The 144,179-nt window shown below is 36.7% G+C and overlaps 4 protein-coding genes, 2 long non-coding RNA genes and 2 pseudogenes across 10 annotated transcripts; 3 read left to right on the plus strand and 5 right to left on the minus strand.

Annotated features, from left to right (window-relative positions):
• Positions 1-21,069: 21,069 nt before the first annotated feature.
• LOC148854678 (putative isoprenylcysteine alpha-carbonyl methylesterase ICMEL1) lies at positions 21,070-30,684 on the plus strand. Of its 2 annotated transcripts, XM_088941395.1 has the most exons (11): positions 21,077-21,148; positions 21,359-21,428; positions 21,546-21,626; positions 22,743-22,817; positions 25,724-25,825; positions 25,906-26,043; positions 27,692-27,757; positions 27,863-28,006; positions 28,654-28,744; positions 28,852-28,885; positions 30,237-30,684. In XM_088941395.1, exons 1-10 carry the CDS (start codon positions 21,121-21,123, stop codon positions 28,858-28,860), a joined length of 804 nt encoding a protein of 267 aa, XP_088797521.1. In that variant the 5' UTR covers positions 21,077-21,120; the 3' UTR covers positions 28,861-28,885; positions 30,237-30,684. The 2 variants fall into 2 exon arrangements, with proteins under 2 accessions (XP_088797520.1, XP_088797521.1); XM_088941394.1 differs by lacking the exon at positions 28,852-28,885 and having other exon boundaries at positions 21,070-21,148.
• An 8,418-nt stretch (positions 30,685-39,102) lies between these two features.
• On the minus strand, positions 39,103-73,474 carry LOC148854679 (uncharacterized). Of its 4 annotated transcripts, none has more exons than XM_088941396.1 (8): positions 73,336-73,474; positions 71,852-72,040; positions 71,637-71,732; positions 68,340-68,427; positions 52,642-52,726; positions 52,432-52,495; positions 52,239-52,328; positions 39,103-39,446 (listed from the first exon to the last, which is right to left on the minus strand). In XM_088941396.1, exons 2-8 carry the CDS (start codon positions 71,960-71,962, stop codon positions 39,399-39,401), a joined length of 582 nt encoding a protein of 193 aa, XP_088797522.1. In that variant the 5' UTR covers positions 71,963-72,040; positions 73,336-73,474; the 3' UTR covers positions 39,103-39,398. The 4 variants fall into 4 exon arrangements, with proteins under 4 accessions (XP_088797522.1, XP_088797525.1, XP_088797523.1 ...); XM_088941399.1 differs by lacking the exon at positions 73,336-73,474 and adding an exon at positions 72,943-73,079; XM_088941397.1 differs by lacking the exon at positions 73,336-73,474 and adding an exon at positions 72,939-73,079.
• LOC148854680 (dnaJ protein homolog pseudogene) lies at positions 46,847-49,570 on the minus strand (annotated as a pseudogene).
• A 3,397-nt stretch (positions 73,475-76,871) lies between the features above and the next one.
• On the minus strand, positions 76,872-77,715 carry LOC148854681 (interactor of constitutive active ROPs 4-like; annotated as a pseudogene).
• A 13,894-nt stretch (positions 77,716-91,609) lies between these two features.
• On the plus strand, positions 91,610-93,281 carry LOC148854682 (uncharacterized). Its single transcript, XR_016112231.1, has 2 exons — positions 91,610-91,747; positions 92,940-93,281. It is a non-coding gene; the product is annotated as an uncharacterized LOC148854682 (long non-coding RNA).
• Positions 93,282-95,588: 2,307 nt separating this feature from the next.
• Positions 95,589-96,651, minus strand: LOC148854683 (uncharacterized). The gene is made up of 2 exons (XR_016113371.1): positions 96,340-96,651; positions 95,589-95,845 (listed from the first exon to the last, which is right to left on the minus strand). It is a non-coding gene; the product is annotated as an uncharacterized LOC148854683 (long non-coding RNA).
• Positions 96,652-100,821: 4,170 nt separating this feature from the next.
• On the minus strand, positions 100,822-106,091 carry LOC148854684 (ABC transporter G family member 21-like). The gene is made up of 5 exons (XM_088941400.1): positions 105,578-106,091; positions 104,635-105,433; positions 103,511-103,702; positions 102,282-102,460; positions 100,822-101,759 (listed from the first exon to the last, which is right to left on the minus strand). Exons 1-5 carry the CDS (start codon positions 105,755-105,757, stop codon positions 101,109-101,111), a joined length of 2,001 nt encoding a protein of 666 aa, XP_088797526.1. The 5' UTR covers positions 105,758-106,091; the 3' UTR covers positions 100,822-101,108.
• Positions 106,092-118,719: 12,628 nt separating this feature from the next.
• LOC148854685 (uncharacterized) lies at positions 118,720-119,217 on the plus strand. Its single transcript, XM_088984851.1, has one exon. The coding sequence runs from the start codon at positions 118,720-118,722 to the stop codon at positions 119,215-119,217; it is 498 nt and encodes a 165-aa protein (XP_088840977.1).
• The last annotated feature ends 24,962 nt before the right edge of the window (positions 119,218-144,179 follow it).

Genomic DNA, 144,179 nt, shown 5'->3' on the forward strand with positions numbered 1-144,179 from the left:
TAGTTTCGTCTCTAATATTATTTTTTTGAAAGTTATTATATCGAATTATCACTTGATATAAGTGAAATTAGTTTTTTACAATATTATGTAAAAATATTAAATTATTATAAATTTCAATATTATGTTATAATATTGAAAGGGTCATTTAATCTCTAATAAAGTTGTTATCACTTGATATGAGTGAAATTAGTTTTTTTTACAATATTATCTCGAATTATCACTTGATATAAGTGAAATTAGTTTAATCTCTAATAAACACTAATCAATAAGTTATAACAAAATTACAATAAATACAGTAAGTATAATATATTAAATTTAAAAAGTTCAATAATAGTAGTTTAATCTCCAATAATTATTGAAAGTTTTTTGTTAAATAACAAAACAAAATAAATTTATACATAAGCATTGAAAATACATTTATCAGAAAAAAAACAATAAATAATTATTGAAATAAAGTAAATACTTATTTTAGTATATATATAAGTACGGATTAAGAGTTTAAATTTATTATTAATAAATATTTTTTTTGAAAGTTATTTTCTCAAATTATTATTTGATATAAGTGAAATTAGTTATTTACAATATTATGTAAAAATATTAAATTACTATTAATTTCAATATTATGTTATAATTATTTTTCTACTTTTCAGAATTTTCTAAATTTATTACAAAATTTCTTTACTTTAACTATTTAAAATCTAGTTATGTTAAATCTTTTTCTATTTAAAATATTTAGTTATTTAAATACTTAAATAATATGTAAAATATTTAAAATTTAAAGTATTAATTATTTATTTAATTTAGTTATCCATAAAATCATAATTTATGCCATTATTATATAATTTCGTTATTAACTTTATAATATATTAAATTATTATTAATTTAACTATTATGTTATAATTATTTTTTACTTCAAAAATTATTTTTAAATTTATTATATAAATTTTCTATTTTAACTATTTAAAATCTATTTATGATAAATATTTAGTTATTTAAAATTTTAAATAATCTATATAATATTTAAAATTTTTTGTTATTTTAATTATATTTATTTAAATCTATTACATGTTATTAAATATTTGATATACATTTAAATTGACAATCCGGAAAAACATAATTTAAATTGTTAGTACATAATTTTGTGATATATTTTGTAAAAACATAAAATTATTTTTTGTGCTTTTAATGAATGTTTTAAAGTTATTATATAATTTTGTGAGAATATTTAATTAATTCTTAAATTTTTTTATCCAAACTTTCTTTATATAGATATAGATAAAAAGTAGGAGAGATGATAAATAGGAATTAGAGATAATTTTGGAGATAAGTAGGAATTAAAGATAATATAGAAGTTAAATAGGAATTAGAGGTATTGTTGGAAAAAGTGGGGGAGATAGTTTAGGAGAAATTTTAGAAGAAAAGATTATTTTCGTAATTAGGAAAGTGCATCTTAGTGGTTATTTCAAAAATGACATGGAATAAAAAAAATAAAAAATTCAAAAAACAGAAAATTTCTTAACCGCTTTGTTTTATATATATATATATATATATATATATATATATATATATATATATATATATATATATATATATATATATATATACTACGGCTGCATTTGACATTCCTTATTCTAAAGGCTTATATTCTTTTCGCTGCTAAAGTGCTCCTATCAACACTGAATTTTTAATTATAAAAAGGAGTTAAGTCTTTTAAAATAAGGAATGCCAAATGCAGCGTGTATCAATTATGTAAGTAATCAGGTCGGATATGGATTGGATCCAGCCGCATCCGATTCTGATCTGATTATTGAAACTTAAAATTCAAATTCCGTCAAAAAATCTGACAATAACGCAGATTCAATCCTAAATTCCTAATCTGCTTTATTGTCTTTAAAATAAAGAATCATTTAAAAATAAAAAATAATTACTTTAATTTATTTATAATAAATTAATATAAATATAAAATGTCAGATTTATCAATAATAAACTTTACATGAAAAAGATTAAAGTGCATAAATGTAAAATAAATTTTAAACACTTAGGATGGGGTTCGATCTAATTGTTAAATAGATGTAGGTTCTTAAGATCTGAGGCCAAAATAATTGGATCGAATATTGAATTGGACTTAACTTTTGGAGTACATTGACAGCCTAATATCAACCATGACTTTATTCCTCCACCAAGGGACCGGCAAACTTTGGATCAAATATGAAAAGAGCCAGCTAGACCACTCTCTAGATATTTTATATGATTTTCTTCTAGGATCTCTATCCACATGGAAACAACATCTCGGCCTGGTCTACATTTTTCAGGTGTCTGCATTTTATTTTGATTTTCATTTAAATAGATCAAAGTGGCAGATAGAGCAGTAAAACACAATATCTTAGCAATTGGGCTGTGCTTGGGTTTTGCATGGTTTTCAAAATCAGACCGGACCGGATGGTTGGAATCGGTTACCTGACCAGTTCCATTTTCTCCAAAAATTGAATTTCTCCTTAAAACTGTTGATTTTGTTCAGCAAACCGCTGAATCGAGCGATTCACCATTCGAACTGTTTGAATAGTTTTGATTATTTTTTATTTTTTTATTTCTTTTATTTTTCTATTAGAATGGGCCAAGTATTCAGTTTGAATGGTTTGACCATTCGACCCGATAACCAGACCCTGATTGATTTAATCACCAGGTCGGTTTTAAAACCATGGGATTTTGAGGTCTATGGGACGGCATACTACAATGAGAGTGGCCTGCAAAGAGTGGATCATGCTGAGCAGAGATGAGTTTTTCATCACATGGCAGGGAGGTATTGGTTGAATACTATTCAAAAGGCCCCACTAAGTTATTTTTAAGACTTCATTTGAAAAGAGTGTAAATACAAATATTTACAGTGCAAAAATTTGAAGGTACCATTGTTAGGTTTGGCTAGTTTAAACAATTAAAAAATTATTTTGAAGAATGAGGATTTGTTTAAATTTCATTTAATCTATATTATATAATGTCGATATTTGCCTTGGTTTCCAATCAGTTCATTAAAGTTAATTTAAAGTATTTTATCATATAATGTTAATACGTATATCTTAATTATCTTTAACTGCATACATATATACATAGCACGTTCCCTTAAAGGGACACTCCTTATAAAAGGACAAACATATTTGAAAAAAAAAATAAAAATAAGAAGACGAGAATACTACTTTTTATATAAAAGAAAAAAGAAATTAAAATTTATACTAATTCACATGCATGGGTGTAAATAGGGTTACCAATTACCATTTGAAGAAAATGGATCCCCCTTAATAAAAAAAATGGGCTGATTGTGCTCTAACCAACCAATGCATATTTCTGATTTCTACTGTAGAGTTATAAATATTCAAAATGTCAACAATTCACATTTTATACATAAAGCTTGCCTGTGAATTAGCATCAATTCTGAGTTGGTACCTATTGCAACAATACTTTGAGCCTATAAATTCTGACCCTAAGCTGAGCCGTCTATCTTTCATCTCCTAATTATTACCCTTTTGCTAAAAAGAGAATCAGGGTCTCCTGCCCATACAAACTCTGTCCATGTCTACCCACACAATATTGCAGCTACACATGAAGAACATCTCATCCTGTTATATGGTATTATGCATGGGAGATATTTCCAATTCACATGATAGTGTATTATGGGTAAAATGGACAGAATTTGTGTATACAGGAGATCCGGAGTCTAAAAAAGAAGGCTAGTATTATGTTGCTTGCCTTTTGATAAGCTTTGGCGTGTTGTTAAGTAAAAAGATTAATGCAACGCACCTGCTATACATGATTTCTTTGATCAACAAAAATAAAGTTATTTCGTCTTTTCACTAGGGGGAATGCCCGTTGGAAAGAAGCTCCAAGCTAGCTAGTGACTGCCAGAAAATATATATAAATGTCTACAAGTCTCAACCAAGACACAAGGACAAAATAGACTTCAACATCTTTAATCAACCAAATCCTATAAAGTCTCCTTTTTTTTTCCAAAAGAAATAAATAAAAGCAGCAAATCCAAATCCTACTGACTTTTTTTTTATTAATCAAAGTACAAATCGTTTTACTTTCTCCATTCATGATTAGCTTTCTTTGGAGTATTATTTTTCTTATGTGGATTAAACAAGTTTTGGGAAAAAGAATGCTTTATAATGTAGAGGGACCGACCAGCGTTAAGCAATTATTAACCTTATATTCAACACCTAAGTCAGCCATGGCCCATCATCAACATTAATATGAAAAATACTGGGAATTATACTTCTTCATAGACTGGGTAATCTGACAGGCTGGCCCGACTCGGCCAGTTCTATATTGGGTTTCAACAAATTTTTAAATCCACGGGCTTAGGTTGGGTTTTAAACATTGGATCTGATTATTTTTTGGGCCAAGTTTGAACTTTTTCAAATAAGTTCAGCTTGAACCCGATATATATATATATATATATATATATATATATATATATATATATATATATATATATATTTTTTTTTTTTTTATTGATAAAAAATGAGGGTAAATAGGGTAATTGATTCTTGATATTAAATAAGTTGAAAAGATGAGGTAATTTAAAGATAATCAATGCATTCAATTCTATTTCATTAAATCCAAAATTTAAGTTATTAACTTGCATTCATGTTCATTGAATTATATATTTAAGTCAATTTTGTTTTTTCTCATCATTAAGTTTTATTAATTAAATCCATACTTAATAAATCAATAATTCCAATAACATAAAAGCTTATACTTTTAAAATCTACCTAGCAAAAGTAGAGTTTCCATTTTAACATACATATTAAACAATTATAAGTAGGATAAATAAGAAATGTTTTTATTAATGATGGAAATGGAATGTAAAATTTAAAACCAATTGGAAATAAAAATATTTTCCTATTCTCTCTCATTAAATCCTATATTTAAGATATATTTTTCTCATCATTAAATTCTTTTAATTAAATCCACAATATTAATTTTAATAGTATAAAAATAAATATTTTGAAAAGTAATTTGAAAATAAAACCATTTTCTTCCCTCCCAGTGGTGTATAAGCAATTCAACCATTTAGGGTCAAATGGATTAATAAATAATGTCATAATTAAATAATAAAAAATTAAAATAAATAACTATGAAATGTAAGAAGTATCTTTATTAATGATGAAAATGGAATGCCAAATTCAAATCTATCTAGAAATGAAGTGATGTCATAGTCAAATAATAAAATTTTTAATAATAGAAAATGCAAGGAATTACAAAAAAAAAAGATATAGAAAATTTTGGGCACATATCTAATGTTATATATTTATTAAAAATAAAATATTGGGTACATCCCTAATATTGTGCATTCATTATATTGAACAAAAATAAGTTTTATACATAAGAAATAATTTTATCAATGATGAAAATGTAATACAAAATTTAATGTCAATCTAGAAATCAAACAATTTTTATTTTTAGATGGTGGGTTAGTGGTTTGAGTCAAATGATACCATAGACAAACAAAAATTAAGTGTGATAAGTAAAAAATATTTTATATAATGTAAATGAAATATATAATTTAAAGGAAAAATTATAATTAAAGTCAATTGTACATTTAAAATTAGATTGCAGGCCGATTGATTCAAAAACCAACAAAACTCTTACAACCAGCTCTACATTTCAAATTATAAAAACACCCACCATATCATTAGAGGCTTATGTGGTTGTTGCCAACATGGGACTCTTAGTCCATGTTGGACACAACAAAAAATCTATGCCGAAAATAGGTTTTCAGTTTCTCTCCCACTTTCTCTGTTTCTCGATCTCCCTCCCTTATCTCTCACTTTTACAGTCATCTCTTGATCTCCCGCTCCCTCTGCCTCTCCCGCTCTCTCAGCTTCTATAGCCAAATCAAAACCTCTCTCTCTCTATTGTTCTCCCTCAAATTTTCTCATTCTTCTCCTTCACTCTCCCTCTCGGTCAATATCTCTTTCTTCCTCAATCTCTATCATTCTCCAATTGATGTAAATCTCATAATCAAGAGCTTCTTGTGAATTTTTATCAAATTGGTGTAATAATTTTTGAACCATACCAAGTTGGTCTCATGTTTTTTTATACAATTTGATTAATACCATATAAGTGTGTAAGAAAAAAAAAACAAGAGAGAGAGAGAGAGAAGGGGGAGAAAAACTAAGAGAGAACGATAGAACTTAAGGAAGAATGAGACATCGATCGAGAAAGAGAATGAAAGAGATTGATGGAGAATGATAAATAGAGAGAAATCGATATAGAGAATGTAAACATAGAAACCAAAAACCATTTTTATTTATTTTCAAATCACAGTCGTTGAGTAGATAAAGATGACTGTGAGTGTGTGTGTGTATGTGTGAGAGAGAGAGAGACTAAAAACCTTTTTATTTTCCCATCACCCAACATTAATGGACAATTTTATTATAAGCTTTTTGTTGTGTCTAACATGGATTAAGAGTCCCATATCGGCAACAACCACATAAACCTCCTATGACATGGCGAGGATTTCTATAATTTGAAATATATAGTAGAGTTGGTTGTTAGAGTTTTGTTGGTTTATGGACAAATTGTAGCCTAATTTTAAATGTTGTGACTATAAATTTTTCTAATTTAAAATAAATCCAAAAGTAAATCTATTTTCTTATCTAAATGGTGAATCGATGATCCAAATTTTCAAAAATACCCATGATATCATAAATGAATAATAAATATTTAAGTTTATTTTTAATCATTTTGTTACTTTTTTTAATTTTCAATTTCTATTTAAAAGTTGGATCCAACTTATTCTTATGATGACCCAGCCCATTTCATCTTCAGCATGGGGAGCTGTGACTGATATTATAGACAGTCCATCAAAGAAGGGAACCATTTGATATATTCACGAACCAACTGCCCCTAGTCCATGTTAGTTATGCATCCATCTTGCACTCAACCCATTAATTGCAAGATTTTTCCAGGGTGGTACTTCCAAATTCTCAATTCCCATCAACTCCATATTTGGAAATCACTTGTGATCAATTCTTTAAGTTTGGTATTGGAGATGGTCAAAGTGACACCACTTCCTAAACTAGTTTCTATTATTCTCTATCATTTCAAGCTAAAAATGGCTTAAGAAGTGTAGCTATTTCTTGATGTCGGACAATGAAAGCAGAGAAGGAAAAGCAGTTAAGAAGCTCAAGTCATTAGCAAGCCTAGAGATCGATGCATGATAAGGACATTACAAGCATCTCTCCTGTACTTATTGACTACTCTTGATTAATTGTTTTCTTTCTTTCATTCTTTTGTTTTTAATTGGGATCGTCAAGATTGCTTGCTCAACTCATCTCAAAAGCTTAATTACAAATAAAAGGAGGGAAAAAACTCTCAAAAGCTCTATAGCACTGAGTATACAGCCGACCGTACGTGTTTGAGGCTTTTCCTCAACTAACAGTCTAACACCAGCCGTTGAAGGGTCTTTATTTGATTTTGATATTTGTTTGGTTGTCTTATTCGACGTTGGTCTGTCACTCTTAGCTGAAAAATAGCAAATGAACAAAGTAATACGGCTTGTATATGGTTGTTTGGGCCACAAGCCCCATGACTAAACTAGTTTCTCCGTCAATTGCATCGCACGATTTGGATGGCACCGAGTAGTATCCTCCTCTACTTTTGTTCTAAAATTACGTCTTTTACGGTTGTCAACCAAGTAGCCTTCCATAATAAAAAGTTAATTCATATAACAAAATTAATGCGACATGAAAAGGAGAAAGAAAAAAGAGAAAAAACAATGAAAAAAAAAGGCTTAAGAGCACTAAAATGACTAACTTTTTTAGCCATGATTGCCCCTCCTTTATGGCTCTCTGCAGAAGGATTTATGGATTCACTCAGCATCTGATCGATTTGGCAATAAAATTCTTCTTTGCAATTACAACTGTTATAGTTTATATTTTTCCAACAACATAATATTTTCTTTTGGCAACATGATAGAACAGTACTATTTATCTGAAACTTACCACATCTACCCTGTACATAGAAGAGAAAAAAAAATGGAAAATTGTAACAAAATATATATATATTTTTTTTATTACCCAAAAACATTAGTTCTGGTCTGAATAATGCATGATCTTCAGTTGAAACTTGAAATTCATCAAATTAATAGTCCTGAAATATTTTCTGCCAAAAGCCTAGGGTTGGGATTATTGTGAGTGAAAGCTAGGGGCACAGGTATCTAAACTTTACGACCAAAATGACTTTAAAGTGGTAATATCGTCCTTGTCAAACTGACATATCTATTGGCATTACATGCATATAATATGATCGATCATGGCATATATAGGATAGATATCTAAAGATGATTAGCTGGGTCTCAATAATGTTTGCTAGCTGATCACCACCTTTTACAATTGCCCTTGGAATTATGATTTTTTTTTCACTTATGTTGCGTTTGGAAAAGATGCAAATGGAGTGTAAATTCTGGTTCACTTTTGCCTGTATTTGACAATATTATATTTTTATATTGATAAATGATAGACCAATGCATATTTATATTAATAATAAGATGTAAAAGCACATCAATAAATAAAAAGTAAATGTGCATTCAAATGGGCTTTTGATAAAAAAAAATGCTTTATTTGAATTAGTGTTTGTATCCATTACAGCTAAAAGTCTCTGTTTGGTAAGAAGATAAATTTATCAATGTAAAACTAACCAACTTCATAATTTATATAAATCCTATTACACTCTATATATTTGCATCGTTTCCAAATACAACCTTAATTTTTATAGATTGTAAAATTCTTTATTTCAGCTAGTGCTAGTATATATTTCCATCCTTTTAATTGCTTTTGATGCAAACGACAATGAAAACAAAATTCTCATTGGAGAACTTTCTTTTGAGGGGTGATAATTTCTTTCAAATATTTCAGTCTGAAAAGTTGTGTCTGTTTTACATTGAAACAAGCAAGCTGATAAGGTTGCAAATCAGGCCCAGTTTGGATCACCGATATGGAAGAATAAGGACCTACATCTGGTTTAGCTGAGGATCGCTGCATGGCACGAGCTCGCATGAACTGAGGGGCGCGCAGTGGTATGGCGCACTCCCATCTGACCAGTACTAAGCTAACGGTGGTGCATACCATGAGTTTAGGACGAGCTGGGGACACGTGGTAAACACTGGCTGAGTCACCATCAACTGCCAAGGTAGGTGCCAATGACTTTGATCTCCTCATCCCTCTCTTTCTCTCTCTCTCTCTCTAGAATGGGTGGTACACATTCTTAATGACTACCGCGGAGCTCAACAGGTGTCCCATGAATGAGGAGCACAATGACACTGTTCGGCATCTACACTTTAACTCTCTTGCTCTCAATACTCTCTAATCTCTTCATCTCGTACGGCTAAGTCTAGTTTGTCTTAATTAGTTCGATTCACCTATCCGAGCATCCATTTTCTCTTACTGATTTGAGAATCGAAGTATTTCTTACTGTAAATCACCTTAGAATCTATAATATCTGAGTGCATAGGTCATCAAGCCAATTCGACTTGTTTATCTCTTTATCTATTACTCGTCCACCTCAACTCGAACAATTAAACTTACAAAAATAAGAAAATAAAACCATTTATCTAAATTATCTTGAGGTGGTTTTTTTTTTGGATTTTAAATTTTGCAAATCACTCCCTTCAAATGGTGATATGCTATAAAATGAGATGAAAAACCACAATAGTATCATTTCATTCTATGTGGCATCCAAACATACTTCTAAAATATAATTAATTAAGAGAAGGTATCAAAGAAAATACTTAGTAATACAAAGCAAATTGTTGACCTTAGGGATGAAGGTTAGCCTGAGATATCGTTTATTCTTTTTTTTTTTTTTTCCCGTTTCTTTGTTAACTTTTTTGAATAACAAATTTGAGCAACATGGAGTCGAATGAATTAGTACTATCTAAGTATATATAAAGCTTGCTTTTAGGTAATGTAATAACGTTTTCATTGTTTTATAGGAGTCTTCTCTTTATCTTTAGTTGGACTTCTTTCTGACGGTTGAATGCATGCACAAAGACCACATACATGCATGGCTGCAAGTTGCAATCACATGATGATCAAGATAATTGTGGACCTACTTCATCTTGTAATTGTGTTCCATTAATGGTGAGGCCCATCCTCTCTGAACCATGTGGTTCAATATGGGCCTTGAAACACCCATTTGTTATTTATTTTATTTTGGTGGTGGGGGATATCAGCAAAGTTAAAGGATAGTATTAAGAAAGAAATAATTAAGCAAATGGGTTACGCTAAGAACTGCCCTTCCCATTACATCATTACATGCATCTTCAACAATTAATAACATTTTGTTTAGGAAAAATCTAAGATATGGTATGAAAAGAGTTTTGACCAATTAAAATCCACTCATGAATTTTGATAAATAATATATGATTTGTTATCAAATTTATGATTCCAGTTGATTGGTCAGATGTTTTCGGGATATCATATCTTTTCCATATCATAGTCGAACCCGTTTGTTTATCCATGGACGGACCTTACTGCAACCCCATGTTTGAAAACTGACTGGACTGAGTGGTTTACCCTGCTCAATTTCAACCGGATCCCTTTCTGGTTCCCAAAGATGAGCCGCCTGGAATATAGTCAGGCTTTGATCAAAGGCTGGTTGAACCATGGTCAAATTAAGAATATTTTATATCTTTATTTTTATATTTTGGATTTAACACCAAAAAAGAGACAAATCCTTAAAATATGAAATGCCAAATGCAGCTTTAAACTGGTTGAACAGTAGAATCTTAGCCATGGCCCAATTTGGTTGGTACTTGGTAGATCAGTTTTTTGGTGGGTAGGTATCACAAGTATTCGGTTACAGGATCATGGGGTCAAATCTCGATCTGTTTGATCTTTAGGGAGAAATGTCTTGGGACATGTAATAAGGTTATAGATCATCATTACTGACTGATCGTTAACAAAAGTCCACATAAGCATTTGAATATTTTATATGACCAAACTATCCATGAATGGCCAGTTAAACTTATTAAATATTTCTTTTGTGACAAAATTATCCCTGACCTAAGCCTGAAAAATCTTATTAAATATTTAATCATGTTAATTGATCATCCAGGGGCAATTTGATCATGTAAAATAATTAATTGTTTACATGGACAACTTCTACTAATGATCACTAATAGTGATCTAACAGAAATCTTAATGGAAGGTGAGTTTTAAACAATAAATCTCAACGATAAAGAGCTCTCTATAGGTTTATAAAAGTCATGATGAGTTTAAAGAGAAATGCAATAATAATAATAATAATAATAATAATAATAATAATAATAATAATAATAATGGTAATAATAGTAATAGTAATAATAATAATAATGGTGAGTTTTGGATAATATCCCTTGTTAAATTCTGTTTTGTTAGTCTGTTTATTTGTGTTTGGCCCATGATGGGTAGCACGCCCCACAAAATCACCAAAACAAATAGAAGCTAAATCACTAGGAAGGATACAAAGATTGAGAGAAGCGACACCACTAGGACCCCCCCCCCCCCCCCCCCAAATACAAGTGCCTGTAACAACCTCTACCTTCCTTTTCCTTCATCTGCTAGTAGCTTGAAATTACGTTCCTGAGATTCCAAAGAGGAGGGATCAAATGTTTTAGACATTTTATAATTAGATTAGAATCCCCTTCAATAGTGGTTGAGAACTTGCTGAAGTTCATAGCCAAATTATGAGCTTCCCACACCGCCCATGCCTCTGCAGCATTAGTAGAAGAATAACCCAAGTTATAAGCTTTATAATCCAAAACCTTGCTCAAATGGTTTCTTGCAATACCTGCAATAGTACATGAGCCATTTCTAGTGTAAGACTCATCAAAGTTAATTTTAATTTCCCCCCAGTTAAAGGGAACCCAGGAAACATTTTTTATTTTCTTAACATCTTTTCTATTGTTTCCCCATTAAGCAACCAAAACTCATTAAGAGATTTAAAGGCCCTGTCGAGAATAATTTGAGGGGGTCCTCCTTATTGGTGAAGGTTTTTTGATTCCTATTCTTCCAAATAAACCAAAGGATGAAGGCACATTTTTCTTTTAGATGAGACTGCTTGCTCAATCACATCTTTATTATGGATTTCAATCCACCACTCTTCCAAATTCAGACTAGCCGTATTTGAACTAGCAAGGTTAATATTTGACATTTCCCAAATTTGTTTTGAGATTGGGCAATCAAAGAAAATATGATGGATGTCTTCCATGGAACCACGCTAATTACAATCTCCATGAATATTGAGACCTCTCCTTCTAAGGAAATCCTTTGCTGGAAGTCTATTATTTAGGAAGAGATACATAAACACCTTTATTTTTGGATGACTTTTAAAGTTCCAAACTGGTGAGTTCCAATTCAGGGGTTAGCACGAGGGCAACTCGCTCCACATCTTAACTTGTAAACCGATTTCAAGGAGAAGTTCCCACTCGGGTTCAAGTACCACACTATATTGTCCTCCTTATTGTCCATAGGAATAAAAGTAGATTTGATTTTATTTCAAATATCAAGAGGAACCACACTTTGAATCTTATTCTCCTACCACACTCATCTTTCTTTATCAATAAAATCACTTACAACATCATTTTCAAGAGAATCCTGAGAAGGGTTTCTATAATCTAATAAGGTGAATCTGCCAACCCAGTTTTGGCCCATGATTTTCAGATGCCCATATTTTCACCTTTCTCCAACGGTCCAACCTCACTCATGGACAAGTTTGGTGTACAACATTAGTATATATCCAGAACAAGCCCGGTACATGTTTGAGTTAAAATGGAGCTATGAGGCTAATATCACTTCGGAAAACTCCTATACAAGGCGGGTGGATATAGGGCTGACCAGATGACATGGACAACTGGGCTAGGGGAGTGAATAAATAACCAATCAAAAGTGTCCCTAGATGGATCGAATTGGCCTGGCTATCTAGAGAAGAAACCTAATTGATCCAGAGCTAGGCTTCCTTCTCCGGCTTAACAAGTTTAAACCTTGCTGCTTTTACATTCTAACTGCCATGGTCCTATCACCTAAGCTGTTTATTATCAAATGCAAAGAGAACATATGGCAGGGACACTTCAATTCTGTAGTATTAAACATGTGGGTTAATGGGCTCATATTGGGCCCATGGATTTCAAGATTCAAAGTAAGCCCAAAACTAAGCTCGTCCAATTATTATTATATATTTTTTCGTCCTTTTATGATATCCAAGGGAGAAATTGGAATTGATAGAAATAAGAAAAGAATTTCATGGATTATAATTGGGGATGGAATCTTCATTGTAGTAACTTCTTTTGGGCCGGAAAGAACAACCAATGTTGTGATAAATTTCAGCCAAAAGTTGCCAGGTATCCAAAAACCAAAATAAGCTCATATTTAATTATTTATGTGCAAAAATATTAGAATTTTTTTTTTTTTTTACGTTAAGAAAGTGAAAGTTTGGAGTTTGAACAACAATTATTGATTGAGAAAAACTATGAAGCAAGTTTGTGGACTCTGCACTCCTCTCACCAATCTGTATCACTGTATGATCATGGGATTAATTTTAATTCAAAAAGCTTTGCTGATTAATCTAAATAACCATACATTTTTATGTAGAATATACATACCTCATTTTGTGGCTTTTTAAGTTAAAAATTTCAAGACAAGATGAATAGTTCGTTATGAGCCATCATCCATCAAAAAATTGTGTTTTTAATAAACTTTAGTGTCTCCCTCCGTTTTTCATTTGTATTCTTCCCAAACTGAGCCATAACTATTTATATTTGTATCTGATAATTTTATACTTTCACCCCTCAAGAGACATGTTAACCAGTGAAGGCAAATTACGTTTTCTTCCCTAATAATATAATAAGAAAAATATTAAAAATAAATGACATCGTTTTGTGCGACTGTGGTTGCATGCAACCCCAATGAAATGTGAAATCAAACACCAATTGATATGATGTTTTGCTTTTCTTTCAAACAGTGGCATGTTTACATTTAAAGAGGGGTCTCAGGAAATGCAATCTCTTGACAATAAGCCTAAAAATTTATCTTTAGACTGTGTTTGGTTTGAAGGAAAAAGTAAGGAAAAGAAGAGAAATGTAGGAAAACCTTTATAAATCTTGTATAGATGTTTTTACGTTTTCTTTTCTTTCCCTACCTTTTCCTTCAAACTAAACATAGCATTAAAGTCTCTTGTTACCACACCTATTACATTGCCTCCAATCTATGTATCGAAATTAAGTTTAGTTTTTGAATCTTGAGAAGGTATCCATTGGATCATTGTGACGAAGCGAGTCATTGCCGCTCATTGCAGCTGACTAGCTGAGTATGAGACAAACTCTGATCACTGAGGCTTTGAACAAACACTTGTGGACAATGCATGAGGTTTACTCAACAAATTTGCCAACAAGCTTAACGCTCATCACAAGTAATATGGTGATTACCTTTATATTATCATGATCCTCGTTGCAATTTCTGCAATGCTGATCTATATGCACTTATACCTTCTCCCAAAGTAAAGGGTTTGGTCCATTAAAGTCAATAAATCCATAGTACCATCTTGAAACTTTCTCTAAGATGTTCGTCATTAGGAATGTCAATGATATTAGAAAATCCGGTTTCAAATTTGAGATTTGATATAATTGAATCAAATTCAAACATTTTGAATATCTACTCGGTCGAATTCAAATATCCTATTTATACCAGTTAGTTAATCAGATTTGAATTGGATATGACCTAATTCGGTTTGATAAATATCTGAATTCAACCGATTATTTAATTCTTATATATAATATATAAAATACTTAAATATTTTATATAATATATATAAATAATTTATATACTTTATATAAATAAAATATTTTTTTTATATTTATTAATTACCTAAAATAATTAATTGGTCAAATTCGGCTAGAATCGGATATTAAAATTTTTAATCGAACTTGAATTTGAATTCGGATATTGCATGATTTGATTCGAATTGACCCTACTTGTCATTTAATTAGGAAGTATTTGTTGAATGTCATTTAATTTCTATTGATTTATTAACCCTAAGGTTGTTCATGTGTCAATTTGGTTCAATTCCAAGGTAGAACCTAGAGCCAACCCAATTTGAAGTTTTTGGAACCATAACCTACTTTATAAAGATTGGTTCCAAGGTCAATTCCATGGACCCTGTTCTTTAAAAAAATAATATGCTTTTTTTTTTTTCTTTTGAATCTTTGACTTCATTTGATAACAATCTATCGTAAATGTTCTACATTTTAAATTCACATATATAGTCATTCACCCCAAAGGAAATAAAACATAATCCATGAACAACCTACACAATATCATATAATATTATAATCATTACTAATCCATAATTAATCCAACTTCACATACATTCCACAATATAGTTAAGGCTGACTCTTCCAGTTGGTTGTAAGAGTTTGAAACTAGACCCTACCTAAAACACTAAGGCCAATTTGAGGTCGGCTCAATCAGTTCTTGGCAGAACCAACCCATTAGCTCTCCCCTAATTAGGCCTAGGGTAAGAAGACAAACTTTTCATTATTTTTCTTTCGTTATTGCTACAACCTTTAATTGATCTGTCCTCTCTATTGGGTCTATGATAATTATCTTCAACTAGCATCCAAATTTGATGGGTAATGTTGCACTCTTTAGATATATGTTTACCTATATATTATTTAGAAAGTGCACAACCCTTCAACCCAACTTACTAATAGCATACATCAAGGTTTTTAAAACCGAATCGGACAATGAATCATTCAGGGATCTGGTTCCTGGGTTGAACAATCTGACTATTCGAACCAAACGGATGGCTCATTCGAAAAAAAAGTAAAAAAAATGAAAAAAAAAATAAAAATAGGCAAAAACTATTGAACGGTTCAAACGCCTGGATCAGCAATTTGCTGACCAACCAATAGTTCTTGGCCAAAAAACAGTTATGGGGTCAAATGGGAACCAGTTCAAAAGACTGGTTCCCAGTTTTTCCGATCCGATTTTGAAAACATTGGCATGCATTATTAGTATCTTTTTAACTCTCTCATAATGCTCAAACCTCCTTTTGACATTTGAGGCAAGTTTGCGAATTTTCTTGTAGCTTGTTAGGGCAAAAGGAATTTTCTCTTGATTGCAGCCCAATAATAAATTTCTTTAAATTTTTATCATATCATCAAGATTCTTTTTTTTTTTTTTGAGAAGTCAAAATAACCCACAAGGAATTGGGGGACGGCATGAACGAGAATTGCGCTGATTTAATAAGAGTGAACCTTCCTAGTTCCTACTCTGAAAAGAGTCTCAACTTTCCACCAAGTCTTTGTTTTATTCTATCCACACATTGGTTGAATGTCTTTTTTGTTATTTTGCCATTCCAAAAAAGGAGCTATTATATACGAATTTATATTGTCTATCCATTATGGGGATGCCCAAGTTCCTCGCTAATGACTTTATTTTTTTGTTTGACGCATTTCCTAATAAAGTTGATTTGTTGAAGTTAATATTCTACCATGAAGCTAGAGCATATTTTTCTTGAAGTTCTATTTTATTTGATGATAAATTTGAAGAAATAAGGAAAAAGATAAGATAATCATCTTCAAATTGTAGATTAAAATATTTGATTCTTACTTAGAAGATTCACTCTAATATATAACTTATTTTTTAAGACTAGAATAGTAAAATGTGTAGTTGATGGCTTTCTATTATATAATATAAAAATGAAAACATATGGAACTGATGAATCTTTGTCTAATATCTCTGATAGGCTAAAATCCATGTACATTGTTGAGACTTGAGACTACCCTTTATAAAAATTTGATAACCATAGTTTGTATTGACAAGGGTTTTGAATCAACGCCGCTTTACAGTCTTCCAAACGTATTTATCCCTCCCCCACAAGCAGCATCCCCGTGAATTGATAATATTTACTCCTCTTGACACGGACCCCAATCTTATGTGGGGAGGCTGATTTGGGCTCACATTTCATGCCTGGCTGGTCCGCCCCCCAATCTCATATGAAATCCGTAGTGTCAAGCCATTTTCGAAGGGTGTGCGTCCACGGTTCTACGCGTAACGTCGGGTCGGGCCAATCATAAATCAGAAAACACTGCGTCCGCGTGAGATCCATTCCATCAAATGTGGGCCCTGTTTATCAAACTGACGATGTGTCATGTTATAATTGGTGCATTAGATTCGAACATGATGTTTGTCCCTCCACTGTGGGTGCTGGGTGGGCCCTTCTAACTTCTACTACCTTCGCGTTCTACCTACGTGACCACTGACCAAGCAAACAATTGCAAATCAGGGGATTCTGCAATGCATCTTCTCTTGTTCTGATTTTTGGATGCCGGAGCAGGCAAGCAGCAGCTGCAATTTATCTGGTACAGCTGGGCCCATGGAAAACATGTTTTGTTCCTTGGTACCTTATAAGTAAAAAAGGGGAAAAGACAATTGCTTAACTATTGGCCGAAGGCGGGGGTGGGTCCTACGGGATATTATAGTTATATATATATATGATGATATCAGAATTCAGAATCATAGGGTAGCTCCCTTCTCTTCGAGTCCAGTGGTGTTACTCTATTGGTGTGTACAGAATGGCGTTTTGGGCTTGCACATGTGCCTTCTCATTGGGTTTGGGCGTTCGCCAAAACCGACGATATCGGCTTTCATCAGGGCAAACCTGTGCCCACATTGTTCTAACAGTTAACAACCTTTCCCAATTCTGTATTAGAAACATTTTCCTATGAAATAAGGCATTTTCAGCCAGTTCAAGACCTACTTTTATGGCCTTGTATTAATATGTCCCCATGAAATAAAATACATAAGTATGTTGTAAAGATTATTGGAACGGGAACAAATGTTGCGTATGAAAGTTGAATTTAAAATGAAGCAAAAGGATTTCAATGAAGAGTTCGGATCTGATCCTCTGAGAGCATGCCTCATTCTGACTTTACAGAGATGTTTCCAATGCTAGGGGTGAGCATTCAGTCAAAAACTGAATAGAATACATTGAAAATTTAAAAACCGAAATAAAAATAAAAAATAAAAACCAAAACCAGATTACAAGAAAACCGAAATCAAACATTTCAGTTTGGTTTTCGATTATTTTAGTTAAAAACCGAATTTAATTAATATATATAAAATATTATATTATAACCTATAATATATATATATATATATATATATATATATATATTATATATTATGAAATTAAATTTCATTATAATACATTATATAATATATTAATATATAAATATATAGCATATTATATATTAAATGTTATATATTATATATTATATAATAAATTTTAGTTAATTCAGTTTTTTTGGTTAATTGAATTTCTAACTTTGAAAACTGAAACCGAAAACCTAATTTCCTAAAAATCAAATTATCCAAAAACTGAAAAAAACCGAAATTAAAATTTTTAATTTGATATTTCGGTTTTAACCGAATAATGCTCCCCGGACCAATGCGCAGAGAGTGAGATATGGTATGAGGTCGATGTGAGGCGCGTTGTGTAAGGAGCAGATCCCCAATTTTAGCGAATGGACCAGAACATAATAAAAAGGAAAAGCTGAAAGCCTGAAACAACCGATCCATGATTCTGTGTGGCGTTGCACCACTAGCCGATAGGTCACCTTCATGTCCCACTTCCAAATCCAATCAAATCATTCTTTTACTTTCTCTGTCACATAAAATTCCCTTTTTTAGATATATTTTCTCTCTCATAAATCGCTTCGGCATAATTACAAGACCCTGCAATCCATCGCTGCAATTGCTTACCGTTGAACCAATAATAACGTCCCACGTCATTCATCTACGCGAATCGAGAGAAAAATTGGTGATAAGTTTTGTACTTATGTTAAACCCTGATGGTGATGGTTGACGTGGAATGTTGTTATTGGTTAAACAGCACTTAACATAGCCATCAAGTGCACGAAAATGATGAGAAGAGACGTGCTCCTTTTGTATAATAATAAGACCCACAAAACAAGGAAAAAATAGGAAAAAAGAAAATAAAATAATTAACAGGCAAAACAAACCTCCCAAAATGAAAATAAAATAAAAACAAGCAAAGCAAAGCAAATCAGCAAGCAACACACATAGTAATACAGAAAGAAGCCAGAGAATTCTCGCTGGTTTTTTTCACTTTTTCATCAATCAACAGAACAGCTCTCCTACTCAAAAAAAAAAAGAAAAAAAAACAATAGGACAGCTCATTCATGCTCGCATCGATCTCTGCGTACTCCTCTAGCCCATATCCGCGCCTATTTCATGGTTCTCATTGAAGGAGAGAATGAACAGGCAATTGATTTACAATTAGAGTAGGCAAATCAAAATTATAAATGGGCTTGTGATTATACTTCTTCCACTTGGCTTGAATCTAGATAACTGTTTTACACCTTCCTGTTGATTCAACGATTCAAGGATTCTCAGTTTTAGAAAACTTGCATCGAGTGTTTAGACTTGACAGCATTGATGAAATACGTGGGTACAACAGTCTGGAGTTTGATGGAGAAATTTGTGTACGACAAACTGATTTTATTGTAATATTAATGCAACAAATATCTTCTGGTTTGTAATTTGAGGTACTGGCAATTTTATTTGCATTTTCTTTTTGCTACTAGATTCAAAGGGCTCTAGAAGACAACTTATCGAAACAATGTTGGAAGTTCCGTGGTGGAAATGCTTGCGGCTATAGAGTCTCCCTTCCTAAGTTCTTCTACAGTAAACTTATGCCTGTATATGTCGGTGTTGATCACAGTGGCTGGCATGGCTCAGCTCCGGTACAAATTATTTGAACCCATGGGGTTCCAGTGACAACCCAATAGGAATTTTTTAGTTGTCTTGACCTAACCTTATGCAAGGCTTACATAGGTCTGGGGAAAGAGAGTACTTGATATTTTAAAACCAAAAATGGTCATTGGGCAGCTCGTATGTGCTGAGAACTGGTGACTTTTATGATGGCTGTTGATGTGCCACTTGCCTGTGGAAGATTGTTAATCGTTGGTTAACATGACTTCCTCCTCATCTTTTAGCAAGTTGCTCATGGCAGACGTTTCTGAGATATATGTGTGGGTAATATCTATTTGGGAAGTATTGACTCCTAATGTAAGAAAATCTGGTGATCCACTTAGCTCATTTTTTCTGCCACGAACCCAATGCCCATGTACGACTGTCCAAGAAATATGATGCTTGGTTGCTACGGTCATGAAGAATATTACAGGGGTATCATAAAAACAATTGAAGGGGGTCAGTGAGATCTCAATTGGTGTTTCTCCTCAATCACCTTCACCTGAGTTTTCTTTGGACTCTGTGGTTGTGTTGCTGATCCACACAAAAAAAAAAAAAGCCAACCTGCATCTCCTGTTGCAATCTGTTTCTTTTTCATGTTCTCTGACAAGTGAGTTGGGACTTATGGCCCTAGGAAGGAAGATTTGTAATTTGTCTTTGATGATTGAACAAAAGTCTCAGTTCCTGTGACTTAACTTTGTCTTGTTGATTGATAGGAGTTTCTTAATACTAGCAAAAGCCTTGTGTTAGCCTTTTAGGCTTTTATCTGCTCATCATATGGGACCACCACTAAATCTGCCTGGCCTCAATGTATCATTTAGTTATTTACCTAGCAAGCTACAATTTCCAAGGAAAAAGATACAAGAACAAGTACTTGTGTTAACTGCATAAGTTCCCACTTGCATTGCTTTTGGAGATGCTTATTCTTTAGAGAAGGAACGAATTTAACACATAATGATATAGTCATGTTTGTCATATTGATAGTACAAAAGACAATTTTTTTTTTTATGGTTTTTATTAGTATTCAAGTTAGATTATCATACGAGTATGGCAGCTAAATTGGCTAGGGCTGTCCCTAAGCTGTATCCAAAGCAGGATAACAGATTGGCTTCTGTAGTTGAATTTCTTAAAACAATTAAATCATGAAGTATACTATTCTTTTTTGTTGACAATAGATAAGTAGTTCCCATAACTGATATTTCAGATCTGTGATTTGTAATTGTTGTTTGATAGATTTTCTGATCATTTGTTTTTATTCAGGATAGGCTACAGGTGGATCACAAGATTTCTTGCCCTTAGTTGTTATGCTATGCTGCTTATGCCGGGTTTTATTCAAGGTGTGTTCTTGGGAGGCTCAATTGCCCAAAATGTTTTTGATGCATTAGTGATTGCTCACACCAACTTTTCTAATATTTATGACTGATCATTACATTTATTTCTCTGATGAATATTAGATCTTGTGTAGGTCATAGTTATTGCCTTTCTTTTTTATCTTTTTTCTTTTTTTTACTTTTTGTGGCATAACTAACCTGCTTAGACATTCACAGTTGGATATTACTATTTCTTCTCAAGTCAGGTTCGCAGGAGTATAGTTTATGGAGATCAACCAAGAAATAGGTATAGTTTCCTTTCTCTGTAGCCATTTGTTGACATTCATCAGATGCAATTACTTGCATGTCTTTTTGTTTCTTAGAGTGCTGTAGTGTATAGCTTATGGGGTTGTTCTTTTGGCAGGCTTGATCTATATTTACCCAAAAATACAAATCGGCCAAAGCCAGTTGTAGCATTTGTTACAGGTGGAGCCTGGATTATTGGGTGAGCAATTAAATAGTGATTGTTTTAAGCATATAGATTCCTTTTTTTTTTTTGGGTGGTGGTGGTTGGATTAATGATTATGAAGGTAGTATTTAGAACTTAGAAACAAAACAATGGGATGGAGTTCCAGTGTAAAGTAGAATTGAGTCATTACAGTGCTAAAGTTGAAAACTCCAAAGTCTTGGAGCATCACTTAAGCTTATGCTAACATGTCTATAAATATACATAATCAATTATATGTACTTTGTAATCGATTGATTGACTTTTTACAAGAAGATAGGACATAAGTGAAAAGTATAATTACTTGGAAGGATATACCAGTTGTTTAGACTTTTAATTTAAGTTTACTTCTTTCTTTCTAAGCTTATTTTCATTTTAAATATTTAAAAGGTTTAGTAGCATGGTTGAAAGCATTATGTAATTTGAAGATTTATTTCATGCAACAAGAGCTTTTTTTATATATTTTTTTCTTTTCTTTTGAAATGTTAGCTCAATCGTAAGATGGAAGTGTAAAAATATAACATCAGACATGAAGTACATAAATGTTGTATCTGGTAGTATAAATTCCATATCAGGTAGGAGAGAAACATTCATGCTCCCAAATATGTAAACATTCTTATGTATAATTTAGAAACTAAGAAGCCATATTTCCTATTTACTACATGTGGAGCAATAGGGAGTAAGGCCTTTCGATGGTTCTGATAGCTAAAATTGAGCTAACAGATGCATCTGTGGTAGATGATTCGGAAATGAGGAAAAAACATCATCTTCAAGTAGTGTCTTAGGGTTTAGTAGGAAAAAAAAGGAGTTGAGAGAAGCATGGAAGGATGTTGTTGACTGATGACTTGAGATTGAGGTGCTACTAAAGATCATGGTTGGAGGGGAGAGGGAGAGAAAGAGAGAGGGGCCATGACTGGGCGGATTTGTTTGGAGTGAACAAATTTTCAAGGGGGTTTGTATTAATTTGAAAGAGTTAATAGAGAAAACTTGATTGTTGTGAGACAAAAATGAATTCGTATATGTCTATGTATTTGCTGGTCCTATAACATTATTTTGCATCATCTCAAGTTGTTCATTTTCCATCATTAAGTTGTTGCACTGTTTTTATTGATGCAGATACAAAGCATGGGGTTCTCTTTTAGGAAAGCAGTTAGCAGAAAGAGACATTATAGTGGCATGTATAGATTACAGGTAATATATCCTAATTGAAGCTATTAGTTGAAATGCATGTTACCCTGTTTTGGATGAAGCATCTAAACTGGAAAGACGGCTTATTGGCCCATATAGTAGCAAAGGTCCAAGTGAAACTGAAGCTAATAAAAATACCATCAATAGAAATATAATGGAGAGCATGAAAAAAATCTGTCTGAGTTGGTTTTCTCTGTAAGTGTGCCATTATCCCAAAACACCAAAAGTATTAATAGTTTTCCATCCTAGTCTTTATTCTGCCATCTCCTGGCCATATTTTATAATGTATCCTATATTGTTTAATGTATCTCAAAATGATCAGTTTGTGGATGGTGTGGCCAACTAGTTGCAATCTCCAATCTCAACATGGCTTTTTACTCCAGAATGTAGATGGGGAGCATCTGGGGCCTTTCGTTCATAAGGGCCCCTGCTTCTTGGCCATATTTTAACAGTTCTCTGTAGTCAACACAGAACCTCCAAGTTCCATCCTGCTTCGCCACCAACAGAACCGACGAAGAGAAAGGAGAGTGACTCTTGCGTATGATCCCTTGTTTCAGTATCTCTGTACATTGCTTTTCTATCTCGTCCTTCTGTAGGTGAGGGTAGCGATAAGGTCGGACAACGACTGGTTCTGAACCCGCCACGAAAGGAATTCGACGGTCGCATGCTCAGGGAGGAGGGAGCCCCTTGGGTTCCTGGAATATATCTGAAAACTCGGCGAGGAGTCTTTCCATGGTTGCCAGTTCTGTCTGAAGTGCATGGACCTGTGGTGTCCTCTCTTTAACCCTGCAACCGTGCCATGAAACTTGCTTCCCATTTAGGTGGAATGTCATTGTGAGTGCACTGAAGTCCCATAAAATCGGGCCTAGGGTAATTAACCATTTGACCCCAAGAACAACATCGAACCCATCCAAGGAGAGTACAAATAAATCAGCAAAAAATAGTTTAGAATTGACCTGTATCGGGACGCTCTTACAGATTCCCGGACTGTGAACTCTTTCACCACTCGCGACGGCTACCTGTAGTCGTGGTCGGAGTTCCATTGGTAGTTTTAACTGAAGGGCGGCATGTTCACTTATGAAGTTGTGTGTGCTCCCTGAATCGACAAGAATGCGCACCGGTTGACCTTTTATCTATGCCTGTAACTGCATAGTCTGAGAGGTTTTAATACCGGTGATCGCATGGAGGGAGATCTCTGGCTCGAATACGACGGGTTCTTCTTCCTCTTTTTCATCGACTAGGAGGCAAAAAAGCCTCTTGCACCTATGTCCTGCTGAGTAGAGGTCATCGCAGTTGAAACATTGGCCTCTCGCTCTGCGTTCTGCCATTTCTGCCCTGGTCAACCACTTAATGGGTGGAGCGGCCATGTTGCTACCTGCACTTGTCACCGATCTAGAGGTGGCGGTTGTGTGAGATCTCAGTTCCCGGCTGGTTGCCGAAGAGGGGGTCGTTGTCGCTGATTTTGGAGGTGCCCATGAGTTCGGTGGACGACCCACATTGTAGGTCCCACGACTGAATTGCAGCTTGCGCGCGAATGTGCGAGCTAAGTTCGCGGGCTAAGTTCATGATTGTAACCAAATTTGGGGAATTTTGCATTTCGACATCCATTCGCAAGGGTTCTGCTAACCCTACTGTGAACATGTCCACTTGCTGGTCCGGTCGCACGGAGGATGCCCTCGCGAGGAGGGTTTGGAACTGGCGTTGGTATTCTGCCACCGTTCCGGTCTGTTTAAGGTTAATCAGCTCACCTAGGGGGTTGCTGGTCAGTGGGAGTCCGAACCGAAGGAGGCAATAGGACTTAAATTGGGGTCAACCGAGCCCGGGTTCTTCTTGCTCTAACCGATAGAACCAAAGTTGTGTTTCATCTGTTAAATGAAAGGCGGCGAGACTTACCTTATCCCGGTCATCTATCCGTTGATTCCGAAAAAACTGCTCGCACCGATACAGCCAGCCCAAGGGGTCTCCGTTGCCGTTGTACGACGGAAATTCCAACCTGCGGTACTTGGGGATGATTGCGGCTCCTTGGCTAACGGACTGCTGTTTGCCGGAAGACTCCTTCGGTGTTCCTTTCCTTGTTAGAAAGGAACAACTCCATCAGACGTCGTAGCTCCCTTACCTCGTCTTTGATCTCACGTACTTCTGAACTGGTCTCCACGAGTTGGTGCTCGAGGTCGTGGACCCTGGATGGCAGTTGCTCCAGATCTCCCATGACGCCTTGCTTTGATACCAAGTTGTTGAGGGCCCGAGAATAGGATCTTGTCACGGGTCGGTCCACGGGGAAAACCTCCTGTTTTCCCTTGTTCCTTCCTGCTCTTAATGAACCTATCTTGGCACCTTAGTGATTTGTTCAAGAGATCACCAACTCTCCTAACTCACTTCTTTAACTGAATATTCGATATCTCATTCAATAATGGCGTCTCCTTAAATAGGAGATTACAAGAGTCCTAATCTTAGGGAGTCTCCTTACTGAATAGGGAGACTTCCAGTTCTATCTTGCTAAGGATAAGATAAGTTAATCCTAATCTGATAATCCACTAATAAGATAAGATAAAAGCAATTGAATAAGATAAGAACAATAAGATAAGAACAAGCAAGATGATCTAATCTAATTTGCTGTTGTCGAACTAGGTAGGACGAGGATCATTGAATCACTGCTGCTGTTGGCGGTGGGTCAGGTTCCTGTTGCTTCCGGCAGCGATGATACTTTTTCCCGAGGAATGCGTCCATAAAATAACATATTCAATGAACACATTGAAATTAAAAAGTGGTGGGATATATATCGTCCACTGCATTTTCTTTGGTGGTTGGTGCATGTATTTGTCCCTTGTCATTTTCCGCATATATGCATAAAAGTAACCTACCCATATTATGGCATATGCACACCTCTCATGCATTATACTTGTGCCTAGGAATTTTCCTCAGGGGACTATTAGTGACATGGTGAAAGATACTTCTCAAGGGATCTCATTTATATGCAACAATATTGCTGAATATGGAGGTGACCCTGATAGGTAAAAATTTTCTCATTCTTTATCATGTCACAGTTTATTTTCACTGGATATGACATTGTTGTTCATGATTCTTCTTGTAGGATTTATCTAATGGGGCAATCAGCTGGTGCACACATTGCTGCCTGTGCTCTATTGGAACAAGCAATTAAAGAAGCTGGAGGAGAGAGAATTTCCTGGAGTGTTTCCCAAATAAAAGCTTATTTTGGTTTGTCTGGAGGGTAAATATTTTTGATATTCCTGATGTTGATCTTTTGACTCCCCTCTCTCTTTCTCTGTGTGTGTCTGTGCCCGCATGTATCTAGTTGTTAATGTTCTTTCCATTAATCTCTTGACTTTTTCTTCTCTCTCTCTCTCTTTCTCTCTCTCTCTCTCTCTCTCTGTCTGTCTGCTGTGCAACCTTGTCAACTTTCTTTTGATCCATTTGCCTCATTTATCATTGCATGTGACCAATGACACCTGAATTTGGCATTCTTGTACTTAAATCTGTTACATGGCCCTGTCACTTTAAACAAATTATGTGTTGGAGAAGACACAAAATGGGTATGCGTAAGGGATGGTTCTGACTCAACAAGTTAGTATCTGTTTTTTAAATCTAAGTTTTGATGGATTCTACTTAATTGGGCATGCCCCAAACAGAAATTATTAACTTGCTAATAAAGAAATAGTTTCCATTAACAGTTGAAATTTTAATTATATGCAATACCCAATAAATGCCCCTTGACAATTAATGAAATGTGGATTTTCAATATGTTATTATGTTGAGGAATTTTAATTAACATTTTAGACAAGTTTTTTTTTTTTTTTTGCATTTCTTTGTTCATATTTTTTCCTAGATATCAGTAACTCAATGCATCTAAATGGTAAGCATAACATTTAGATTATTGAAGAATTAAATGTTTATTGCCCAATAGATAATGTTCCCGAATATTCATACCGATTGGAAGATCAATCCCATCTGAGTCTTTGTATCCCGAGATTTTTGAGTTTAAACAGTTCTGATTCCTAAACTTGCATCTGCACACTTTACCTTGTACTTAGAATCCATGAAGTATAAGGCTATTGCTCCTTTCTTGAATTGTTTGGACAAACATTGGATGCGATCGTGCCTGTTCAAGAGGGTTGATTTGCAATTTCCCAACTAGGATACATTGGAATGTAGATTGTGCCCCATCTGCATGTGCACCAGTATATGCCACACAAAGGACTGAAGGGCTTTCAAAATTTTTCCTTACCTAAATGCTCATCTACAAGTATTTGTCTTTCAGGTTGTAACTTGATTCTAGTTTACAGGGTAGATCATTTGACAATGGCCTGTTCCAATGTTGTTAGACTTGGATGAGACAGAAAACTAGAAAGCTCACTGGCTCATGGTTTTGCTGGTTAACTGGCTAGTTGGACCATTTAGATGAGAAAACCATCAAATAACTGGGATTTAGCAAGGCCACTGGGTGACCAGATCAACTATCTGGTCTGGTCTGTGTCTGACAGTTCTGGTCTGTCCTTTGGTTATGATTTTGTGGTTTTATTGACAATTATACTACTGCAGTCCAAATAATGATGCTTTGAAGTAATATTACTTTTTGGGCTGCACTATCGCTATTGATTCTGGTAAAGTAAAAGCATATAACTTGTCCACTTTTAATTGAGGAAGCATGGCCTAGTTATTAGAAAATGTTACTGCAGTGCATAAACCTGGATAAACTGAAGAATACTATGTTATCCTTGTAACTTCATTTCTTTTTCTGCTGTACAATTCATGCTGAATTTTGTGAATCTTGTCAATAATTTTGTGCTGTTGCTATCCTTTCTTTGGTCATCATTTGCTTATGTGTATTTAATAGTTTCTTTCTTCCTCGTTTTTAACAGCTACAACTTGTTTGATCTCATTGATCACTTCCATAAACGAGGCCTATACCGTTCCATCTTTCTCAGGTACCCACCATTCCATTTTTTTAATTGAAATTTGTGGTTTCTTATATGTTAATACTTGTCATGCCTTAATCTCATGGAAATAATGGTTTTGAAATGTCATTACAGCATAATGGAAGGGGAGCAATACCTGTGGCGAGTTTCTCCTGAAGTAATGGTGCAGGACCCAAATCTTAAAACTGCAGTTTCTCTCCTTCCTCGTGTTATTCTTTTCCACGGAACTGCAGATTATTCCATACCATCGAATGCCAGGTTTGAATCTCCTTAATGAACTTCTTGAATTTTGTGTTAATTGCAAATATAGCTACTTATGCCAGTTAGAAAGTTGTATTCCTGCCTGCAGTTTCTCGTAAGGTATCCCCCACTAAAAAGGGAAAAAAAAAAAAGAAATCCTGTTGCTACTGAAAAGCCTTTTACTTGTAACTTATTTATCTTTTATGACTATGCCTTATAAGAATAATTAACAGCATTGCTTTGCATAAATGATCATTTAACCAATTGAAGGGACAAAATGAGTTGGGGTCTCACAATTTGACAAAGGATAGTTTGGTCAAGCAGGGAACACTTGTATTGGACACAGCTGTAATCTGTTTTTGGTTTTGATTGTGTGGGGAGGTCACAGCTCACTTCTCTCCTTGAGACTCTTGTACCTGATTTCATCCACTTTCTAATCAAATTACTTCATTATATCAAAAAAAAGAAAAGGCAAAGGATATGGCCTATTATAGAGTGGAATGGCAAAAACCCATTTGTTGGTTGACTGTTTTGAGGGGTAGTTGATTGTCATCTTTTTTTTTTTTTACTTCGTTTAGTATTTTCATTGTAATGTTTGCCTTTTGTACATGATATATAATGGATTCACAGTGATTTTCCAGATGATCACATTTTTCTTTATGCAGCAAAACCTTTGTGGAGACTCTTAAAATAGTTGGAGGTCAAGCTGAACTAATTTTGTATGAAGGAAAAACACACACAGATTTGTTTCTTCAGGTTAAGATCAATTTCAATTTTTATCCTGTCTTGCTCCATTGCACTTTCAGTTAGGAAATGTTATTATAGCACTCTGATCTCTTGTGATGGCCTTAATATTGTAATAGGGAAAATAGATGCTATATGAAGATGGGGATAATGGTATGGGAGGACGAGATGAATCTTTGGAACTGCAGTTGTAAAAAATTATTTTCCATCACTTGATCATGTTTAGGAGTTTGGAATTGCTTGAAATTTACCTGCTTTCAGTTTTTTTTTCCAGTAATATATTTACTTGTTCTTTTGTATGTTCAAGCATATTTTTTTTTTGCTCTTCAATAACTTCAGTTAGTCTGAATGAACCCATGGTCATGCCTACTATGACTGTCAGAAGTCAGAAATTTCATGGTCTTAACATCATAAATCTTGCAACATTACCATAACTTGCTTGTTTCATTCCCCTCCCTACACGTTAAGATTGACGTGTCTAAATTCTCATCCAGCTTTCCTGGCTATAACGTACAAGGGGCAGTTATGAGATTCTAATTGATTCTCTTGATTTGTCTCTTCCTGGTGTGCTTGGTAGGACTACAACTTGGGTAGGCCCAACGTAAGCCCAGTTCGCCCTAATCTGAGCTTCATGGGTTGGGCTTGAGTTTTTGGTCTCCAGACTGGGGCTGGGCCAGAAAAATTGGGCCTTGCTAAATTTAGCTTGAACCTGGCCTGAACCAACTCTATCATCATCATCATCATCTGAGCTTTATCCCAACTATATGGGGTTGGCTACATATATCCTGTTTTGCCAACCAGTTCTGTTTAATGCCATATCCATTGTTAAATTATAAGCTTAATCTCAATTGTGCCAGATCTCATTTTCTCACGGGTGCTGTAGGTGGTCTTTATGTTTGTGACCAAACCATCTTATTCTACTTTCCCTCATTTTGTTACTTAATTGAGCTATTCATAGGTTCCTTCAAATGGCTTTATTTCTGACCCTATCCCTTCTAGTTTTTTCACTCATCCATATTAGCATATGCATTTTTGCTCATTTTTAACATGTTTTTCAACTGCCCAACACTAACCATGCACAAACATGTTCAAATATATACATATTATGCTTGTTAGTTTATATAAAGTATTTTTTTTCTAATTATATATATATGCATCTAAAATATGTATACACTACCAGTTGGTTTGGTTAACCATCGGTTTTTCATATTGGTTGATTGAAGCCGATCCAGTACCTTCAGTTTTTCTAAAACACGAACCGACTGATTCGGTTAACTGGATTTTTTCGGTTTGGTTTGGTTTCATCAGCTCAGTTTTTTGGTTTTTGATGAGCACTCCTACCCCTGATGTCTGATAGTAGTTAGATATAGATGCAAACCTTTATTTGCACTATAGTCTGTAGATGCCCCTATGCGGTTAGATGCTTGATACATGGGGCTGTCACTCTTTCTTTGCAAAGGCTGTTCATGGCAAGATTTTGCTAAATTTTCATTTGCTGCTGCAGGATCCTATGAGAGGTGGGAAAGACGAGTTGCTCGAAAATATAATTGCTGTTATTCACGCGGGTGATGCAGATACCCTGGCTAAAGATGCAGCTGCACCTCCAAGTAGACGCCTTGTTCCTGAATGCATGTTGCAGTTGGCTCGTAGAATCAGCCCCTTTTAGGTTTTGGCATTTCGATTTCAAGGATTATTGCAGACTGCCTACTCAAAAGCACTTAGTGATATTGTTACCATGAAGTAAACAACAAGTTTATGTAAGTCTTTGGTACCTCAAGAAATGTGAGATGGATGCCTAATTTTGTTTTTTTAGTGGTATTTTCATGAGTCTCATCATGTTTTGCATGATATATGATATATCCAAGAGTTGCATAAACTCCTTGTTTGCTTAAACTCCTCTATTGTTGTATATAATGCTAGATGATACATTCTATATATATAAATTTTCATTCTTAGGTGTCTTCAGTTTTTCTTGGAGTTCATTTAATGTTACACACATGTAGAAGAGAGGGAGAGAGAGGTTATCTCAAGAAACGATGTGTTTTTTTTTTTTTTTTTGGAATTTTGGTGAAATATTTGGACAAATTATTATTATTATTATTATTATTATTATTATTATTATTAAAGGTTTCCTATCATTCTGTCGTTTTAAATTTATGTCATTTATTTAATTATCTTTTCCTACTATATCTAAAGTTATGAACAGAATAAGAGGCCAAATCATGACATCTTGGTATATTCAGCAAAAAAATTATTTAATTTAATTCTATTTGTTATATACAGCATATTCATTCAAAACACACAAAATATACATCCATAGCCAATCCGGGGTGATGGTTTTTTTTTTTTGAAGGATAAAAGTTCTATATTAAACAACAATTATATCTACAAAGTCCTGAGCCACCGGTTTCCAGTGGGATAATCATCAAAACAAAAGGAGTTCTATGGATGAGACTAGATCTGCTCCTCACACATGGCACCTCACAGGTGCCTCACACGCACATCCTATCATGCATTTATCATGCATTGAGAATATCTCCCGTACTTATTAGTTATTATCATGGGAGATATCCCTAATGCACGTGGATGTGCCTGTGAGACGCCCATTTGTGAGGAGCAGATCTCACTTCTCTGTGGATGACATTTATAGCCAATTGGGCCACAGCATGGGCTGACATATTATATTTTTTATTTATATAACAATATTAAACATTGCTAAGCTTAATAGCAAGAGTCCTAGTCTCATCAAAAGCCAACAACAGTAACTTCTCTTGAAGTGCGCACACCACCCTTTGTGAATCAGAACACAACCACACTCCTAGGATTTCATTGCTGCACCCATTCAAAAACCTGCAAAACAGCAGAGTTCAGCTTGATATAGAATCAAAATTATCTATCCTAGCCCCATAAATTTTCAAACATGATAGATTTCTTGATACAATAATGACCCCAAAAGAGAATAAGTATCAGTAATTGTCCAAGCATCAATAAAGACAATAATCTATTGTATGTTTAACTTGAAGCACAAATTTTGGCCGAAAGTCTGGTGTACAACAGAGATCAGATTGGGGCCGTCTAGAATTTCGTAATGCCTGGTTAGTAATACTTAAAAGATTCTGGGGCATAATTTAGTGGTTCCTAAAACATTTCTCATTCCGAACAAACTAAATATAATAATAAGCAATAGCTATCCAACCTAAAACATCCGAGAAACTATCCGGGTGATGGTTGAACTATACGTATAGGCGTAAGGTTGGTACAACCCACAAACTTTTGTGGGTCGTTTACGCTGTAGCAGTTCGTGCCGATATTGGCCCGATTCTTCATATTGTGCTGTGCTGGCCCATGTTTCTCAAAACCCCCAGCCCAATATAGGGGTTTGGGCCGGGTTAGGTCTGATACGGCCCATTTGTTACAGTTAGGAGGTTATGCCTGTCATGGCCCAGCCCACTTTACAGCTCTAAGGTTGGATCCATAAATACTCTTTTATAGCCAATGTATAAAAACCATCACTATCTTTTTTTTTTTCGTCTTTCTAAACTGTAACCAGCAAGATCTGCTTCAGTCAGTGCAACACCCATTCGAACAGCTTTTACAGCCTTGCACTGCCACCTAAAATGAACATAGGAAGCAAGACTATAATGGCTGTTGGAACGGATTCTGCACTGACTGAATCTGATTTCGTAACCAGCACTTGTGATTTCTGAGTGCGCGAACAAAATTAACTTTGCATCTCTCGGGCTAAAATATACATACAACTCTTGACAGTAATGGTTAAAATTATGGGATATTTTTTTAAGGGGTGTTCTTTTTTTGGATTTTGAGAGGAGGAAATCTGGTCAATGGGACTTTGGTTCTCACCTTTTCTGGTCTTATCTATGTACGGAAAAACGCACAAAAAAACGTATCTTCAACCAAACGATCTTTAAATTGTCAAAATCGTTATATAAAAGTTTACCGCATCTTTTGTCTGTCAAATTTTCCATGTAAAAAGACTTTCCAAACTATACCTAAATGCAATGTAACATGGGCATTTTTTAAAACCATCTCATCGCACAAATTCCTTCTTTTTTTTCTTTTTAATATCAGAGAGGCTCCGAAAAGCATGAAAGCAAACTTGTTCTTTACAGATATCAACTTTATAAAAGCTGTTTCCTAATTTTTTGATATCAGAACTCAGTTTTGTTAAACACCACCTACAATAAGTGGCGAAAGCTGACTGCGATTTGATGATGAGGAGATGCATGCATGGCTTCTATATATGTATAATTTGCCAGATTAATTGGAATCTACTTATTGATACCTAAAAAGTCTCATCAGCCATCAGGGCCGCAGTTCCGAAGAAAAGAGTCGTATATATCCACGGCAAACATATATTAATTCTCTTGTCTTCTCAATTCTCATACAAACAAACCGGTAGAAGCACTCCTTATTATATATATAATATATAAGCCTGCTGGCTTTAACTAACCCAAAAACTTGGGCTTGACAGAGGTTGGAGGGCGACCAAAGTAGTGTCCATGAGTACGTTGTTTGTACATCGGTTCAAGATTGATAAACTTGTTAGTACGTGGATTATACATCGGCGGTGGTAGCATCTCTACCTTCGGAGGTTTGTAAATAGGTGGTGTCGCCGGCGAAGGTGGACTACGAGTTCTGTAGATTTGATCGTTCACCCTGACTAATGGCGACGGCGGTGGATTACGAGTTCTGTAGATAGGATCGTTCACCTTGACTAATGGCGATGGTGATGGCGATGGCGGCATGGGCATGTATGAAGGAGGTATTCTCTGTTGGGGTGGCTACCTTCCAATCAGAGGATGAAGAGGATTGAGATATTCAAAGAAATGATCGGAGGAGGAGGAGGGAGAGGCCAGAACCACCACTCCGACGAACAGCACTAGTAAGTGCACAAGGAGGGCCATCCTTGGGGAAGTAAGGTAGTGTTTAGTGTGGTGCATGAAATACAAGATAAAGGCGTGGCCCTTTATAGTGGGCATGGGCCTCTATCCCTTTGCCACGTGTCAAGAATTGAGATGTTTATTTGTTGACTTCTTGGTCCTTCTAGGGTTCTCTATATAGTTGAATTAAAATGGGGCCACTCCACTTATTGAATGAACAGTTGGATTGAATAAGCCCTCTTCTATTCTGTCTAGGGATGGCAGGGGATGTGAATGGATCGGGTTTGAAAATTCGAACCCGACCTTAATGCTATTTCTAGAAATGATTTAATGTTTTAAGGTAAAAAGGTTGGTTTTCACACATTTGACGCTAACCCAAACTCGACCCATACCCCAATTAAACCTGATCTGATCTTGGGTCAGTGCGGTTTACTACTTAACCTGACCTCAGCCGCACATCCCTATATCTGTCTATTGGAAAAGTTTTCGCCTTGAGTCCTTGACTACTAGTGGATGCAATGCCTATTATGTACACTATCATCCTGGACCCCTGGCCATGCATATACAGTTGTATATACCGAATTTATTGGAAATTTCCTTTTGCGATAGATATAGAGATAAAGAAGATTAATATCCTCCGCTAGAGGTGTAAATCGGGCCGCTCAGCCCTGCCTGGCCCAACACGAAATTGGAATGACATAGCCCAGCACAGCATGAAGGCCCATGGGCCGTGCTAGGCCCGATACGAAGGTCTGTGCCATGTTGGGCAAGGGGTTTGAGGTCTACAGGCCAGCACAACATGACACAACTATTCTTGTCGTGCCGCCCGCGGTCTACGTGCCATCATGGCCTGTGGGGCCCGTAGTGGGCCGAGCACAGCCCACCCGGAAAATAGCCGTTGGGCCCCCCAGTTTCAGCTTCCTCGGAAGTCCTCATATTGCACCCCCAATTAAAAAACAGAAATACCCCCCCCCCCCCAATAGTTATAAATAGCCATATTAGGGGGGTATTTGTGTATTTTGCTTATGGTGGTTAAAAAAATGACATAAATGCCCCCAATAGCTATATAACAACTAGTTTAGGGGGACCTTTAGGGTAAAGTTATAAATAACTTTACAATGACCAAAATACCCCTCCTAACAACTAAATAACAGCTAGTTTTTTAGGCAATTGAATTATGTTCAATTCCTATAAATAACCCTATCCTCCACCATTCTCATCACACCAATTCAACAATTCTCTCTCTCTCTCTCTCATATTCATACATTCTCAATTCTCTACAATTTGAGTAACTCTGATTAGCTGATTGTTTGATTCTGCATTCTCCAATTCTCAATAAATATTTTCTATTAGTTTTGATAATGCTAGCAATAATGATTCTGCAATAAATATTTTAAAATCTCAATTAAGACCATGCTTAAATGATAAATTATTTAATATAGATGTGCATGTCACATCTTAAATTTATGTATTCAAGATCCTTGAATATTATTTCTACTCATATTTCAAAAATTAGAAATTGTAGTATATATATATATTTCAAAGGCAAGAAAACAATAATTTAAATATTTATGTCAAAATTATGGTTTAAAATATAAACATTTTATATTAGATGTAAAGCACAAGTGGAGTTCTACCTATGCTATGTTAGAAAGTTGTATTTCTCATAAACAAATTCTTATTGATTTTTATAATTCAAAAATGCCTAATGATATGATATTTGAGGAAGACTGGGAAATGACAGTTTGTATAAGAGATTTTTTAAATCATTTTTATGATACAATTGATGAATTATCTGGAATTTATTATCCAACTAGTTGTAATTTACCTTATCAATTAATGGTAATTAATGATTGTTGAAATAATGGAAAATAAATTTAAAAAATATTGAGAAAACATTTCTCCCCTTTATTGTTTAGCTACAATATTAGACCCTAGGATTAGGAAAGATGGTTTATATATTTTACTTAATCATATTGTAAAAATATGAATATTGATATAGGAAATAAAAAAGAAGAAATTAATAATTTATTATTTAAAATGTACAGTTTATATGAATCGGAAGTTATGGGAAATATTCCCACAACTTATACAACATCTTCTACTTCTGACCTTGAGCCCAGAAGTAGAAGAAAAAAAACTTTTTTATTTAATAAGTAGAAGGCAAAAATTTACTACTTCTACAACAAGTTCATTTATTGAACTTAATTTTTATTTACAAGCAATTTTTTCTAATTTAGGTGAAGGATCAAATAATTTTGATATTTTAGCTTGGTGGAGTGAACATTCAAAAAATTATCCAGTCCTCGCCGCCATGGCATGTGTTCTACTAACCCCACCAGTATTTACAGTCCATCGAAGTCTTGTTTTAGTGCAAGATGACAAAAGAAGTTGATAAACAATGAAAGCATAGAGATTTGCATCTGCTTCAAGGATTGGCAAGATGCAGAAGATAGATTACAAGACAAAGGAGGGCATGATACTACACCGGATATTTCACCTGAAGCAAAAGATGAAAGTCATGAATTGATTCATGAATTTGACTACTTGTATAGATTTTTATATATATTTTTTAAATTATTGTAATTTTTTTTATTTTATTTAATTTATTTGATATTTTTTTAAATTTTTTAACAATGTTATTTTGTATTTTCAATTTATAACTATATTGTATTTTTTATATTTCATTAATCTATTCTATTTTCATATTTCATTGATTCAAGTATTAAATGATCCAATCATTATATTCGTAATTTGTACCATTCAAAATTAAATGAAATAAATCATTGTATTTATGTGGAGTGAACATTCATCAAAGTATCCAATGATACAATGTCCTAGGTCTACCACTTTTCATTTGTGTTCCAGCCAAATCCGGATCACCTACCGAGAAAATTTGTTCCAACACCCTATCAACAACATCTGACACCTCATATCTTATACATGGCAGGTCTCATTTTTACGGTGGGCCCCAATTTTATAGCAAGACGTATGGTGTCAGACCAAGTTGGTAAGGTGTTGGAGCTTGTTTTATTGGCAGGTGATCACAACTCATCCCAATTATTGGTTATGGGACATTTGAGGATCCAGAGGTCCAACCCAATTTACCAAATAGTCGATGTAAAATAGATTGGACTTAATCTCTAAGCTGCAAATACGTTGAAATTAACCCAATCATTTGCAAGAATTTTAATTTAGGCTACGTTTGGAAACGATGCAAATAAGTGCGAATGCAAATATGTAGTGTAAAACAGTTCATATAAATTGTAAAGTTGGGTTAGTTTTGCATTGACAAATTTATCTTCTTACCAAATAGGCTTTTAGTTGTAATGGATACAAACACGAATTTCACTAAAGCATATGCTTTTTTTTATCAAAAGCCCAATTGAATGCAAATTTACTTCTTTTTTATTGATGTATTTTTACATCTTACTATCAATGTAAATTTGCATTAGAAAATGTGTTTTCTGTAATTTGTCAATGTATAAATGTAATGTTGCCAAACACAGGAAAAAATGAACCAGAATGCAAATTTACCCTGAACCGAGATTTACACTCCATTTGCATCGTTTTCAAACGCCGCCTTATGATTCTTCATATTAAGTGGAATAAACTGATATGTTACAAGTTGAGGGCATAGAAGAAAGAGATAGGGATAGAGATGGGTTAAAATAATTAGAAATGATTTAGGGGTCTACCATTTAAAAATGAATATGACAATTGAATAGAGTGGAATGGTGGAAAAGGATTTATGTAACCGACCCATAAATCCTTTGAGATTCGGATAAGTACATGTTTCAAAAATCCATCATAAATGAGATAAATGTATAAGATAGATATGGTGGTAGACCTAGGACATTGTCTTGTGACAATAAATCGTGTCCATCGCAGTACATTATTTTGATTCAGAGCCCATTACAATACAATTGGGATATTCATTGTGACATATGATTTATCTTTTTTACACAACCTCATTTAGACATGTTGGATAGTCAAGGTGGCTTAAGTGATCTCTCTCTCTCTCTCCTTTTTCGCTTCAAACTTGCCTCTGAAGGTTAATTTAATCATTAAAAATAACTAGAAAGTCAGATGAGCAGCTTGAGTTAGTGGGCACTAATGGTGACCTAACATAAGGTAAGTTTTAAAAATATCTGACAGAGGGCCTATGGGGGTTTTGAAAAGTCAGGGTATGTAAAAGAAAATGTGAAAAGGTGACGGGGAACTTAGATAATAACCCCAAAAAGGAAAATTCAAGTTTTTGTATAATGCTGATTAAGAGCCCATCTGGGAAGGTTTCTGCATTGACTCAGCCACTTTGAAGAAATTACTTGAGATAGCTTCACCCGAAAGTCAATTTTGCAGTTCATAAAAGCCTATTTTGACTTTCTGGAATTCTACAAAATACCATGATGCTCCTGGTTTCTAAGCTCATGTAATGCTAGAAGTTAATGCATGAAAGTCTTCTCAAATGGGCACTACGTATTCACCACTGAAGTAATCGGGACTTCGGGAGTGAAGATCTACTGTAACCTGTGAACACAAGTGTGTGAAACGAACTCCGTAACCTATCAACAGTGAACACACCAATGTCATTAGAATAACAGTTGTGTCCATTCAACAAGCAAAATAATCTTCATTTGTTATATAACCTGTACACACCAGTTTTTGCAGTGGACCCCATTTGCCCTCATCTAAGGAGTGAATTTTTTTTTTTTTTATTTTGGTTTGGCCTGCGGAGATGGATGAGTTGGTGGAAGACTGGAACTAGGGATGCTTGAATAGGCCCACTGGCATTTACTAGGTGGAGAACCTGGTTCAAGATCTGCCCATCATCCTTCAGTGAGATTGTTAGAGCGTATAAAAATAGACCGCATAATTGGACCAAATCCCGCCTGCACCTGGGTTGCGGAGGTTTACGGGTTTGGGGATGGGCTACCAAGAAAGAAAAAAATGTGTTCGTCTGGTTCTTATATGCTGGAAGGTGCATACCCATTAGAGATCCAACGGGCAACAGGGTATCCTTCCTTAGGTAAATATAGTAGAACCTGCCCTTCCACGGATTCGAACCCATGCCCCCTCAAAGGGAAGGATGCTACGTGGCCAACTGAAACTTTTGGGTCATTGGCTATAAAATGAAAATGAGGTTGGCTTGCACCTAAGCACCAGAGTCAGGGATGATCATTTCTAATTTTCTGGCATGACCTGGCTCGGCGTGTAGGTGCCAAACCATTGGGGTCTTAAGCAATGCAACCTAGGCATCTTTTGCTTGCACCGTTTGATTTTCTCTTGTTCAGTTTTTCCTAGATCATCATCCACTATTCTGTGTTATTACCAGTTTTAGTTAATAAATGTGTTTATCAAGCTTTCTGAATGTTTGAAAGAAAAAAAAATGATGAGGCCCTTCACTAACAACTTAATTAATCAGAACCTTATATTTTGAATAAATCACTACTTGGGGGCCAACAAAAAGACCAAAATATTCATCCCTCTCAATCAAATGGCCATTGTAAGATAAATAAATTCCAATATACAATCAAATCCAGATTATACATTTCTCTTTCAAAAATCTTATGAGAAGAAATAAGGTTAGAATATGGGTAAATAATGAGAAAATCAGAGAGCAGAAAAAGCCTCTTGACATTATATGTTACATTCAATACAGCCAAGGAGAAATTACTCGTGACAAAAGGCATCACCCTGACTTTCTTCGGAGTTGCACAATCAGCTTGGAAAACCACAATCCGTTCAAGATTTTCAAGGTTCTCCTATACCCACCATGAAATAGGACCCAAACCATCATAATCAAGTGATCCCTGCCAACGAATTGAAGATTAATGATTTAAAACACCATTTTTATAGCAATGTAGTCTTGACTCTTGTGCCAAACCACCATTGAGGAAGAAAAATAATTTCCATTCATCTATTATACACAGTATAGTGTAATTTTGTAAAATCCTAAATTCCTGCTATATATACAAATTCATAGGTCTTTAAACCAGACAATCTAAATGACCTGGAATCCAAATGGCAACCTAGGGCCCCAAGGATTTTTGTACTCAGGTCCAATTGGTGGAGTAATTAGGAATGAGAAAGGAATTATACTCTCATTGTACTCAGGTCCACTTGGACAAAGTGGTATACTCAGATCAGAATTTTTGGCAGCAGTTTGTGGGGTGGAGAAAGCAAAAGAATTGGGTATTGAAAGACTGATTATTGAAAGGCACTCGAGAACAATAGTGAGTTGGCTGAAAAGGGGAGAAGGAATAACTTGGAATCTAAGGAATGATCATAAAAGGTTCAAATAGCTATGTAAAGAAATGATGATTCAAATCAATTGGGTTAGAAGATCTGCAAACCATTTGGCAGATGGTCTAGCTAAGCAAGGGGTTCAGAGATAGCCTATGTATTGGGCTCATTTGTAATTTTGTTTTGTTCTTAACTCAGGAAATCAATTTCATTAGAATTAGAAAAACAGTACAACCAGAAGTTGTGAAGGAAACAAAAAGGACACCAGATTTCCAAACCCCCAAAAATTACATATAGGCCCAAAACATTGACTGTCTTTGTACCCCTTGTTTAGCCAAACTGTGGGGCTCATTTGTAATTTTCTGGGTTAAATTTGTCTTCTTGGGTCTGTTATATCTTTTCAAAACTTCTTGTTATACCTCTTTTATCTAATTTTAATGAAATCTTTTGTGTGTTACTAATGAAAAAAAAAAAAACCTAGGGCCCCAAGGACTCCTCATCTTCCATTCCATACTCTAAAATCATGTTATAAATCTCAGCCAGAGAAACTAGCCATGTTCTCCAAATAACCCTTTTTATGGGCATCTGTTGAACTAAAAATGAAGGGTCCTCTATATGATGTACAGTCTGGATTAGCCACAGGATTTTTCCTTAAAAAAATAAATAAGAAACTTTATTTCATAAGAAATAGAAAGTTACAAGGGTGAGGATAAGAAATCACCCGAGATAGAAAACAGAAAAGAGAATAGACCCACATCACTAAACCATCCCCCCTCCTATTGAACCTTGGAATGCCCAATAGAGGAGCAAACCAATCCTTTGAAAAACAGAACTTGTTTCATCCCAGATATTCAACTCTCCAAACCCAAATAACATTCTACCCTATGACCCAAAATCGACAAACCCTACCACAAAATACCCTTAATCCCATAAAACCACAAGACCAAAAATACCCAGTTACTTTTCTTGATTATCTTCTTTGATTTCTTCAACTCTTACCAGGACCCATCCCGAATAAACCCCCTTCAACCTGGCAAAAACTTTTTAACCTGGACTGTTCTCTGATTCTTTTGACTTCTGAATCTTCCAGTTGTGTTAGGTATCCTGATGCTGGAGAGTCAAAATTGGGATTTTATGAAATTTTATGTATTTCTGTGTTTTTGGACAGAGGGGTATTTTTGTTATTTTTACAATTTTATGTAGGGAACAATGATAGGGTTTAATTTGTCCAGTTATAGTTTGTTTATGTTTAAAATTCCAAAGTCATTGCATACGTAGGATTATAGTTATTGAGTCTTCTTTGAATTGAAATAGGATATGACAGCTTAGTTTGAGTCCTACTAGGATTATCAAGTCTAACAGTTTGACTCCTAAAAGAATATTATGAGTCTAACAGTTTGACTCCTAGGGTTATTACGTGTTTAGAGTCTATAAATATGTATGGGCATCTTACACAAAGGAAATGAATTATATTGAGCTTTCTTCAGCTTATGCTATCTATGGTGAGTGATTCCCATGCCCTAGAGTGATTCTAGGCACCCTGTGAGTGATTCCAGGTATTTTCTCTTCTTTCTCTCCCTATTTTCTCTCTTATTCGTTCAAGAAGCCATTACAGCCATCAATGGCCATAAAATTCTGATCCAAGAAGACCATTCACATTCTATAAGGACAAGAACTGAGCTGGTCCTACATCATATCCTCTCCTCGACTCCTCCCCAGGCAAATCCAACTCTTTAGCATTTATCCTTTACAATTCCAAGGTCACATTTTTCTCAAAAATATACTCTGCTTTCACATCACTGTCCTTGCAACCACCTACACCCTTCTCTTGAACATCAGTATTCTTTGCAAAAGAAACTTCCGCATCAGACTTCATAATGTTGTCCTCTTTACCTGTCACCATCTGGTGAGATTTTATTCCAGTTTTCTAAAGATTTTCTAGCAAAATCCTCTCCTCCAATAAAGTACAGACCCTAAATTTTACTTGCCTTCACTTCTGTGCTCACCACTGTCTTCAGATCAATGGACCTCCCAATTTCATGTGTTTCATTCATGATAATATCTTCCTTATCAATCTCAGTAGCGATATCATCCTCATTTTGAATCACCCCATCTGCACCTTGTTTTCGCTTTCTTCCTCTCCTGTGATTGGTCTTGTTCTATACTTCCTTTTCCTTCCATAAGCCTTAGCCCCATGATCCTTTCATTCTTCTTTCTATACACAACCCTTCCCTCCTCCGTCAACTCCTCCTTTCTCCTATTCTTCCTGACAATCCCATCCCTTCCCCGCATCGGCCTTCTCAGAAAAATTGTCTGTAGTAACAAGGCCTCTTTCAACACTCTCAATCTTATCTCCCAACCCTCTTTCTGTCTCCTTCCTATGTGTTTTCCTTATTAATCCCTCCTCTTTCCCATAAATTTCAACTGCTCTCTCACTTGATCTTTCCCCCACCACTAGGATTTCCACCCCTTCTCCCTTCTCAAGATTCCCCCTTTCTACCACTTCTTTTTACCCTCCTTGATTAGCCACAGGATTTCTCTACATGGCAGAAATTTGTGGAGTTGTTTAGGGACCTGCCTACTTGATCCGGTCAGCAAGACCTTCTTCCTCACACGCAGATACAAAAATAAAACAAATTTATTTTGATAGGTTTTAAATAACAATATTTAATGTTTGATTTGCCTAGATGGATAAGTTATAAAACAAAATTAAATGGGATGGGGAAAGTTGCCCTCAAGAAATATCAGACACGACTAATTGCTTCATCCACCTTGCTGTGTGCATGCATACAATTACCAACTATTTACTTTCTGTTGCTCCCTTATTAGATTTTAAATGGAAATGTGGCTGGAGGAAGTAAACTTAATTGTAGTAAAAGAAATGATAGATTTATACCATGCTTCTTAATTGGCACACACACATTATACATGCACTGTCATAAATGAAAGCATACTTAGCTAATTGAGATTGCAATTTCACAGGAAATTAAAGCATCTTAAATAGAACCAATATAACACAGTATGATGTCACGTATTAAAGATAATTACTCAAGGGTTTTTTTTTCTTCTTTTGAGTACAAAGTAGACACTAACGAAAATAGAACAGAAATATAAAGATAAGTAACAATTGTGGGCTATGGGCCATTCGGCCCATCTTCTCTACACTCCCCCTCAAGCTGAGCATAGATGTCAAACATGCCCAGCTTGCCTGTATCATGTTGTAGCTTGACATACCTTGGAGACTCCCTTGGTAAGAATGCCAGCTAACTGTTCTTCAGATGGAATGAAAGACAGGCAAACTTTTCCAGAAGCCACTCTTTCTCTAATGAAATGCCTGTTAACTTCAATGTGTTTAGTTCTATCGTGTTGCACAAGATTGTGGGCAATGTTAATGGCGGCCTGATTATCACAATACAGCATCAATGGTCTATCATACTCAACGCCTAATTCCTCCATTAGGGATCAAAGCCAAAGCAGCTCAGAAACTCCATGAGCCATAGCTCTATACTCTACCTCAGCTGAAAAATCTAGCAACCATAGATTGTTTCTTGCTTCTCCAAGAAATAGTATTACCTACCACCATATTATAGTATCCCGAAGTTGACCTCCTATCATCAATGTTGCCTGCCCAGTCAACATCTGTATAGACCTCCAGTTTCATATGACCATGTTTAGCAAAAAGAATACCCGTCCTTGGAGTACTCTCCAAGTAACATAAAATCCTCTTTGCTACTACCATATGTGTATCTCTGGGAGCATGCATGAACTAGCTATGGCTAATGCAGGTAACAACATATGCAATGTCAAGGCGAGACATACAAAGATATAGCAGTTTCCCTAGTAACCTTTGAAACACTCCCTTATCCTTTAACAATTCTCCATCAGAGGCAAAAAGCTTGTGACTCATATCAATACGGGTAGCCACTGGTCTTGCACCCATTTTTCATGTTTCAGTAAGCAAGTCTAGCGCATACTTCCATCTTTAGACCGAGCCACTTCAATACCTAGAAAATGCCTCAATTCCCCTAGGTCTTTGATCTCAAACTCTGTATGAAGTAAGGATTTAAGATTATCAATCCCTGTCACATCAGTGTCAGTCACTACAATGTCATCCACATAGAATATAAGATATACCACCAATGAACCTCTCTTCACAAAGAAGGTATGGTCAGACCGAGTCTGTGTAACCAAAGTTAACAAGAGCAGCTCTAAACCTTTCAAACCAAGCTCTAGGTGACTGTTTGATTCCACAGAAAGACTTCTTCAGCTTGCACAGCTTGCACAACTTATCCTCCATGTTTGTGCCATACATCCTTGGTGGAAGGGACATATAAACCTCTTCATGTAATTCTCCATTCAAGAAGGCATTTTTCACATCTAGCTGACAAAGGGGCCAATCTGAATGAGCTACCAAAGATAGTAGGACCCTCACAGAGGTCATCTTTGCAACAAGGGCAAAAGTCTCCAGGTAGTCAATCCCATAAGTCTGTGTATAGCCTTTTGCAACCAGTCGAGCTTTGTACCTCACAATAGAGCCATCAACATGATATTTGATGGTATACACCCACTTACAGCCTACTAGCTCCTTCCCTTCAAGCAAATCAACCACTTCCCATGTGTCATTCTTGTGTAGAGCCTCTATCTCGGTTCTCATATCATCCCTCCATTCTGGAATAGAAAGAGCTTCTAATACAAACCTGGGTATAGGGTCAGAAGCAACAGAGGAATAAAAGGAATAATATGAAGGAGAAAGAAGGCCATGGGAAAGATGTTTAAAAATGCAATGTGCAGTACACTTTCGTTTACCTTTCCTAATGGCAATAGGAACATCAAGGTCTGGGAAGGAAGGATGCAAGGGTGTGACGTTAGTACCTGTTGTCTCTTCAGCAATTGGAAGTGTAGGAGGCTCATGTGGCGTAGAGGAAACAATCTACTCACTCCTAGTCTTTTGCCACCGGTATCACTTGTTAATAGGAAGATGAGGAGGCAATGGGGGAGAAACAGGAATAGTGAAGGAGTCCAGAGATGATTTTTCCCTCCTGGACTCAACAGAAGGAAACTCAAGTGAAGAAGACTCAACAGGAACAAGAAGGGGGAGTGCAAACAACTGTGACAAATACTCCCCCTATGAGCGATGCTCCCTCTGAGATGAACCATAGAAAGGAGTGAACTCAGCAAAAGTGACATCCATTGAAACATAACGAGTCTCACTACTAGGATCGAAACAACAATAACCCTTCTGTGTGGAGGCATAACTAAAGAAAAATGCACTTACGGGCCTTTGGTTCAAATTTATGTCTTTGGGTACTAGAAATGTGTATATAACAAGTGTAGCCAAAGACACGAAGGGGAAGAGAAAAAAGGTCCTTATCTGGATAAAGAAAGTTAAAAGGAGACTTAAAGCCCAAAACTCTGGATAGCATGCAATTGATTAGGTATGTTGCAGTGAGAACAACATCCCCCCAGAACATTGTAGGAACATGTGAGGTAAACAAAATGCTTCTTGCAACTTCAACTATGTGATGATTCTTCCTCTCAGCTACTCCACTTTGTTCCAGAGTACAAACACAAGAGATCTAGTGGATGACCCCAAATTCAGTGAAATAAGAGGTGAGGTTTTTCTCAAAGTATTCTTTTGCATTATCGAACCTAAATATTTTGATTCTTGTATCAAATTGGGTAAGAACAAATTCATGGAATTGTCTTACAAGCTTGGAAACTTCATCACGAGATCTTGTAAAAAATAACCAAATATACTGAGAAAAATCGTCAACGAACAAGATAAAATATCGATAACCACCCATAAAAGGCAAGTGGTATGGCCTCCACGCATCAGAGTGGAAAATATGAAAAGGAAAAGTGGATCTCTTATTACTTAAAGGATAAGTGCTTCTACAATGTTTTGATAACTCAAAAGACTCATAATGAAGACTAGACAAGTTAATTCCCTTAAACAACTGCGGGAATAAATGGCTCAAAGAAGAAAAAGGATAAATGACCCAAACGAAAATGACATAACATGACACGACTAAAAAACTCTAAAGAAGTAGACCCAAAAGCAACTCTTTCAGGTTGTCCTTGGCTTTGTCCAAGAGTATCTAGTAGATATATTCCATTCGCCTCATGGCCACTCCCAAACACTTTCTAAGACTTCAGGTCCTAAAAAACACAATAAGGGAAGAAGGTTACACTGCAATTTAAGGATTTAGTTAGGCTACTCACTAACATCAAATTGGTATGTAGTCTAGGGACATGAAGGATAGAAGCAAGGGAAAGGGAGTTTGTGGCCTTGATGACTCCCTTGCCAGAGATTGGAACAAGAGAACCATCAACTAGGGTAATCTTATCATGGCCAGAAAGTAAGTCATAAGAGCTAAACAGAGAGGAAACACTGGTCATATGATCAGAAGCACCGGAATCAATAATCCAAGGGATCCTATGATTAGTTAAGATGGCTGCATGGTTGAAAGTAGCACGTATACGAGAATAAGCAAATGTAGACATAGTTGGGTCACCTGAAGAGTTCGAGGAGGTGGCTACACTCTCAAGGCGGCTGATCATCCTCCCATATTTCTCATACTTTGCCTTCATAACAGCTAACTGCTCACTAGCAGCCTCCTCATCTGTGGCACTCCTATCATTATCTGAAACTGTTATTATATTGGCACTCCCAGTCTTCCCATTTTCGATCTTCTTTTGAAAATGAGGTGGAATAAGATCTGGATGTAGCTTACAACATTTATCTTTTGTATGTTTTGGTTTCTTATGGTATTCATGTTAACAGGTGTATTATATGTATTGTACATATAATACACCTGTTAACATTTTTTTTTCTTTTTGTTTTGAATATTAAGTAGCATTGAAGCTGAAACACAAGAATGGATTTGATCATTTGAATACAAAACTTCCTTGCATTTATATACTAATGAAAAATTCCAAAAACCTTAACGAAAGCATTGTTAACAATATCAATTTCCTGTTCTTTCATGTTCTCTCCCACTCTATCTTCCATTCCTCCATCTAAAAAAAATCATCCATTACCCACTTCATGAGTAGTAGCTAAATGATCCTACTGCTGAGCACACTGTACCCTTTGTGCACCACCATGAACATCCTCATCTTCTTCGTAGGCCTCTTGGGCCTGAGCTTGCTTCCTCCGCACCTCTTCCTCAATGTTGACATCATGCAGCGTTGTCTCCTCACACTCATCCAGCTCCATGTCTGTCAACTGCTGAGATGTTCTCGGTGGGAGCACGGCTTCCAACGCCTTGCACTGCTCCATGGTCAAAGAGTTTGGGAACTCAACTGTGAAATGAATGTACAACTTCCCCCTCATGAATGGCCTCTAGTACATGGGCATGCCCTCATCATTGATGGCCTTGAATTGATTAGGCTTCACTACTTCCCCGGGGCTAGATTTAATGAGGAGTCGCCTGTTATCCAAGTGAGTCAGTACAAACTGGAATCCACACAAGGCGTCAGTTAGAGACAAGGTGTGCTCATAAAAGAGATCATCTCCCTTTCTCTTGAACTTGGGATGTTCTTTCTGCTGCAAAACAAAGACTATATTCCCTGTGATTGTGTCAGGCACCTCATCAGCCTCTCCTTGGAACGTTATTCTCTGCCCATTCTGCATACCCTTGTCAACGATGACTTCCAGCACCTTCTTCTCCTGAATAACTTTCTCACCTTTGCACTGTGGGCATCGGTCCTTGTCGTTGATGGTCTCCCCAGTTCCTTTGCACTCATTGCAAGGGTGCTGCATCTGCTGAATCATAGAGGGATCGAGGTCCCTGATGGAAACCTTCATACCAGATCCTTGACAACAAGGACATTTCATGGAAGCACCAGAATTTGATCCTTTCCCCTTACACTTGGAGCATATCACATTCCTGGACAACGACAGCTTCTTAGATGTACCCACGTACAGGTCCTCCAAAGAGACTTCAAAGGATGGATCACATCCTCTCCCCTCCTCTACCTCCGTCCCCTGCTGCTACCACCACCTCCAAATGGGTTGCCACCAAAGAAGGACTGGAATATGTCAAATGGGTCATGGCCACCTTGAAGCAGCAGAGAGAGTACTACGGTATCTTAAGAAGTTCCCGGGTGCTGGTTTATTATTCCAGAAACATGGACACTTGAGGGTTGAAATTTACACAGATGCAAATTGGGCTGGATCTCAAAGTGACAGAATGTCTACTAGTGGTTATTGCACCTTTGTAGGAGGGAACCTTGTTACTTGGAGGAGTAAGAAGCAAACCGTGGTAGCTAGATCCAGTGCTGAAGCTGAGTACCGTGCAATGGCACACGGAGTAGCCGAAGGTATGTGGATAAAGAATCTATTGGGAGAGTTGGGTTTTCCAGTTGGTAAACCCATGACTCTACTCTGTGACAACAAGGCAGCTATCAATATTGCTACCAACCCGATACTACATGATAGAACAAAGCACATTGAAGTTGACAAGCATTTTATCAGAGAGAAAACCATCACAGGCGAAGTATGCACTCCATACATCAGCTTTGAAGACCAACTTGCAGACTTATTTACAAAAGGGCTAAACTATTCCAAACATCAAGGTCTCTGTGACAAGTTGGGCATGATTGATATCTATGCCCCAACTTGAGGGGGAGTGTTAACAGGTGTATTATATGTACTGTACACAAGCTTAGTACCCGTAGGGGTATTTTCGTAATTCTGTATACATATTGTTGTGTACGATCTGAACAATATAAATAGAAAGCTTCACTCGACTGAAGCTAAGTTTGGCTGAGGCCTTAACTCAGCTCGCGTTGACTACATCCCTGCCCTTTGTACACACCGCCTGTTGCTCCTACCGATTGAATGGTCCGGTGAAGTGTTCGAATCGCAGCGACGTGGGCGGTTCGCCGCTCGCGACGTCACGAGAAGTCCACTGAACCTTATCATTAAGAGGAAGAAGAATAAGAGGCAACTGAGTTAAGGCCTCAACCAAACTTAGCTTCAGTCGAGTGAAGCTTTCTATTTATACTATTCCAGCCGTACATAACAATATGTATACAGAATTACGAAAATACCCCTACAGGTACTAAGCCTGTGTACAGTACATATAATACACCTGTTAACACTCCCCCTCAAGTTGGGGCATAGATATCAATAATGCCCAACTTGTCACAAAGACCTTGATGTCTGGAATAGTTTAGCCCTTTTGTAAACAAGTCTGCAACATGGTATCGGAGCAAGTTCGTCCAGGCCTAGAAAACAACTAGCTGAGGTCTCTCTCCTCTGCTGCGAAGGAGCTATAGTACTGATGCTCGAAGACAAGGAAGAGTGAAGCTTTCTATTTATATTGTTCTGGCCGTACATAACAATATGTATACAGAATTATGAAAATACCCCTACGGGTACTAAGCCTGTGTACAGTACATATAATGCACCTGTTAACAATTCACATATAACCTCCTTCTTCCCTGTACCACCTGTAGTCATCTTAGATTTCAACCCCATATTAGCAAAATGGTCAACTAGAATAGTTCCTTGAACCTGAACCAGCCTTCTGCTCTCATCACTATTCACCATGGCATAAGCTTGAGACAAAGATACATTGTCTTTAGCTAGGATATATTGTCTGATAATATCGAACTCTGGATTCAGCCATGTCAGGAATTCAAAAACCCTATTCCTCTCAACTAATTTTCTATGTCTCCGCATCATTTGTACTTTCCCAGACAACTGTTTCCATGAGATCTATCTCTTGCCAAAAGGATTTCAGCATTGAAAAGTAGGCTGCTAAAGGTCTCTCCCCCCCTACCTCAGATTATTCATTAATTCACATCACTTCTTAACTTATATGCCCTGGCCACATTTAGTTTCTGTGAATAGGTTTCAGCAACACTATCCCATATTTTCTTAGCAGAATTCATCCACAAATAGTGCTGACTAATTTGTAGTTGCATCGAATTCACTAACCACCCAATAACAGTGTAATTCCCTTGCAACCATTTCTCATAAGATGGGTCATCTTCCTTTAATGCTTTCTTGCTCTCGGAAATATACCCCCACTTTCCTCTACTACAAACATGTTTCTTTACTGATTGTGATCATGCTAGATAGTTAGTCCCATCAAGCTTGATTGTGGTCACAGCCAATAAAGAGTTTACAAGTTCTCCCGAAACCTGTCGAAACTCTAAACCCAACTTACTTTCAACTCCAGAGACATCCATCTTCCTCAAACAACTCCAAAAACAATTTTTTGTGACAAATAAGGAAGACAGGAAATAGCAAACAGCAAGTACAACCTTTACAAATCCCTAACAGCCAACTGTGTCTCACCCAGAACCTGGGAGAAATAGAAAAAAGGCAGCCGCTCCCTGTAGGCTTCACAAAAACTGCACAAGCATGGATCAATCTTCAAGGTAAACAAAAAGAACCCTTCAGCCACTGAGCACTAAGGTGAAGCTTCCTATGGGACCCACAATCAGAACTCTCCAATTGATTAGGGTTTTGGGCACAAAATCCAAAGACTGTCAAAACGATGAATAAGATATCTTCCTTTTCTCCAAATAAACCACTACCAATTGGGCTGAATATCTTCTTCAATCAATCATTTGATTCAGCTCTCCATACACACTGTGTATGGGAAGAAAAAAAGAAAAAAGGGTAAAGAAAGAAAAATGACCTACTCTGATACCAAGAAGAAAACAATCCCAAAAGAATAAGAGAACTGACTAAAAAAGGGGAAAACAGAGGAGACAGCAGCAGCAAGAAGAAAAAGAATAAGAGTTCGGTTGTGAGAAAGGTGAGAAGAGTTGTTCGTACAGCCCCTCCTTTCCTTAATCTTTTCATTAAGGATTAATCACTAATTTCTGAAATTACAAATAGGCCCTTAATTGGGTGGCCAGCTAATTAAACAAAATAAAAAAGTTTAACAGGCCCATAAGAGAAGGCCCATTAACAATAATAGAACAGAAATATAAAGATAAGTAACTGTGGGCTATGGGCCATTCGGCCCATCTTCTCTATACTTCGTAAGGACAACAAAACTGTTTCATAAGGGATAAAGACCTATGGAGGTGACCAAATACAAGAGCAACTGAAGATCATTTTGGCATAGCACAAAGACAAAATGGCTGAAACAGAAAACTTTTGGTTTTTTATGTAAACTAGAGAAACATGTTAAAAGCCGTTTGTAAATCTGTTATATTTTACCATTACACCAAGTAGTGCTACCAATTACTCTTCTTGCCAAACCAAGATGAATAATTGGCAACGTTTCTGTGCTGTTTTAAGTTGAAGATTAGTAGTTTATTAAGTTGTAGGGAGGCATCAGTTATTTGAGGTTTTGAGTTTTGATGAGTAATTGTTGATCACTCTTGGCTGATTCTCTAGCTAAGCAAGGGGTAACTAGGGATCAGATGTACTGGGCCCATTTGCAAATCTGTTATATTTTTTTATTAAAGAGTGAGGCTGCACCTCGCACCTCACACTGGGATAGATGTTATCCTTTGATTATAATGAAATTAATGAAATTCATTTAGGCTCCATTTGGAAGGAGTATAAATACAAATATGTAGAGCGCAAAACCTTGTATTTTATACTATTTTGTATGTATTTGTACTTGTACTCCTAAACTGAGCCTTATCAAAAAATTGTTGATTACTCTTCTCTGTTTGGATGGGGTAAGAATGTTCCGAGTGTGAGGGAGAGGGTTTTGGAAGTTTTTATCGTTTTTAAGGGGTGACTTTTTATCGCCTTTCTTGTACTCTTTCTCCTTTCTCCTAATAAATTTCCTTTTTCTATCTACTTCCAAAAAAAATGGCCCCTTAAACTAGAGAAACATGGCACCTGGATCAACTTCAGCCCTTTATGCATGTTAAATGGACTCCTTCAATGAAGAATTTGTAGGCTGTTATGGCTGTAATAGCTGCATGCAGTACTAGAGAGATGGAGAAAAACCTAAAAATCATTTAACAAGGGCCTCAAATCATTCCAGAGCATGGGAATTAACCGGACATTCCTTAATTTATTGATGCTTAAAACTCCTTACATGTTTATAGACTCTAAACCAATAAAAAACCTCATAAATTTAAGGAACTTTAAATTATACAATTGCTACCTTCCTACTTTAATTCAAAGAGAACAACTCAATAACTCCTTAACTACTTGTGCAACAATTCTTTCTTCTAGAGTCCTCAGGGGTGCTGATTGATACCTATTAGGGCAATATCCTTCTAGAAGTATTAAGGCATCATTCAAGATTACACCAAATATTTAGCTTAGATTTTGGTATCTCTTAGCAGTCACCTTTAATTTTAGAACTCAAATTAATGGCACATGGAGCAAGAATCATCAGAATATGAATTCAACAAGATCAACTTACAGTGATCACCATAGGAGCAAATGGCTTTGCTTCTTTTTCTTGCTCAATTGGGATTGGAGGATAACTATAACTATGAACTCGGAATCGAATCTGCAATTAATTGCAAAAGCTAAGTTAAATCACTATCCAACGACTTGAAATTTTGAACCAGATTAAATTAAGACAAAAGGACTGCCAACACAGCAATGCAAACCTCATCTTTTCCATCTATTGGGTATTGTTCATCTTGAAATTCCCATGTCCATATGCCTTCATGCCTGTATCCCCATTACCAGATGAGGAGTTTACTTGTATTATTAAAAGCAAAGATATGGAAGGATAAAAATGAAATGATCTTACCAAAGATCATACTGCAGGATTAACAAAGGCCTAAACAGCATTAGTTGTAATACAACATTCTTACTTGTTTTCTGGGTCGAGTGTAAGACTGGACGGATTAGGCAGAAGATGGACAGGTATGTGGATGTCATCAAAGAAACCAACAGACACTGTCATGATAAGATTGAATATCAGGTCATAGGTACACGAAATAGACTGGCTGATGCAAATCAACAATGAGAATTGTTTCATCACAAATGAATTTATGTAACAAAACGAAATATATTTTCAGGGAAGAAACTTGAAAGAAGCATATATAATACAACCAAAAATATGAATTGCAAACCAAATTTTACAAAAATGACAGCCAATTCAGGATCTTTTAGTGGCATGAATTTTTTTATCTTACATGCTACTTTTAATTAAAGATCTATTTATTTTGCAAATAAGAAGGGAAATGCATGTAGAAACAAATAGGTCCCATGGCATAACAAAAAAAAAAGCTCTACCAATTTATTTGAGGAAACAATTTATTAGTGTCGAATATGTAGGGGTAGTTCTGTCTTTATACTTATGTTTATGTGCTGATGTGTAAGATTATGTTAGATTTAGCGTCCCTTACTTAAGTAGGGGCACATGTGTCTTTTCCACAATATAAGTAATATAAACCAATTCTGGCCAAATGGGAGAGTGATCTCTTTCTCTCATTCGAACCAGTTCTTTCTCTCTCTTTCTTCTCTTCTCTTCTTCTTTCTCTCTCTCTCTCTCTTTCTCTTTCTCTTCCTTCTTCTTGACTGTTATCAGCTTAATAGGATTCAAGAGCAGGCCGAATCCTAATATGGTATCAGAGCCAAACTGAGCAAATCAGACCTGCCCAGAATTCTGTTCTCTGCGCACCCAGTCTAGGGTTTTCTCTTGGTTTCTTCGTCATTTATTGGAGATAAGGGAAAGGGCTGAAATAGTGCCAAGTTGATCATTCAATCTTCAGTCATGACTCTTAGGTAGGAAAAATCCTATTGGTGGTGTATGTAGATGATATTGTTATTACCGAAAATGATAAAATAGGCATTGACAGGTTGAAGACTTTTCTACAGGAACATTTTCAAACAAAAGACCTTGGTAAATTGAAATAATTCTTGGAGATAGAAGTAGCAAGGTCTAAGCATGGTATTAACTTGTGTCAGAGGAAATATGTCATTGATTTGCTGGAAGAAACAGGTTTGTTAGGTGCTAAACCAGCTGAAACACCTATGGAAACTAAGACTAAGTTGAGCAGCGATATGGGTGAAGTGTTTGAAGACCCTGGCAGATACCGATGACTTGTAGGTAAACTGAACTATCTAACCATTACTCGGCCAGATATTTCATTTGCGGTTAGTGTGGTAAGTGAGTTCATGCATAATCCTCTGGTTCCACATTGGGATGCGATTCTAAGAATTGTAAGGTATTTAAAGGGGGCTCCTAGTCGTGGTTTGATATGCAAGAGTGGTGGAAAACTTGAAATAGAAGGATATACTGATGCTGACTGGGCCGGTTCTATGTCTGATAGGAGATCTACCACAGGCTATTGCACTTTTCTTGGGGGTAATCTGGTGACATGTAAAAGTAAGAAGCAGATAGTAGTGGCAAGAAGCAGTGCAGAGGTAGAATATAGAGCTATGGCACATACTTGTGAATTACTGTGGCTAAAGAACCTCCTACAGAGGATGGGATACACTGTTGACACTCCAATCAAGCTCTACTGTGACAATCAGGCTGCAGTTCATATTTCTTCTAATCCAGTGTTTCATGAGACAACCAAGCACATAGAGGTTGATTGTCACTTTGTGAAAGAGAAGGTGCTGAGTGTAGTGATAGATACTGCATATGTTAACACAGGGAACCAGTGGGCAGACTTGTCTACTAAAGGGTTGAGTCGGGGAAGAGTAGACTACATATGTAACAAGCTGGGATTATATGATATATATTCTCCAGCTTGAGGGGGAGTGTTAGTGTCGAATACGTAGGGGTAGTTCTGTCTTTATACTTATGTTTATGTGCTGATGTGTAAGATTATGTTAGATTTAGTGTCCCTTACTTAAGTAGGGGCACATGTGTCTTTTCCACAATATAAGTAATATAAATCAATTCGGGTCGAATGGGAGAGTGATCTCTTTCTCTCATTCGAACCAGTTCTTTCTTTCTCTCTCTTTCTTCTCTTCGTCTTCTTCTCTTCTTCTTCTTCTTCTTCTTCTTCCTCTCTCTCTCTCTCTCTCTCTCTCTCTCTCTTCCTTCTTCTTGACTGTTATCAGCTTAATAGGATTCAATGGCAGGCCGAATCCTAATATGATTGAGTTGAATCAACCTATTTGCAACTTGCTCAAAATCAGAATTCTAGTATGAACCAAGATGAGAAGAATACATAATTTTAATCCTCCTATTTTTAGATTGTCATCCAAGACTCTTGTTTACCATGACCTTGTTCTTCTGATACTAATTTGAAACCATGATCAGCACCATCAAAAGGTGCTCATATATACAAGTCAGTGGTTTCTTCTACATCAGAAAATAAGGTGATACATCTTCCTCATTGTTCTGTTTTCTCTGAAGGTTTAGGTGAAGCACTAGCTTATCTTCTCTTCCGTCATTCATGAAGGCTGGCATACATCTCTAGCTTTGGCTAGTCATCCATTTATGTTGTTGGACTTCTCAGACCAGAGGTCTAATTTGTCCTAAGAGGCAAAGTAGATATAAGTTCCTAGTAAATTGCATTGTCTCTTGTGCCTAAGACACCATTTTTCTGATTTGTGCTCAAGTGCTCAACATTTCCCAGTACACCAACTTCTTTGGATTCATTATTTCCCATCTCCTTCAGAAAATAACATCCCACGACTTTTTTGAACTTTAACAAGAAGTTTCAATTCTTTGGCATAATCCATGTCATCATTGGAAGAAGATGTTTGCCATCTGCCTACCCATATGAAAAATGATTTGCATACAAGGACAACCTTTTCTTTTCCCTCAAAAACTTGGAACAATATGAAGCCTTTTTTTAATAAAAAAGTAACATTAATGTGCATAGACATCGTTACATGTTGACACATCAATGTTTCCATAATGGGAGGATGCTTTAGATCTCATTTTTGTCATTTATAAAACTGCTTAAGAGAAGCAGCCTTGAATTCTTCATCTGCAATGGACAATAAGTAGTTTTCTTTTCTTTTATGAATTCATTGTTCATTATTGGATACTTTATTAAAAAAAGTTAGAGCCTTTCTTGGACTGTTTTCCATGCCTTGGCTAATTTAGGAGCTTTGTTGAGGATTAATTTTTACAAAAATTGAGTTTTCCACATTGATTTGTGTTGTACAACTAATTATCAAAGAAAATAAAGGAGAATCTAGGAAAGCTCACAACTCAACAACCACTTGTTGAAATCCCCAAGTCATATTTCTTTATAAAACAAAATTAGCAAACTAGTAGCTGAAGAAAATGAAGAAAATTAGCAAATCTGACTCAAGTGGAATTAAAAGGGGCTGTTGGGCCGAATAGGCCTGGCCCATTAAGTTTGACTCAAGGGGACTTAAAAAGGAAGTCGTGTGATCACTTAAGTAATCATGTGACTACAACAAGAGGTCGAGAGTTGGGGGACCAATGTTTGGGTGTATCGTCGTCCCAAACCAAAGTTGTAGCAGCATTTTCTTCCTCCAAACGCAAATCTCCAGTGGCAGGCTCGACGAGAAGCTCCAGTTTGGGGCTTGCTTGGGTGCCAAGACTGGTTTCCTACTCTACCAGTCCAGGTAAGCTAAATCCAAGGTAGGGTGGATACATTTAGAGGACAGTACGAAAGGAGAGAACTCTGAAGGTTTTAGCTTCGGAAGTGTTCAAAGTAAGTCCCATTCTTGGCATGGGGAAGAAGTGGAAAATGGCTTGAGACTACTGTTTGATGACGAGCTCTCTACCACACTTCCTAGACTCTTGATCCAGCCTGACAAAGAGGAAGATTAGGCTCCGCCTCGAAGTAAAATCTTAGACAAAGAACAGCAGAGATCTTTGTTCAAAACAAGACCAAATACAGGGTATTAGTAGGAGTTGTAAAGTCAACCCAGAACCTCTTCGTAGAGCAACAAACTGCCCTGTTCCCACGGCTAACTATCTAGAGGGTGGTTCTGAAGGTAACACCTCCGGCTTTAGCCCAATGATTGGGGTTAAGGGGTCGCCAAATCCTCCAGTAAATCCTACCTGTTTACAAAAGTCGCTTTTGAACCCGGTTTTTCTTGCTACTAATTTCTTCTAGTCCTATGTATATTGTGCCTACAGGGGAGACTAACCCAACCTTGCAGTCTGCCAATCAGAATGATCAAACGCACGAAACAGAGGTGATTGTGTTTTCGGAAATAGTAGACATGGAGATCGGGGATAGAATTTGGGAGCTGATTATGGAACTGTTTAGAGTTCAAGTGGAGGAAGAGATGGCTGAACAGATTGAAAGGGATGAGGAGGGTGATACTCCTAGTCCTATTGTTGAAAAGGAAGTAAAGGGTTATGGCAGATTAAATGCAGAAGCTGACTCAAGAGAGAGAGAGAGAGAGAGAGAGAGAGAGAAGGGGAAAACAAAGAAAAAGGGTTCCAATAGAAAGAAAAAAGGGAAACAGAAGCTAGAGGAGCCTGGGTCTTAAGGAGATGGTGTAAAAAAGCAGAGAAAGAAAAAGTTAAGTGAGGTGGAAAGGCTAAAATGTGAGGTGGATTATGATAAAGGGAGTGTTGGAAGGAAGGACAGGAAGAAGTGGTGAGTGGTTTGTTTGTTTAGGGAGTATTTTGCCGCGGTCTCCATGAAATTGATAAGCTGGAATGTAAGAGGATTAGGAAGCTCAAGAAAAAGAGGAGTGACTAGGGATCTGTTGAGAAGAGAAAAACCAGACATTCTGTCGATTCAAGAATCTAAGTTGCCTGAGTTAGATAGGACATGGGTAAGAAGTATATGTTCAGCTAGAGACATAAGTTGGGCATATACACAATCTTGGGGAGCTTCAGGGGGAATTATAACTTTGTAGAAAAATGCAGAGTTGGAGTGTACTGAGGAGTTAATTGGTTAGTATTCGGTGTCCATAAAGTTGAAGAGGAAGGTGGATGACTGGGAATGGGTTGTAACTAATGTGTATGGACCCACCTCTTACAAGGAAAGGGAGGGACTCTGGGAGGAATCAGCAGCAGTGAGAGGTCTATGGGAGGGTCCCTGGTGTTTGGGGGAAGATTTTTGAGTGAATCAAACAACCCAAATCACTGGATTACAATGAGTATGAGGAAGTTTAACCTCTTCATAGAGACCTTTGAGTTGCGGGACTTACCTATTCAAAGGGTAAATTATACTTGGTCAAATTTTCAGGAGGTTCCCACTTGCTGTAAGTTAGACAAATTCCCATTCACAACTGATTGGGAAGTGGCATGGCAGGGATTAGTAGTTACAGCACTACCAAGACCTGTTTCAGACCATTGCCCAATAAGTCCGACCCAAGAGAGGTTGGGGGTGGCCCCTACCCTTTCAGATTTAAGAATATGTGGCTACTGCACCTTGAGTTCTTGCCAAAAGTGAAGGAGTGGTAGGAAGAAGATCAAGTGGGTTTCAGATGGAAGGGTTCTAGATTCTATAAGAAATTGCAATTGCTGAAAGCAAGAATTAAGGTGTGGAATAAAGAGATTTTTGGAAATATTGAAAAAAGGAAAACAGGAAATTCTCAATAGAATAGAGGGGCTAGATGGTGAGGAAGCTGAGAGAAGTTTGAGTTCAGAAGAGAGGAAAGAGAGATGGGGGTTGAAAAAGGATCTAGAAGACATTCTAAGAAAAGATGAGGTTACTTAGAGAGAAAAACCTAGATGTCAATGGCTTAGGGAAGGGGATGACAATACCAGCTTTTTCCATATGTTGGCAAATGTGAGAAAGAGGAAAAACTCGGTGTTGAAATTGGAATGGAATGGGCAAGTATTGACAAAAGATAAGGACATAGCCCAAGCCTTTGTGAATCATTTCAAAACACTCTATGAGGGCCCGAGGAGTTCAAGAGAAAATGTAGAGGGCCAGGATTGGAGGGTTGAAAACAGAGAGTTATTGGATTCCCTGGAAAAGAAATTTGAGGTTTAAGAAGTGAAAAATGCAATCTTCTCAATGGAGAGATCTAAAGCCCCAGGACCTGATGGTTTTACGATGGCTTTCTATCAAGATTGTTGGGAGATAATTGGGGGTGACTTGATGGAACTTTCATCGCTTTGATACCAAGGAAAGTGGATGTAATCCAGCCAAAGGACTTTAGGCCCATAAGTCTGCTAGGAAGCATGTACAAACTCATTTCCAAGGTTTTAGCCCTAAGAATAAAATATGTACTTCCGTCGATGATTTCTCCAAATCAAGGGGCTTTTGTGTTTGGGATACAAACAATGGATCAAATTCTCATCGCCAATGAATGTGTAGAGTTTAGAAGAAGGAAAATGCAAAAGGGACTGGTTTGCAAGTTGAACTTAGAAAAGGCTTATGACATGGTGGATTGGGAGTTTTTGTTGGACATTCTCAAGTGTAGGGGTTTCGGAGAAAGATGGTGTAAATGGGTGAAGGGATAAATTTCTTCATATCACTTTTCAATTTTGCTAAATGGAGTAGCAAGAGATTTTTCCAACCAAAAGGGGCCTTAGACAAGGAGATATCTATCCTCTTTCCTTTTTACTCTGGTAACTAATGTATTGAGTGAATTGATCATAAGGGCAAATGCCAACAATATGATTAGAGGCTGGAGAGTTGGAAGGGACTGGTTTGGTGGTTATACACCTACAATTTGCAGATGATATTATCCTGTTTTGTCAAGGGAAAGCACAAGAAATTATGAATCTAAAAAGGATAGTCCATAAATTTGAATGGATCTCCAACCTTAAGATTAATTGGGGCAAGAGTTGTGTGGCAGGAGTAAATTTAGGGAGTGAAGAGGTGATTCTACTAGCTAGACTATTGGGGTGTAAAGTAGGGGATTGGCCATTACAATATTTGGGACTACCATTGGGAGGAAATCCTAATATAGATAGTTTCTGGTACCCAATGATTGGGAGGTTTACAAAGAGACTTGCGAACTGGAAGAGAAACTACATTTCTTTAGGAGGTAGGATAACCCTAATAAAGTCAACTTTGGCTAACTTACCAATGTACTTCCTATCTACCTTTAGGATACCGATGAAAGTGGCAAACCAGCTAGAGAAGATCATGAGGGACTTCCCTTGGGAACCAGGAGACACCAAAAAAGACCATCTAGTGAAGTGGGAGGTGGTTTCTAGAAGTAGAGATGAAGGGTTCTAGGAATATGAAATATTAGGCTAAGAAACACAACATTATTGGAGAAATGGTTTTGGAGATTGCCATTGGAACAGGGCAGGCTTTGACATAGAGTGATTATTAGCATTCATGGATTGGTAAACAATGGCTGGGATGCAGAAGTCGACCCTAGGGGGGGTTCCTCTTTGTGTTTAAACATTAGAACCCCTCCTAACATGTTTATTGTAAAAGCTCAGACTGAAGAGCTAAAAAAAGGAATATATATGATCATCCCTTTGAATTGCATTGTGTATCACATGCATTGATACTTTGAACCATTCTTGGATCACTCGCTAGAAGGCCCAACTGTTGGTCCTTCAGTTTACAATTTGTCTTCAACAATGACCAAAGACATTGAATTAGATATGTATCTCTGTTCAATTAAGTATCACAAGAATTTTTTTTTTGGGGGGGAAGCCTAAGGTTCAACAATATCTTAATTGACCTTAGACATGCACAGATACTACAGCCAGACAGTGAACATGGACAATGTCCCCATCAATAATGAGTCAATTCTCAGTTTTAACTTAAGGCAAGTATTGATGGAATGGGGGAAAAACTTAAGAATTTCTACTGGTTATTGCATCTAGCTCACCAGTTTTAAGTTTGAACAGCAAGTTAGTGATCTAACAAACTAATTACTGCTAAAACATAGAATGCATTTTTGGGGTGATATGGATGCCAGACTAAAGAGCAGGGACGATCATTCCAAGACCTGGCCCAGCCTGAACCCTGGACCTGAAATATAGGCCTGGGCCTGGCCCTATATGAGCCTTGGCTTTCTGAGCATACATGCATAGGCCTAGACCCAAAAATTTGCTTACCAAGCCAGGACTGCTAATCCCTACTAAAGACAACAAGAATTGGATTCACATAGAAGTTATAGTTCAAGTACAACAATTCTAGGCTAATACAGAACAGTAAATAATATCTGAATAAAACAATTGAGCAATGAAGAATTCAGTTTCTGAGAAAACTGTAATCATAAAATCTAGTCAAGGCAGATCAGTTCAGGAGACTCAATCAGAGCATAGAGCATGGTTCTTCTTCATGGAGTAAAGATGATTTATCTTAGGATTTCACCAGGATGGAAATTGAAGGGGACTCATCAGAATCCCTTTCTGCCCCTTGTTTAGCTAAACCGTCAGCTAGGGAATTAGCTGAACTTTTAACCCAACGTATCTTAACCTCCATCTCCCGCACCAGCCACTTGAATTTCCTCCTCTCATTATTGTACTTCCATAAGCCATTGTGATCTTTAAGCAGCCACCCTATCACCACCTCTGAATCCCCTTCAATTAAGAATTGCCTGATGTTCAACTCCTTTGCTTTTTGGACTCCTTCCATAACTGCAAAGATCTCAGCTCTAAGGGAGTCACCCACTCCAATTGGGCCTGAGAGCATGGCAGAAATGACCCCATTTTCATCCCTAAAAACACCCCCAATCCCCGATTGTCCTGGATTTCCCTTGCTACACCCATCAAAGTTTAATTTCACGAATCCACTAGGTGGAGGGGTCCAAGCCACACTCATTACTGACTTAGTTTGTGTGCAACTTGCAATTTCACCCCACTTCCTCAACATGTCATCCACAGTGTAATCTGTGAAAAGCTCCAAAGATTTCAGCCACTGTACCGCCCTAATATGAATGATAGCCCTCAGATCTGCTACTCCTCTCTGAGCTTCTAAGAATATCCTAAAATATCTTTCTTTCCAAAGTGTCCAACATACCGCAGCCATTGGTCCTCTCCACGTTGTCCTTCCCCTTTTTATCCGCCACCTAAAAAAAGAAGGGGAAAAAAGGCCTTGCAAGTCTGATGGGGGGTTCCAACAACAACCAAATAGGGACAAAGCCCATTCCCAAATTGACCTCGCAAAATGGCAAGACACCAGTAGGTGAAAACAACTCTCCCCATCCGCTTTACAAAGAACACACCACTAAGGTGACAAACAAGTATTGGGTCTCTTTTTTTGGAGTAAAGCACTAGTGTTGATTCTTTCCAGATAGGCTTCCCAACAAAAACTACCAACCCTAGGAGGTATTGCTCTGCACCAAACCTCATCAACAGGAAAAGGAGGGGAGGTAGGACTGGTGGACTGAATTAAGACTTTGAAGAAAGAAGCACAAGTAAAAATGCCATTGGGAGGTGTCCAAATTATAGAGTCTGCCCTAGTGGGGTCTAAGACAACGTTATCAAGAATTGCAATAAGGCTCAAAATAATGTCAAAGTCTGAGTCCCTCAAATCCCTTCTTAGACCCAAGTTCCACCCAATCCCAGAAATGGAAGAGGACGAGGTGGTAAAAGACGAGATTGGCTCATTTTTCAAATCAGAAAGAGCAAACAAAGAAGGAAACTGATCCTTTAGAGGGACACTCCCCACCCAAGTTTGTTCCCAAAATTTTATGGAGTTACCGGAATTCAAATCATACCTGATATTAGGGGAGAAAACAGGTAGTAGGACATGAATGGCTTTCCAAGGAGAATTGCTTGTGGTCCTAGCTCTGATTCCAGCATCCCATCCATTATGCTCCAGCCCATGAATACTTGCCACTATTCTAGCCCAAAGCTTCTCCTTCTCCAATGGGAATCTCCACAACCACTTTCCCAACAGAGTCATATTCCTTCTCCTAATATTCCCAAGCACCAAGCCACCACAAGTCTTACTCCTACAAACTATCTCCCAGCTCACTCTATGATCCCTCTTTTCCTCTCCCGGTTCCCACAGGAAATCTCTCATTAACTTCTCCAATCTATTAGCAACCTTCACTGGGATTTTAAACACCGACAGGAAAAAGATAGGTAAATTAGCAAGTGTGGCCTTAATAAGAGTAATTCTCCCACCAAGAGAGAGGTAGTTCTTTTTCCATGACACTAGTCTTTTTTCGAACCTTTCCACCACCGGGTTCCAAAAGCTCTCTCTCATGGGATTATCCCCTAAAGGCAACCCTAAGTAGTTCAAAGGCCAGTCCGAGACTTCACACCCCAATACTTCAGCACTCTCCCTAATCTCTCCCTCCTCCAAATTCACCACCACAACACAACTTTTCTCAAGGTTAACATTCAAGTTGGATATTTGCTCAAACAGTTGTATCGCCCACTTCAAATTCCTAATAAAGCTCACATTACCGCCTTCACAAAAAAGAATCGTGTCGTCAGCAAACTGCAAGTGAGTAAGAGGGGTTTCCACCCTCCCAACTCTCCAGCCTCTAATGAGCCCCCTAGAATCTGCTTTGTGAACCAATTTCCCCAAAACCTCCGCAATTAGAATGAACAAGAAAGGAGAAAGGGGGTCTCCTTGTCTTATACCTCTATTGGCTGGAAAGAAGTCTACCACTGTCCCATTCACTAGCACTGAGTAATGATAATTCCGGACACAACCCATGATCCACTTACACCATCTAGCCCCGAACCCAAATTTAGTCAAAACTTTCCTCAAAAATTCCCAGTCCACCAAGTCATAAGCATTTTCCAAGTCCAACTTACAAACCACTCCCTTCTTCTTATCCCTCTTAAGGTTCCCCACACTCTCATTAGCAATTAAAATCTGATCAGTGATTTGTCTTCCATTCACAAAGGCTCCTTGGTAGTGTGCAATGATATTTGGCAAAACTTTCTTCAGCCTCAAAGACAACACTTTTGCAATGATCTTATACAAGCTATTAACCAAGCTAACTGGTCTAAAATCCTTTGGGTGGGAAGCATCTTTCTTTTTTGGAATTAAAGCTATAAATGTGGAATTCACACCCGGATTGACAATTCCTCTCCTGTAAAACTCTTCAAATACCTGCAAAAGATCATCTTTCAAAATGTCCCAACAGTCCTAATAAAAACCCATTGTGAACCCATCCGACCCTAGGGCTTTTGTTCTATCCATAGAAAAACAACCTCCTTGATCTCTTCTAAACTAAAGCTTCTCTCCAACCTTCTCTTGTTCTCCACCCCTACATCTGGCCAGTCCAAACCTTCTACCCACACCCTTCTACACACAGGCCTTCTTAGGATAGATTTGAAGTGCTCCACACAAGCCCCGGCAATCTCCTCTTGATGCACTAGCTCAACTCCATCTACTACCAATTTGGAGATCAGGTTCTTCCTTCTCCTGCCTTCTGTTAGAGAGTGGAAAAACCTAGTGCTTTTGTCCCCCTCTTGCACCCATTTACACCGAGATTTTTGCCTCCAGCTAATTTCCTCCTTGTGCGGGCAATCCTCTAACTGTCTTCTTAAATCTCTCCTGAGCTCAATGTCTTCCTCTCCAACTTCTCCCCTTTCTTCTTTAGAGTCAAGGCTTTCAATCTTATCTAGCAGATCTCCCTTTCTTTTTCCTATCCTTCCAAACTCCACCAAATTCCACTCCTTGATTTTTGCTTTCAAAAATTGAAGTTTCTTGTGGAATTTCATCCCCTCCCATTCCACCAATGGGTTACACTCAAACCACCACTCCCTCACTTTATTGTTAAACCCTGGGTGGAGTAACCACATATTTTCAAATCTAAAGGGGGTAGGACCTCCACGCCTTCTTTCCTCCTTACATAACACTATGGGCCAATGATCGGAGGTCACCCTTGGAAGAGCTCTAGAAGCCAAGGTTCCCCAATGGACTTCCCAATCCAGAGAGAACAGGAATCTGTCCAATTTAGAGCAAATGGGTCTAGATTGGAGATTTGACCAAGTAAATGTCTTATGAGCTAAGGGGATCTCTTTAAGCTCAAAGTCCTCCACAAAGTTGCTAAACTTCCTCATGCTTTTTGTCACTCTCTGGTTAACCTTATTGGATTCCTCCGAGAATCTAATCACATTGAAGTCCCCACCCAAGCACTAGGGCCCATCCCACAACCCTCTAACATCCGCCAATTCCTCCCACAACTCCTTTCACTTTCTGTAGTCATTCGGTCCGTAAACATTTGTGAGAACCCACGTAAAATCACCCTCGGGCTGCTTAAACTTCACAAAAACCAAGAACTTTCCGATCAACTCCTCCAAGCCTTCAACCACATCCCTCTTCCACATTGTTACAATCCCCCCGGATGCACCCCAAGAGGGAGCAACCACCCAACTATCCCCTTGGCTTTCCAAACACTCCGTGCCCAATTGCTATTAAACGCCATTCTCTTAGACTATTGCAATAGCACAATATCTGTGTCAAACCGTTTTATTACCTCTTTTATTGTCGCTCTCTTCCTTGCACTCCCAATTCCCCTCACATTCCAACTGAGTATCTTCATTCCACTTCTTATTTAAACCCCTTGCCACCTTCCACTACTTTCCCCCTTTCCTCCTATCTCCTTTTACCCCGAGATTGTTGTCTCCTACATCTCTCTTCAATCTCTCAACTTCACTCAATCTCCTATTCTTTGTTCCGATCTCCTTCTTCCTCTTCAATAAACTTTCTTTCAATACATTCAAATCTTCCAACCTACAGCCCAACTTCTCTATAAATTTAGCTAGCAAGTCTTCCCTCACCGAGTCCTCCACCCCTACCCTCTTCCTTCCTCCCCTTCCCTCCTCCAAATCAATTTTCCTTCCACTTCCTTAAACACTTTTTCAATGATATCCCACACTTTTTCACTCCTAAACCTTCCTTCCCTCACCTTTCCACTTTCCTTCATCCCCTTCTCCCCCTCCTCAGAGAGCCCGCCTTCTAGCACGGCTGCATATTCATGGGCTACAGGACATGGAACAGAAACGGAATCTGGAACCAAGGACACAGGAAACACATTAGTAGCACAAACCGAATTCACTGGGTTACCTGGGATTGGTGGACAGGCTAGAAAAGGATTGCTCCCGGCCTCCCTCTCATGTTCCAGAGGTTGGTAAACATCTGTCTCCCTTAGTTGGTTGGAAAGTATTTCTATCCTTTGGCCAACCTGGTAATCTTTCCCCTCTACCCCTGGTTCACCCCTAGATGGTGACCCGATTGCAACCTACACCCTGAAATAAGCTAGCAATATTCCACCCATCCACGTCACCACCAGCACAACTACCTTCTTCGTTTACACTGCCCACACTAGTACCATCAGCAGAAAGGTCCTCCGCTTCTTCATATTCTTCACTGCACTGCGCCCATCCTTCATCCTTCTCTTCCCTCTCTTCAGTTTTGTCCCTATCAAATCTTGGATTTGGCCTTTCTGAGGAGCGTCACAATTGGCTATGCTCCTCCAAACATCGTCGGGAAACCCACTGCAACACCAGTTTCTTTTCCATCTTCCGCCGCTGCGCACAAGCCCCCCCCCTTTCTCACGACTCGGGACGATGATAGACCATTAGCACTGTCTATCAGCGCCCCAAGAGAAGCCCCTTTGCCCCGACCCACGTGACGACTTAAGTTATCATGTGGGTCCTTCAACCGGATCCCCCTTTCAGTGTTATGCCCACCCGACCCGCCTGCGTGACCTTTTAAGTTGTCATGTGGGCCCTTCCAATTCTGTCCCGGCTCAACCCTCACCCCGCCCGACCCACCCGCCACCTTCAATGGCTCAGACCAACCCTTTCGGCTCCCCAACCCACCCTGCCCTTCCGCCACGTCAGCAAAGGAAGAGAACCCCACCATTAAGTTGCTTAATTCAAACCTATTTGAAAATTTTTCCTTAATGGGATTTCTTGTCATTTGGTTTTCCCCAACCGGCTCAGTAACCCCAAAAAAACCTTGCGTCTGCTCCACCTTTTTGACTCCCAACAAACGCCCTCCACGTGTCCACCACCCCGCCAGCTCATCATCTTCTACCTTAGGAACACCTCCCCCCCACGACCATTCAACTTCAGAGGCCACCCACACCTTGTACCAGGCATCATCCAAGCATATTTCAATGACCCTCGGCAAGTTCTCGTGCCTTACACCAGCAACCTGTAACTCCACAGCACCCAGAAATCGTTTATCAGCTTTCATCAAGATGCCTCCCAGACAATGCACAATGTGTTCAAGAACAGAGTTCCGCCAGAGGTGAAATGGAAGGCCTACAAGCTTCAGCCGGACACAACCATCTTGGACTTCGACTTCATTACAAAATGGACTCCAGTTCTGAACCTGTATCAGAACTCCATCCACCACTACTGCTTTAAAACTTAGCTCCTGGTCGCCTACATCAAACACAGCTTTCGTCTCTGCAAAAGGGAACAACAAAGCTTCACTCCCAGATCCTAACTCCCCTGCCACAGTACACAGAACCCTTCTCCAGTCTGTCACTCCTCTATCGGCCACTAAAACCCTTCTTTTCTTCCACTCATCCTTCCCTGCTCCTACCAATAATCTTCGAGGACTAGATGCGCAAGCAACCACCACTTCAGTCGGAGTGCCTTGCACTTCTACGCTCCCAGAGGAACTAACCGAAACTGCCCCTTCCTGAGCTTTTTTACCCTGGTCTTTGGAGAATTGACCAGTTCTCTTCACCCCCTCTGCTCTCTTCACTTTCAAGGCTACAAGAAAAGACTTTAGCACCTTCACAAAATCCATCCACCCTTTCCGTAGCCTCCCTTCTGGCACACACAGTAGTTGCTTTCCATTTGTTCCGAAAAACTCCACCACAGAGATAAACCAACCCTTTCTGTTTCTTTTCACTTCTGTTACATATTTCTTACCTGGTACAGTCAAAGAATTTGTCCATCCAATCACCTTACCAGAGTTGATGGCCCCATCTATGAAACCTTTCTACCAGACTAAGACCTCCTTTGACACCAACACAGTCGCTCTGTTATTCTCTCTAATTTTCAAAACATCCTCACCTTTGATCCTTTCCTCTTCGAACTTGAAAGTCTTGGCTTCGATCGACACCTCATACCTCCACCTTCCTACTATCTGAACCTGCTCTCATCCATTCCACCTTCCTCAGCCCTCATTCTTCCTATTGTCCTTGGAACTTACATAAAGGTATACATTAATACATTAATGCATTAATACATATCTATATAGACATATACACCTATATAAACATACATATCTGTGTGTGTGGGCCCAGGAGTGTGTTTCTGCCAATCAGGTTGTTTAGTAAGCTTCCCTGAATGACCCATTAATTTTCCATGTGGCAATCCAATTGGAAGCCTAAAAAAGGCTCAACATGTTTGTCTTTCTGGACTAGATTCATGGGGTAAATTTCAGCCTGAAAGTACTTGCCACATGTCAATGATAAATCTTCTTTTCTGGACAAGTTTACAATAAAAAAATTGTAAATTCAAACTGCTAATATTTGTTTGGGAAATTGATAAAAAAAAATGTTTGGGAAACCACCAATACAAGGTGGAATATAGGGCTGCTATGTCTTGGAGAGTTGAACACTTGGCCAATCCAAAGGATCCTTCACACTCTGGACTGTTTGGATAAGTCAATCATCCCTCCACATGGAAAAAATAGGGTAAATTGTGTAGGGAAGTACCTACTTAATCGTTTTTTTTTGTTAATAAAGAAGAAATCAATAAATTGAGGCAGACTCGAATAGAAAGAATATTAATTAAACCACCTACAATTTAAACCATTAGCATCAGATGATTTTAACTTTCCAACAATAATCTCTCCCACAAATGGCCGAAACATAATCAATCTGAACTGCACCTGCCAGGATATAATGACATGATGAGTCATATGAAAATGGAAAAAAAAAAAATAAGCAAAATATTAATTGTTTCTTGATTCTATCAGGGTAAAATGAGAGATCCAATCCTTTTTCTAACAAGTGCAGTAATACCCTTCTAAAATGAATTAGAAACCCCTTGGTTGTTATTTTTTCATGCAACTTGCATTCTGCCACAAAGAGTATTACAATAAGACTACAAAAGTAGAATTTTTGTCCTTCTTAACTAATGAAAGATTCTTAGAAAATACATGAGCATGATGCACATATTCCTCAATGAGCACCACCAGCACTATGTGAAGTATAAGAGATAGTTTCCACAACATATTTCCATTTCCACTTCCAAGGATAGCAACATGAAATTTATTGGAATCAACATATTCCCCAGTGAACACTACCAGCACCATGTAGAGTACAAGAGATAGCATTATAACATAAGTTGGTAACAATATTGTATATATGTGGAATAACAATGCTATTGCCCGCCTAACTTGGTTACCACTTTGAGCTAGCTCAATATTCATTACATGAAGTTAAATATTAGTTTTTATTTGTGTAATAGATTATTTGATTGATCTATTACAACCATCTACACTTTCTATGAGTTTAAATTTTGCTTTAACCCATCCTATCATGAAGCTCTGAATCTTAAGGTTTACAGGGCAATTTCAGAACGTATTCTTTTGTCTAAAACTTTAGTTTCTTAGCTTTGTTTAATGATTTGGAACAAGATAATGATCTAAAAAGGTGTGCCTATGCTTCTTTTATCATTCCATAAATTATCATTCTATATTTTGCATATTTTACAATGTTACCACCATGTCTATAATTTTTACAATATTTCCATACGATATTTTAGACATTTCTAACATGTTTCTTATATTTTGGACGACCAATATTTCCACCAACACCGACATTTTAAACCTTGAGAATGTTTTTAATTAATATCAGCTTTTCCTCCTTTGGACAAATATTTTCCTTTCTAGGATGCCAGCCTCCCATCCACCCTCTCCACCACTGCCTCCCAAATCTTCTTTGAAGTGCACTTCTCTCTCAATGACATGCCCAAATATCTTTTAGGCAATTTACCTACTTATAGAATAAAGGATATCTTCTTTCCTTTGAAGTGCACTTTTTTTTTTGTTAAATAACATCAATTCCATTAAAATAATGAATAGATACAAGAAGATCCCCTTAGAGGCGCGAGGAGCAGCCTCTCCAAACAGAAAATACACAAACTACAACGGAGAAAACATGAATGTTGAAATTAAAACAATAGTTACAATTGTGCCCAGAACAATGTTTCCCTATTTATCCCTTGTTTTGCCAAGACATCAGCAAAAGTATTAGCTGATCTCCCAACCCATTGTACTGTTATAAACATATTTCTTGTCAGCCATTTGAATTTCTTTAACTCATCTCCGGATTATTTAACCAGTCCACCACTGTCTTAGAGGAGGGGGGGGCCAGCTAGTCACTGCCCTTCCCTTGTAGGAGGAACAGCTTGCTACCAACTTCCAATCCTTCCAACAATCAGCAAAAGTAAAATGGTTAAATAATTCTAGAGTCTTTAACCAATGTAAAGACCTGGACAAAATGCAGTCCTTTAAGGTTTGACTGCTTCTTCCTTTTTCTTGGAAGATTCTAGCATTCCTTTCTTTCCCATACTGTCCACAACAATGCTGCTCGTGAGCATCTCCACATTTTCCTTTCTCTTTTATGGGGCCAAGAGAAGAAAGAAGGGATAAAGATTGTGCTTACTTCTGCTTGCATATCCCAACTAGACCCAAACAAAGATAGAAGCCAAGCCCAGAGCTCTGTAGTGACACTACAAGATAAAAATAGATGATTACAATCCTCACCATGAGATCTGCAAAGAATGCACCAGTTTGGTGAAATACAAAGGACGGGTCTTCTCTTTTGTAGGTTGTCCATTGTGTTTACTTTACCGTGCCACACTTCCCAACACAAAGCCATAACCTTGGGGGGACGGCCTACACCAAACTTCTTTGAAAGGGAAACTCTGATGAGAGGGAAATTGGCAGAGGAACTTGAAAAAGGAACCACAAGAAAAAGACCCTTTGGGGTGAATGGCCCAAAATCCCAAGAAAAAGACCCTTTGGGGTGAACCACAAGAAAAAGACCCTTTCGAGGGATCCAACCAAACCTTATCAAGGAGACACAGAAGAGTAGACAAACACTCAATTTCCCCATCTCTTAATCCTCTATGGAAACCAAAATCCCAAGACAAAAGGATAAATTCGACGGAAGGAATTTTGAGATCACCTCATAGAATCCTTTGAAGTGCACTTTTCCTTATAGAATAAAGGATATCTTATTTCCTATTAACTAAATTTTATTTAACCATAAGAAAGGATCTTGCGTTGTTGCTTTTGTCCCGTTACATTGTCAAATTTTGTATGCATTCCCATAAGTTAAGATATTACATATCCACCTAATGCCAAAAAAGGCAGTTAAATGTCATTGCTTTAGGATTGTAAAGTGCAAACAACCAAAATGACCTTAGTTTTTATACTAAAATTACAATGATGTCAATGATTAATTCTAGTTGTCATTTGCACTATAAAAAAGAACAAAAGTAGGCGGTTTTCCCTGTATCAGGGGCATCCAAGCCACTCTTCGTTCAAAGTAGACACACTAAAATTTATCTTGATTGGGATTATCTTTTTGTAAGGTCATAGAAAGATCTTTTGATGTACTTCGATGTTTGTAAAGGGTTAGATATATTTTATCCTTGTACAGAATCTCATTGCCCAGAGGCTATCTTTGTCCTTTTCTGGATTTATATATAAATGAAACACTGTCTTATAGTTTCAAAAAACAAAATAACTAACCAGATACAGAGGCATAGATGCCAAATGTCCAACAACGAAGATCATAACATGCCACTGTAACTCACATATACTAACTGAACAAAAGTTAGCATTCTAAGCATATTCAAAGATGTAAAGTATCAAAGAAGATTATTTTAACAAGGAAGAAGATAAACAAATAGCATGCCCTTTGCTAGATATTCAAGGATCCAACAAAAGAACCATTACATCAATAATGTTTCAATGAAAGAACTACAATGAGAAATAAAGGAAACACTAATGAAGAGAACATCTTTTTTTTGTTTTTTTTTTTTTGATAATTAATAATGAAGGGAACATCATAGATAGATAAACACCGTATAGGTTGAAGCACCATCTCCAGGATAGATGAAGCCATCTTTAATATCTCCAATGTCATAAATGGAGATGCAAAGCCCCAAATTCGGGATAACCTTCACCAAAACATATGATGCAAGTTGTTAAATGTTGCAATATTGATCATAACTTCAAATAGCAGAAATTTCAATAACAATATGAAAAGAAAAAGAGTCAAGAAAGAAATTTGACAAACCTTATCCAAGAAAAGTGCCTCAAGTTCTCCTTTAATTGCTTCATCCAAAGGAAGTTTAAGTAGATGAGGGGGCAAACGCAAAGTATGCTCAATCAAGCTAAGGAAGAACATCAAGCTTTCTCCAAATTAAAATTTCAAACTGAGTGTGTTAAGCACCAAATAGCTTGTGAATAGGTAAATGCTTATACCCTGCCACAAACAGAAAAATGCAACATATTAGTAATCCCAATGTTTTAAAAGTGCAAGGCACAAAAAAAGCACAAAGGGTATTTTGCACTTGAGGCACAATCAGGCAAGGTGAGGTGTGTGCCTTTTTGAAGCAAGGCACAAATTAAAAAAAAAAAAAAAAAACAAATCTAGAAAATTAAAAAAAAATGTAAATTTTTGTAAAATTGTAAAAAAATAAAATAATTAAGAAAATATTAAAATATAAACTTTGGTTTTAAATTAAATATTTTAAAAAAATTACTAGCTCAAATCAAAATACATAATCATAACATATAAAACATATTCAAAGTGAAAAAGCAAACAATAAAATCAAATATAGCATATAAAAGATATTCAAGTATGACAAACTTTCAATTTCTTTATTTCTTTCTTAATTGCGCTGTTTCAAATAATCCAATAATATAATGTTAAACATATTTCATTCTTAATTCTATGAGCCGCCTTTGTACCAAGCCCTCAAGTCAAGCCCAGACAAATGCATGTTAGGGTAATAGGGTCTTAAATTCTTAATCTCTACAAAAATAATTTTACAATTTTAGTTACCCTTTAGAAAATATCATTTACTAGGAAGAATGAAAAAACAACATTAGCATTAGCAGATAGGGGGTTCTCAGAGCTTAGGTGAGCGAGCGAACCGGAGAGGATCTCTGAGAATGAACAAGGAAAGCAACTAGAAAACTACAGCAATTTCCAAATAACTCCATGAATACCGAGAGAGAGAGAGAGGGGGGTGGGGGGAAAGGGCTTAGTTTAATCCCAGACCAAGAATCAAAGCATGAAAGAACGCAAGGAAGCGGGTTTAAATAATTCGTTTGAAAACATCAGATCATCGGAGCAGAGCAGACAAACATTCATGTACCCACACACTGCAGTACGGGTGAGCCAAGTGATTAGGACTTGAGAGATGCCAAAAAAATTTTGAAAAAACGAAGAACCGTGCCCTGGTTGAAAATATGAAAAGGAAATCTAGCCAATCTGAGAGAGAATGGAGATCATTCCTACCTACGTTTTTACAGTTTTCCTTTTTAACATGGAAAAAAATGAGCTATTCATTCACGTCTTGTAAAAACTAAAATACTAAATCAACTCCAAGTCAGCACTGATCATTCATTACCATGGAAGACAAAATCCTAAATCCTAAATCGAGCGGATTAACGTGCAAAATACAGAAAGGATGCCATTCATTCACGTCTAGTAACAATTAAAACCCTAAATCGACCTAAAAACACGAAAAAAAATGAGTAGGTTTCATTTACCTTTTCCAATGATTGTTTCCCGGGATGTTTGAGCAAAGAAGAAATAGCCGCCGAAGAGTGATAGTTTGCTCAGAAAACCTTGACCGGAGTCCGGAGCTTTTACGTTTGTCGTTAGATCGATTTCAGTCGGGTTGTGGACTAATCGGGTTTGCCCATCTCGGTTCGTTAATTATATCGGACCATAAAATGTAGTCTGTAGACCGGTTCTATCTCGGTTCGTTAATTATTGTAGTCTGTGTAGATCGATTCAACCCAATACAAATTTTTGAATCGTTCAATCCGTTCAGGTTCAGTTTAAATTTGATTCGGATGGATTCAACCCAAATCCGATCCACTGACACCCTACCGCGGATAAATTGCCGTCCTTGATTAAGTGGGTGTAGGTGGTTTATGAACACAGATTTACTACTCACTTTTCCTAATCACTCTTTACCCGCTTTGAATTGCAGTCACACATCTCTCAATTGTAATTTTTGGGTGAGAGGAATACTAATGGCCTAATCTTACTCTCGGGCAGAAACCAAGATATGTACTTTGTTAGATGCTTTGGTAGGGGTGTAGCAAAAAAAAAACAAAAAACAAAAAAACGAATCGACCAAAATCGAACTGAAAAATCGATTAACCAAATCAGTCGGTTCGGTGTTTTTGAAAAATCGAAGGTAGTTAATCAATGTAGAAATCCATTAGTTAACCAAACTGGCCGGTATACAAATATTTCTATATATTTTATATATTTATGTATATTATATATATTTTATATTTTTATATACTATAAATTAATAAATATGCAGTATATATAAATATATATTTATAATATATGACATATTATTTATTATTTAAAATATAATATTATATATATTTATAATATATATTATAAAAATTAAAAAACCAAAAAACTGACGAACCAAACTAATGGTTAACCTATTGGTTTCAGTTCGGTTTCGATTACCAAATTTCCAAACCAGTAGTATCGGTTTGGCTACAAAAAAAAAAAGGCCCATGGTTCGGTTAATCGAACCGTGAGCACCCCTATGCTTTGGTAAGAATAGCAATTTTTCCCATTTTTATATTCTCATCGCCTTGCTCATTCAAGGGTAGGAATTGGGATGACTTTTCACTTACAAAAATAGGATAGGGGAATTTTTCATTCCCATTTGTGGGATTGTAAATTTTGACTATTTTATTTTTATTTTTTTAAATAAAACAAAAAATAAAAACAAAATGATTGATATCATAAAAAATCACGAAGAGTGGGAATCCCCATTGAAACAGGGATAGAGATAACTTTATACATGACGAGGACAAGAATAGGGATTTTCATGGGGATGGGAATAGGGACTCCCCATCCCTGCCCCACCCGTGTTGCCATTCCATTGCATTGAGAATTAATGAAATAGCCTATATGAAAAAAAGATAAAGATAGGGATTATAGCTGATAAGGGCACCTTTTGAACCCTAATATCAATAAAAATAATACTTTTAATAAAATTTGTAAAATAGGTTAACTTTTTAAAAAAATATATCAAATAAGGGCAAAAGCACTATTCCTATTCTTCCTCTTCCAAATCACTTCTTCCCCAGCCCAACCCTGCAAACCTCAATGACCACCATCCTCCAGCGCCGCCTTTGACAATGCCGCCGACCACCTCATGTCATCTGATTGGCGTTGCCAAAGGTGGGCGGAGACGGAGGCAGCGGTGGCGGCGAAGGCATGCTGGTGGATGGTAGTCATTGAGATTTGCAGGGCTGGGGCGGAGGTGGGCGAAGGCGGCGTTGGTGGCTTGTAGTCATTGAGATTCGCAAGGTTGGGGAGAAGGTGGGGGGGAGGCGGCATTATCAGCATTGGGTGGAGGCGAAGGTGGGTGGAGGCATTGCCAGAAGTTGCGGAGGCGGTGGCGCTGATGGATGGTTGGTAGGAGGAAGAAGATGATCAGTATTTTTACCCTTATTGGATATATTTTTTAAAAAGTTAACATATTTTAGAAATCATATTAAAAATATTATTTTTATTGATATTATGGCCCAAAAGTTGCCCTTATCAGCTATAATCCCAAAAAGATAAAATCTGACTAGAAAATTGGACCTAATCATGTATAACAGCAATGGTGATATTAGCTGGAGGAGTTAGGTGGGTCAGCCTACACCAAACACTCACACAAATAAATCAGATTTTCTACTTACTTCAACCACACAACGCATTCAAATGTGCATTGGGAATATCTTTCGTACATCATATATTTTATCATTCATGCGGGAGATTATCCCAATCGGGTGTTTCAATGCTTAATAACTTATTTTTTCAAAATTATTTCAAGAGGTCAGTTTTATGAATGTCTACCCCATAAAATGCACTCGGGATTTCCTACTCACTTTTCCTATCCACTCTCTACCCACCGTGAATTGGAGCCACACATCTCTTGGACTCAAATTCATATCGGATAGAGAGTGGGTAGAAAAAGTTTGTAAGAAATATGGGCTCCATAAAATTCCTTTTATTTGAGATACCGGAGACATGTTGATTGGATATGATGCATCTGATAGTTGATAAATACATTGTGTATACTTTGAACTTTGGGAGTGAGGAGCAAATCTAAATTCTTGTGGGAGGAATGCTAGCTGATCATTTTTAATTGGAGAGCTCATCTAGCACCAGCTTAGTTTTTACCTTTTACAAGCTAACGCTATGTCTAGATGCATGCAAAACAAAATGAAAATGAATATTTTGTAGGCTATAGGGAATGAATATTCAAAAGGAAAGTCACTGATTTTCTAAATTCTGGTATCTATATATTAAAGGACAAATTTCTTAAAGTACTTCAAAGTAGGGGTGTCAATTGGACTGGATTTGGTCCAATCCGGTCCAATCCGGTCCAATCCAATGTGAGTTCATTACAAATGGATCTGGTCTAATCTAGTCCAATGAATATTTTGGATAATTTTGGACCGGTCCAGATACTGTTCAATCTGTTCAAATTCCTATTAATTTAGATTGGTCTCAACTCAAACCTGGTCCATTGACACCTATGTTCTAATCTTCTATCAATGGACCATAAATTGGCTCAATCCAATATAAATTCATTATGGATTGACCAGGTCCAATTCAATATGTTATATTGGTCTGTCCAGTCCATCCAAATTCAATATGTCTTATTGGTCCGTCCAATCCATCCAAATGGATTTTGATTTGGACGGAGTCCAAACCAAAACCGGTCCATTGAGACCCCTACTCCTAATATCTAGGAAATTAACTCTACCCTTACTATTATACTGTCTTAAAGTATTCCAAATTTTTTTACAGTTGTCAAAAACCTACTATTCCGTCACACACAATTCACATGTGACATCAAGTGATTGATATATTTTTTCAAAAAGTTCAAAAATTCCCTTTTATGATAAAAAAAATGCTCTTTAAAGCAACACACACAAACTGCCCATATAAGCAACTAATTCGCAGTTAAGACACAAGCAGTAAGCTTAAAGCACCAAGCACACACTTAGTGCAGAGAGAAAGGGAGAGGCATGGGTATGATCTATTTCTACCCCTTCCTCCACAAATCTCCAAACATTCAGATTCTGGAACCCTTCCAAATCTATCATCTAAATCATTTCCCATCATTGGAGAGTCCACAAATCCAGTGTACCCTCCCATTCATCTCCACTCCACCGGCTAGCACAACTGTAGCTGCATCTGCATCTGCTGCTTTCCACTACTGCTCTGTCTGCACCCTCAGTTTCTTCATTTCTGTCTCTAATGCTGCCTTTGCTCCCTCCTCTAATTGCTGGTTCAGTTGAGTCGCATTTGCCTTACTCTGTTCTAGCGCCTTCCCCATTTTATCCAACTTTAGAGCAGTTTCTTCCCCCATAACTAAAAATTAAATGCAGTTAACTCCACTACTGCATCCTTTACTTTCCTTTTCAAGAGCTCTTTCTCTTCCGAACCACCTCCAATTGCTTCTCCTTCTCAGCCAATTTCTCTTTGAGCAACTTGATCTCTGCATTCACCAAGCCCAAGTCATCTGATGGTGTTTCACCGGCTCTAGCACTAGTGTTGCTTCATCAGTTTCATTAATGTCACATCCAACTTTAGCTTCACCGGCTTCATTCTCTTCTTGCTCGGTCATGTTTGTAAGCTCGCTCTTGGGTTCAGGGGGATCTTATCTAGTGGAACTTCGAAAACATCAGTTTTTGAAAAATCCTCTCTTGGTAGATTCTATAGAAGCCTAACTCCTCTTCAAGTTTCTTCAACTCTTCTTGAGCCTAACCCAATTGAGATTCCAGGTCGGTAATGCGGGTGCCAAGCTTCTTTTGATGCAATGGATCAGATTGAGTTCCTTGTGGACATCAACACTCACCCGCCTTTGGACTTTGATCAATAGTGGGTCGATGTGAAGCAGATCAGAGGAAGAAGAGGTGCAGGTTATGATGGAATGGACGTGGCTTCTAGCATTTCGACGGATGGATTCCGGTTTGTCTGTGATAGAGTATGGAGGAGCTAGCCTGAAGCAATGAACACATGACCGTTCTATTTTCTCTTTTTCATTCTTACTTTCTCTCAGAATAGGAAAACTGGCGATTGGCGAAAGGATGAGAATGGACACGACAACTAATGTACTTGCATACTCGTCAAAACCATTGCTCTACCAAATTGGTCGAATCCCTGAAATGCATCGGACCTACAACCCTTGACTAACTTCACAATTTTTTTTTTCAGCTTGCAACCTCTCTCCACTCTCTTTGCCTTGCAGATGGCTAGGACGAAGATTGAAAGAGGAAAATGTAGTTGTTCCTCATCCTTCCAATGGACCCATACTATCTTACCTTTCTTCAAATTTTCATCAATTAAGTTTTATTTTAAAAATTTGAGGAATAGTGAAAGGTAAATTCAATATTTTTTTTCCATGATTAATGTCAATTGTCAGAAAAATTAGAAATACTCTATAAGACAATATGCAAATAGTGGAGGTAGAGAGTCAAATAGTTGATAAATATATTGGTATCATAAGACCATTTAAGTGACATATGACACATTAGGAGGGATATCAATAACCTATATTATGGATCAGTTTCTGGAAAATATTTCTCTTCCATATCCATTTCACATTCAACATAGCTAACTACTTAAAATAACATTTTTCTGGAAATAATTCATATCTTTTTGCATTTTATGTGCAACCAAATGGAGTCTCTGTCTCTCTGAGAAATTTCTTGTATGATTTAATTAGAGCAAATAAGTAATAATATGTACAGTAATATTTTAGAAACTGGAGTCTTTAAATTAAATTTTGAAAGAGGCATTTCTTCTAATTTTAAGCTGATGTGAATTATTTTAGTGATTATATCTTCCCTGGGATATGTAATCATATAAGCAATCTTGCTTTTCTATATTATTAAAAAATTAAAACTGATTTGTAATTACTACTGCAAGAACATCGAAATAACATTAAACACAACCGAGTGACTAATCGGGATTCATGTAGCCGAGCTTGTATAATGACGATGATATTTATTAATAAAATCAAAATAGGGTACGGTTGCAATTCAGCTGGCTAGGTTGGTACTTTGTAGAAGTTAAAGGCCCTATACTATACCACTTTGTCCGGGGATGATCTTTGGACATAATGACGTGGGTTAGTACTTACGTATATAGGAGTACACATTTTGGCTTGTTTGAGTTTGTTTAATTAATTGCAGTGCGAATTTTATTTTAATTGGTATAAATGCACGGGAGTGCAAGTTCTGGTTTGTTTTTGCTTTAGATTTGAGTTTATTTGAAAGTAAAATGGCATAACTCCTAGTTTATATGAGAGGAGAAACCGAGCAGGGGTGCCCACGGTTCGGTTATAAGCCTTTTTTTTTTTTTTTTTACCGAATATCAGTTTTTAAAAAACTGATAATCGAAATCGAATTGAAGTCAATTGGTTAATTGATTGATCGATTCGGTTTATTGATTTTTTCGTTTTTTTAATTTTATATATAAAATGTTATATTTTAAATAATAAATAATATATCATATATTATATATACACACTTATATTTAATGTATATTTATTAATTTATAATATATAAAAATATAAAATATATATAAATATATAGAAATATGTGTATACTGGCAAATTTGATTAATCACCTGTTTTCTATATTAGTTAACCAAAACAAAACTAGTATTTTTGATTTTTTTTTAAAAAACATCAAACTGAAACCAAATCGATCAATTCAATTAACCAACTTTCCAATTCAGTTTTGACTTTTTTTTGTTTACCCCTACCTAGGACTCTAGGAGAAAGACTATTTGTTTGGGAGAAATTAGGTAATAAGCAAAATGATAAAATCTCAACTTGCGAGAGAAAATCAATATAGGAGAAAGGTGGTGCGAAATTTGTATCAATTTTTTTTATACTACCAATGATTAATTTATTGATAACCTGTTTGGGAGGAATTCTACGTTGATTGAACTGTATTGACTGAACCGCTGTAGAGAAGCTTTTTGATATAGTTTCACTGGAAAGCCGATTTAATCACTGTTCCCAAAACTGGACAGGACCAGACGGTTGGACTGAAAGAATTAGGAACCGGTCACTTGACCGGTTCCATTTTCCTCCAAAACCATTTTTCCCCTCAAAACTGTTGATTTTGGTTAGCAAACCGTTGAACCGGCTAGTTAATCGTTCGAATGGTTTTGATCATTTTTTAATTTTTATTTTTTATCAGAATGAGCTAGCTGTTCGGGTCGAACAGTCAGACCGTTTGAATCAGTAACCGGACCCTAACTAATTCGGTCACCGATTCGTTTTTAAAAACCATCAATTTAATGATTCATGTAAACCTATCTTAGGGTTTCATGTAATATATCATAAGCCGCTGCGTAGAAAACCCTCCCAAGCTGGCACAATTAAATCCTGTTCTTTTCTTCTTCAGGATACAGTAGTACATACTGCATACTGGTCGTCCGATCTTTGTTCAGTACAGTGATCTCAAATTATTATCAGATAATTTTCTTGAAAAAACAAGTGGTCGCCGAATCAATTGCAAGTGCCAAAAGCTGAATAATAAATCTGGTCCCATTTTGTTTTCAAAGCAATCACTTAAACTTTTTTTTAGGACTTAAAGCTATATTTGATTTAAAAGAAAAGGTAAAAGTAAGAAAATCTATATAAGATTTCTAAAGGTTTCTTTACCTTTCTTTACTTTTTCCTTCAAATCAAACATAGCCTAAAGTTATTGCATCTATTAATTGTCTAACGGCCAGTTTGACTTAAAAGGCATGCTCGGTTTGATAAAAAATAATACAGACAAAGTCTAATAAAGAAAGTTCTTGACAAATTTTGCAAAATTCCTTAAAAGCTTTATCCTGTCAAACACGGCCTAAATGTAATAAATCTTGGTATCAAATCAAGGCATTGAATTAATCCATATCAGTTTTGAAATTTCAAATGTGGGAACAACAATAATCGGTAAGGAGTCTAGGGCCAGCACCGGATCGGAGATTCGGAGTCAAGTGACAAAGATAAGGAGACAGGAGTCAAATAATAAGTCTATGGGGAGGGAGGTGCAATTTGAGGAAGCGCCTTTCTATATATTGTCAGATTGGAATCTATTTGACAGCTAAAACCCATCAAGATCGATCATAATTCTGGTGGCGAGTTGCGTACGTTGTGGAGAAGTTTAGCACCCCCTTAACGAGCGAATGACTAGCTTTACTGCATTCTCACATGACTTGATAGGCATATGCGATTAATTAAATTATCTACATATAAAGCATCTGTTTAATTCAACCAAATGAGATCCAAACGCTGCCAAAACTCACACCAACATCTTGATCTTCTATACTCTCTCTCTCTCTCTCTGATACGTAGCATGCATGGTTAGAGAAGCAAAGTTGGGCGACAGAAAAATAGCACTGAAATAGAAGTAGGACAGAGAGAGCACTTGAGATATAATATCCTCATTCAAACAAACAAAGCATGCATACACTGATGAGAAATATATAACATTCATGAGCATTATTACTTGGTACAAGTAGTAACTTGGGGCTTCTTGCTTCTGCTTGAGAACTAGCAATCAGCATAATAACATTGAAAAGGAAGCAGTAGAAGCATTCTTTATTATATATATAATTAAGCAAGCGCTCAAAGTTAGGGGTTGACAGAGGTTGGAGGGTGACCAGGAAAATGGCCATAAGGAGGTGGCTTGCGCTTTGGTGGAGATTTGGGAGGCTTGTGATATACCGGCGGTGGCTTCTTGATTGGTGGATACTTGTACATGGGTGGCTTCTTATAAGGGGGAGGCTTGTAATAGTCACCCAGTGAGGGAGTGGCCAGCAGAGCCACCACTCCAATGAGCAACACCAGTAACCGTGTAAGGAGGGACATTTTTGGAGTTAGGCTGGGGAAGAAAAGTGTGTAGTAGTGGTGCAAGAAATAGAAGATGGGGGGGTGCCCTTTTATATTGGGTATTGGCCTATATTTGCATGACAGGTGTCAAGATAAGATCGTTATTTTGACTATTTAGGTGTTGATGGCTTGGTGGTCCTTCTTTGTTTGAAGTTTATTGGGCCAATCTAACCTACCAAAAGTTTGAGCAAGTAAATGAGTAGATTGAATTGAGTGATCAATGAACAATGACCCCTCTTCCAGCTAGCTTGGTCTCCATTTTCATGTGCCGCGGCTAGCTGGAGCCTGGACTACTACTATCGGTAGCGGAGGCACGTTATCGCAATGCTGATTCTATACATCGTAGCATCCCAGCCCGATTCTTTCCTTTTCATGAACATGTGTATATTTTCACTTTTCTTTTTGTTTTCCATCAATAAAACAGTCAAGATATATATAAAATCTTCTTTTTGTGGTCCAACAAAGTCGATTATTATCGACTGATAGAAAGAGCCAAGGTTTTGGAAATCTCAGGAAGAGTTGAGAAAGATTTAACCGGGTCTAGGTGCATTGATATTTGATACTGATGGATCAATGGTGCATTGATATTTGATAGAAAGAGCCAAGGTTTTTTTTCTTTCTCTACCTTTTCCTTCAAATTTCAAACCAAACATAGCCTTATGTCACTTAGGACGTCAAAAAAACATTTAGTCAAAATTTTGGTTGGGCTTGAGTTGAGGAGCATTGGGGTTAAGTTGTGTAGTTCGTTCCTTGTGCATGTCTTTATTGCACCACCAGTGAGTTGGGATCAAGTGTTGAAGCCTCAAAAAACCTTCAAAATCCAACACTACGAATGTCTATTGCATTTGATGACTTTCATTCAAACTCTTCTGAATGACTCCGGATCTCCTACCAACATGATCTGCACTGCATACATGGTGCGTCTCACTTTTATGGTGAGTCCTAATCTCATGATGAGATGTGTGGTCTCAGATCATATTGGTAGGTTGTTGGAAGGTGTCTTGTTGGCAAGAGATCCCACCTACTTCTCTAGCTGCTTCTAAGGGTGTCAATTGCACTGGTCTCAGACCATATTGGTAGGTTGTAGGAAGGTGTCTTGTTGGCAGGAGATCCCACCTATTTCTCTAGCTGCTTCTAAGGGTGTCAATTGGACTGGGTTTTGCTCAATCCGGTCCAGTCCAATGTGAGTCCATTTTAAATGTATCGGGTCTAACCCAATCCAATAAATATTTTGGACCATTTTGAACCAGTCCAATTCAATGTTTAGACCATCCAATCTATTCAAATCTTTTTTAATTTAATTTAATTCTAACTCAAACCTGGTTCATTGACACCTGGTATATTTTACTGTTAATGAATCAGATATCCGCTCAATACAACCCAATCCAATATAAATTTATTATAGATGGACCAGGATTAATCCAATCCAACAAGACCATTAAATCTAGACTAGTCCAATTTGTCCAATTTGATTTTGATTTGAACAGGGTCCAACTCAAAACCCATTCACACCCCTACCTACTGCCATACCGTGGCTGAGAGCAAGCTAGAGAACCCCTACCTCCTTGGCTTCTTCCAAGAATCCATTCATATATCTGGTCGGTGAATAGTCATTTGTCATACGCCAAAAGACATTATGGATAATATCATGTATAAATATTCTTTTCAAAGAAATATAATATATGGTCAAAATTTTAGTCAAAAAATGACGCAGTGTGGAAGCAATGAGAACCGGAGTTGGCTATGCAAGCACCGGGCGTCCGCTAGCACCTAGCGAAAAACACTGATTTCTCTAGGAGAGAGAAAAATGTAGCGAAAATAGGAAAAAGAGAACTTGAAGAAATTCTGAAAATCTGAAGTATAGAATTGATTAATAATTCTGGGAAATAGCAGTATTTATAATACATTGAGAAATTATAAAAGAACTAGGAAAATAAATTAGATTTGATCTAAACATCTCAAACTTGTAGATAGGATCGAACTCTTCTTGACTTGATCTCCCCCGTCCGATCTCCCTTGATCTTATCCATGCACGAATCTTGGATTATCTAGAATTCTTGAATTCTTGATGGGTCTTGGATTCTTTGAATTCTTGATGAGTCTTGAATTCTTTGGATTCTTGATGGATCTTGAATTCTTGAATTTTGATAATTCTTGAATTCTTGAATTATCTTGGACTCTTGGCCTTATCCTAGGAGCTGCCGCCCCTAGGAGTGAGATGGGCCTTGGGATGGGCCTCCATCATTCTCCCCCACTTGGAGAGAACTTGACCCCGAGTCGTGACGAGGATAGGCAAGTGTTATCTCTGGCAGGTACCGGTGAAGGTCAGCAACGTTGAAGGTCTTGGATATGCCCATATGATCTGGTAGGTCCACTATATAGGCATTATCATTAATCTTCTTCACGATCTTGTATGGACCATACTTCCGAGGCTTCAACTTGTTGTAGGTACCTACGGGAATTCTTTCATTCCTTAAGAAGACCATAACCTCATCACCTACATCAAACACTTGAGGTCGGCGGTGTTTGTCTGCGGCCATCTTGTACTTGGCGTTGGATTGTTCTAACTTCTGCTTCACGGCGTCTTGGACAGACCGGATTTGTTTTGCCATCTGTTCTGCTGAGATACTGGCGCTGGGTACCTTGGGTAGTTTCACTAAATCCAGTGCATGGTTAGGGACCTTCATGTACACGATGGAGAATGGGGATCTGTTTGTAGAACTATGCACTACATTGTTATAGGTGAACTCGGCCTGGGCTATGGAGAAATCCCACTGTTTCGGCCGTTCCTGGCATATGCTGCGAATTAAATTCCCTAAGGTTCGATTTACCACTTCTGTTTGTCCATCTGTCTGCGGATGGACTGTACTGCTGAAATTAAGTGATGAATCAAACAACCTCCACAAGGTCATCCAAAAGTGACTAAGGAACCGTGTGTCACGATCTGAAGTGATGGTCTTGGGTACCCCATGTAAGCGAACAAGGGATCATTCAACTTAAAAACTTAAAGCGTTGTTTAATTAGTGGGCGGATTATATCCTTAATATCTAATACCTCTCTTCAATCTTCATGGTAAAGCCTATCAGGCTTGAAGTGTGAACAAATATAAATCCATCCACATTTTGTACTTCAATTTAATTAATCATAATATGGGAAACAAGATTGGACGCCAAACCAGAAAAGCTCTTACAGAAACAAACAAGTATAATAAAATGATAGCACGAGCACTTCATACAAATAGTAAGTACAACCAGCCAATTGGGGATGACTGGTTAAGAACTAAAGCATCACCAACAAGTTGCTACGAAACCAGAGGAGCACTCTTTTATTATAGTAGCCATTTGTCTATATATTCAATCATAGGTGGTGGCTTATATGGTGGTTTCCCTCCTTTAGGAGGCTTGTAAGTGGGTGGTGGCTTCTTTATATGTGGAGGATGCTTCTTCATCGGAGGTGGCTTGTATTCAAGGAGGTGGTTCTTTTATGTGAGAGGCTGGCCGTAGTCCCCCAGTGAGGGAGTGGCGAGTGGCAACAACCACTACTCCGACGAGAAACACTATCAAGTATGAAAGGAAAGACATAATATTAACAGTGTTGAGTTGAAGGAGATGGACCTCAATGCCATAAAATAGGATATAGGGATCGGTGAGCTTTTAGGTTTCGTTCGTTTTTCGGTAAGTTACTTATTTAGGTAAATGCAATTATTTGGGTAAGTTTTTCCTTGGAAACACTTACCTAGGTAAGTGCATTTACCCATGTTCTTTTATTTACTAGGTAAATAATGTAATGACCATTTTAGTCACAAAAATTCATTATTAAAATGGGCATTTTTGTCTTATTCAAGCGTTAGCAACTTTCTTCCAAAGTGGCAAAGTTATTTACCCACCTAGGAGATTGGCTGGGTAAATGATACCCAGGAAAATAAATTTTCCTGATCCCCACATTAATCTGAAAAATGAACATGGGATTCTTGATCAATGAGAAACAAAATCCCATTAACTAGCTTTCCCCTACTCAAAATCCAAAAAAAAGAACTCCCCCTTAATTATAGTACTGAGTATGGGCCCTTATAAGCTTGCCACCTGTATACATTTGTTTATAGTAACACGTACATTGCAGCAATTAACTTGCAAACAGGCTTATGTACGGGCCATGCCCACCACCATGAAGGTGTGAAGTAAATGAAATTTGAACTCACATATGATTATATGAACTGCCTTTGCATATTTGCTTTAATTTCTGTCGGCCAATAAATTTATATAAAGAAATCAATTTACCCATAAGGATTCAGTGCTGATACAAGAGTTTATTGACACGTACATAAAAGGATTCAATTCTGATACTGTATATGATGGTACACACTTGGCTTTTGGATTAAGACAAGATTTTGGTTGGTGGGTACTGGGTAGTAGATAATTATCCATGCTCTTTACCAAACCTTCTTCACATGCTCATGCGCTATAGATTAGATAGGATGTCCATATTCCATACATAATCAGTTTGAATTGTTTATACGAACTGGATGATACTGGGCCAGTTGTGGTGTCCCATATATATAGTGTAGACCCATAGAGGATGTATATGGCATGTCGTGGTTGGTCTGATACTATGATCGAGTAAATCTGCAGAGGATATCTCTCCATAATCTCGTAGCGCACTCCAGATCTGCTACTTATAAGTTTTTCCTATATCCTCACTCATAGAACATTACGACCATGTAGTGAGAATATCTCTCCATAAATTAAAAGGGAGATATTAGGAGTGGTATATATGTCTGATGTTCGATGTAGGAAAAGATTGTGGATAGTAGATCCAAGCCCCTAGCAAAAGTGAACTCGTGTTAGAATTAGGAGTTGTAGAAAGAGTCCAGATCTGCTCCTAGTTAACAAAAAAGGCTTCCAACGCACTTCCAACATGATATATCATATATGGGTTTAGAAATGATTGTTATCTCAAAAATATGGCCCCATTAATGTGTACAAACCATGTTGAGATGTGCCAATATAGATTATATTGGAAGTGCTTTTTGTTGGGGTTTCTCTGTTAATAAGGGCCACTTGTCTCTTCTGTTTATCATACAAAACATGTTTAGAAGTTTAGGCCCTAAGTAAGACCATCCCCAAAGTGTAGGGTAACTATTTACAATTTACCCTACATCAAATGACAGTTCAGAAAATCATCGTTAGAGAGAGAATATGGAAATTTTATTGCAAAACCTAAAACTAAAAAAGGTTGAGGAATTTTATGGATGCAAAATTTGACTACGATACCATACAAACTTGTATATGGGTGGCTTCTTATAAGGCGGAGGCTTGTAATAGTCACTCAATGAGGGAGTGGCCAGCAGAGCCACCACACCAATGAGCAACACCAGTAACTGTGTAAGGAGGGACATTTTTGGAGTTAGGCTGGGGAAGCAAACTGTGTAGTAGTGGTGCAAGAAATAGAAGATAGGGGGGTGCCCTTTTATATTGGGTATTGGCCTCTACTTGCATGACAGGTGTCAAGATAAGATCGTTATTCTGACTATATATATAAACACATTTAGGTGTTGATGACTTGGTGGTCCTTCTTTGTTTGAAGTTTATTGGGCCAATCCAACCTACCTAAAGTTTGTGCAAGTAAATGAGTAGATTGAATTGAATGATCAATGAACAATAACCGCTCTTCTAGCTAGCTTGTTCTCCATTTTCATGTGCCGCGGCTAGCTGGAGCCTGGACTACTACTAGCGGTAGCGGATGCACGTTATCGCAATGCCGATTCTATACATCGTAGCATCCCAGCCCGATTCTTTCTTTTTCATGAACATGTGTATCAATGAATGATTTTCATTTTTCTTTTTGTTTTCCATCAATAAAACAATCATATATATATATATAAAATCTTCTCTTTGTGGTCCCACTAAAAGAGCCAAGGTTTAGGAAATCTCAAGAGGAGTTGAGAAAGATTTAACCGGGTCCAGGTGCATTGATATTTGATAGTGATGGATTAATGACGTCTTTGTGCCCAGTTGTCAAGTCGATCGTCACCCACAGCAAACGATTAATTAGCTCTTTGGTTTAACAGAAATAATATTGTAGACTCATGGAAATCTCTACCAGGCCAGTTCCGACAGTTGCATGGACAAAGGCGGCAATGGGACCATTAAGAAAATGGGTTCTCGGTTCAGTCTGGCCCCAGTCACGGTGTATTGCTACGTTGTATCACGCTCAATTTAATCATTTCTGGAGTAACTTAATATTGGAATCTTCAGACCTTTAAGCTGGCATTGTTTATTTTAAGGATTCATCTCTTTTTATAGTTAAAAACTCAATAATAGGGGTATTTTAACTGCAAAAAATAAGATAAATCCTTAAAACAAGGAATATCTAATGCAACCTTAGCTTTTTCTAGGTTTAAAGAAAAAAGTAGAACAAATAAGGAAAAGGTAGAGAAATCATTACAAATCTTACATAAGTTTCTCTACCATTTTCTTTCTTTCTCTACCTTTTCCTTCAAAGTTCAAACCAAACATAGTCTTATGACACTTAGGACGTCAAAAACACATTTAGCCCAAATTTTGGTTGGGCTTGAGTTGAGGAGCATTGGGGTTAAGTTGTGTAGTTCGTTCCTTGTGCATGTCTCTATTGCACCACCAGTGAATTGGGATTAAGTGTTGAAGCCTCAAAAAACCTTCAAAATCCAACACCACGAATTTCTATTGCACTTGAAGACTTTTTCACTCAAACTCTTCTAAATGAGTCCGGATCTCCTACCAACATGATCTGCACTGCATACATGGTGCTTCTCACTTTTACGGTGGGGCGTTGGAAGGTGTCTTGTTGGCAGGGATTTCACCTATTTCTCTAGCTGCTTCTAGGGGTGTCAACTGGACTGGATTTGGCTCAATCCAGTCTCAGTCCAATGTGAGTCCATTATAAATGCATCGGGTCTAACCCAATCCAATAAATATTTTGCACCATTTTAAACCAGTCCAATTCAAGGTTTAGACCATCCAATCTATTCAAATCTTTTTAATTTAAATTAATTCATCCCAAACCTGGTTTATTGACACCTGGCATATTATACTGTTAATGAACCAGATATCAGCTCAATACAATCCAATCCAATATAAATTTATTATAGATGGACCAGGACTAATCCAAGCCAACAAGACCATTAAATCTAGACTGATCTAATTCAGTATACCTTATTGGTTCGTAAAAATTTGTCTAAATTGATTTTGATTTGGACAGGGTACAGCCCAAAACCCATTCACACCCCTACCTACTACTATACCGTGGCTGAGAGCAAGCTAGAGGACCCATAACTCCTTGGCTTCTTCCATGAATCCATTCAGATATCTGGTCAGTGAATAGTCATTTGTCATACGTCAAAAGACATTATGAAAAATATTAATTATAAATATTCTTTTCAAAGAAATATAATATATGGTCGAAATTTTAGTCAAAAAAGAACAATAAAAAAACTGAAAGACGATTAAAAGGATATCCTTTTAATTTACTACTGTTATTTTGTAATTCGTTCAGGATAAAGAAATATGCTTTATGGATTCTACATTCTTCCACCTACCATTCTTTAGAGCATATATAAATAATGCAAAATCACGATTAAAAGTGGGTCATCAACTCACTTACTGATAATGGGTTTTTGGGTTGCTAACGGAGGCCCATTATTCTGTGAGAAGATTCTACGAAGATATTTACTTTGCAATTTAGGATCACTACTCCAGTTCTTACTCTAATTAATCATATTCTCCACTACGTCCTTTTCTATATCCATATCCACTGGATTTGTAGGTAGATTTGCTGAGTCTTAATGTCCGTCCTTTAGAAAATGATGAAAGCTAAATGATTCAAGACTTCTGCACATGTTCCTCCCAACATGGACGATTTTTTATTGGATCGCCGCGGTGGTTTATCTGCATCGCAATCTATCATAGGCAAATTTCATTGCATCGAATCTCTCGTCAATATAGTGTAAAGAAAATCAGGAACAAGGGATCATGTTTTAGTCACAACATGAGCTGCATTATTTCCTGCAAAAAGACTGTAAGAAACGATTATGAGAATGAAAAGTCTGCAGAAGACTTCTGCAATCTATCTTCAGCATTAAGCTATCAATTTTAATTTGACCCGTAATCCTTTTTGTTGAAGCCTTGAAGATAGAAAATGGAGCTACCAGCACGGCGCGTAGCAGGTCCCCAGAAATTACAAAAGGTCAAAAAGTATGACTTGATGAGCACCTCAAATTTTGATCATTTACGTTATGTGCAATCTTCTTACATGGATCGGTTTCGGGTTGGACCCCGTCCAATTCGAAGGTATTATGGATGGGTCGGATGGTCTAAATAATCGTATGAATTGGATCAGTCCAAATTTAAGTGGTCCATATATAATGTGGATCGAATTTGGACAAAGCCACTGAATCAAAAGGTTCGTACATTCGTTTGTAGTTTTCTTTAAAGTTTTTCTCGAAGACCTAGCTAGTGTTCTACACCTCCACCGCTCCGGTAATGGTTTCTCTGGTGGTGGTATTCCTCAAACTCCGACAGTACTTCCGGTAATGGTTTCTCTCTGGCGATGGTATCTCTCCGGTTTTTGGTTTGTTTCCTTATTATTTTAAAACCCAATCAGGAATTGGAATCATTTTGGTTACCCGTTTTTGGGTTAATGCTTCCTCATTATTTCTTACAATGTGTTTCCACAACATGATTTTATATTTGAAAACAAAAATAACTGCCACATCAGCAAAATTATATTGTTTTCAAAAATAAAATGAATCGTGTTGTACAACCAGTTCGGATTTCCTACTAAATTTATCTGCTCTCCTCCGTACTAATCCAATTAAACTATACCAAGAGATTTAACCTTTCCAACAACCCACCGAATGTTAACCTCCGTTATCTACTATTTTTTCAAAATAAAATATCTACTTTTATATATTAAATTTTTGCGAAAAATAAATCTTTATTTTTCAGTTATTCACAAAAATAAATCCCTATTTTTCAAGTTTGAGTCACCGGATCTGTTCAAACTGGCAATTGGCAACTGGTATATTGGTTTCCTATCAAGAATAAGACTGTCGAATGTCGTGGGTACCTAAAAGGTTGGGATTTATTTTTCCGAAAAGATTAAAAATATATTTTATTTAAAAATAATAATAGATGAAGGAAATTAACATTTGATGGGTTGCTGGAAATGTTAAATATCTTGACACATGGTATAGTTTAATTGGGTTAGTAGAGAATAAAGCAGAAATAGATTAGTAGGAAATCCGAACTTTTGCACAACACCCTCTAAATTTGCAGTCCATGATCCATCCCCAAATTCTCCAATGCGTGCACTTCAATCTCCCCCAATCTGTATCATTTGAGAAAGCTTGAACCTTGTAGACATCTCATGTGCACACCTCGCCACCTAGGCTTCGTAGTGGAATGAACCCAAAGAGCTAACATGTCTAGAACTTCACCCATATATATGATTTCCTGCTAATTGCTATGCAACCATTCTCTCCTCTCAAGGAAGGGTGGATTCATTCCTCACAAAAATATAAATATCTCCATATTCATATTTTTTTATTTTGAGCCACCATACTACATTTTGTTATATACGTAGGGGAGGCCAAAGCTATCATCTTTGTAACTTTTTTTTTTAAGACCCCTAAATTTAATGCAGGTGGAAGGACAGAGAACAGTCATCATCTTAAAAATTATTAATTAACCATTATCAGAATAGGGGACACATGGAAAGAAAAATAAAATATATCGCATGCGCCATTATTTGACATGCGTTCATATCAAGGGTATTTATGTCTTTCAAATCACTGAAGAAATACAGTCATCATCTTGAAGTCCTCTCTCTCTCTTTCGTTCTCTCTCTCTATAAATAAGGATTTAATCACCGAAGAAATTTAAGTAACAAAATGAAGATATTTCTTGTTGCTTTAATTCTTTTGGTTTCAATTGCTTTCGTCCCAAAGGAAACAAGGGGTAGAGAATTAGCAGTGGTGTGGTACACAGGTAATTATTAATTGTTTCTCCATATTTTTTTTTCCTTATTTTATTTTATTTCGCTCCGTGGGGCTACAGAACCAGCAGACGGGATTTGATCTCAAGTTTTCGCAACAACCAACAAGAAGCAAAAAATCCTTACCACCTTACCCTTGTTATGTTTTTGTTAAAATTAAAGCATCTTGTAACGGAACTTGTGGTTTCTTTCTCCGATTAAAATTAAGCTTTTTGTTTCTCTTTCTAGAGAACCTTTGATGGTGATCATGATGATTAAAGAGTAGGGAAGTAGACTTCATTTTATCAGTTTTATGATGCAGTGAAGAGAATTTTTCTTTATATAGGTTGATTGATAATCATTTTTTTTTAAGATATCATGCGTTTTCTAGGGATGATAATTATTCCGGGGAGTGGTTTATTCCTACCCTGACCTTGATTATATATCTAATACTAAGGCCATGTTTAGGAGTGTTTATGTTAAAAATAAGTTCTTAAAAACAAACACTTATTCTAATAAGTACTTTCTAAGCACTTATTTTATATTGGACCTTTGGTGGTCTTTTTCTCCAATAAGCATTTATGATTCTTTTGTCTTTCATTTTCTTTCAAAATTTTAAAATATCCAATTCTAAGTGAATGAATAAAAGTACTTTAATAGAATTGCTTTCGTAAAAGTACTTTCATAAAAGTGATCTTATAAAAGTACTTTCATATAAGTGCTTTCATGTAAAAGTATTTTTATAAAAGTGTTTTAGTAAAAGTACATTTATAAAAGTGTTTTTGTAAAAATAACAATGTTGTTAAAAATAACAATATTGAAAGCATGGTTTTTAAAAACGAACTGGTCAGGGTCCGGTTACCGGTTCAAACGGTCCAACCGTTCGACCAGAATGGTCAGCCCGTTTTAACAAAAAAATTTAAAAAATTGGAAAATGGTCAAAACCGTTCGAACGGTTAACCGGCCAGTTCAGCGGTTTGCTGACCAAAATCAACAGTTTTGGGAAAAAAACGGTTTTGGAGGAAAACAGAACCGATCAGGTGACCAATTCCTAGTTTTTCCAGTCCGATCGTCCGGTCCAATCCAGTTTTGAAAACAGTGATTGAAAGGATATAATTAGTATTGTTTTGTTATATTATTATTATTAATAAAATGACTATATAGCCATAATTTTTATTAATTAATATATTCAATTTCTTGTTTCAGAAGAGAATGGAGGCAAACAACCGCCAAAGCCATATCCATGTTCTAAGATTTATAGTTGCGAGCCACCAGCAAGCCCTTATCCATGTTCTAAGATTTACAATTGCGAACCACCGTCAAGACAATAAGAGATAGCTTAGGGCTTAACTTTCATGGAAGCCCAAGAAATTATCAACCATCCTTTCTATATTGTTATTAATAATAAGTCGTTTGCACTTTGCAATGTAGTAGTAAAGTAGAAAGCAGCATAGTCTCTTAGCTTCTCTTATTCCAATGTTGTTCTATTCTACCTTTGATATATTCTACAAATTAAGCTATGTAGGTTATGTCTCGGTGCTCTCTCTCTATATAGTTATGTTGCTTTTTTTTTTTTTTTTTCTAATATGATGGGTATCCAAGAATGGACGATTAGATGATTGGGGTTTTATTATGATATTGAGGAAATAGCCTGGGCTAATTATGAAATTATGCCTGAGCGCAATCCTACTTTCAAACTCCAAATATAACAAACTTCGCCAATTAACAATAAATAAAGATTAATTTAGGTTTTATTGGAAGTTTTATAAACAAGATGCAAATGGGAGGTAATGACCTCATGCCAAAACACCTTGTCAAATATGCAAACTAATGTTATATTTGGATAAACATCATAACTTGTGCTTTTAAAGCCAAAACTATAAATCCCCAAAATTAGATTTTGTATTTTGAATGTAGATTATTATATTTTTAGAATCAACCTTTACCAAATGTCCAAACATTTATTAGTTCAGTTTTTATCCCGCGGTCCAAGAGTTCAAAAATTAAAGTCTATAATATATTATAAAAAGTATGAATGAGGGTGTGGAACTTTTTTTAATGAAAATGCCCATAATTGTTATTTAGTTATCTCTAATTATGAAGGTTGAAAATGTAGTTTCAATTAATGCTTTTTACCTCATTTAATCCCTCTCATTAACTCCTATATTTAAGGTATTAACTCACATTCCCTCTTATTAAATTCAATATTTAAGTTATATTTTCACTAATAAACGCTACTAATTAGATATATGTCCAAAACTTTTAACAATATAAACTCATATGTTTTGAAACTTTCTCAAAAACAAAACCATTCTTTACCCATATGATGACTAAGGAATTCAATCATCAAAATCAAATTGGTCAATTCATGAAGTCATAGTTAGATAATAAAATTTTTAAATAGAAATTAATATAAAAAATTATAAAAAATGTTAGAAAAAATAGACACATTTATGATATTTTTATTAATCAAATTAAAAGATAAGTGTAATAAACAAGAATTATTTTTATTGATGATGAAAATGAAATACATAATCTAAAACTAACCAAAAATGAAATTATTTCCCTATTTAGTGAAGATCAATAGTTCAACTTTTGGGTCAAACCTGTCAATCTTTAATGTCATAATTAAACAATAAAATTAATAAAATATAAAAAACACAAAAGTAAAAAAATGCATAACTTTTACAAAAAGAAAATTAGGCAAATGTATAATATCGTATGTTTATCATATTAAACAAAAAATAAGTGTACATGACAGTATTATTTTTACACATGTAGAAATAAAAAAAATTATAGAAAATTTTGAACACATCTATAACTCTATATTTACACTACTATTAAAAATATAAATAAGATTGTGAAGCTTTTTTTAACTAGAATACCCATTTTTTGAATTTAATCCCTATTTAATTGTGATATTTAAAATGTAGTTTGAACTACAATTTTCACCTCATTCAATTCCCTCTCCTTAAATCTGACATTTTTTTTATAAATAAAGAAAAAACACTAAAAAGATAAAACATTACAAAAAGAAGAATCCAGCCAAGTAGGTAGACTATCAATGATACACAAAACTTTGCAATTCAATATGAGGTGCTTACATAATCAGCTTCGAATTTTGCAATCTGCATTTGATTAATAGTGAAAAACAAAAATATAAAAAATAATATAATATTATATTATATATATATTTATATAATTCATATTTATGAATTTATAATGTATAGAAAATATATAATATATATCACATACACAAAATATATATAAATATATGTATACTAGTTGATTCGGTTAACCACCAGTTCTATATTTTAGTTAAATGAAACCGAACTGATACCTTTGGTTTTTTTTAAATGTTAAACCGAAATCAAACTGACCGATTCGATTAACCAAAATTTCGATTTGATTTTAGACGATTTTCTCAATCGATTCGGTTTTTTTGGTTTTTCTTGCTCGCCCCTAATGATATGTTTGCTGTGGTTTGTTGTCATTTGTCCTAGTGGTGTGTCTTAGTTTTGTTCTGCTGTCTTTGGCTCTTTGTTGGTTCTTTGGTCGTTTATTAGTATCCTTGGGTTCTTGGTTGGCTTTTATTTGGCATGGATTAATATCACTTGGATCTTGGGCCCCCAGACCCAGAATCCTTCACAGCATATTGGGTCCACCATTGATATCTATTGGGGAGAAAATTAAAACCAGTATGAAACATTATAACAGCCATGCCATGTGGTTTTGATGCGCATATCAGGGCAGCAAGCCTTTGGAAAACCCAATAAAGTGCATTATCAAATCATGTGGCAAATATCAATATTGTCATGCCAATTTTCCATCTGTGCCTACAGTGGGAGCCTTATATAAGTAAATGTTTCTTTTGTTTTGTTTTGCTTTTTTTTTTTTTTTTTCTTATTACATTAGGCTGAGCCTAATAAGCGAAGTACAAGGAAAGACATAGTAATCCAACAGTTACAGTAATTAGTAATCCCTTAAAATAACAAGGACATGCAGCCTTAATTCCCCGATCTCCTCCTCAACTCTCATGTCCATCGGGCACCGGAGACCACCTTATTTCATCCCTCTACTTAGTTCTTTGCTGCAGGCTTGCCACCCTTTGCCTACAAAACCCATTAAATGGCAAAATCATATCAAAACCAATTACCAGTGAACACTGAACATGGTTTCATAAGAGGTTACAATTAATTCCCGACCTCCTACAATCTACCTCAGCCTGCCACCGAACCATCCAGCCTGAATTAATTTATTGACTGGTTATGGACTATGAGCCAAGCCAAAATCCAGGCCAAGTATGATTTTGGCTTGTTTTTTTTTTCGGGAAAAGGGGGAGAGAGGTTGTTATAATTAATACTCTCTTAGAGGGTGGGAAAGTACTTACCCACCGCATGGATTCTCATGTCTTAACTAGGTAATGTTTCGCCTAGCCGAACATTGTATTTGTTAATTGTAAGTACCCGGGCAACATTTTCCCGGGAATCACTTGCCCGAGGAAACGCGTAACCCGGCCAACCCTGTTTGGCCCAAATGCTTTTCTTGCTAAGCAAGTTCATGTACAATGGTATATAAAGCAAAGGTGTATATAAATTATAAATACCTTCTTTTTGGGCTCTCGAGGCTTCTGTTCTGCCTTCTTTGGGGCCGGTTTGGAGGCCGGAGCCTTGGCAGCAGCACCCTGACTAGCTTTGGCAGGTTCCTTCTTGGCCTGCCCAAAGAGTTGTGTACCAACAGGTCTCTCAGCCTTCATTGATGCCATTCTATTCAAGAGTCAATACACACAGGGAGCTTAAGAAAGCTGGCTACCTTGTTGCTCTCTCTCAAGTATCACCAACCTATATTTATAGAGTTTCACCATTGTGAGTTGTGGCATGGAATTGGAATCACAAGCAACGATAAAGGTGATTTAGACAAAATTGAGATGTCAGGGAATGGAATATTTGAAATAGAGGAGGTGGAGGGAAGATGAATATGGTATAAGATGCTTATTTAGTGTTCCTCCATCGCCCAATCTTAAAGCTTATAGTGATGGGTGGAGATGGATTGCAGTTGCAGGATCTGTTTATTCCTTTCCAGTTTACTACTCACCCAAATGGTATAAGATTGTTAGGCGTTCTGAAGCAGAAAGAAATGAATTTGCTTTTTTTGTACAAGTAGTAATTGTGCAAGTGTGCAACTATGAGGGGTTGTGGTTAACACTAACAACTCGACACTCAACCTTCAACTAACCCAAATGAAAAGATTGCAGTATTATTCAGATACCAGAATAAGAATATAATAGGATGGGCATACTTTATTCTGTGCTGCTGCATTATTTACCCTGTTTTCTGTTTGGATGTTGCTTCATTTCATTCATTACCCATTCCAAGTATAACACGTAATTGTTTCAGATTGGGGAAAAAACACTAAAGATGTGTTGTGATGCCTGAACAGAGGAGAAGCACCATCCACTTGACTTTTCATTGATCCAGGATCTCTATTCCCTCTCCAAGAAAAGGGACCTTTACCCCTAGAAATCTGAAATTTTCAGAACTGCTGAATTTTTCCATCCACAGTCTATATTGGATCTGGGTAGCTTTTTCTTGAGCCCAAACACGTCATAGCAATGTATTAGCACTGGAACCATTCCATGTTTTCTCCCCACCAGATTCTATTCCATAGGGGCTAGACCAAGTGGTATGTGACTGTGTCTGTGTGTCAAGAAAGAAAAACACAAGCTGATTCCAAGGGAGACTTTGGATTAGAAGAGAAAAAAACACATTGACACAAGGGAACAACAGTTACATACTGAATGGGACACAACAACTTGCACACAGAACAATGAATGGGACACAACTTGGAGACAGAACAATGGTTACATACTGATGATGATTCAAAGGCGACACATTCATTCTAGGCTTTAACAAATTTGATAGAAAATAGATTTTGAATATCACTAATCAAAACGCGGAAAGGTACTCTGGCTATTTGCATCAATATTACAAGTACCAAGTCGGTTTCTGGCATTTCAATTAGACAGCAATTTAGACTTTACAGCCCAGAAGTCACACTCAACTTCATATCATCATTGCACTATTAAATTAATCCTCTATTATAAGCTTCCATTTATAAGCCCAGACTTGGCCTCTAATCCTTGGAGCAATGAAGAACAGAAGAACAATGACGACGCAAGGATTCAAGGATAAAGAGTAATGCAGGTTTGTGGTGATTATAGCATGAAAGATGAAGTACAATGAAGAGGAAATCAGGTAGTGCTTGGCTTTCTTTCAATATTTTTCCAACTATTTGAATATAATTTAATGTACTGTCTTTTGAAGCTCGTTTTTATTTAAAATGATTGGAATTTAGTAAAACGATTGGGGGTTTCTTGACGTATGAGAAAAAGAGTTTTCAGGCTTTTTTTTTTTGGGTGATAATGGTGAGTAGGGCAGTTGATAACAAGACCCAAACTGACCAACTCGGTCCGGTCCAACCCGAGTTGGTTGGTTTTTTTTCATCACCGGTCGGTTTCGGGTTACAAAAAAACATAAATCGATGGTTTGGTTCGGTTTCAGTTTTCATGTGTGAAAATCGAAATCGAACTGACCCGAACCGACTTAGATATATATATATATATATATCAATCTTATTTCAGAAATATACATATTATATATAAAATTTCTGATATATAAAATATCAGTTTTAACCCATCAAATCATTTTTAATTTCCAGGCATCCAGTCTTTGCTTTCTTAAACTTGAATCCTTTACCGTTCACATCGAGAGAATCATTCACAAAACTGACCCAAACAAATCCAAACCGACCAGGTCAGTTTTACTTAGTACTGGGTCGGTTTCGGTTTCATTTCTAGGCAAACCGACCAAATCAGATCGGTTGGAAAAACGCCAGTAAACCGACCCAACCCGACCAGTGAACAGCCCTAATGGTGAGAGACTTGAACCCAGGGATGATCATGGGCTGCAAGACCGGGCTGGGCTTAGCACCTATGATAAGGGCTACAGCCCAGGCCCATCCAGGCTAGGCTGTGTGTATAATATGGATAATTATGGGCCAGGCTCTCTATGGAGGGTTACCTAGTTTTGGGTTTCAGGTGTGCACAGTTTATATTCCATGTTACGATTATTGGGTTTTCTATGTGGGAATCCTCTTTGAGATGTCAGAATCCTTGGCTCTTTTGAGTTTGATTTATAGACAGAGGCACATGCTATCGAACTGAAACCAACTTAAACGAAATATAACTACGGAACCTGATTGGAGGCTATACTAGGAGATTCTTCAGTTTCACCACGTCACCTTTGATAAAAGTTTTTCATAAATGTCACTGTGAATATTTTTCATTTATTATGTATTCATGAAACTACCTTATGATAGTCATAGTTTCAAATTTACATAACTCATGACCTGGTGCAACATCACAAATTATCTATTTTTCTTATCTATTCATCCAAAACAGTTTTATCCATGCCTCTTAGAAGTAGCCAAGTTACATTACACCTAAGCATCTCCAGGAATTGGTGGCTCCTACCTGTACGGAGAACTTGTCTCCAACCAAATGCATTTTTCAATTAAAATTTAGGGTTTAAGGTTCAAGGTTAGGGTTTAAAATTTAGGATTTCTATATAAAAATCGAGAGGTGGTCGGACGAAAGAATCTGACCATAGTAGGATTGAAAATATGCTCAAGCATATCCATTTAAATACATCTAGAACAAGATTAAAAGGAAATAAAACTATAATTTAGGTTGTGCTTAGCTTGATAAAAAAAAAGAGAAGCAGGAAGTAGTCAAGGAATTTTATGAAATTTATTAAGAAGTTCCTCAACTTTCCATTTCTCTCTTATTTTCTCAAACCAAACATAACCTCAAGGCCCCGTTCGCTTTTCAATAAGTTATTTATTCGAGTAAATGCAATTACCTGGGAAAGTTTTTCCTGGGAAACACTTACCCAGGTAAATGCATTTACCTATATTCTTTTATTTCTCAGGTAAATAAGGCAATGACCATTTTAGCCATAGAAATCTATTATTAAAAGGGGCAATTTTGTCCCATTCAACAGTTGGCAACTTTCTCCCTATGTGGGGAAGTTATTTACCCACCTAGGAAATGGGTATCACTTCCCAAGAAAATAAACTTTCCAGGCACCGTTCGCTTTTCGGTAAGTTATTTATCCGAGTAAATGCAATTACCTGGGTAAGTTTTTCCCGGGAAACACTTACCCAGGTAAGTGCATTTACCTATATTCTTTTATTTCTCAGGTAAATAAGGCAATGACCATTTTAGCCATGAAAATCTATTATTAAAAGGGGCAATTTTGTCCCATTCAACTGTTGGCAACTTTCTCCCCGTGTGGAAAGGTTATTTACCCACCTAGGAAATGGGTATCACTTTCACCCAAGAAAATAAACTTTCCCTGGTTCCCACATAAAGCTGAAAAAAGAACATGGGATTCTTGGTCAATGGGAACTAAAATCCCATTGACCAACTTTTCCCCCTCTCCAAATCCAAAAAAAGAACACCCCTAAGAGTTTTACTTGGTAAATGGTTATGCTCAGCCTGCATTTGCTTGCCCCAACCCAAACCTGACCAGGTTCACCTCCCCCACTGAAATGAAGTGCAAGTTCTGTAACATCCATTATTGTCTTACTGTAAGCATGAAATGATATAGAGTTATGCTTCCAGGTCATGCTGTGGTGATGGAGATGAGAAGAGTACAAAAGTGATAACGTGATCTGTTTTTTTTTTTGTTTTTTCTTTTTTAATTTACATCACTAGGATATGTAGTTGAAAGTTCACCTGAAAAAGCAATATCCCAGTTGGTTGAAAATTAAAGGGTACAGTTCTTCAATCTAAGCCAATACTATCAAGGATTTGCTCTGTATGGAGTTCCTTTTCTTTGCCAATGCTTTACACCACAAAAGAGATTTAACAGAGAAAGAAAGAGAATCTTGCTGATTCTTGGAGATATAGACAACAATGGATCGATCATGTTTCGTAATTGAGGTTCCTCTTAAATCATTTCTTTTTTTTTTTTTTTCTGTTTCACCTTTATTTAAACTTCTTTTTATTGCAGAAGAAGAATCACTCTGACAAAATTACAAACATTCATTTAAAAAGCATAGACTTCGTGGGGAACTGAGTCCCATAACAGAAATTCAGTACAGTGAAAGCAACATGATGAACATTTCTTCTTTGATGCAAATAGAATTTACATCTGTTAATTAAGAGAGTCAGCTTCAGAAATCTCAGTCGGCCCGACCATACGAGCTTAGGATGATGCATGGCAATTTAGCCAAATTGGTAGAACATTTGTCTCATTTTTTGTAGCATTGATAAGTACACCTTCAGTCCCTTATCTCGGTTATCTTTTGCGATCAATGAGGTTTCCCAATCCTCAAGGCTACATAAGCAATAAGCCTGTATCCCACCAACATCACTGTTAAGGCAGTAACATCTAATCCCATGTTATTGATACCCAGATTCTTTACAGCAGGGAAGTTGAAGATCTTGCAATGGAGCCCAATCCCACAGTCATAATAATCATCCTCTGTGTATTGCACTCCAACCAGAAGCTTGTAACAGTAGTGACTAAAGGAAGTGTACTTCAACCAAACTATGAAAGCTGGAATATGTTGAATGTAGTATCCACTGGCTAGTAGGAACACAAGCATGGTCACAGAAGCTAAGGTTGTTGCTTGTTTCAGTTCCATTAGAATGGCGCCAAGGGCAAGGCCTAGTCCTTGAGACACTAGAACGTTGTAGAGAATGATCAGGAGGGTCAGCAGAAAGTTGACAGGGGAGGGCCTGAGACCACCCATCCAGTATGTGACAGATACAAAGATGGTTGGGAGCACAAGTTCCATTGGTAAATCGCCAGCAATTCGCGCAAAGTAGTAAGAGGATAAGCGATACATTCCTGATGAGCGTTCCTTGATTAGCATTGGCCTCTCTTGAGGGAAAGTGAATATGGCATTGAACATGGGAAAGAATCCCCAGAATATGGAGAAGAAGAAGAGGAGTCCAACCTGCCCAAGTTCATTGTCATTGGAAGTTGGTAAGAAAAGAGATGTAGTTTATTATTACATAAGATTATTTCTCCATTAGATTCTACACAAGTTAACAAAGAGAACTGAAAGATAGGATGTGTTCATACTATGCTAATCAGACAGATCCACTGTGGCAAAGAAAAAGAATGGATATTCGGTTAAGTAATTAATCTGCACTTAGCTCTTAATTTCATCTCCTTAGGAATTCAAGTAACCTTTTAGATAAGATATTCCTCTATTTTGAAATACTCTGTTTCTTTGGAGACACACATTGGGCATATTTATAGATATAAAATTAGCAGAAACAGTGTATCAGCTTCAAATTGGATCAGGTAGAAAAGATCAAAAGGGTAATGAGTCCAGTGAAGGAAGGGGAAAAGAAAAGGAATTGCAGAAGGTGACAAATATTCAACCCATAAAACTCATGAATTAAATTGAAAAAAAAAAACAGAATTAATATAGAAGGAATCATATAATTATGCCAATTTTTCGAAGGAATACCTGATCCTGTATGTGAGAAACGTCAGAGTGCCACCACAATAGACCCGAAAGTATAGAAACTGAAATGACCTGAAAAATCCGCAACCCTGAGTAGGATTCATGTTTTCTCTCCTTCAAACCTCTACTTAACAATACCTTGAATTGCTCCCACCAGCTCGTCATCCACTGCTCCTCAGAACCTGAGAGAGTCTCATTGGTTAGAATAAGCCTCTTTGAACATAATCTTTGGTTTACGGGGATAGGGGTCTGGAACCATAGGAATTGGAATGGTCCTTTCTGGTTCCAACTGTTTGGTTAGACGGAATCAGAATCTCATTTCCATTCCTAGTGGAATGGCATTCCCCCATTTGAGGGAAGGGCAATTCCCTCTCTCTCACTTGGGAATGAGATTCCTTTCCAGTCAACTGTGATTCTAATTCTGGTTGAACCAAACAGGTGAGGGGAATAGACCATTCTAATTCCGTTTACAATTCCAAAGGATTCAGATTCTGATACCGATTCCAACTGTAAACCAAACGGACCCTTGTATTTTACTGTTTTTTTTTTTTTTTTTATTTCTTTGTTGTGTAATGTTTATCGTTTACTCATCAAGGAAAATGTAGTAACAGAAGCTACAGAATGCGATTCACACCAAACCACTGTCTTATCAGTGGGTATCTGGATCATGTTCATGACCCGAATGACATGGATTCTGGTCAGAATCTATTCTCGTTCCTCTGTCCAAGTGGGTCTGAATGGGCCTTCTTGTCACCCCAACAGTCATCAACCGATCGTTTTTTTTTTATTTTTTTATTTTTTTATTTTAAAGGGGGTGAATAAGAAGAGGGTCCCAATATATATAGATGTCATGGTGGGCTTTAAGTTTCTGTGTAAATTTATTCAAGTGGAGTCATATTTCGCATTACATGTCTAATACTGCTTGGGCCTTGGGCCCCCATAATTTGTCACATGTATATTCAGAGGCTATTTATTGGGTCCACCAATCAACATGAAACATCATTATAGCCATGTGGTTTTTCTGCATATATTGGGGCCAAGATCTATATTAGAAGCCTTGGAAGGCCTAATCTGGCCATGGCCCAGCCCATATATACGCTTCAAGGCTTCAGTGGTCGGTTTTATAATTACATTGTAAAAATTAAAATTAATCGCTTAATCTGGCCAATAATGCCTAATTTGGCCCAACCCATTACACAGGGGAGAGAGAGAGAGAGAGAGAATCCACATACCCCTAAATGATGTTGTTCCTGCTAGAAGAGACTCTGAAACCTGAGAAGTGAGGCCCAATTCAGCCTTCACCATGCTATGTAGATTCTTTTTGTAAGATGATATTAGATGCTGCTTTATAGAATTAAGATCCCCATGGTCCGACCGACCATAATTATCCGGTTGATCACCTTGCTTTGATTCAGGAACCACACCTGCACCTCCAACGCTAATGAAAATTAAAACGATGAAACTTTCAATAAAAAAGAAGAAGATTCTATGAATCCATGACTTTGGACGACATTACACGATACAGATATAAACTCAATGTCTTCAATTGAGCAACTACCACCCACTTTAGATGTTTAATTAAAAACCATTCGGGGTTCAATTACTCCAACCCTGTTCAACCTTTTTTATCTTAATTGATGATGACAACACATGCCCGTGAAGCACTTTTACTGTTCATGTGAGGGAACATTCTGGCCAAATATAACTTGCTAAAGCAATTAATGTGCTCTGCACAAACGTATGGTTGAGGTTTAAAAAGTTCGGTACTGAGATCCATCTATGCATGTCATGTCTCATGCTCCTGTCATGTAACCAAGGTTACATGCACCACCTATACCCCACCAATCACAACCTACCAGAACATCTGTTATCTGCAGTTACCCATTCCATGCTTTTTATCCTGATAACTGATAACACCCATACCACGAGTTCATATCGGCGCCCCACAGCACATCCCGACCGTGTAGTGGGAACATCTCCCATTAAAGTAACAAGTACAGGAGATGTTCCCAAATGACGCTGTGATGTGCATGTGAGGCGTTGAATGATGTGATCTCCCATACCCTACCCTTCAATTGTCAGTCGGGCCCGCATAAAACCAAACCCTAAAATTCAGTGGGGTGTTGATCTGTGATTGGTGGTTACCGGAAAAGTTCGTAACCATGGACACAGGCCAGGTGGCCAACTCTTGAGGGCACCTCTACTCTCTATAGGAGACACTAACAGCGACCCTAGCCAATAAATTTTAGGATATTTTGGTCATTCCAGATCCTACATCATTTTAACCTTTTTCACTCGGAAAAACAAAAAAAGAAATCAAACAACCAGGAGATACTAGAGGAGGAAATGTGCATACCATTAGCAATATCTAGCAGAAAATCAGCGGGATTGACAAGATTAACCCCCGGCGCATAACCGATAGAAGCAAAATAATCCAACGCCCGAAACGCACTACCGCTGTATATCGGATACCCATCCGATAAAACCACCACCTTATCAAACGACCGAAACAACCGACTCGAAGGCTGATGTATCGTCGTGACCACCGTTCTTCCGCCCCTTGCCAGCCCTTGCAATGTTGCCACAATACGCTGTGCCGTGGTGGAATCAAGCCCAGAGGTTGGCTCATCCAGCAACAAAAGACTAGGGTTCACCAGCATCTCTTGCCCGATACTCACCCGCTTCCGCTCACCACCCGATACGCCACGCAATAGAGGTCCACCCACGATACTGTTACGACATCTCGTCAACCCAAGCTCCGCGATAACTAATTCAGCTTGCTCAACCTTCTCTTCTCTTGTTAGTTTATTGGGTAACCTTAACAGAGCGGCGTATGTCAGCGTCTCCAGCACAGTGAGGTGGGGATATAGAACGTCGTCCTGTGTCACAAACCCTGTCTTACGCTTAATGGCGCCGGAGAAGGGCCGACCATTGTACGTTATGCTGCCGGAGAACTTTCCTGGAAGCCTGCCTGCAAGGGCTGTCAAGAGAGTGGTTTTACCGCTGCCCGATGGGCCGAGCATTGCTAGGAGCTCGCCCGGCCGGACGATCCCTGTAACCCCATTGAGTATGGTACGTTCAGGCTTGGGGTCCGGCGACGAGAAGCAATATCCGTCGGACTTCTTCAGCTTTATACTATAGACTACATCTTCAAACTGGAAAAGAGAGAAACCATGAATCATGAATGTGGGAGCACAGTTAGCTAGAATCCAAGGATCCATACAATTGATAATTCCAAATTCTAGCTGGGTACTGGGTACAAGTGAAGCCATACTTGATATAACAAGACATAAGATTACCTTGAGGGTGACAGGGCGCAACGATCTACGTAGAATCGAGCACTCTCCCATGCTTGCCTTCAGCTGCTCGGCCATCCGATCCTCCAAACAGGGGCTGACGTTACTGGACAAAGCAGGCAGCTCAGCGAGAACAATATTCGACCCACTAGTGGCTCTAGTCTCTTGCTCAGGGGGCATCATCTTCTCTGCAGACTAGAGCAGTGACAAACAGGTGGGCTTATGACAAGTATGAAGTAATCAGGTTAATTTCCACCCCTTGTATATATATGCAGAGAAGCCAGAGGTGGTGGTGGTGGATGGAAGAGTAGAAGAGGATCAAGAAAGAAAGCTTAAAGGCCCTAATTAACCCAGTAGTAGAGCTGTAGAGGGTCACATGCACAAACAGGACACGTGAGCTTTTTAAAGTGAAGGAGGGGGCACGAGATCTGGTCATTAGGTCATCAGGTCCGTCTGACTCATAAGTCATAACACCAGCCTTGAGAAGTAGACGAAAGAAAGAGAAGCATGTTGCACTGGAAGCATGGAGGGAGTAGGGAGATAAATAAAGGGAATGGGTAACATGTGCTTTTCCAATTTTCTCGGTAACCCTCCCTGACCCGCTTAACTTTGGCCTTTGGGTCAGGGTTTTGAATCTTTTTTGATAGTTTAGTCATTAGTGGCTGTGGACAGACCCGAACCGAACCGACCCGGGTACAGGCCACAGCACCTTTTCTGGTCTCTCAAGACATGAAAAGTATGTACCAAATTTTATTTTATTTTTTTAAGCTAGCCTATAAGACGTACCCCTTTCATTGTGATAAGCTAATTAGTTCACTATTCACCTGGAGTTTATGCGTTCGATCGACGTCAGCTTAGTCTACAATTTGCCTCATCTACACCTAACTGTTGAGTCACTGTATTTAGTTACATATCTGTCCGTTCATAATCGACCCGATTGGCACAAATTAAAGGGTTCCATGATTATTAGTGTTAGATTAAGTTGGACGTAATAAATACTTGTTTATTCCTATACCAAGTATAAAGAATTTATGCCTTTTGCAAAAAGATCAGAAATTAAGATTGTTCCATTGCCAGCACAACGCTGTAACCACTAATGCCTGTCTTAATCATGCTAATTTGGATATTTTAGGCTGTTACGGAGTAATGAATATAATATTGCTAAAGAACATCTCAAAGAAGAAAATGAGGGTCCAAACCTATACCTATAGGAATCTTCCGACCAACTAAAGTAAATTCTTCTTTTCCTTCGGAAAGCAAATATCTTCATTGCCGATTACTGTGAGCAATATTCAATCCATCGGGTTCTTTTCCTAACTTTTGGTTTGATCGTCATCCACTCCGGAACCTGTGCTACTGTTTTTCCTCATCTGCTTCCAAATTAATATTTGATCTCATCGCTTCTTATTCTTTATCACTCTATGTAATCTATCAATTTTGACATATATGAACCAATTTAAGTTAATTAATCATCTTAATATATTAGGTGAACCGTTTAGGAATTGGTTGGCTTAAAACAGTTAACAAGGGTTGCCTACATTAAACCAGATTATTGGATGGACCCATCATTCTAGGTGAAACATATCACAAGACATTAGGTTTCACTTGTACACAAAATTATGAGAAAGAAGTTTTCATTGATACATAATTAACTAGGCACTTAACAAAGCACCCACATAAGAAACCCACCCAAGTAGTTGCCAACGCCAACAAGGAAGCAAGCAGAGATCAACAAGCAAGAGTTCAAATTGAAAAGAAAAAAAAAAAAAAGGGAAACCTTAATTGGCTTATCTTGCTAGCTACGAGCAGATCTAATGGACACAAGGAGATTGCTCCACCCCAACTTATTTTGGGTTGCAACAAAAAACGCACAACATACAGTAGAAGAGATGGGACGACCGACCAATACTATTTTTCATTTAGTGGGTAGCACAAAGTGTGCTTACAAATGTGCTCTCTCTCTCTCTCTCCATAATGAATAAACTAAAATGAGTCGACTAAGGTCGCTATTATAGTACAGTGAGTGAACTATTAGTGATTTAGTGGTTCAATTTGGGTTGGCCACCCACTATCGTGGAACATTTTGAGCATGACAATTTGGACGGTAGACCGTAGAAAGAAGCAAAGTATTAGATGGATCAATCTTAAAGCTTAGCAATTATATAGCATGCTCGAAAGTGCATGGTTCATGAATGTTCATCTTCTGAACCGAAAAAGATTAAGAAAAATGGGCCAAGAACAACTAGGAATTTCAAGCTGCATGCTGCTCTATCATCTCATCTGAAACTCCATTAGAATGCGATTCTTTCAACTCCTCCACATGTTCAGAATTATTTGTTGGGGGGGCTTACGTGTCAACATCGAGCATTGACGACTTTGCATTATGTGTAGTCACCAGTCTGGAATGTTCTATGAATTGGGTCAACCTAACATCATAAGGGTATCCAAAATTTTCAAACCAGAAACTAATTATATTAATGAAAATGGAATAGATGGATTTATAGATTTATGTTATTCATTGAAGTGAATCACCTACAGAATATATATATATATATATATACATACAGAACCCCACTTTGTTATAGACCCGGACCAGTGGCCCAGAAGGGTTTACTTCAATCGGACCAACCCGGCTGAATAGTGGCATCAGAATCTGATCCTGTAAACATGCCATACATAGTAATGTCCAACAGTTATATATGAAGGGAAAATGTTTTGGAAAAGGCTCCAGTAAAATAAATTGTTTTATTTATTATAAAGTGAGGAGGAAGAAAAAATAACTTCAAAAGTTGCGGCTCCATATCATGCACCACGCGCACCCACTACTATATGTTGTATTCGCATTGCATTGAGAAGCAAAATCAAAATCTACTACTAAATTAAGATACATAAAAATTTAATGAATAAAAGATTGCGGTGCATTATTGTCCGTCCATGTGCATTTTGCACATTACCACTCAAACTCATTAGCATCAGTTGCAAATTTGCATAAGCAACATAAGCTTCAAAAGAACTGTATAATTGGGTTGTTTGCGGCTCGTCGATCGGTGTGGGATGATAAAAGTCAATAATAGAGATGATTATGAACAATTGAAGAGATAATTGGTAAACCTAAACCTGCACTGATCCCAGGCTTCTCTCCATTCAATACAATCGTTTTCGGGTTGAGTTGGGTATCGAACCCGATCCTACCACCACACCAGACCAGACAGGTCTTAGGTCTCACCTAATCTTATTATTGCCTATGCCAAATTTGAGCTTATAATTAATCAAGCGGTCTCCATTGTTTGTTCTGTTTCCTTCTGGTAATTATTCCTTTCCTGTGTTAACTAAACATATATGTATGGAACAAATGGATAGATAAGTTTAGCATTCTCCGGATAAGTTATTGGGTTTGTACCGACTCCCCTCACATAAATTTTTATTGGTTAGTTCAGTTGATAATAGTGGCAATTAGGGAAACCTAATAAAACACAAAGAAGACATGTATCAGGGGTTTTGATAAATAAAACCAAAAAATCAATAAAAATTATAAGGTGGGACAACCGGACAAACCATAAATTTATGGTATAGAAAAATAAAACACAAATGGGCAAACTGATTTCAAGCCCAGCCCAATTAATTTCTTAAGTAGAGCTCACCATCTGGATCTCATGTCCACGGAAAATCGACCATGTGCTATGTACCCATGCAGGGGTGTCAATGAACCAGGTTTCGGTTAGACCCCGTCTGAATTAAAATTAGTTTGATCTGTTTGAATGGGCCAATAAGTCATGTTGAATCAGATCGGTTTAGATTTAATAATTCAAAATATTTATTAGATTGGATAGGACCTGATCGATTTGTAATGAATTATATCAGATCGGATTGGATTGAGCCAATATTCATTCCATTGACGTAAGATAATAATACATGGACCAGGTTTGAATTGGATTTAATTTAAATTAAAACCAATTTCAACAGTTTGGACAGTCCAGAATGATCCAAACTCCAAAGTATTCATTGGATTGGGATTGGTAATTGTGGATTTCTGATTCTTCACTTTCTACACGTCAAACCTCTATTGCTGTTTCAAAAAGAAAGAGAATTCCAACCTCCTTGCTGGTTGCCATAATAGCTCAGAAGAGGAGTGGGAGACTGGGAACCAATAGTCAAAGGCACGCGTTCAGGCAGGCAGGGCCACATCATTGATGACACGTATGATGTGTCACGTGGTGCTTTTGAAGGTTTTAACTTAAGTAAGCTAAGTAGCTGACGTGTTGACCTCATTTATTTTCTCCACCTTTTTTTCTCTTTCTAACTTTATTTATGCCTCTTGAGCTATTGCATCCTTGAACCTCCAAAGTGTAAAATAATTACGCATACGTGTCCCTTTTCATGGGCTAACCGTACAAGGACACGTGGGTGGTGATGAACCGGAACGGGTGTGGGTGGATGCTTATATTGTCAGTCCCACTCCCACTCCCACTCCCTCCATCGAAATCTAATGTCAAAGATCTTTCTGTCTTTTCGGTCGCCTACTTGTACGCTTGGATTAGGTGGCAGTCATATCATGTGGGACACGTGATCATATCTCACGGCTTTAAAGCTTTTACCTCCAATGCTCTGTGATTATTAACAACAAAGTACAAAGAATGAAAGAATGCTTGGAGTTGTGGGTTGTGAACTTGTGATCGCCTTTTGTGCCCATACTGGAATTTGAGTCTAATAGAGAATGGGGCCCATAATTCTAAATTCTATCAAGCCCTTTTATGAAATCCATCACGTCCATCGATCCTGTTACCTTTCATATATATATATAGAGAGAGAGAAAGAGAGAACAGACACTGCGAGTCATCATTCCTCTCCTTGTTCTAAATCATGTTCTTAATTTTCTGTCTAACCACAAATTTGTTTTTCTAACAATTAGCCAAGTGGCATCACTCTTCCATTTTCTCCTAAATTTTCTCTAATTCATATTCCTCAATTATCTCAAATCTCTATTTATCTTTTAAATTATTTCATGTAGTATAGAGATTCCCTCATAAACTATTTCTAATTTCTATTTATCCTCTCCCCCACTTTTTATTTACACCTATCTAAAGAAAGTTTCAATTAAAAATTTTTATAATTATTTAAATATTATAATGAAATTAAATACTAACTTTAAAATATTTATTCAAAACACAAAAATTAATTATAATAAATTTAATAATATTCATATTATTAATACTTCTATATTTTTACAAAATCCATCATGAAATTATATAGTAACAATATAAATTATAATTTTACAATTATTAATATATTATTAATCTATTAGTAACTGATTATTATTAAAAAATGTTAATAGAAAATTTTAATTAGTTAAAATTATTTGTTGAAATTATCCTTTTTAATTCAGACAATTATTAATTATTAATTTCTTAAATTATTATTTACAGAATAATTTTAATTACTCTTTCATTGACGACCTTATTTTTGAGTAATTGGTTTTTTATGTTTAATAATTTTTTTTTTTGCAAAAATCCAAATAACTTTTCATTTGCAATGCTAACCATTTTATTTTTCTCTTATTAAGTCTTCCAAAAGATTAAAAAAAAACTAAATGAATGATATTTATCTTTACCAAATTATGTATTTATCAAGTTGTTGTCATTGATGATGACGATGATGATGAGTCAACTTTTTGAAAGAGAGGGGTACTAATAATAATTAATGACTTCTAATTAATTAATTTCAGATATTAATTACTAACATAATAACTCACTGATAATAATTAATTACTGACAATAATTTTTTATAATAATTACTGCTAATACTTAACCACTGATATTAACTAATTACTGATAATATTTCTCATTATTAATTCAGAATGATAATTAATAATGATTTTCATAATAGTAATTAATAATTTCAAAATAATAATTTTATATTTATATTAACTCATATTAATTATTTTGAAAGTTAATTATTTATATTAGAATTATTATCAAAAATTATAATTCATACATTTATATGAAATAATTAATTATATTATTATTATTATCAGTAATTATAATTAATACTTATATTAATTAATATAATTATATTATTATTATCATCAATAATTATTATTAATTATTACTAATAATAATGATTTCTAATAAAAGTTAATTATTGATTATAATTACTTACAGATAATTAATTCCATAATTATAATAATGATAATTATTACTTTGGAATGTTATTTAATTAATGATAATTAATATGTATTTTAATAATGTTAATTATTAATCGGGATATAATCATTTTATGTTTATATTAATTCATATTAATTTTTTTTATAAATATATAATTAGTGTTAATTATTTACATTTTTATTATTATAAGTAATTATAATTAATAGTTCTCCAATAAATATTTCATTTAGTGAAAGTTAAATTATAAACTTTCAATTATTCATTATTGTTAAACTAAAAGAATTATAAAAGCAATTATTATTTCAGGAATTAACTTAAAATCGTAATTATAACAAATTAATTACTTCATAATAATAATAATAATATCATTATTATTATTATTATTAATTTAATATTACTGAATTCAAAATCAATACATACATAATAAGAATATTTTATTACTAAATAATAGTAATAATAATATACTTATTATTATTAGTGATTTCATAATTATTAATATAATATTAATCTATCTTACTCAATAAAGACATGGAATAAAAAATATTCAAATTACCACTAAATGAGTGAACTAAAAATCTATGAGTATTATAATTGACTTGAATTTGACACATCAAGATGCCCAAAATTATAATTTCAACCTACATTTTCTATTTCTATCTCTCAATTCCCATAATTCAAGAATACCATTAGGTTACGTACATGTTTCCCTATCTTTTCCTAAAGATAAATTCTAGCCAGTTTACGTGCATTGTGGGGGGCTTAGACTTAAAATCCATAACTATGATCAACCAAAAGAAGTGTTGCCACCTAACTTGGATGTGACTTCCATACTTAGGATGGTCCCATTATTCTCCTTTCTTTCATGTTTCCTCTGTCGGATGGGCTTCAGAATCCTAATTATATTATTAGTTGATTGTAGCCATACATGATGATGTTTTGATTGTAGTCATATATTTTTCATCTCTTACTTTAGAGGATTGATGCATCTGCAAATATTGTTTGGCATGGATTGTTTTTCTTAGTAGCTCTTTGAATGATTTTCTTCATTCTTTGCCTCTTTGAATGGATATCATAAATGCTTTTTATCCATTCATATGTCCCTAAATATTAAGCAGTATTGGTGATATTATTGTAAACATCCATCTAAGTTTAGTATTTTATAAATAGATTAATGATTTCAAGAGTGATACTTTTTTAGGGGTGGATTGCTTAACAGGACATTGATTTTTTATTGTTAAATAGTAAATTTCAAATTAAATGATACTATAGTTGCCCCTTAGTATGAGATCATTGTCTAGATAAAGCATGGTAAGTCTCTTAAATCAAATAAAGAGCCTACCCTAATTGTCTCTTATAAATAATTAAAAAAATGAAATAACTCAGATTAAATCAAATAATTACTTACTCAAAATTATTAATTAAATAAATAATAATAACAATCATCAAGTACTTATTTAAGTAAATAATAAAAAATGAAATAACAATCATTAGTTATCATTAATGTTTATTCAAAGCATGCCCCATAATAATTACCAAATATAGTAATTAAACCTTAAATAAGAATGAATATTTATCAATAGTCATTAAAATTGTTAAGTCAAATCATTAATGTTTATTCTTAAATGGAAAATATGAATTAACAAATCTATTATCTAATAGTTATACTCGGTTGGAAAAAAAATATTTTAAGTAAATACTTAAATAATTACAAATTTCGTTGATATTATTACTAAATAACAAAAATTTTAATTTAAATACTAAAATAAATTAATAAAAAAATAATAATAATGGTTAAATTAAAATTATAAATGATTCAACTTTATATTAATGACTCGTATAATTTTATGGATTTCACATATAAGGGTCAATTTATGTGGACCCGTAGATTGCATGAGTGTCTTAAAAAATGGCAGTTTATAAACGGTAATAAAAAAGGGTAATAAAAATCATTAATGTTTATTCGTATATATTCATATATATATTATTAACTTTCTCGTACTTGGTAAGGGGTCATTCACTGGCTAAACCAACAAAGAAATAACATAGGCTTAACTATTTCTAACAACGAATTTACTTTTATAACATTTAGCCAAGTGGCACCACTACCCCACTTTCTCCTAGACTGTCTCTAATTCCTATTCCTAAATTATCTCTAATCCCTATTTTTCTCTTAAATTATCTCATGTAGTACCAAGATTCCCTCATAAACTATCTATACATAAAAATTAGTTCTAATAGATTTAATAATATTCATATTATTAATAATTTTATACTTTTACAAAATTCATCATGGAATTATATAGTAACAATATAAATTATATTTTTACAAATTCAAATAATGAAATTTTTTTTTAAATATTTTACATATTATACAAATATTTAAAATATGAGTTATTTAACATGACTAAATTTTAAATAGTTAAAATAACGAAATTATGTAATAAATTTTAAAAAAATCTTAAAAGTAGAATATAATCATAATAGATTTCATAATAATAACAATAACAACAACAACAACAACAACAATAATAATAATAATAATAATAATAATAATAATAATAATAATAATAATAATAATAATAATAATAATTTAATATTTTATAAAATTATCAGTGAATTATGTAATAATAGTACTAATTATAATTTTACAGATTATTAAATTCAATAAATAATTAATATTTTAAAATTTTAAATAACAATATAATTTAAATAACTAATTTAACTGATAACAATTAATAATTATAGAAAATAACTTTCAAAAAAATATTTTTTAGTAATGATTTTACAATAATAGTGTATATTCATTATATATTCATATATATAATAAAATTAATATTTGTTTTATTTTTAGTAATTATTTATTGTATGTTTTGATAAATATGTTTTCAATAATTATTTATAAATCTATTTTTTGTTTTGTTATTTAACAGTAAATTGTCAATAATTATTGGAGATTAAACAACTATTATTTAACTTTTGAAATTTAATTTGTCATATTTATTATATTTATTGTTATAAATTTATTTTTAGTAATTATGTTTTTTTTTTATAATTCATTGATTAATATTTATTAGATATTAAACTATTATTTGAGATTACACTATTTATTGACTAATTTAATATATTTTCAGTATTTATTGTATTCTTATTAGATATTTATTGTACTTTCATGATAAATTTATTTTTAATAATTATGTATTTTTGCTATCAATTTTCAATAATTATTGGAGATTAAACTATTGTTATTTATTAGAGATTAGACTATTAATTTAGCTGAAATTAGGAGTGTTCAAGGATTGTTTCAATTCGATTACAAGTTGTTTCACCGACCAAATCGACCGAGTTAGGTTGGGAGTTTGTCATCCTAAACTGATTGACCATTAGTGAAAACCCTCCAACTCGGGATGTATTAGTTCGGGTCTATTTTCGGTTTGGTTTGTTTGTTCAAAATATATAAATTTAATAAATTATAGTAGTATTATTAAAAATAAATAAATTTGTGATATAAAATATTTTAGACTAAGAAATAAGGGAAATTTACCCTTTTTTTGTAATAAAAATTAATATTTAAAATATAAAATATTAATATATAACTATGGTCGATTCAGTTTAGTTCTGGTCGGTTTACAAATGGCCAAATCGAAACTAACCTAACTTGGTTGAGTTGGAAAATTGCTAAACCAAAGCCGATTGGAAAATACTAGAAAACCGACCAACTTGGGTTGAGTTCGATTGTATTGGTTATTAAAAAGTTAAAACATAAACCAAATATATACTCCTATGTATTTCTATTGTTTAACTTTGGCTTAACAAAGTCCGTGCATCGCATTGGTCTCTCTCTCTCTCTCTCTCTCTCTCTCTATCTATATATATATATATATATATATCTTTTAAATATCTTTTTTAAATGTAATAATAACATGCATTAAAATAAGAGGCTTTGGAAAATCCAAAGGTCTCTCTCTTTCTAATAGTGTGCAACTTTATTGATCTAATCAAAATGGGCAATGATTACTTTTTATATTTTTAAAACAAAGGAAAATAGAAAAAATGCAAAAAAGGAGAAAATATATAAATAGATTCTCTCAAAGGAGAGGCATGCTCACATGGACCATCTAGTTTTATTATATACTAGTAGGGATATATATATATATATATATATATATATATATATTAAAAATCATTGCCCATTTTTAATTTTATTTATTGAAAATAATGTATTTATTAATTAAATGGTATTTTTAATAATCATAGTATTTTTCTATAATTATCAATATTTATTAAAAATAGTATTAAATAATATATTTAGTGATAAATATAATGTAACCTATAATTTATTAGAAATAGTATTAATAATTAGCAGTATTTAAATACTTATAGATTTTATTAATTAACATCAATAACTGTAATTTTAATTAATATAGTATTTTCAATAATTATAGTAATATTAATTAACTAAAAGTATTTATTAAACTACTAAATTTATTAATTAATAATTAATATAGTACTTTTAATAATTATAGTACTTTTGATATAGTACTTTTTATTAACAGTATTTTTTAATACTTACAGTATTATTAATTACAGTATTTATTAATTAATAGTGTTTAGTAAAATGTTGTATTTAATAAAAATTATTAATATTTTTTATTAATTCATTAATTAACAGTTTTTAAAATTGTTAACTAATGTAAGCTATAATTTAAATTGTATTTTAAACATCATTTAAATTATATTTGAAACAATAAGCAATATAATTATATTTTAAACTATAAATATAAGTAATTATATTAAATAGCAAAAAATTACATTTAATGAACATAAATTAGCCAAGAAAATAACCAAAAATAAAGTACCAATAACTTTGTCATAATTACAAGAAATTGTTCAAGAAATTATCATAAATGGATTAACATGATTTCCAATAAAATATGATAAATTACCAAAATTTAAAAAAATATAATGTTGAGGTCCTGGCTGAGCTGACCTAAAGAGACACGTGGTCGCCTAGTCCTCACCCGACTACGACGGCATAGCTCGACCACGTTGGTTTAGCTCGGCCATGTCAGTTCAACTCGGCCACATCAGCACAGCCCGGTCGAGCTATGTTACTATCGTGGTCCCCCACCTTATCCCTCCAGCCACGCCAACTACACGCCATGCGGATAAGCCCGACTACGGATAAGGGTGGGAAGAAAACTCCACCAAGGAGTAGGACTCTACCCCGATAACCTCGGCGGAGTTCTATCCCGATTATCCTAGAACCCTAATCCGACTAGGAGATAGACCCCCAGCTATAAAAAGGTACTCCATGCTCAAGGTAAAGGATCCCAACTTCTAGCACCCATATTGTTACTCCGCTCGGACCAGCACCCTCATTGCTCGACCCAAACATTCACCGCCCTCTAACTGACTTGAGCGTCGGAGTGTCTACCTGGGGACAACTCCTCGGGCCTCTGACTTCTCTTGATCACATGTTACATAGCGTGGCACTGTCCAGTCAGCAAGGATTATCTGGTTGCTCTCCTCAGTTCGTGTACTACCTCGGATTGAGCAACATCAGATTGGCACCGTCTGTGGGAACACACAAAAAGCCTTTCCAAAAACAAGAAAAATCCTTTGCCGCGCAATCTCAAAACCGATCAAGATGCCTAAAAACCAGTCTAAACGATCAACAGGTCGTTCCCCATCTTGGGAGAACCAACATCACGGCTCATCGCATCAGGAAGCCCTGCAGCACTCAGCCACAATAGACCCAGTGCAATTTCGAGCTATGCAAGAGAAGGTCGACAAGATCTTCGTGTTCATGCAGGTGTTGGGGCCTGTTGCGCCACCCAACCGGGTCATCCCCCCTCATGCCCCGACACGCACGAAGGACGATCCTCGAATCGAGGACCCCAAAGTACATTGGTTGGATGTGAGGGGAGCACAGTCCGAGCGAGAGAGGCATGACGCGACTCGAAAACCCACCCCTACTGCCCGCTCCCGTGAGCAGGATCACTATTGCCAGACATGCCAGTCAGTTCGGATCCCCGCCAAAGAGAGGCTCGACAAGAGGACGCCACCCTTCGTGGTCTCCATTGCCAAGTCAAGCTCAGTAAAGGACCGTCCTGTGCGACCTAAGAAAGAGAAGGCCACCCACACTACGGCCCCGGATGATAGAGACGCTGAGATGGCCAGCCCGCGTGGGCTACGCGCATACCGCCAAGGAGCTGCCTTCGTCTAGGACATCATGGACGAGTTGTCCCCTGTTGGATGGTGAGCCCCCAAGTTTGACAAGTACGACAGGAACACCGACCCTTTCGACCATGTCGTGGCACTCAAAGCTCAGATGATGTTTCACGGCGCATTGGAAGGACTGATGTGCAAAGCCCGTGTAGCCACCTTGCAAGGTCCAGCTTTGGCGTGGTACTCCTCTTTGTCGTTGCGCTCCATAACGTCATGGAACCAACTGGAGACATAGTTTCTGGCGTAATTTACCGCTAGCCAGAAGCATTCGAAAACTTCGGCCAGCCTCATGCAAATCCGACAGAAAAGGCGGAGTCCCTCAGAGATTACCTGGCAAGATTCAACAGGGAAGCACTCTAGGTCAGGGACTTGAACCAATCAATTGCAGTTATGGCCATACAGCACGGACTCCACCCTTCCCCGTTTAACTTTTCCATCTCCAAAAATCCTCCTCATACATTAGTCGCACTAATGAGCCACGCATAGAAGAATATCAATGGTGAAGAGGCTCGGGCACAAGTTAGAGATGAAGATGAAAAGCCCAACAAGAAGAGGAGAGATACCAACGAGCGGAAGTCCAAGAAGTTAGACAGAGATCACAAGAGACAGGATCGCCGACCAGAGCATAGACCTCGGACCCCTCCACTAACCTACCAAAATTTCACGCCGCTTAATATTCTACGGTCTAAAATTCTGATGCAAATCCGTGACCGCAACTACGTCAGGTGGCCTGAGAAGATGAAGACGCAAAGTAACATGAGGAACCGAGACAAATACTACGAGTTCCACAAGGACCACGACCATAACAAGGAGAACTATTTCGACCTGCGCAACCATATTGAAGATCTGATCAGGCATTGTTACCTCAGCGGCTTCATTGACAGAAGTGAAAAGCCAACCCAAGAAGAGCGGAGAACGGGTGAAGATCGACATCCGCCACCCCGAGGGCCCCCAGTCGGCATTATCCACGTCATATTAGGAGGAACCGCCGCCAGAGGGGAGAGCAGCTCGGTTCGTAAGAGATATGCTCGGCTATGTGAGATCGACGACCGATATCACAAGAAGAAGCGTAGCACATCTATCACCTTCACCGATGATGACCTCCGAGGGGTCCAGACACCACACGACGATGCCTTGGTCATCACGACCGAGGTGACTAACTTCGAGTTGCGGTGGATCCTAGTCGACACAGGGAGCTCTGCCGACGTATTGTTCGAAGATGCATTTGAAAAGCTCAGGATCGACAGAGAATAGCCCACGCCAGTCAACACACCCTTGGTGGGATTCTCAGGAGAGTCCCTCCTGCCCACTGGGAGAATAACTCTTCCCCTCGTGATCGGACACGGCAACGTCATTGTGACGACCATGGTAGACTTCATTGTGGTGCGCTGCCCCTGCTCTTACAACGTAATCCTCGGAAGGCCGACCCTTGATGCCCTGTAGGCTGCAGTCTCGACATACCACATTGCCATGAAGTTTCTAACCAATTACAGCATAGGGGTGGCAAGCGGAGACCAGAGAATAGCACGACACTGCTATCAGCTCTCCTACCGAGGATCACACCCAACCGCTGAGACACTAATGGTGGAGGCCTATGACTTACTCGATGAGGTAAAGGCACAACGCAGCTAACCCGTGGAAGACCTCGTCCATGTCCCCCTCTTTGAAGAAGATCCCAAAAAGAGAGTCCAAGTCAGCTCCCTACCACACGACCACCTCCGAGATGGACTCGTGCAACTACTAAGGAGCAACGCTTATGTATTCACTTGGTCGGCAACGAACATGCCCGAGATCAACCCTGAAGCTATCACACATTGGCTAAACGTGGACCCCCGCTACCGACCTATAAAGTAGAAAAAGAGGAACCTCACTACAAAGCGGTGGCAAGTGATAGCCAACAAAGTACAGAAACTGCTCGATGCCAGCTTTATTCGGGAAGTCAAGTACCCCGATTGGCTGGCCAACATAATAATGGTGAAGAATGAAGAAGGCCAACGGAAAGTGGAGAATTTGCATTGACTTCATTGACCTAAATAAGGCCTGCCCCAAAGACAGCTTCCCCCTATCGAGGATCGACCAACTCGTCGACACAACGATTGGACATGTGTTATTAAGCTTCATGGATGCCTTCTCAAGTTACAACTAAATCTGGATGCACTCGGATGACCAGGAACCAACAACTTTTATCACTGACCATGGCATGCATTGCTACAGAGTAATGCCCTTCGGCCTCAAGAATGATGGCGCCTCTTATCAGCGGCTGGTGAACGAGGTATTCAAAGAATAGCTCAGCCGGAATGTAGAAGCATATGTCGACGATATGCTCGTAAAAAGCAAGAAAGACGAGCATCGGTTGGCCGACCTTTGCGAAGTATTTAACACCCTAAAAAAATACAAGATGAAGCTAAACCCAACCAAGTGTGCTTTTGGGGTCGGCTCCAGCGAGTTCTTGGGGATCATGGTTACATAGAGAGGGATCGAAGCAAATCTGGAGAAGATAAAGCCATCATTGACATGCCATCTCCCTGGACACATAAAGTGGTGCAACGACTCACCGGAAGAATAGCCGCCCTTATCAGATTTATGTCCAAATCTGCGGATCGCTGTCTCCCTTTCTTCAAAGCCCTTAAGTAGCCAAAAGACGTCCGTTGGACCAAAGAATGTGAGCAGTCTTTCCAGGAGCTGAAGTAGTACCAGAGCTCGCTGCCCCTCCTGACTAAGCCAAACCCAGGGAACGATTTATTTCTCTACCTTTCGACTGGAGATGAGGTCATCGACTCGGTGCTAATTAAGGAAGAAGACCGAGTACAAAGCTTGATCTACTACACCAACAAAGTCCTCAGGCGCAAAGACCCGGTACTCCAACGTGGAGAAGTTAGCCTGAACTCTTGTCGCAGCCACCAGAAAGCCTAGACCCAATTTCCAGGCCCACATCATCCGAGTACTTACCGACCAGTCCCTTAAGAAAATACTACAAAGGCTCGATCGTAGATCAAGTGAAGCGTTGAACTAAGTGAGTTTGACATTGAGTTCGCACCCCGACCAGTGATCAAAGCCCAGTCCCTGGCAGACTTCATCGCAGAATGTACATTCACCATCGAGGAACTAGCCCTTGGCAAACTTCATTGCAAAATGTACATTCCCCCTTGGCCTAGATGATGCAGTGTTGGAACACGCCCTTGGGTTCGAGTTCAAGGCATCCAACAAGGAGGCCGGGTATGAGGCTCTGATTGTTGGGTTACGCCTTCCCTTTGACCTCGGGGCTTGAAGAATCGAGGCCTTCAGTGATTCGTAGCTAGTGGTCAACCAAATCCACGACTAGTTCGAGGCTTGGACCCCCTCAATGGCGAGTTATCTACAAAAGGTGTAGGAGCTCATTCAGCAGCTCGAGCATTTCAATATTCAGCAGATCCCTCGAGCTGATGCCCTCTCGAAATTAGTTAACACTCCGCAGACCAACGTTGAGTCAACTGTCCGACTGGATATACTAGCCCAGTTGAGCATCGCACCAGCAGCCCTTCTCGTCCTTACAGTACAGCATGGCCCATCTTGGATGGACCCCATAATCGAGTATCTTCAAGAAGGCACTCTCCCAGAAGACCGACTAGAAGCGAAGAAGCTCCAACATAGAGTGGCCTGCTACTACCTAATATAGGGCCAACTCTACTATCGTTCCCACACTCTCCCATACCTGAAGTGTCTCCCCCTAGCCGAAGCAGATTATGTCCTCAGGGAGATACATGAGGGCATTTGCAGAAATCACCCTGGCGCATGCACATTAGCCCATAAGGCACTCCGGTAGGGCTACTTTTGGCTGACGATGAAGCAAGATGCCACCCAATTAGTTCGGAAGTGTGACAGATATCAGCGGCACTCCAATCTCTATCACCAGCCTATAGCCCTCTGAAGCTGATTACCAGCAGTTGCACAGAAGAAATTCCTTCTTGTAGCAGTGGACTAATTCACGAAGTGGGTGCAAGCAGAAGCCTTGGCACGCATCATTGTCCATAATGCCTAGAACTTCTTCTGCTAGGGTATTGTCTGCTGCTTCGGCATCCCTCGCGTGGTCATCACGGACAATGAGACATGGTTCATCGACAAGAAGTTCGAGGCCCTCTATACCAACCTAAGAATCGATCATCGGACTACCACAGTGCACCGACCCTAGAGTAATGGGCAAGCCGAGGTAACCAACTACACTCTACTACACAGCATGAAAATGCGCCTAGATCAAGTCAAGGGAAGATGGGTTGAGGAGCTGCCGAGCATTCTCTGGGCATACAGGATGACCCTGCGGACCCCCACCAGAGAGACCCCTTTTAGCCTGACCTACGGGGCCAAAGCCGTAGTCCCCGTGGAGATAGGCTCCCCAACTATTCGAATCGAGTTATTCAACAAGGGAAAAAATGACGAAGATCTACGTGCGGAGTTGGACCCACTAGAGGACAACTGACCACAACTAAGCCTAAACATGGAGAAAGAACGCCCCCGCCTACCAAGGCCTGAGGGCAGTCGTGGAACTCCACACAACCGTTGATTAACAACTGAGCTATCTAGGAAACAGCTAACCCTAAAAGGGCCCCAAAGGCTCCTGAGACCAGAAACTGAGCATCCCACCGCACACACTACACATAACCAACTTTAGCTAATTTCTATAAAATTAAGAATTATATTTAACAATTATCAAAAAGTATAAAATTTTAGTTATTGTTATTATTATAATTAATAACCAAATACAAATGAGGGAACAAAATATTATAATGTTAGAAAACAAAATTATTAATTAATTTATATTGAAAAATAAAAAATAAATTAGTGTAATTTTGTTAGTAAACTACCAACTAAAAATATATTTAATAATAATTTTAAAAAATTCAATAAATCCCCATAGTTACACATATGTAATAAACTTTTAAAAAATTTTCATAAAACTGCACTTTCGTAAAATAACATTTTTGAAATTAAAAGATATAAAGTATTTGAAAGTTTATTTAAAATGCATTAAATTATTATTGAAAATTATTAGAATATTTTGGAAATTTTATTACATTTGATAGATTTTGGAAAACCATTGAAAAATTATGTAATTTTCATTGCAAATTATTGAAAATTATTAAAGATAAATGACTATGGGAAATGGAAAACTATAATTTGAACAAATAATTATACAAATTATTAAGATAAATTAGTATAATATTGGAAAAAGGAAATTGTTGGTTAATTTATATTAGAAATTATAAGATAAAAGTTTAAATTAATATAATATTGGAAAAAGTAAACCATTTAGAAAGAAAATAAATTATTTAATAAAAGTTTAAATAAACTTCAATAAATTTTCAAAATTACACAAGTACAATAAATTTTCCAAAAGTTTCATAAAATTACATTTTTGAATATTAAAGGCAATTTAGTGTACTTTTAGAAATCTACCATGTGACTCATACTCAATATATCCTTTTGACCATTTCTATCATCAAATGAATGTTGGGTTGACGGGGATAGTGTTTTCAAAACTGGATCAGACTATATGGTTAGATTGAAAAGGTGGGAACTGAACACTGTTTGACCTCAAAACCGCTTTTTGTCGAAAAAACATTTAATTGGTTAGCGGACCGCTAACTTGGTTGGTCGAACCATGAACTTGGACAATAGTTTTTTGCCTTATTTTGTCTTTCTATTTTTTTTATTAAAGCTGGTCAACTGTTTAGACCGAACAATCAGACTGTTTAACCCTAAAACAGTTCCCTATCCAATCCAATTTTAAAAACCTTGGACGGGGAGTGGGTGCCTTGCCTTGAGCTTGGCTTGGTGTGCGGCATGGCCTGGCCCAAGGTTCGGCCCATGGACCAGCTAGACCTACGGCACGACACGGGCCTGTGCTGGCTCGAGCTGTGAGCCATGCTGAATTGACCCCCAAATTATCCTAGAAGAGGGAGGCATGGCAAGGGCCCGTGCGGGCCACATGCAGGTCATGCCGTGCCGACCCAACACTACCCGATTTACACCTCTACTTGAACCTGTCTAGTACTAGGGACAATGCAGGGAAATTTGAGGATTTTCCATCCTTGATGAGGAGTGGGGTGCCTTGCCCTTGAACTCACCCGACATTGAGGAGTGGTTACCTTGCCTTGAACCCGTGTGACATTGGGGACGGGGTGTGGATGGGTTAGAGTGTCTTGAATATTGGGTGCCTTGCCCTGAACCCACCTTGTTATCATTCCTATATAATTGTTAATTATTAGTGGAATTAATAAAAAATATAGCTTTTATAATTATTTTTATTTATTTAAAATTAATCAAAATTTCATTTAAAAATAATAAAAAGAATAAAAATTATTAAAATTAATGCAATTTGTTAATAAAACTAAATTTATTAAAAATATATGTTCATGTTTAATTAACAATAATTATTTTTTATAAATCACCATTAAATGAAAAATAAAATTACTAAATCTTTCAGATTTTCCCGTGCATCACACAGGTCCCTACTAGTTTAAATATTATAATCTATTCCTATGATGATATTAGTTCACAACTTCATAGTGTTACAATGGAAAATAGAAAACATGTGTTTACTATTATGCATTTCCATTATTTCACTTTCACTCATAATAGTCCATGCATCGCGCGGGTACCCTCTAGTATCAATACAAATCCGATCTTGTTGTGAATATTGAATTTAGTGTGTCAACTTTACAAGAGGGGGGCTGGTAGGAATGTAAACGGATCGGGTCGGATCATATTCGAATCAGGGTATATTCGATCTAACACTGTTCAAGGCGGACCTAGTCCGGTCTAGTCCAAAGATCTGATGGACCTGATAGGCAAGGATCTGAATCCAACCAGGAAATTGGATTTTCGGATCTGATACGATCTGATTTGTTTTCTTTAAAAATTAATAAATTATTAAAAGAAAAATAAAATACACCAATTTAAGTAATGAAAAACAAAAATACAAATATTTTTTAATTATTTTATATATTTATAAATAAATATATAAATATTTTTTAATTATTTTATATATATGTATTATATATATAAAATATCCTATTATTCGATCTGAAGATCAGAACAGGAGTGACCCGAAATCACTCAAATAGGATCGGATTGATCCGATCCATTTGCACCCCTAGGGGTATAGACCGACCATTTCAGGTGTCATCAATCATCTAAGCCTTGTCCCAACCATATGGGAGTGAGCCTAATAATTCCTGTTTCGCCATTCTGTTCAGTATTATATCCCTTATTAATTAAATTATGGACGCTTAAATAATTTTTTAGGGTTCAACTATAATGCTAGAAAGATATGATATCCATAAAAACTTATAAACGATCAACCAGCATCATAATTTCCAGCAGTATAGATTATTCCCATTCCTTAATAATTTCATCCAACTCCATTTTTTGTAATGATTTTCTGTGCAAGTAATCAAACCATTTTAATCTATTTTTTCTCATTTTATTTTTTATTGTGCTATTCCTAAATTCCATTTTAGCCCTTTATAACCTTTACCATTATAAAATTTGTTTGACAATTGTAACCTTGGATGCATATTTGTTTGGTCCAAATAGCGAAGCTGACTAAAATGAAACCATTCAATTTTAAGAGATCTTCTCCAATATATTTATGTTGTATTTGGTGATGTAAAAGTTGATCAATAATCATATTGCGAGACACTGTTTTAGTGATGGTCATAATTAATTGATCAATGATCAATTCAGTGTTCTTCATGCATAATTACTCAATAGTCAAAACACCTGCAGCCTAGAGGTTAACTCCATAACTCCATTGATGGGCCGGCCCTCAGCGTAAAATCCAGTTGTTTGGAAGGTTTCATCTGATGAGGCTTCTGAGCCTAGTTGGTGTTCTAAGTTATAACTGATGGTTGAACCGGGTTTTGCAAGAACCAATCCAGCTTTTGTGCATGCTTTGGTCTCCACCAAGGTTTTAAATATTGATACAAGCTGATACGTTGGATAAGGTGTAATGGCCTATATATTTGACCAATTTTTTTTAAACTAATTCAGAAAGATCAATTTAAGGTCTGTCTACTGCTTAAAACAGGTTGGATGCTAAAACACTTACTGTTGAATTTTAATCTCATAAGAGATTAAATCCAATGAGTTTGATTGGTCAATTACATGAGAAATTGTATCTGCATACTTGATTGAAAAATTAACTTTTCTCTTACAAAACTCAGTTTTGAACTTATCCCACATTGAAAAATTATAAGATTTGTTTTCAATATTTTAATAGGAGCTGATTTACATTCCTTAGAAATAGTAGAGGAAAGTATGGGAGTTTGATACCGCACAACGCATGCGCATGCGTGTGTGTGGCACACTTTGCTTCTCCTCCAAAATTAACATATCAAAAGATCCAAAAACACTTACTTTACGAAATTTAAATCCTTAATTAATCTTCACTTTAGAATTACTGTAGGAACTGAAGGGTTTCGTACGTGTTCACCAATAAACCCTCGATTATAGACTGCATCTGGACATGAATGCATGATTGAAACCTTAAAGCTCTCTCAACCTTGCCCATATATCCGTCGGTAAGGCATCTCCTTTTATGTAAAGGATGGCCTCTTGTATTCATGCATGGAATAATGGAGAAAGAAATTAACCAATGTGTGAGAAAAGCTTACAGGTACTAAGCATCAGATTCCTCACATGGAGTTAAAAGGTAGAGCTAGTGATCTTTGCGTGTGTAGTTTAATTGGAGGAAAACATGACCCAATATATCCTTGTGCTGTTATTCTAGTGGAAAGGCGGATCGAAAGTTGATTGATATACTAAATGATCCAAGGTTCCAAGTATCAATACTCTAGATAAGCGATTAATTGGTTTCTACGTATTAGTTAGTTATCTTATTCCAACAAAGCGTGGGTATTAAAAACTAGACACGTCCTTGGGTAAGGTGGGTTAATGATGTCCTCTCCCGTTTTTTCCAGAAGGGTGTTTGAAGCGAGTGTATCTCCTCATCTCCTGTTGCTGTTTAACAATTCAACAAGTGCTTTCTGTTTCGGTAATTCCATAATCAACATTACACCATTTCCAGTGTAGTTTCCCTCTCTGGAATTCATTGTTAGGTCAGTTGGAGTGGATCCTCGTGCTGCCTAACAGTGCTACAACTCCATTCAGCTTGTGGTGTTTTGGCATGTTAAGACGGATTATGTTCTTGGACTTTAACCCATCCAAAGACAAAGAGTGGTCGGGTTCACTAATCAAGGGGTATAATGGAAAATATAATTTTTGCAAAAGTAGACACTCGGATATGGAATTATAAAGTAAAGATCGATTTCTTTTTCTTTTATTCTTTCTTCAAAGATGGAGTTCTAGTACTCGTGTTTATAATGTTTTATTTTCTTCTACTTTCTTATATTTATAAAGTAAAGTTAAAAAAAAATCAGTAAGCATTTAATATAGGCTACTTTTTTTTAAAACTCTACCCATATCCTTGTTTTTTTATAATTCATTGATTTTGTACTTATCGGTTAATATAGAAAAAGGTCTCAATGAAGCTCCATTGAAGCCCCAGAAATACTTTTATAATCAATTCCTAGAATCACAGTAGATTAAGTTCAACTTTTTCACTTAATGCTCTCTTCAATTCTTTGTAATATCAAGTCCACACTAGACTTTATAAAGTACATGATTCATCAAACATAAATTCTGATCCAGTCTAATATGAATGGACTAAGTCCAATTCAGTCCTATAAATACTATGGACCGTTAAGTCTGTAATGGTCCAATTCAATATGTCTTATTGGACCTTCCAACTTATTGTTTAAATTGGTCTAAGTTTAGATTGGGTACAATCCAAACCGAGTCTATTAACATCTCAACTCTTATCTTCAGTTAATGGACCAGATATCGGTTCAACACCCCTACCTAAAGGAAGGCACACAAATCATGCATGCTCACAGTACTCATGTGCTGTTATTGGTTTTGTTGTTTTATCGCCTCACAACATCTTTATTGCAGCAGTAGGGTCATCATCTTTGCATAGTATAAGTGTATATATCACCCAAACTCATTCTAATGTAATGGCTCATATAACAATCAAAAGAACCCTATTACAAATCATGTTAGACCCCATTGGTTAAACAGACAATTGACCAAAATCCTTGTGTTCGTATGTCTCTATATTGGATCTCATAATAAGCCAAGATACCAGAGACTATTAATTATCTAAGTACTTAATACCTTCTTAGAAAACGGGTAAATAACTTATCCCCACATGCTAATAACATACTCTCCCTCCTGCCTCTTTCTTTAACTGGATAACATGTATTACACAAGAATGTTGAAACCTCACTAAGCCGAGCTTGAATTCTTTTTAACAAGTGACATGGCTATTTTGAACGTTTTTTTTTGCCAAAAAAGAAGTAGATTCGTATAATATCAAAGATAAAATTAGCAAAACGTGTCTACAAGACTTGAGAGATCAAAATGCACACGTAAAAGCCCGAGCTCGTGCTCGCTTTCTACGTCATTGGCCCTTCTTTTTTCCAACGATGGCCATAAAAGACGTAAAGGCAGCACAAATGAGCTGAGATACTTGACTGGGCTCTGGGTCTGTTGACGATAAACTCTGATGATAAGAGGGAACAAAAAGAGGAGCAAAGCAAACGTCAAATCTTTCTTTTATTTTCATTTTGTTACTGTTCTTCTCTTCATCTAACGTTGGCCATAAAAGCCGTAGAAGTAACACAAATGTTCATTTTTGTTATGTCGGTTGAAATTGATGAATTACATCATCACCCAGACCCTCCAAAAGGGGAAATTTATAGTAAAGAAACAAGAAGCCATTAATGGAAGTAGAAAGAACCCCCCCTCCCTTTCTCAGACAACCCTAGCTAGTTTGGGTTGGGTTGAGGTCAGGTCAACAACCCTGACCCAACCCAAGTTGTTACCCAAATACTGATTCAATCAGATATTGGGCCAGTCCAGGAAAAGGTTTGGCGTGTAGGGTGATTCCATGCGACGATTGCCCCCACCACTAGACTATTATTACTATTAGTGACTAAAATGAAGTGGTGTAAGGAACAAGGTGAACGGTCTCCAAATATTGATGTATCCCTGATGTTTATTCCCACTAATTGTTCCTTTGACTATGGAGTTCTACCAATTAACGAAATTCCGTTATGAATTTTGTTGGATGGTTGCTCTCATCAATTCTCCACTCTCCACCTCTGGTCTTATGCTTTTCACATCCCATGAAAATATCATGGCCCTATAATAATTGCAATTGCTCTACCACCCATCTCAAGTCTCAATTGGAATTTGAAGTAACCAATTTGGATAGTCCAGCCAGCTGGCAAGATACTACCGTGCCTCACGCGTCGAGTCTCAATTCTCAAGGCATTGGAGACCGTTTGGGACTTGGGAGGGCTTCTGTTGTAGTTCTGTGTTGCTTGAGTACGCCACTTTGATTTTGCGACTTCTACAACTTTATATTTTTGACTTCTCAGATTTTTATCAAATATATTTGAACCAGTGGAACATGGTTCGACCGGTAGGTATCTTTGAAAACTGGGTCGCCTAATATACATTGAACCAGGACTGTCTTAGGAGAGAATGATTATCCTACATTTAGAATACCTACCTACCCATGGGATCGATTCATCACATCAGAAAATGATAGTTGTTTCATTCTTTTTCAAATCGTATATGTTGGTGAAGAATAAATTCCTGTCTGAAAGGTTTTGTTTATATTTCAACTCATATGTTGGTTGAATTTGAGAGGTTTCTGAGAAGTAAAATAGCTTTTTTAAAGTTTAAAACATGCATGGATGACTTGAGGTCCGATTCCTGCTTTCTGCATTTATTTTCCGTTGAAGAATAGGTTTTTGGTTCTGGAACAATTAATTAAATCCCATGCATGGTCTAGGAGCACAAAACTCCTCTTTTTTTTTTTTTTCTACTTTTTTTGAGCTCAATGAACATTTTATACTGCTCTGGGCTCGGGCTCCAAATTGGATCCATTTAAACTTTGCAAAAATCTCAACCCAAGTCCGGCTCACGGACAGGTCTAACCAAGAAATAGTTTTCATTGTTTAGCATGATATCATTTATTTCACACACACATTGGGAACATCTCCCATAAACAGCAGATGTTCCTTATATGTGGCTGGATGCCATTTGTTTTTCAATGTAAAAAGGGTACAGCAAAATTTTTTACCGTAAAATAAGCAAAAATATAATTGCAACTTTTACCCGTCCTATTTACATTTAAACAAATTGGAACTTGGTGATAGAGTAGACCAATCAAACATGAAATATTTATAGAAAAGAATAAAGTATTCAAATCCAAAGGGTTGGCAATGGAAACACTAGCAACTATGTGCTGCCAATACAAGCAACCAATCTAGATATAAAAATGTTCAAGTCTTCAAAAAAAATGTCCAATTAATGGATCGAAGTCATGGATCTGCTAGTCACAAAACACTACTGACTACTATTGTATCCACAAGGCCTTGAAGCAGCGAGATAGGTTTAGCTGAACACATTAACTGTTTAAAAGGCTGTGAAATCAATATTAATATTCCACACCAGTCATTATTAATAGCTCACAATCATTTAACCTTTTACTGTGGCTCTATATAATTTATCACTGACTGGGGGCATTATCATATTCTCCACAGCTGATGATGTACATTGGGTAGTGTGTGGGCAGCATCTGGATGGTCTACTCAGAAGAGCTTGGCCTTTGGGCCTTCGCTTGTTCATCTTGGATACATGATGACTACATCTTATAGCCAAAACCTTGGATCGGGGCTTTATTGGACCGGTATACAGTCCGACATGACTTGCCAGTTGGCAGTAAACAGAAAATTAGACTTGCCAAAAAGTTGATTCAATCCGTGAACCCTATCCAATCCGATAAAAAAAAGGTTAAAGTCTGATATTTAGCTTTCTAAATTTGAGAATGACCTGACCCAACTCAACCCAGGAAAACCTGAAATGGGTTGGGTTGGGTCATGGGTCAATTCGTTGACCCGATTGTTAAGTCAAATTTGCATTATTTAACTATTCTTAAAAGTTTTTTCTCTTTCGTCTTTATTTTTTATCCTTACTTTTTGAATTGTTGAATATTCAATTTTTTTATTTTATGTTTGGAATTTTAAGGTTAATTCTTTTAATTGATACTTTTCATGTATTTTTTCTGTTATTTTTAAGGATTATCCCAATTGACCCATGGGTCAACCCTAACCCGAACATTTAGGATTGGGTTCTAGCATTTGCTGACTCAACATGAATCAACCCACAATATCATGACTCAACCCGTACCCAACCCACCCAACCCAATTGTCAGGTCTACAGAAAATCAAGAGCCGCCTTTCAACAAAGTTCCACACGACAACTAATGGGTCCAACATTAGATTGAATCATGATTAATCATGTGGTTCTGACATTGTTAGCTTGTTGCATTATATTTAGACGGTGGAGAGAAGTTTTATTGAGAGTTCAAATCAGACCCCCACAAGGAGGCGCCCCACGACGTCTCATAGCACATTTCAGCCATGTATTGAGAACATCTCCCAATGATGTTTCATTATTTCATGTACCATCATCGGAAGATATTTCTAATATACAGCTGAAATGTGCTGTGGGACGTTGTGGGGCTCAAAAGCTCAAAATCAAGAGAAATAAGATCTCAATGATTAAAAGTCATCTTGATACATTATTTTTTTAGCCCATCAAGAAAAATGTTGATTTCTGTGACACATTAAGGGTTTTATTAAACAAATATAAATGTTTTTGTCTTCATTTATTTTGGAACTGTTACATCAACAAGAATTAAAAACATCATTAAATTTTATTTTTGTTTAAAAAATAAATTTAAGTTGATTTTGTTTCCAAAAAGCAATACAAATTTTTGAAACCATGATTTTTAAAACAAAATAAATGTCATAATAATTATAGAACCTGAGGAAAACGTATTCACTAAACCAAAAAAAATCAAGACACGGTTGCGTGATTTTTGGTTTTGATTTATTTTTAAAACTTACACAAGGAAAGACAATTTAGATTAGAGAAAATCCACCTAAATTTACCGGGCCGGGATTTTAGTCTCGAGGCTTCGTACAGGTGATAGCTTCAGTCCATTTAAAAGGCCCAAGCAAAAAACAGAAGTTAAAGCGTGCGTTGTGCAGCGGGCTAGCCCATGTTGCATCCCTTGTTACTCGTTCTTAGCTGATAGCTGTAGGCTTCATTGTTTAATTGTTAATTTAATTTAATTAATGTCTCGGTGAAGAAAGAGTCAACAGATAAAGGAAGATTATGACTGGTATTACCGGAACGATGAGCCTAGTTTCCAACCGTTAAATGACAGTTGCTTTAAAACAATCAATAGTGTCTTTTCGATCACGACGTGGGAAAAACAAGTTTTGATCAATCAAAATCTACTCATAATTTTTAATAAATAATGTCTAATTGGCTTCTACATTTATATGATTCCAGTTGAGTGATCATTATTTTGGGAATGCTTTTTTCATTAAGTTCAAATCAACCTCCTACATTCACAATGTCCTACAGCACATCCTTATCATAAATTAGGAACATCTTTTGATGATGACATTATTATTTTTAATATCATTAGTGAGAGATATTTTCAATACATAACGGCCAAAAGGAGATGTGCTATGAGACATTGTGAAGGGCAATTTTGTGAGAGGCTGATTTGATCTCTTTTTTAATAATTTTTTTATTAGGAGTGTAATTTGGATGGGCTCGGATTGAGATTTTAACAAAACCCACTCCAAGCTGAATGGTGGCCCCTCCTGCATGGCATACAATATGCCCACCATTTGAATCTAAAAACCCTGGTTTGTTTTTTTGACTCAGAAAGCTTGGTAAAGAACTTTTACATGGATGGCGAGGAGGATTGGTTTATTCAACCGATAAAGCAGAGAGTCATAATTCTCCTACCTTTTTTTGATATAGTATGTGTATGCCATGTAAATAGAGAAATGAACAGGGCTGCTCATGAACTAGCATATAATGCATAAAAATATAATATAACAGTAGAAAACGGGAGCAGCCAAACTACTGTTTCTGTAATGGCCTTATCTTCATGAACGATAGCTTTCTGAGTTTTTTTGAAAAAATAAAGAGCCCGACCTGAAAGTTGGGACGTTGGGGTGCCAAGCAGTATAAACTCTTCAAATCGAGAAATTGACTTGTAAACCTACTTTTTGTGTTTTTCATAAGCCAAAAAATGTTCTTAAAACGGGCTTTTTATTTAAAAAAAAAAACCATTGGAAAAAATCAGAAAGAATTCCATTTAACTTTTTTATATTTGCAAGAAGCTATTTTGAATAAAAATGATGACCAGCCAAACAGTGCAACTAATTGCTTTTTCAAAATCGCGTTTGGGCAATAAAAGAAAAAAAAAATGCTTCACGGAGATCTTTAATGACAAACGGACAAAATTTAAATAAATTTTTCATTTGTGTGTAATACAGCACAGCGGTCAGGGTGGCATGTATGGGTAAGGCTGTAATCAGATCGGATTCGAATGGAATTCATCTCCATCCAAATTCAATTCCACTAAATAGGTGTTTGGCATTGATGCCATTGTTTCAAAGCCATTTTTTGAGAAAATCATGTTGTACGGGTGAATTTTTTTATTTGGCATCAATGCTGTTATATATAATATTTTCCGGGAAACAGCCATTTTGTTTGGTACCTGTGCTATATAATCATTTTCAGCATCGGTCTACATTATTCAACACTTCACATGATATTACCATCGGTAGTAATGGTTCCAAAAACGAGAAAGTGCCAAATTTGATGCTGTCTCAAACTACACCTTCCCAAATTCTAAGGCATGATCTTTTTCTTGGCATTTTTTATTGCAACAATCCCAAACAAGTCTACAATTGTAGAGCAGTTTTCTGAGGCAACGGTTTCAATGCCAAACACCACCTAAATATATGAGACATCCAAATTCAATTGCGACCTACAAGGGGGCATCCCATAACATACCACAGTACATTCCCACCATGTATTGGAAACATCTTCCAATAATAATATCTGGAATGATGATATCACTACTGGGAGGTGTTCTTAATACATGGTGGGGATATACTGTGGAAGTTGTGAGGCACCCCTTGTGGGATGCAGATGTGAACTCATTATTTACACACATCTAAGAACTTTAAACTTGGATAAGAATATCATAACTAGATTTGAGTACAAAACAAAAGTGCTATTGCTTGAATTAGAATCCCCCTCCTCTACCATGAAATTAATGTTGAAATCTTGATAGAATGATTATACAAACAAATAAAAATAGGAAGAGACGTGAAAACGTGGGTTTGTTCGTCTAGACAGAGTGGGAAGAGAAGTTTTAATAAGATTTAAAAGAAAGAAAACACCTTTTTAACATCTTTGAATATTGGAAGAAAGAAAACATGTTTGAATAAGCAATTTCTGCACTAAGGTTGTGGCGTCTTCCTCACAGCGGTAGAGCTTGGGTTTAACAACGGTGGAGCTTATTCCGAACCTAGGATTTCACGGCAACAACAGATTTGGGTTTCACAGCAAAAGCATAGCATAAGGTTTGATGGAAGCAACGACAAAACTTGGGTTTAACGGCAGTGGAGCTTGGATTTCATTGCGGCAGCAAAATCTAGTGTTAGAGAATAACAGTCTATTCAAAGATCTCACCTAACATATTAATTAGGTAGAACAGTTCTTTGAGATGGTATCAGGGTCAGGTTTGACCAAGTGATTTAATATTCAATTTTTATCACCCCATTATAATTAATTAAATTTTAGCATAAAGTATGGATGGATTAAGTGTAATAACAAAGTTTGGGTTTCATTGCAGCAGATTCACATTTAATAGACTTCGTTTTCACAGCAATGGCAGGTTGAGGAGAATAGGTTGTACAACCAATTGGAAGTTATGCTTAGCCGTTTAGTAATGGATTTTTTTGCTCCAACAAATTTTGCCAAAAGGTCAACTTTGATCCTAAGGAATAAAAAAAAAAAATTCATTTTCAACCTTAAATTTTGATGAAAATGCCCTTTATAAACAAAAATAGACCATATTTGAAATGACATTAATGAATTCTTAGACAATAAATAAAATAATAAAAACATGTTTATGTGAGGCTATTTCATATCCTAACGTAAAAATGGACCATTTTAGGCCCTAAAAAATAGGATTGTCAATGGATAAAGTCCAGCCCAATAGATCCAAACCGATTGGGTTGGTTTGGGGTCCTTATGTATTGTTGTCCTGATTATTATCAGTTCGGAATCAATTCCATATAGTCCCAAACCAATTCCACATAGTCCTGATTATAATTTCTTGTTTGATCAGTTTTGGTTCTAATTGGACCCGACCTAGTGGCAAACCTACTAAAAAATCTATTAATTAAAAAATAAATTGTATTCACATTGAGATAAATTATTCAATGATTTTTCTATTAAAATAGTCACTAAAGTAATAATAATTAATTTAATAGTAAATAATTAACAATAGTTAAGAGGAATTTATTACTTAAACACTAACTTAATTAACATAATTAATAGTAAATTAACAATTACTTAATTTACTTAATTAACTTTATTAACTTAGGTGATGTTTGGCACATCTTTTTGACATGTGTTTCGATTTGTAGAAAACTATTGTCTTCTCTTATTGTTTCTATCAATTGTCATCATCATTAAATACCTCCGTCCTGATTCCATGCCTATCATCGTTACTGTAACCCATTTCCCTATTACCTGATGAACGATCATCGTCTTCAACGAAGAACAGAGTGACATAGGAGAAGAGAGGAGTGGCAATAAGCTCCGTAGAAAATTAAAGGTTACTATTCCCCCTTTAATCTTGATGCTCTCCCTCCGTAGATCTCCCTTCGTCATCCTCTCCAACGAAAGCAAAGGATGATGGCAGTAACCTAGTGCGTTCGCAGTGTTTCCCCCTTTAGTTCCGAGGGCGCACCACAAAAGTGAACTGGATTTCTCTTCTAAAAATTTCAAGTCCGGGTACAAAAGAGGGTACAAACGGAGTCGGATTGACATAGCATACTTTGGTCACGCTAGAAATTCAACAAAGAATAGGGGATGATATGAGCTCAGATCTGAGTGTCTCTCAGATCTCATATATGGGTTCCTTGTAGATCTGAGAGATAGTTAGCTAATATCACCTCAAATTTACATACCCGGATCAAAATTTCGACGCCCAAATCATCCAAATCGTCCAAATCCTCTATCGCAAGCCTTCTTCAACCAATCGATGGTCCAAGTTGTCCTTCCCTTGCTTAGTTCTTATTAGGTGTGAAGATCGGATTCCGATCGCCAAAAAAAAAAATCTCCCAGAAAGCAAGCTCTGTCGATCCATTGGAGAAACCAAATTACTGGGCAACAATGAATTTTAGAAAACCCTTCAAATTCAAGCACTACAGTTCTCTCATTCCGAGGAAATTTCAGAAAGCCCCACAACTGAAAAGCGTTATTGCTCAACCAGCACATGAACGGGATGCTATGATACGGCGACGACATGCTGGAGGTTTCCTGGCGCTACAGGCTATGGAGGAGGTGGTGCTAAGGTGGAGAGGGAGGTGCAGTGAAGAATTGTGTTCAAGAATTGGAGCAGGGGAAGGACGATTTTGATCGACCAAAGTTCCATGCTAGTAGCGACGAAATGATCAATAAGGGACTGCCCAGGCTAAGATGATCTAAGTTCCATGCTCGTGAATTCAGTTGGGGAATAGACAATAAGCGGGAGATGGTATTTCAGTTGCAGATTCGTGGACATTGTTTTAACCAATGACAGATGTAGAGGACGACAGTAACAAAAAGAACGATTTCTTGTATGGCTCATGAATCTCTGCAAGATAAATCCAAGAACATGGTGTCTTCGACTGTTTTTGCTAGTTGGGTACTTCGCGTAGAGCTTGGATCGTCTGTCGCTTCTTAGGGTCTGTTTGATTGGTGAGAAAATTGGACTGAGAAAGGATGGGATGAGAAAAGGAAAAATTATTTTCTCAATTAGTTATAATGTGTTTGTTTGCTGAGAAAATATTTGTGAGAAAATCCACTTTCTAGTGTTTGTTTTGCAAGAATTTTTTTTTGAGCTGCAACAAATGAACTCTAGGGTTTCTAAGCCCTCCAACGCCGATCAAATTAAGAACTTGTAGTGAGGGGAAGCACTCATTCACCTTGTCTAGGTCTTCATCATCCAGTCTTATAAATTCTAGTGTTAAAATGTGAGCATAGTCATTGATTTCAATCCCTCCACCGACAGTCAAGCGTTCTTGACCTCCAATTCGAGAAGGGAGTGGCCTATGAAGAAAACAAAAATTAGTCCAGAGATTGCTGAAATCGTTTCTTAACAATAGAATTCTTCACCTCTCAGTTTCTTAATAAATTCCTGATTCTCTATTTTTGTCAATTGTGATCATAATTTGGATCATTTGAAATCCAAAACTTTAAACCCATCATCACCTACAACATTAATGAAAAACAAGAATAACAGATTAATGAATCAGAAAACTGAGCTCCTATATTTTCACGAAAGAAATAAAATTTTCTATAAGAACTTTACTATGAAAATATTCTAGATGAACTAAATTGATGAAAACTTATCATCATTAAGCACATTGCAGCATTGCAAACAAATGGCTGGTCTTGATATCAACTGGGAGAGGACCAGCATAATAATAAAATAAAATTTCCTACTTACATGTATTTTAAACCACATACAGATAAATATCCTTAAATGAAAGTAAATAAACAGAACATACTCCTGATTTGTTAATGTTGAAAATCAAATAACCTTTTGACAATGAGGATTATTAACTCTAAATGATAAGGAAGTAATTAATTCTTCAAAGTTAATAATGAGAAAGCAATACTCTATTTGCAACAGAACAAACATAAGATAACAGATCACCAACGGTAAGGAGAGAATGCTTGAAGAACATAAACAGCATCAGCAACATTTTAGCCTTTTCTTTATAGTAGAACAATGACCTGAACCAACTGTGGACCAACTAACTTAAAAAATGTAGCATTTGTCTGTGCTGCACATGCACGAGTCAATTAAGTATGACAATGTAGATCCATGAAGCTCAAGTAAATGGCATATGAAATTTCAAGAAAAATATCAACATAACTGAAAGCAGCTTCTATTATAAATACAAGAACCCAACAAAAGAAATGCTAGAACCTTCTTTCCAAAAAAGCCAAGACCCATACATTTGACCCACAATGTCACGAAATAGCATACTATAATTCCTATTCCCCGGAACTTCAGTCTAAAGACTATGAGAAGATGTATTTTTGACAAAGTAACGACATTGGCATCATAAAGGGACTGATAGTTTGATGATAGAACTGCTATACAGCCATAGAAGTTAGATCCTATACCTTATGTTATTTTTAAGGATTTTACCATGTATTTGCATTGGAGTGTTGGGATATATTTATCTGGATACTAGTGCGAACTGCCCCCATTGAGTTGGGATATATTTATCTGGATACTATTGCGAACTGGCCCCATTTTCATGTATTAACAGGGAATTTGCCATATTCTTTTTATCTGATTCACTAGATCAAATTAGCGGTTTCTGATTGTTTAATGAGTCCGTTTAATACAATTTGTATTGCTACCAATTTTCATCAATCCAGTAGCTGGTTCTTCATTCGTTTTAAAACTTTTAGCAAGATGAAGTGAAAGTGTGACTCAAGGTTTCCGTTTACCCAACTATCGCATCATAGGTCAATATGAAAATCTTAAATAAGAGACCTTGGCCATTATAGGCACATCAAATAGAAACCAAAGGAACAATGGGGAGAAATGCCACCAAAACTGGACCTAATTTACGAAGCAAGCCCAAAAGAAAAATGCTTATGTAGAGATAGAAAGTCACCTCAACAATGTTACCGACTAGGTAGGGAAGCTGTTTGTTGAGTTTGATCTTCTCCTAGTTCTCTTTGATCTTCTCCTTGACAGATTCTAACTCAAGATTCGTTCTCTACAACTCTTCCTTCGGTAATCAAAGAACACAAAGATAAAATCAACAAGGGAAAAAAAATCCTCAAATCCCTGGAAACCAAACCAGGAGGTAATCAGAAAACTTCCCCACTTTGAGGACTCGAATTTCGTTGTCGAAAAGACGAGATGCCCTAACGATGTCATCCAACGACATGGAAGCTAGTTGGTCAACTTCGAAACCGCTGTCTTCGACCATTGCAGCAGACATTGAGAAAATAGACGATAGAAGGGAGGCCTTGGGGTTGCAGAGAGAAAGAGAGGAGTCCAAATTTCCAAAGAGTCGAAGTGCTGATAACAGGAGTGGGGGTTCAATACAGAGGCGGTGCTTCCAGTGGCAACGCTTAGCAGCAGCCTCCTTCGCTGAGGAGTAGGCAAATGAGCAAACAGAGAGGAGGTTATGGTTGGGATGCTGGAGGAGGATGTGGTGATGATTGGCGGTGGTGGAAGTGCTGATAACAGGAAGAAGATGGTTATCGACTTTTTGCTCTAACAAAGCCCGAGTAATTTTCTTAGTGTTTTCTTTTCTTACCAGGGTCACACTATTTTGGTGCGACCCCGTTCATTTAATTTTGGGATCCCGCATCCCTCTTTTTCTCATCCCAAAACACTGTTTACCAGTAAACAAACACAAAAAAAAAAGAAGAATAATTCAGGAATATTCCCTTTTCTCATTCCTTTCTCAGCAATCAAACAGACCCTTAGGGATAGAAAATTTTCTGTTCCGTCCAATACTATTCGATCACGTCATGTTCTCCCACTTATTTTGAAAGTAACAAAATTAAGATGCTAACAGGTGGTGTGAACTTCAGATTTTATCAAATTTGTTTAACCCATCCTCCCTTCTCTTCTTCTCCCTCCCCTCTCCACCCACCTCCCCTTCATCATAGATGAAGCTACATTTGAGTCGCTGCAAATCTCTCTCTCTCTCTCTCTCTCTTCTATTCTCCTCCCTCCCCACTGACACGCTACGTTGCAACGCAAATCACAACCCATGTCTTTCTTGGATGATAACACATTAGTTGTTGATCCCTACGGGAGAGGGTTGCGATTTGCATCACAAGGAAAAGAAACAGAACAGCGAATGTGAATTGCGGTGGGTACAACAGCATCGATGGAGACAGGTAAAAGAGAAACATTTTGGTTTATGGGTTAGAAAGCCTAAAAGGGCTGACAGACATTAAAATATCACGCATACCTCCACCCTATGATGCATAAGATTATAGAAGCCAACAACCAAAAGCTTCTATTGCTCCTGCTTCAGAATTATAGACCATGAACTCCACGAGTTTAAATGGTAAGCTCTCACAATAACATAGCATGAGTTATATTTAAGCACCATGAATGACATTCAGAGCCTTGGGCCCACTGTACTGGTGCAGGTGGAACCCACGAGATATCTTATGCCCAAAATGAAAAAACCAACCAAAACTGAAGCTGAGATCCCACAAACTTAACGTTGCTATATCTTTATATCTCATTTATGGAGAATTAATTACCATCAGTTATGTTTCCAACTTTCCATTGCTTATAAGATAGATTACGTATGTGTAGAAACAGATGAATTTGCTGAAATACCAAGAAGATGCAATGCGAGAAGCCAAAAGCAGAGCCTTCTAGCAGATGAGGAGACCAACACGGAAAAGCCAAATAGTCTCTGATCAAGTGCTTGATAGAAATCTTCCTAAAACTGAATCAAACACCAGCATCTCAGCTTAACTGTGAAAGCTCAACCACCATTCGTAAGCTTACTCTATCTTGCATCAACTCAAGAGGCTTCAAGCCCAAGACTTCATTCAATTGTAAGACACTCGTGTCTTTCCTGGATGATAACACATTAGTTGTTGATCTCTATGGGAGAGGGTTGCAATTTGCGCGTAATGTCGATGGAGAGAGAGATTTGCAGCGGCTCAGGTGTAGCTTCGTCTCCGATTAAGATGCAGTGGGTGGAGAGGGGAGGGAGAAGAAGAGAACTCGGGTGGGAACGACTGAAAGATGGAATGAAAAGGGAGGAGGGGTTAAACAAATTTGATAAAATCTGAAGTCAACACTGTACCTTAGCATCTTAATTCCGTTGTTTCAAAATAAATGACATGACGTGGTCGAATAGTATTGGATAGGACAGAAAATTTTCTGTCCGTAGGAAAAAGACGATCCGAACTTCCTCGTCTAATAGCAGCCCTACAATTCAAAGCCATCTTGTGAACAGGTCCAGAGCTTTTCAACCTAACTATAGGTATAGACATGTTAGGATTTCCTTTCAAGAACCTACGGCAAATAAGCAAATAGACAATAATTCGGTTTTGTGGAAAGGGTTCTTCAGCAAACCAAGAAACCAGGCATCCTCTTCAAAGACGATGATCGGCCATACAAGCGATTTCTACCAACCCGAATGCAACAAACCTGTTGCTTCCCAATCGGGTTCTCTAAAACAATGGTGGAGAATTTGATGGTTACACCTGAATCGGGTTGGAACGACAATACACTACTGGTAGAAGGTTCCTCGCTGAGGTGCGTTTTTCTGTGTGAAGGAAACGAGAGGCCGAGCCAAAGACTTTGACTCTCTTTCTTCGAGTAAACCATCTAGCATAGGACTATAGTCGTTCAAGCTGAGAGACACGAATCATTATCGTCACATCAACAACAAGATGATATGAGGTTTATTTCATCCAACTCCAGAGATGAGCTGTTTAGAAAATCAATAAATCATCAACAACAACAGCAAATCCTGCAAGATGGTTTTTTTTTTGGAAAGGGTGGTTGAGACGGTAAAGAATTGAAACCTCCCAATGGACATAAAACCAACGTCGAATTTGCAGTGGATGCTGCATTTTTCCACGACTTTGAGCACGAAAGGGCGGTGCAAAAACGTGTTCTCTGCTACTATCGGAGATCCCAACGACTACTGTGAAGAAGGTGTGAAGAGCTAGGTTTTCTGCTGCTGAAAGGAAGAAGACGGTGAAGGAAGAGGAGGAGGAGGGAAAGGGATGAAGGGTAAAATTAGGTTTAAAAAATTATATGTGATGTTATGTATACGGGTTTTGACGGAACCTTGGGTAAGGGTATAGCTATTCAATTGTCAGTAGAGGTAATTTGTCAATTAACTAAGTAGTAAGGGTAGTTTAAAAAATTTGCCCAAAAGCAAGAATCAGGAAGCTTCAAATAAAGATTTTGGTCTTTACCGCTAAAAATAGCCTTCACAACTGTTTTTAATAGCCCCATGACACAGAACCAAACAGTTTTGGTCTTTAAAGCTAGACAGACCCCAAAAACTTTTAGGACCGCAAGTCAGATTGGGTTAGGTTGGGTTGAGGCCAACCCTAGCCCAGCCCTAAGTTCTAAACCCCTAACCCTAACCTAACTCAACCCAAAGTCAACTTTGGGTTGGGTTGGGGCCAACCTACCTTCTTCCCATCCCTAAAAATCTTGTAGAACTTTTTAATCTTAGATCTTAACTCAATTTTCATTACATATATTAATCTTGTATTTTATTAATATTTGTTTGTTGATGTTTTTTTTTTTGTTCTTTAAATACAAAATTCAGAAAAAAAAAAGTGTTTGAAATGACTATATTTTATTATTATGACTTATAATAGATCTTTTATGGGCAGCAAGCTATGGGTGACAAACAATAGAGAGGAGATAAAGAATAAAATATTCAGAAAACATAAAATATGTTATCAAGGTTTTAGTATTTCTAATTAGGATTAAGTGAAGTGATTATCTTAAATGAAATAAATGATACTATGTAGTAATGGCTATACGACTATCATGCATCTAAACAAATCAATGTATGGTCATGTATATAACATATATTTATATATGATATATACTATAGAGCCGGGTTCGGGTTGCTCAAGGGGTCAACCCTAACCCAATTCAAAGTAAATCTAGGTTTATAAATTTCAACCCTAACCCAAGCATTAACCCGACCCAACCCAACCTGACTTTTCTCGGATTAGATTAGGGTTAGGTTCAGGCTAATCCGGCTCAAGTTGCAGCCTTAATCTTCTTATAAAAAAAAAAAAACCATTGACTTGAACGATTGAACTATTAAATTGCTCAATCTAGTAAATGTATTTTGGGTCATTTAATTATTTTATTTTTCAAAACATGGATTGATCCGTTCAAATCATACGATTAAACCATTGACTCAGAAAACCCGTGGCTAAAGTGGTAAATTGATAAATAAGCAAATTAAGTTATCGTCAATTAAGTAAATAAAGTAATTAAAGAAATCAAGTAAATTAGTTTAATTAAAATTTTGAATTATTAAGTTAACTGAGTTAATTAAGTAAATTAAGTGATTGGTAATTTATTATTAGTTAGGCTAATTAATTTAGTTTTTAAGTAATAATTTACTCTTAATTGTTGTTAATTGTTTACTATTAAATTAACTATTGTTATTTGAGTGACTCTACTTTGATAAAATTTATTTTTTAACTACAGAGTTTTTAGGGTCTAAAGTGGCCTTTTCAAACTTTATTAATACCGCATAAGCATGTTTTTATTATTTTACTCAATGTCTAATAGATCCATCAAAGTTGTTTAAAACGTGGTTTTCGAAATCGAACCAGACCGGATGGTCGGACCAGAAAAATCGAGAATCAGTCGGTTCGTTTTCCCCAAAAACTAGATTTCTCCCCCAAAACCGTTGATTTTGGTCAATGAATCGTTGAATCAGGCGATTAATCGTTCAAATGGTTTTGACCATTTTTTTTTCTGTCAAAACAGGTCAAGCATTCGATTCAAACAATCGAGTCGTTCGACCCAGTAACTGGACCCCTGACCGGTTCGATCACCAGGTTGGTTTAAAAACCATGGTTTAAAACATTGTATTTTCTTCCTACAAATGACTTTTTTACCAAAGTTTGGGGGTCAAAATAACCTTTTTTTATTTCTTTAGGCTGCTTTTGATTTCAGTGCCAATAGTTGCAAAATTATGATAGTACAAATAATTTAGGTGCAAATTCTGATTTGTTTTTCTCTATTTTGTTTGATTCCATTACAAATGAAGATAAAACCTCAACCAGAATAAAGCAAAAACCCAAACAAAATTAAATCAGAATTTATATTCTTTTTCATTTGCACTTCCATCTTTGTACTAGTACAAATAAAATTATAGTGCAACCAAACGATGAAAATTAACCTTTTTGCAAAATGCAAGAGTTATGAAGAGCCAAAAATCCAT

The sequence above is a fragment of the Nelumbo lutea genome, chromosome 4, assembly GCF_056320005.1.
Source record: "Nelumbo lutea isolate HS-2025 chromosome 4, American lotus-T2T, whole genome shotgun sequence".
NCBI lineage: Eukaryota > Viridiplantae > Streptophyta > Magnoliopsida > Proteales > Nelumbonaceae > Nelumbo > Nelumbo lutea.

What these genes read in the sequence shown, in the direction of transcription:
- LOC148854678 (XM_088941394.1), top strand. Translation starts at nt 21,121, where the DNA reads ATGCTGCTTATGCCGGGTTTTATTCAAG. An exon ending in TATGCCGGGTTTTATTCAAG is followed by an intron (nt 21,149 to 21,358) that starts GTGTGTTCTTGG and finishes AGACATTCACAG; the next exon opens with TTGGATATTACTATTTCTTC. An exon ending in ACACAGATTTGTTTCTTCAG is followed by an intron (nt 28,745 to 30,236) that starts GTTAAGATCAAT and finishes TTGCTGCTGCAG; the next exon opens with GATCCTATGAGAGGTGGGAA.
- LOC148854679 (XM_088941396.1), bottom strand. Translation starts at nt 71,962, where the DNA reads ATGTTCTTCCTTAGCTTGATTGAGCATACTTTGCGTTTGCCCCCTCAT. An exon ending in ACACTCGACCCAGAAAACAA is followed by an intron (nt 52,496 to 52,641) that starts GTAAGAATGTTG and finishes ATGGGGATACAG; the next exon opens with GCATGAAGGCATATGGACAT. An exon ending in TTGCTCCTATGGTGATCACT is followed by an intron (nt 39,447 to 52,238) that starts GTAAGTTGATCT and finishes ATTCGTTGGCAG; the next exon opens with GGATCACTTGATTATGATGG.
- LOC148854684 (XM_088941400.1), bottom strand. Translation starts at nt 105,757, where the DNA reads ATGATGCCCCCTGAGCAAGAGACTAGAGCCACTAGTGGGTCGAATATT. An exon ending in TGCGCCCTGTCACCCTCAAG is followed by an intron (nt 105,434 to 105,577) that starts GTAATCTTATGT and finishes TCTCTTTTCCAG; the next exon opens with TTTGAAGATGTAGTCTATAG. An exon ending in AGGAACAACATCATTTAGGG is followed by an intron (nt 102,461 to 103,510) that starts GTATGTGGATTC and finishes AGACTCTCTCAG; the next exon opens with GTTCTGAGGAGCAGTGGATG.
- LOC148854685 (XM_088984851.1), top strand. Translation starts at nt 118,720, where the DNA reads ATGAGGAACCGAGACAAATACTACGAGTTCCACAAGGACCACGACCAT.